Source organism: Gigantopelta aegis, chromosome 8 (genome assembly GCF_016097555.1).
Source record: "Gigantopelta aegis isolate Gae_Host chromosome 8, Gae_host_genome, whole genome shotgun sequence".
In the NCBI taxonomy this organism is placed as follows: Eukaryota; Metazoa; Mollusca; class Gastropoda; order Neomphalida; family Peltospiridae; genus Gigantopelta; species Gigantopelta aegis.
Genome location: NC_054706.1, coordinates 8,861,673 through 8,988,265, shown reverse-complemented (window position 1 = coordinate 8,988,265; position 126,593 = coordinate 8,861,673). Strand labels below are relative to the sequence as shown.

General features: G+C 36.5%; 7 protein-coding genes across 12 annotated transcripts; 2 read left to right on the top strand and 5 right to left on the bottom strand.

Annotated features, from left to right (window-relative positions):
• Window positions 1-18,251: 18,251 nt before the first annotated feature.
• Window positions 18,252-41,007, bottom strand: LOC121379025. Its single transcript, XM_041507466.1, has 16 exons — window positions 40,911-41,007; window positions 39,221-39,365; window positions 38,130-38,331; window positions 37,265-37,430; window positions 36,397-36,597; window positions 34,958-35,225; window positions 34,166-34,239; window positions 33,285-33,404; window positions 30,725-30,890; window positions 30,015-30,166; window positions 26,729-26,939; window positions 25,138-25,342; window positions 23,882-24,164; window positions 22,627-22,775; window positions 21,196-21,400; window positions 18,252-19,719 (listed from the first exon to the last, which is right to left on the bottom strand). The coding sequence occupies exons 2-16, from the start codon at window positions 39,342-39,344 to the stop codon at window positions 19,468-19,470; spliced, it is 2,778 nt and encodes a 925-aa protein (XP_041363400.1). The 5' UTR covers window positions 39,345-39,365; window positions 40,911-41,007; the 3' UTR covers window positions 18,252-19,467.
• Window positions 41,008-52,404: 11,397 nt separating this feature from the next.
• On the bottom strand, window positions 52,405-64,077 carry LOC121378904 (DCN1-like protein 3). Its single transcript, XM_041507279.1, has 2 exons — window positions 63,922-64,077; window positions 52,405-57,006 (listed from the first exon to the last, which is right to left on the bottom strand). The coding sequence occupies exon 2, from the start codon at window positions 56,969-56,971 to the stop codon at window positions 56,069-56,071; it is 903 nt and encodes a 300-aa protein (XP_041363213.1). The 5' UTR covers window positions 56,972-57,006; window positions 63,922-64,077; the 3' UTR covers window positions 52,405-56,068.
• A 2,367-nt stretch (window positions 64,078-66,444) lies between these two features.
• Window positions 66,445-76,501, bottom strand: LOC121379094 (TGF-beta-activated kinase 1 and MAP3K7-binding protein 1-like). Of its 2 annotated transcripts, none has more exons than XM_041507560.1 (7): window positions 76,327-76,501; window positions 74,910-75,046; window positions 73,823-73,976; window positions 73,321-73,407; window positions 72,507-72,645; window positions 69,593-69,821; window positions 66,445-67,517 (listed from the first exon to the last, which is right to left on the bottom strand). In XM_041507560.1, exons 1-7 carry the CDS (start codon window positions 76,387-76,389, stop codon window positions 66,698-66,700), a joined length of 1,629 nt encoding a protein of 542 aa, XP_041363494.1. In that variant the 5' UTR covers window positions 76,390-76,501; the 3' UTR covers window positions 66,445-66,697. The 2 variants fall into 2 exon arrangements, with proteins under 2 accessions (XP_041363494.1, XP_041363495.1); XM_041507561.1 differs by having other exon boundaries at window positions 76,333-76,501.
• Window positions 76,417-82,977, top strand: LOC121379095 (LYR motif-containing protein 1-like). Of its 2 annotated transcripts, none has more exons than XM_041507564.1 (5): window positions 76,417-76,508; window positions 78,865-79,040; window positions 79,741-79,801; window positions 80,662-80,693; window positions 82,589-82,977. In XM_041507564.1, the coding sequence occupies exons 2-5, from the start codon at window positions 78,885-78,887 to the stop codon at window positions 82,706-82,708; spliced, it is 369 nt and encodes a 122-aa protein (XP_041363498.1). In that variant the 5' UTR covers window positions 76,417-76,508; window positions 78,865-78,884; the 3' UTR covers window positions 82,709-82,977. The 2 variants fall into 2 exon arrangements, with proteins under 2 accessions (XP_041363498.1, XP_041363496.1); XM_041507562.1 differs by lacking the exon at window positions 76,417-76,508 and adding an exon at window positions 76,525-76,764.
• A 7,508-nt stretch (window positions 82,978-90,485) lies between these two features.
• Window positions 90,486-90,995, bottom strand: LOC121378718 (SH3 domain-containing protein C23A1.17-like). Its single transcript, XM_041507005.1, has one exon. It carries the CDS (start codon window positions 90,993-90,995, stop codon window positions 90,486-90,488), a length of 510 nt encoding a protein of 169 aa, XP_041362939.1.
• A 2,928-nt stretch (window positions 90,996-93,923) lies between these two features.
• LOC121379243 (putative RNA-binding protein Luc7-like 1) lies at window positions 93,924-111,104 on the top strand. Of its 4 annotated transcripts, XM_041507766.1 has the most exons (12): window positions 93,929-94,077; window positions 97,479-97,539; window positions 97,929-98,017; window positions 98,984-99,078; window positions 100,457-100,555; window positions 102,773-102,883; window positions 103,519-103,662; window positions 104,009-104,185; window positions 105,467-105,642; window positions 106,308-106,400; window positions 108,237-108,485; window positions 108,770-111,104. In XM_041507766.1, the coding sequence occupies exons 5-12, from the start codon at window positions 100,460-100,462 to the stop codon at window positions 108,834-108,836; spliced, it is 1,113 nt and encodes a 370-aa protein (XP_041363700.1). In that variant the 5' UTR covers window positions 93,929-94,077; window positions 97,479-97,539; window positions 97,929-98,017; window positions 98,984-99,078; window positions 100,457-100,459; the 3' UTR covers window positions 108,837-111,104. The 4 variants fall into 4 exon arrangements, 3 of the variants coding, with proteins under 3 accessions (XP_041363698.1, XP_041363700.1, XP_041363699.1); XM_041507765.1 differs by lacking the exon at window positions 97,929-98,017; XR_005958816.1 differs by lacking the exons at window positions 97,479-97,539; window positions 97,929-98,017; window positions 108,770-111,104 and adding an exon at window positions 107,222-107,291 and having other exon boundaries at window positions 93,924-94,077; window positions 108,237-108,373.
• Window positions 111,105-113,399: 2,295 nt separating this feature from the next.
• LOC121379982 (NADH dehydrogenase [ubiquinone] 1 alpha subcomplex subunit 6-like) lies at window positions 113,400-116,865 on the bottom strand. The gene is made up of 3 exons (XM_041508687.1): window positions 116,708-116,865; window positions 114,618-114,733; window positions 113,400-113,654 (listed from the first exon to the last, which is right to left on the bottom strand). The coding sequence occupies exons 1-3, from the start codon at window positions 116,832-116,834 to the stop codon at window positions 113,526-113,528; spliced, it is 372 nt and encodes a 123-aa protein (XP_041364621.1). The 5' UTR covers window positions 116,835-116,865; the 3' UTR covers window positions 113,400-113,525.
• Between the last annotated feature and the right edge of the window lie 9,728 nt (window positions 116,866-126,593).

Below are 126,593 nucleotides of genomic sequence, written 5' to 3'. Positions count from 1 at the left end.
CCGTTTTATAACATCATTTACAAACACATCTATAGTTTTAATAAACTCACAATCTCGCCTCACCGTTTTATAACATCATTTACAAACACAACTATAGTTTTAATAAACTCACAATCTCGCTTCGTAATATTATATGTTCCATTACTAGTCCAAAATACCAATAACAGAATTAATAAACTCACAATCTCGCCTCACCGTTTTATAACATCATTTACAAACACAACTATAGTTTTAATAAACTCACAATCTCGCCTCACCGTTTTATAACATCATTTACAAACACAACTATAGTTTTAATAAACTCACTATCTCGCCTCACCGTTTTATAACATCATTTACAAACACAACTATAGTTTTAATAAACTCACTATTTCGTCTCACCATATTATAACAGCATTTACAAACACAACTATAGTTTTAATAAACTCACTATCTCGTCTCACCGTTTTATAACATCATTTACAAACACAACTATAGTTTTAATAAACTCACTATCTCGTCTCACCGTTTTATAACATCATTTACAAACACAACTATAGTTTTAATAAACTCACTATCTCGCCTCACCGTTTTATAACATCATTTACAAACACAACTATAGTTTTAATAAACTCACTATCTCGCCTCACCGTTTTATAACATCATTTACAAACACAACTATAGTTTTAATAAACTCACAATCTCGCTTCGTAATATTATATATTCCATTACTAGTCCAAAATACCAATAACAGAATTAATAAACTCACAATCTCGTCTCACCATATTATAACAGCATTTACAAACACAACTATAGTTTTAATAAACTCACTATCCCGTCTCACAACATTATAACAGCATTTACTCATGAAAACAGAAACACGGCAAGTTTTAATAAACTCACTATCTCGCCTCACCATAGTATAACAACATTTACTAATGTAAAACGGAAATACGGCAAGTTTTAATATACTCACGATCTCGTCTCACCATATTATAACAGCATGTACTAATGTAAAACAGAAACATGGTAAGTTTTGATAAAATCACTATCTGATTTCACCATATGCTAACAGCATATAACAGCATTTACTAATGTGAAACAGAAACACGGCAAGTTTTGATAAACTCACTATCTCGCCTCGCTATATTATAACAGGATATAAGAGCATTTACTAATGTAAAACAGAAACGTGTTGAAGCACAAAATGTCACAACTGCCCAAGATGTCCCAGTTGTGACATCTTGGTCCGAACACCGCCCCAAGACGTCCCAATTCTAAAAATTATGTACAAAAAGTCGGTCCAAAATGTCCCAACTATTTGAATTGATCTTGTTCCATTTCCATGTATGTAAAACGTGTATTTTGTATATTTTACATACGTAGAAAGCAAGGCATTAGTACAAAGATTCACGCAAACACATACAAGCAACACACAAACAGGAACATGTGATATTGCTAAAATATATTCGAGACAAAATATATCACTAAAAATAGTCAAACGACAAAAGAAGAAAAAATATGTCAGAAAGCCCTTTTTGTCATGGCCATCTGTCACGTTATAGAAATTCTGGATACACTACACGAACAGTTTGTGATAGGGCCCACTGACAAAGTATCAAACAATATAACCATCATATTTAAGTACTATTATATTAATGTCTCCTAAACGAACTTGGAGTTGATATTTCGAGCAGTGTCTCTATGTTATCTGAAGAAGAAATATGCTAAACAAACGAATCTGTCCTTCGGACATTTGGCTTGAGCTTAAAAACTGAAGACATGTCCATTCCTCTTATTGGATTCCAATACGTCATAAGAATTCATATAAGGAGAGATACATCGCGGGGTCCAGCAAATACAACAATTACTTGCTCAAAGACTGACCATTATCCTGACCACTATCAAGGATGACCTTTTTATGTATTGCCAAAATGTCTTTGAGACAAGTGGTATTAATCACGTGGATTTTCAAGAGTTCCAAAGATTTACTTAAATCATTCACTCTCAATCCAGATCAGAGTGACTAATATTAAAACATTCGATTTTTCAACATTATACTCAACAATCTCCCACGGCAAACTGAAGGAAAATCTCCATTCCTTAATCAGCGTAACATTTGTTACAAAGAACCGTGAACGAAGACAATTCGTAAAGACAGAGAATGAATCCAGACTAAAGTATACTGGGGCAGACATAACGTATAACTTTACTCTTCTCTATATTGACGATATTATATCATTCATTAATAGCAGGACTCCATTGATTTACTCACGAGTGTTTGAAATAAAAGAAACATCTGAAGGTATTAGATCACCTCGATCTATGCATAGAGATTCAAAGCGACACAGGTCTCCAAACTAAGCTGTATGAAAAAGGGATGACTTCAACTTTCCAATAGTCAATTATCCCTTTATGTCGAGTAATATACCTTCGGATCCAGCTTTTGGTGCCTACATATCATAACTTCTAAGATACCTTAGAACATGCACATATAGATATGAAACACAGCCATATAAAGTTGTTTCATCGTGACTATAATGTCCAAAAACCACTGGGGGCATTCAATAAGGTTTATGGTCAACATTTGGAGGCTATATCTACTCAATACGGTGCATTACTGACCAAAATATTGCTGATGCTATTCCATATTTTGAACTTTTCAAAATGTTCATCTTTTTGGTGAAACTGTGGCACATTGTTTTTAGCATCGTTTTAGATGAAGTGACTGAATTACATTTTGGTCTGTTTGTCACGACTTATTTAGAACATAACAGAAGTACTGTATAGTATTAGTTATGTCTATCTAGTACCTAAAGAAAATGATATAATGGGAATGTATATTGTATTGTTGTTGTGACCTCCAAAAATTGTTAAATAAATACACACACACACACACACACATATATATATATATATATATATATATTTCGGGAACATCTGATATCATCACTGTTTTGACATGAGTGATTCATGAATGCATGTCATCACAGCTGTATTTATTCCAGTGACCTGTCCTGTGCTAGTTTTGATTTAGTAAAACTAGTCTGGCAGTGCAAGAAGGCTGTCTCCATCCATCCATCCATCCATCCACCCATACATACATGCATATATGCATACATATATACACATGGGCGTATGGGGACTCTTTGATTTAGGGGGGCTGGAGGGGTTGATTTGCCCGAAATAATACCCAGATAAAAACTGCCCGAATTTTTCCCACTGTTTTGACCGAATTTGGTTGATTCAAAAACATGGCACGTTGTGATAAACTCACTATCTCGCTTCACCATATTACAACAGCATATAACAGCATTTACTAAAGCAAAACAGAAACATGGCAAGTGTCGATAAACTGACTATCTCGCTTCACCATATTATACATATCCCTATTTCTATAAATTTATTATTATTATAAATATTTATTATGCATCTTATGACGAATCTGATTATTGTTATAATGATGATGGTGGGTTTTTTAATGTACATGTATTATAATAATTACTGTTGCTGTTGTTATTACTGTTTATTTGTTTTCCTAGTCTTTTTATAATTATGTTTTTAACAATATATAAACTTTATATATATATATATATATATATATATATATATATATATATATATATATATATATATATATATATATATATCGAGAAATAACCATATTCGGATATGATGAGGATGGAGAGAGGGGCATTCTTTTTAATGTTTAATCATCATTACCCATGAAATCTATTTCAATGTAACACCAATTATGCATGGAAAGAAAAGTATTCAGTGCTTTTTTTTTCTTTCTTTTATCAAAAAGTTTTTCAATTAGTAACCATTTATCGATTAGTAACCATGTTCTAAATATATAGTTCGAGCAAACCATTCATCAATCTTTGCGAGTGTTCGAGATTTGCTTATCTATTTAAAACCGAGTATATTTGTTTGTTTATAATTTTCTATAAAATATAATAGACCAAAACGTTATCCTTTGACGGGACTCACATAATTGTGCGAGATAAGGCTTGTATTCGACCCATGTGTTGGTCGATTCTTCAATGCAGAATAAAAGAGTTTAAACAATAATTTTGGACTTCGTTCTCGATTCGGGTGTAGCAGTGTGTTCGACCGTTCCGCGGTATATATATATATATATATATATATATATATATATATATATATATATATATATATATATATATGCACACACGACACATTAATTCATTAAAGAACATTATTCCTTAGAACAGACGGTCAATGGAGTCTTGAAAACAAATACAAATTTAATACAGTCGGTCATAAACGTTGGCAAATCCAAGGAAGGCGTGTCCTAAATATTAAGGTGCTCAATTTTTAAACAATTTGTTTACAAGTTTTACCAAAGTGCCCTTTTCAAGGGGTTGGTCCATGTGTTCTTTTGTCTCCCCCCCCCCCCCCCTTAAAATATTTCTTGGATCCGCCCTTAATAAAGAGCCTTCGCCCTCAAACGAACGTAATTTGTTCCAAGACGATTGACGATAATAAGTGTTATTTAATCACCTGTAATGCACCGAGAGACAATATAAAGAAAGTAAAATGAGTCATAGAAGCCGTAACAGTTATGGCGATTACAAATATATCATTAATTTAGCATATTCAGTATTGTATATATTCAGAAGATAGAGTCCAAAAGCAGTTATGACCGAGTCGTGATGGTTAGCGACCATGACTCACTGTCAGGTGCTTTAATTTGTCTATAGCAAGTAAGATAGTCTTGACCACGATATTTGGTTGCAATTCCGTCTGTAGGAGGACTGTCACTTTTGTTGTCAGCGCCAGTACAGGCTCCGAAAAAACGTGTTTTTGCATTCGTAAATATTGGTAGGTCTGAATGGGCACGCGGATGCGTACATTATACTATTTCTAGCTAGGAACTGCAGATTGACAGAAATATGTACGAACAATTTACAGGGAGAAATCCCTTTAAAGATATTCTCATACATAAACCAATATCCACAGATATGCATTGAACATTCTGACTAGACCAGTTAGATAGTAGTAAACGTTTTAGATCACAGTAATCCAAAACGTATTCTATGATTACAAATAAGTAAGTTAGTAGCTTAGTACATAAAATAAATTCAAATAAAATAAATTTAAAATAAAATAAACACAAACCAGTAGATAAGATATATACATGTACATGTACATGTACCTGTTAGTATAGCCTATTTTATTTAAAGTTACATTCTTTGGTTACCATATTATAACATCATGTACCAATGTGAAATACAAGCTCAAATTCACTTTTAAAAAATTCGTGTGTGTTCGCTATGAACGGATATCGTCAAACGTACGCTTGATTCGTCGCCTGTGCCGCCATAGCTCTGTAAAGCACAAACAATAGCCTGTTGACAGTTTCAGTTAACACGTGCGTTTGCCGATTTCAAATTGTAGGGGTCGTCTCAAAAAATTAAAAGAGAAATCTTGCGCTGTAGGAGGAACGTCCGGTTGAGGATACGGTACTAGAGTCTTTAGTTAAAACCGGTTTGATCTTGACAACGTATTATCGACAGTCGTACCTTCCTATTTCAGAACTGATATTTTATAAAGTGTTAGTAGAACTTTCAAAGTTTAGTTTGTATACTAGTAACACATTAATCATGTATATATTTTTAAAATAAAATATACTAAAGTAGACAATGAACGTTTTCACTTCTTAATTTTATGTGTTAAAATCGACAAATTCAAATAAATATTCTTTCGTTTGGAAAGGGTAAAGTTAGTGGGGGGGGGGGGGTAACGACATCAAAGTTAGAGCATATTAATTTAATACTCATCCGACGCCATACACCCGTAAATAAAATGTGTTGAGTGCGTCGTTACATAAAACATATCCTATCCTTCCTTCCATCTGCTGTTGGATGTCTAACATTTTGGTAATTTTGACATACTAGTGTAATCTTAGAGAGGAATCGGGTGCATGTGCAGGGGGAGGGTATTGGAGGTCGAAACCCTTACTTGCCCAAGCTTAAAAAAAATGAAATGTATTTTCTGGGGGACCATGGCCCCATATAAACTTCGCTCAACACAATTTATAACCCCAACCCCGCTGAAATCCCTGCATCGCGCCTTGATAACCCGCTACATTTTTTTTTAACATTGGATCGTTTATATGTACCATCCCACAGACAGGATATCACATACCATGGTCTTTTATATACCCACCGATGGTGATCGATCCTAGACTGACCGCGCATTTAAAAAAAACACCTTTTTAGGTCTAAGTAATTAATAAAAATAGCATATAGTCTTGAAAAATTTTACGTAAATCGAACACAGTACCCTCTTCCTCTACCCCTAGAGCGTTACGTAATTAGTAACACCCCCTTACATGTAACGCGTATGCCAACAGCTGACCACTGTCAAAATTTCAAGGCAAATCCCACACCCACCGACTCCTGGAAAGGCGTTGTACCATACCTCTATGGATATAAATGTTTTGGAGATATGAGACGACCCCTCAATCAAGACAGTTAAATCTGTTCAAAAATTGCGAAATCGCACGTGATCTCTTGTTGGGGAATTCTATACTTGTGATAAGCCAACAAAAACCGAGATCGGTACGAGCCCGTCAAAAGTGTCCCACTTTCAAAATACTGGCTTTTTGACCTGGATAAGCCAGCGTAGTGAAACCAATGCGGAGTGCGGCGTCATATATGCACCAAACGTAAATGTTAGACATCCAACAGCAGATGGAAGAAAGGATAGGATATGTTTTATTTAACGACGCACTGAACTCATTTTATTTACGGTTGTATGGGGTCGGATGATTATTAAATCAATATGCTTTATCTTTGATGTCGTTAAAGGTAGACTAAACTCCAACAAGAGCCTTATGTGTTGGAAAGATGCATACCCGGACCACCAAAACACATATTGACACTTTAACAAATGAAAAACTCGTAATTTTAGAATTAATAAAAAAAAACGTGATTATTCCTGCTAACTGGGGGCAGCCATTTTGTTTCGTTTTTGTGACGTCCGGTGGTATAGCTTGGGGCGAAGTGACGTCAGCTCAGGTCCAACTTCTCTATTATGCACAGTGTACACAAATGCTCTAATTTACGACAGGGCGCTTCGCTTTCATCAACCTGACTTGTAAAACAACATAAATGACTTGATAGTATAATAAACTATTTAACTAAATATATTTCAATTTGCATCAGTATAACGAAATGGAGTTATAGTGGGGGTTTTCTTTTAAAAAATCCAAAGAAAAAATGCATATTATTAGGCCTATTGGTAGGATACGTTCGAGCAAAAACGACCACTCACGATACCCAAGTGATAATTTTCTTTTCTCTGGGACTACGTAATTGGTCAGTTTTATGATTTTAGATGGGAAAGTCTACTTAATCAAGGGTTTTACAGAATTACTTACAGTAATAAAGCTGACAAAGTCCATTACGATTTGAGGTTATCACACAATACCCTGTGATCTTAATAAAAGAGACACGCCTTTTTAGTGTGTCTAGACACAGTGTCTAGGGACCGTCTAAATATACACCTGCCAATCAAGAACCACAGGTACAGGTCACGGAAAGAAAAGACCAATTAAGTAAGAAAACACTCCGACTATTATTTCAGTACGTGGGTTAATTTATATACAAAATATAATACAGTTATTTCAACACTTTGACAATGGTGGTTTATTTTGTATTGAAAAATAAACCACATATACACGTTGCTGTGTTACTGGGATAGATATTATTACAGAAGATTGCTATGCATCCGCAAAAATCAGGTATGTTTTGTTTCTTCATTTCGAAGACTAATTCCTGACGTGACACGTTAGGTATTACGTAACCACCAGCTCGCCAGAGGGCGTATTCACTGGGATGGTACAAAATGGCTGCGCCCGTTATATATAATAGCCGTCACATTTATCTGTTTTATTAATTAACTATACGATTATACTTGTTGATATTAAGCAATAATGTGCATTATGTATCGTTGAATATGCACACTAGTCCAAAAGCCTTGCTTTAGCATTGATTTAAACAAACAAACACACACACACATACACACACAATTTTACCCTTTCCAAACGAAATAATATTTATTTGAATTTGTCGATTTTAATACGTAAAATTAAGAAGTGAAAACGTTCATTGTCTACTTTAGTATATTTTATTTTTAAAATATATACATGATCAATGTATTACTAGTATACAAACTAAACTTTGAAAGTTCTGCTAACACTTTATAAAAGATCAATTCTGAAATAGGAAGGTACGACTGTCGATAATACGTTGTCAAGATCAAACCGGTTTTAACTAAAGACTCTAGTACTGTATCCTCAACCAAACGTTCTTCGTACAGCGCAAGATTTCTCTTTTAATTTTTTGAGACGAACCCTACAATTTGAAATCGGCAAACGCACGTGTTAACTGAAACTGACAACAAGCTGTCGTTTGTGCTTTGCCGAGCTATGGCGGCACAGGCGACGAATCAAGCGTATATATTTGACAATATCCGTTCATAGCGAACACACACGACTTTTTTAAAAGTGCATTTGAGCTTGTATTTCACATTTGTACATGATGTTATAATATGGTAACCGGAGAATGTAACTTTAGTAATTAACGACATATCGATCTGCTTGTAATCAATGAAATCTTTGGAACTGGCCAAAACGTCAAATTCATTATACAGAATTACCATTGTAAAAAGAATAATATACTAGTATATATGTGCAATTCGTGAAAGAACTGCCACACGATGGAGATGGGGGAATAAAGGGAACGCAGGGAATGGGACAGCCAGAAATATGGGAGAGGAAAGACTCTTACTGTCATAAGCGTACGAGACAGGGGACAGGGGACAACTCCCCCCCCCCCCCCCCCCCCCCTCCCCAGTGCTGGAGCAAATCCTTAAATTCGGGCAAAAATTATACAGATATTCGGGCAAATGAGACCTTTTTACCATGTATTTCCATCATTCTACCGTCAAAATTAGTTGTAATCCATGTAAAAACGCGTAGTGATTCGTTTGCAACCCTATTTAGCTGTTTGGTAGTAATGCTAATATTAATAAAAGTTGTTATTCAGATTCGGGCACATGCACCCGATTCCTCTCTAAGATTACACTAGTATGTCAAAAGCCAGCCCGCCCCCTACAAAATTAGGAGCCCGTACGCCTATGCTTACAGTCCATACCATCAGTCAATGATGATCCTGTTCCACCATCAGTAAATTATGATCCTGTTATACATTTTAAATTACGTTCCACTTTATGTACTTTAAATTATGTTTCGCTTACCGCAACCCATCCCCCATGATATTCTTAAAGAAAAATTCATTTCTTAATAAACGGAGCAAATGTTACAAAGATCGGGGAACGAAGATATACATACTAGTACACAACTCTCTTCCACGGGTCTGTACAAACCGTAAAGACCAAGAGTGGATCTAGATTAAAGTATACTGAGAAAGACAGACATATGTGAAATGCTTAACTTCATACGTCACATTTGGAGATAGGAAATTAGGCAGGAAATAGTCATCCTCAAGTCTACCAACTGTGTTCCATTATTCGTCGATTTGTTTCTCTATGCAGAGTGTAGATTAATCTGGTTATATCAAAACATAGGAACCTGTTTAAAACTGTTTATCTTTACTTTCCGCCATACTGAGTGTGATGGAACATGCTCTTATCTTTTCGCCTGTGGCGATGTTAATTGTTTTGGAGGGCCATGTGCAGCGTGGTTACGTAATAACCCCCGCGCGACGATGGTAGAGCTGCGTTTCCAATATGCACTTAGACCAGGTGGGCACTTGGTTACGTAATACCTCCGATAGTGCGGTTTTACGACCGTGGTTCCTGGCGGACTAGGCGACAGTAAGTCTGGCCATCTAAGGAAAAATTGCCGTCTTGGTCGCTGTGGAAATGTCACTTGATGGGGGTAGTACCGCGATGTGCCCCCAGGCGATATTCGCTGTTTCTCAGATTTTTTTAATAAACAGATAGGATTTTAGAGATATCGGGGAGAAACATTGGAAGTATCATGGGGAAACGGACGTCGTCCACTGAATGATCTATATAAGTTCAGTCCGGACGTGGTAAATATATATGTTTGGCTCTGTTGTATAACCTTGATGTGATTGATGTGACTTTAAATATTTTAATACTGTATTATACCAATATTATTTAGACAGTGTTTCCGGTAATCTGACGAAGTAAATTGTAGGCTTCACTGTCTAATATTTTATACGAGTATTTGGTAATATAAAGCTTAGCCGGTCATCCTAGAGGACCTAGGTAAACTGTATGTTATTGTCTTTATTGTGATAGGTACCAGTATTATTTCTGTATTACAAGGTTATTGAATGAGTAGTTAAGGGTTAATTAAAAATTAACCAGTTAGGAATAGAGCTGTAATTCCTTTATTAATTAAGTTCCCCTGGAAGCGTTTCTCAATTATAACACGTGTGGGTGTTGTGTCACGGTGAAGTGATTAGAATATTGTGTAAACTAGACACCTAGAGATAAACTAATTAAGTGATTAGTTCTGGGTTGTTATATTTGTTGTTGTTAATTAACTACTGCGGCAAGTATATTTGTCAGCGTTAGTGTTAATACAGATTCCAAAGTGTATTGTGTTTTGTTGTGTTTTCTAGTGAACTAAACGTGCTATATATATATATATACTTTATATAAGATCTATCTCCGATTTACCTGGAGACGAGCCACTCGGGTATATACTGCCCGATACAGAGAGATCTAATAGATATACAGTTAGGAGAGATATTTGGATAATCGTGTTTTATTCAGTTACGGGTATTATAGGATCCCCGTGACACTGAGGATCTTACGTCGTTCAATAATAGTAGGATAACAGGTTACCTTCCATCGATTTATCCACAATAGTTTGAAATAAAAGAAACACTTGAAGGTGTCAAATCAGTTTGATACCGCGATCTATGCATAGAGATTAAAAGCGACACTGGCCTCAAAACTGAATTGTATAACAAAAACGGATGACTTCAACTTTCTAATAGTAAATTTTCCTGTTATGTCGAGCAATATACCCACTGCTCCAGCTTTTGGAGTCTACATATCACAACTTCTAAGATATCAATGGGCATGTTAATTGTATGCAGACTGCCAGAAGTTGTTGTGATGGCCAGGGACTCCTGTGGGCATTCAAAACGTTTTGGGACTGGCCTCGGTGGCGTCGTGGTTAGGCCATCGGTCTACAGGCTGGTAGGTACTGGGTTCGGATCCCAGTCGAGGTATGGTATTTTTAATCCAGACACCGACTCCAAACCCTGAGTGAGTGCTCCGCAAGGCTCAATGGGTAGGTGTAAACCACTTGCACCAACCAGTGATCCATAACTGGATTCAACAAAGGCCATGGATTCAACAAAGGCAAGGCTGATGAAGTGACGAACTTGACAGCTGTGTTGGCAGTATTTATGACTGGTGCCATCGGTGGGAACGTTTTCGAGTATCTGATATCATCACTGTTTTAATAGTTATTCATGGGTACATGTCATCACAGCTATATTTATTTCAATGAGCTCTGTCCTGTGCTAATTTTGGTTTAGTAAACTAGTATCGGTGTGACAGTCCTCTGAGGACTGCAGGAAGGATGCATTATGCAATAAAATATTTCCTCGGGAGTGGATGTCCACCTATATGTGAGGCACTAGAGGTAGTACTAAACCAAATAACCTCCAGCTGGGTCAAAGTTCGAGGTGCACCCAACTTTTGATAGAGAAGTTAACACCACAAGTCTTGTGATTGATAATAAATGTGAGTGTTTTGGTTGTGAAAAAAAAAAAGTTTCATCTGGGCAAAAACAATGTATGGTATTTTATTTCATCTAGTACCACTGTGTCAAGTAGCCTTGTGCTTGAAACATGTATGGGGTACCTGTAAAAAAAAGTACTTAAATTTTGTGTGGATCTAGGGTAGTCATAGACGCTACCCGTTATCTCTGAAATGAGCAGCTTGACCCCCAATTTGTTTTATTCACTTTAAGGGTGAGGGGTGGCAGTATTTATATCCGTGGTGTGTATGTCGATTGATACACTGCAGGTAGGAGTTTATGGGATTTGATTTGGTAGTATACACCTTAGATAGAGATTCATGAAATCGATCACTATTTTGCCAAATACCTATTCGACTCTGCATTTGAAAACACAGTCTAGATCGTGGATGACGGTTTATTCGTTCAGATTTGTGTACTTCAAATTATATTCTACTTAAGCATTTAAAATTATGTTTCACTTGGGCACTTTAAACTATGTTCCGTTTATGCACTTTAGATTATATTCTGCTTAATCTAGTTACGTTCCTAGACGAAAGGATCGCTCATTCAAATATGACAAAGTATCAGGAATTGACATGGAAACATTTTACTTCCTTCTATGCTCAAATCTACCAATAAACAATCCAATTGTCACTGATCAAAAGCATATTATAATAATACATTCATACATACGAGTATGGAATCAATGTGAGGTAAATATTTAATTTACTACTAGGCTTGATAAAGACACGTAAAACTGTGGCATTAATAAATAAGCTAAATAATGTTGGGCGGAGGTGGTTTCATTGTCAAGGGAAGAAACATTTCTGTTAGCTTAACGTTGATTTTAATTGAAACTGATGGAGCTTCACAATGACTGATTCCCATACGGACTGTTGCTTTTAGTGCAAAATCTCACGCGACACTTTATCAGAAAAGTTAATCGAAATAACCAATGCATAGTAATAGCTTTTCTCTCTAACTTCTTTGTACAATATTTATGTCAAATACTTGGTTCCTTTTTATAAATATTATTAAATGCACACTTGTGTGCACATTCAGACCTGCCATTGTCTACGAAAGCTATATACTGTAATATATAGCCTATAACAGGCATGTCATACTTATTTTTAAAAAAAAAAGACTTGAAATGATCTTTATAAAGTCGAAACCTCTACACTATACCTAAATATAGGTAATTTCTCAGCATTTCAGATCAAATTCAGTCTACTTTCTGACTATTATTTTATTCACACACAAAAAAAGAGCCGAAATCTAATAAAAAGCTGAACAAGAGTACCGCTTAGGTACATGATATGCCCATCAATGGTGACCTAGTTAGAGTTCGTAACACACCGCCATCTCAGTTGTACTCCATGCAAGGTTTGACGACCCTATTATACATTTATAAGGAAGATATGGCCCAGACTTGCACTTGTGCAACAAAAGTGTTTTGGGGGTTGAAACCTTTCCTTGCTCAAGGAAATTTTCTTTTTTCTTAATATATTTTCTGTGGGAGCAGGACTCGATTCCCCAATAAACTTGGATCGCCACAGTCTAGACCACCCTCTCCAAATATTCCTGGATGTGCGCCAGTTCAATGTGAGGTAATACTTGAAAATAGGTCACGGTGACCTAGTTATGATATGCAACACATCACCATCCCAAGTTGTACTTGCATGCAAGATTTGATAGTCCTATACGAATTGATAAGAAATATATGCTCGGGAAACAAAAGGTTTACGGACGGACAGACAACACATACCATAATATGACACCATATGGAAGGCACGATAGGTTAACTTTAATGTGGATGGTAACTCTGTAGCTGCCAACAAAATATAAATTATTACCCATTTGATATCTTAGTACATATATATCAGTGATATGTCCCGCAGGAATGTCAACCAAACGAGTTGAGTAATATAAATCAAGATCGATTATGGGCAATATATAGGATATTAAACTATCTACAATTTCTTATCATGTTTACGTTCCTTGTGAAATAATTTTCATTGTTATTCGAAGTTTGTGACAATTGAAAATGATTTCACTTGGGACATAAACATGATACGAAATGGAAGTTTGTTTAATATCCTATAAATATGGACATCAAACTGAAATTGGCAAAAATATCGACATTTCTCCCATCTTCCAATGAAATAACCCCTATATACCTGTAAAAGGTAAACAATTAAAATTCAAACTGGGTTGTTCAGGGTTAATACAAAATTCTTACTTTTTCACACAGTAATCCACTTAAAGTTACAGTCTGGTTACCATATTATAATATCATGTACAAATATGAAATACAAGCTCAAATGCACTTTTAAAAAACTCGTGTGTTCGCTATGAACGGAGATCGTCAAAAGTATATGCTCGATTCGTCGCCTGTGCCACCATAGATCGGCCAAGCACAAATGACAGTCAGTTTCAGTTAACACGTGCGTTTGCCGATTTCAAATTGTAGGGTTCGTCTCAAAAAATTAAAACAGAAATCTTACGCTGTACGAAGAACGTTCGGTTGAGGATACGGTACTAGTCTTTCGTTAAAACCGGTTTGATCTTGACAACGTATTATCGACAATCGTACCTTCCTATTTCAGAATTAATATTTTATAAAGTGTTAGTAGAACTTTCAAAGTTTAGTTTGTATACTAGTAACACATTAAAGGGACATACCCTAGTTTTTAAACACTGCTCAAGGTATATGTTTTAGTATTATAACCGTTTTTGATAACTGAAATCATACTCTACTTAGATTGTATGTTTTAGATTATCAATTTCCGTACATTCGAAGTGTCTTTGGTCATCCTGGTGTTTTTATTATCACAAAATGCATTTCTCATATTTTTAAGAACGCACGTGCGTCTGAGAAGTAATAGTTAAGGAGTCGAGTTTTAGTCCGTTTTTAGAGGGTATTTCACCATTTCAAAGTCACAGGATCATGTTTCACTCAGTTGTAACTTTATCCAAATGTGTTTTTAAGTTTGTAGATTAACTAAACTAAGAGTTAATTTTCATGGGTCGAAACTAGGGTATGTCCCTTTAATCATGTATATATGTTTTAAATAAAATATACTAAAGTAGACAATGAACGTTTTCACTTCTTAATTTTACGTGTTAAAATCGACAAATTCAAATAAATATGCTTTCGTTTGGAAAGGGTAAAGTTATGGGGGGTTGTTTAATGACATCAAAGTTAGAGCATATTGATTTAATAATCATCCGACGCCATACAACCGTAAATAAAATGTGTTGAGTGCGTCGTTAAATAAAACATATCCTATCCTTCCTTCCATCTGCTGTTGGATGTTTAACATTTGGTAATTTTGACATAATCATAGAGAGGAATCGGGTGCATGTGCAGGGGGAGGGTATTGGAGGTCGAAACCCTTACTTGCCCAAGCATGGCCCCATATAAACTTCGCTCAACACAGTCTATAACCCCAACCCCGCTGAAATCCCTGCACACGCGCCTTGGAAACCCGCTACATTTTAGCAAGGGATCGTTTATATGTACCATCACACAGACAAGATATCACATACCATGGTATTTTATATACCCGCCGATGGGGATCGATCCTAGACTGACCGCGCATTTACAAAAAAAACCTTTTTAGGTCTAAGTAATGAATAAAAATAACATAGGCCTATAGTCTTGACAAATGTTACGTAAATCTACCCCTAGAGCGTTATGTAATTAGTAACACCCCCTTACATGTAACGCGTATGCCAACAGCTGGCCACTGTCAAAATTTAAGGCAAATCCCCCACCTACCGACCCCTGGAAAGGCGTTGTACCATACCTCTATGGATATAAATATGTTTTGGAGATATGAGACGACCCCTCAAGACAGTTAAATTTGTTCAAAAATTGCGAAATCTCACATTATCTCTTGTTGGAGAATTCTATACTTGTGATAAGCCAATGAAAACCGAGATCGGTAGGAGACCGTTAAAAGAGTCCCACTTTCGAAATACTGGCTTTGTTTTTGACCTGGATAAGCCAGCGTAGTGAAACCAATGCGGAGTGCGGCGTCATATATGCACCAAACGTAATTGGATTTTCTGTTCTATATGCTTAAATAATAAAAATATTCCGGATACTGCCGCTTTAATAGAAAGCATACTTATCTAATAACAGTGACCTAGTCATAAAATCCAGGGGAGGGAGGAGGGGAGAATTGTGAAAGAAAGTCTGTTTTGTTTAATGACACAACTAGAGCACATTGATTTATTAGTCATCGGCTATTGGATGTCTAATATTTTGTAATTTTGACATAGTCTTAGAGGAAACCCACCACATTTTTCTATTGGTAGCAAAGGATCTTTTATATGCACCATTACATAAATAGGAAAGCACATACCACATCCTTTAATATACCAGTCATGGTGCACTGGCTGGAGCGAGAACTAACCCAATGGGCCCACAGACGGGTATCGATCCCACACCGACCACACATCAGACAAGCACTTTCCCACTGGGCTATATCCCACCCCAGTAGAAAATGATGAAGTCTGATAAAATGTATACTAGTGAGCACCACACACATCCTACACTAATGTATACTAGTGAGCACCACACACATCCTACACTAATGTATACTAGTGAGCACCACACACACACCCTACACTAATGAGCACCACACACACACCCTACACTAATGTATACTAGTGAGCACCACACACACACCTTACACTAATGTATACTAGTGAGCACCACACACACCCTACACTAATGTATACTAGTGAGCACCACACACACACCTTACACTAATGTATACTAGTGAGCACCACACACACACCCTACACTAATGTATACTAGTGAGCACCCCACACACACCCTACACTAATGTATACTAGTGAGCACCACACACACACCCTACACTAATGTATACTAGTGAGCACCACACACACACCCTACACTAATGTATACTAGTGAGCACCACACACACCCTACACTAATGTATACAAGTGAGCACCACACACACCCTACACTAATGTATACAAGTGAGCACCACACACACACCCTACACTAATGTATACTAGTGAGCACCACACACACCCTACACTAATGTATACAAGTGAGCACCACACACACACCCTATACTAATGTATACAAGTGAGCACCACACACACACCCTACATTAATGTATACTAGTGAGCACCACACACACACCCTACACTAATGTATACTAGTGAGCGCCACACACACACCCTACACTAATGTATACTAGTGAGCACCACACATACCCTACACTAATGTATACTAGTGAGCACCACACACACACCCTACACTAATGTATACTAGTGAGCACCAAACACACACCCTACACTAATGTATACTAGTGAGCACCAAACACACCCCCTACACTAATGTATACTAGTGAACACCCAACACACACACCCTACACTAATGTATACTAGTGAGCACCACACACACCCTACACTAATGTATACTAGTGAGCACCACACACACAATACACTAATGTATACTAGTGAGCACCATACACACACAATACACTAATGTATACTAGTGAGCACCACACATACAATACACTAATGTATACTAGTGAGCACCACACACCCTACACTAATGTATACTAGTGAGCACCACACACAATACACTAATGTATACTAGTGAGCACCATACACACACAATACACTAATGTATACTAGTGAGCACCACACACACAATACACTAATGTACACTAGTGAGCACCATACACACACAATACACTAATGTATACTAGTGAGCGCCATACACACACAATACACTAATGTACACTAGTGAGCACCATACACACACAATACACTAATGTATACTAGTGAGCACCACACACACAATACACTAATGTACACTAGTGAGCACCATACACACACAATACACTAATGTATACTAGTGAGCACCACACACACAATACACTAATGTACACTAGTGAGCACCATACACACACAATACACTAATGTATACAAGTGAGCACCACACACACACAAATACACTAATGTATACTAGTGAGCACCACACACACCCTACACTAATGTATACTAGTGAGCACCACACACACCCTACACTAATGTATACTAGTCAGCACCACACACACACCCTACACTAATGTATACTAGTGAGCACACACACCCTACACTAATGTATGCTAGTGAGCACCACACACACCCTACACTAATGTATACTAGTGAGCACCACACACACCCTACACTAATGTATACTAGTGAGCACCACACACACCCTACACTAATGTATACTAGTGAGCACCACACACACAATACACTAATGTATACTAGTGAGCACCATACACACACAATACACTAATGTATACTAGTGAGTACCACACACCCTACACTAATGTATAGTAGTGAGCACCACATACACACCCTACACTAATGTATACTAGTGAGCACCACACACCCTACACTAATAACATACATTTTTTAATTGTCTTTAATAAACAACAACAACAATTAAAATTGTTAAACATCTGTATTTTGCTCAAATTACACTGTCAATGTAATTTCAGTAAACACCGTTTGAGAAAGCCAGCTTTAAACAATATTATTAGCTATAACTGAAATATGAAACATTTCCCCAACTTGGTTCTCATGTCAGCTTTATATTTCATTCCTTCTTTGTGCTTTCTTCTCTTTTACAATTTATATGTACTATTTTAAATGAAAAAACCCCAAGAATTCTGCAAAACTTTTTCACTTGTCCAAATAAATGGTTTATTTTATTCAAGTATCAGGATGATGTTTGTGATTGCCAAAAATGAAACTGCACTGAAAATGTTTACTTGTCCACTGGACAACAACCGAGGCACATATTCCTTTATAAAAACAAGGTTTCTTCACTATATGTAAAAACGAGGTTCTTTAGACATTGTTTTACAAATGTTCACCCACTAATATGTCACAGAATAACAGCTTTTAAAAAAGAAGAAAGGTTCCTATCTTTTTTATTAAAACAGATTTTCTTTACTACAATATTTCTTTAAAAAAATAATAAGGATGTTTTTATAAATACATATTCACCCACTAATATATAATATAAAATGTTAATACACAAGCAACTGTTGATCCTTTTAACAAATGTTGATAAACCAAAGTCATTAGTTACAAAAATAATGCTGACAAACATTATGTGTAAAACAAAACACAAGATGAGCACACTAAAATAATACTTTAAAGGTAAATGAATGCTGTATGAGTAGTCACATCTGTCTACAGAGGCCAACTGCTTATAAAGACCACCCAACACTTCTGCAATATGACTTAGGTGGTCTCTATAGAGATAACATACATAATGGAGGTGCCCTTTAAAGAAAGATGGTTGTTATATACAAGATGTCTTCATATTAGTCAACCTGTTTAAATGGACATCTTTATAAAGCAGTCACCAATTAATCTACTATTTACAGAATTGTATACAGCAGCTAAATGTCTTCATAGGGCACATTTTGACATGTTAAAGTGACTGTTTAATACAGGTTCAACAATATATGTATATATTATTTTACATGTAAATATATTATAATATATGAATTTTTAAAATATTCTTTTTACAACAGCAGCGTGCTTGACACATCAGACTGCGAATTGGAAATTAAAACGTCTTCAAAATATCGTTATAATTTTTCATGTATATTCAAAATATCATTATCACTTTTTATAAATACATAACAGACTCAAGGTTTCCGCCACTCGAATTTGCCCATATCATAAATCATGTCACAGAAGGCGATGTAGTTGGTATCGCTTATTCCGCCAACCTTGACCTCAAACTGCTGCCATAGGAGTTGGATTTCCTCGTGGGTCACCAAGTTGTTCAGCTCGAGTTCTGTGAGGACTCGGCGAAACTGCGAGCGGGTCACTGTCCCGTTGTGCACGCGATCGTAATCTTCAAACAGTGGAAACAGCTGCATCCTGCGCTGTCGCACCTGCAAAAAGAGTGACGTCATGAAAATACACTGTTCTATAGTCCATCTCATCTACTACAAAATGTTCTTTTTATAAATAATTTCAGTTTGGTTTCATGTAAGAAGAAAAGTAAAAGTGTTTTGGAAATATAAAAAAAATCCCACTGTTTTTGTGTGCAGTTTCGAAAACAATCGGCTCAGAAATAAATAATTTGTAGTAAATTCCATAGTATGAAAAAAGGCGTTCCCTGTGTGAAGGACTATAGTTATTTTCAAATAGTCGCACAGTTAGTTAACCTAACTCATAGCTCAGTGATAGAACACTCATCCGACACGCAAATGAATTAAAAAAACTAAATTTAAACATGGAAGAGGAAGCAGAGGACTCATTGGAAGATTTTAACCCATCCCATTGGCTGTTGGGATGTTCGGATCAGTCTACTAACATGGGGGAATGCCACTAGTTTGAGGGCAGGTCAAGTTGAAAAGGAATCGATTGCTCTTAGTTAATTCATTGGATTTTTACGCTGTCCCAACCAATGCTCCACAACTGGTATATCAGAATCGTTGATGTGGTTGGGACATAAAAGATCCTGTGAAGTTATTCTGAAGGAGTAACCTTTGTTGTGGCACTGGGTTTCCTCCCTTCCAATCTAATTTTTCCCCCTATCTAGACAAAGTGTGAAAACAACCATGTGTTAAATTTACAGGGTTTTTTTGTTTTGTTTTGTTTTGAACAACACCACTAGAACACAGATAAGTAATCATCAGCTATTAGATGTCAAAACATTTGGTCATTCTGATCAGAAAGGAATATTTTATCTGCCCGTTTCCACATACACCACAGCACATACCACAGCCTCATATAAACCAGTCATGAGGCACTGGTTGGGAGGGGGTGAGGGGAGAATTCAATGGGTGAACCCTGGGGATTGTATCCTATGACCCAAATACTTCAGACGAGTCCACCACCCATTGAGTAATGGTTAGGTTGGGAAAAAACCCACTCAGAAGGTTCAATCCTATGACCCAAGCACCTCAGCCAAGTGCTCTATCAACTGAGCTAAATTCCTCACACCCCACCCATATGTTAAGATACACAATAGCTTTGGTTTAGTTCAAGTTTTACTCAGGTGTCATTAAACAAATATCCCTGCTTTGTTCCTGTAATGGTAGACAGTAATAACTAACACATTAAGATTACAGATTATACTTTGTTCTCCAGCATAGCCAAAGGGGGTCCATGCTGCCTCCCCAATCACTCCTCTTTTTTTACCCCACCACCTTTTATATTTACCTGTCAATATAGTACAGTACACTACAGTACAGTACAGTACAATACCATACAACACAACATAACACAGTACAATACAACACAATCATTATTACACCCCATGGTATTACTCATAGTCAGTTGGTGCCCTCCCTCCTCCTCCACCCCAAATATAAAATCCTGGCTATGCTAATAAAATTATTTTAAATTTATTATCAACGAACCTTCTCAGCAATTCGCTCCATGCATGCTCTGAATTTGCTCTTTGCTTGGTCAGGCAGCTTGTTTTCCTGCCACTCCTCCGGCACGGTGAACTGACCCACATCCGAGAGCGGCGTCTTCTCCAGCTCCTTCCGCGTGAAGATGGACTCGATCTCGTCGCAGAACCTCACGTAATCCACATAATCAGAGTTCACACAACTCTCGTACCTGCAGGTGAAGCAAGGAATATAATCAAAAATCAAAGACAAATGTTTTGTTTGCCAACAATAATTATTAAAGATAAAAAACATTTTAAATAAAAACCAGTATTCTGCTAAAGCAATACATGTCCCCTACTGGGCCCAAGAATTTTGTTTCATATCTCCTTAGTTCAAGGGCCATAACTTTGTCAAAAATTAGTAAATCGCCATTAATGTCAAACTTGTTCTGTAACTGTAAATTTCAGCTCAATATCTTGAGGAATTGTGAAAATAACATCCAGAAAGCTATATGTGGGACAGATGGATGGACAGGCAGAAGGACAGACAGACAGACAGGGTAGACTGACAAAAGGACCGGTAGGGAATTAATAAAAACACTTGCTGACAGCAGTCATTACCACTGTAGGAAAGTATGTTTTATTTAGCGACAAAGTCAACACATTTTTATTTACGGTATTCATTACCACTGATGGCAAGAAGAATTAATATTGATCTTTCTCACAAAAGATGTAGATACAGGTCGATACCTAGTAGTGGTTGGAAGGATAGGATTGTAATATGTAAAAACACAACGTGTCAATCGGCAGGATAAAACCTACTGCATCAATTCACATGGCATTTGACAACCCATGATTTTAACAACTCTGTCAACTCCTATCTTTCAACTTCTTTTGCTGTCCATTTCCACATCCCAGTACTTGTCTCTCCAATGGTGGCAGGCGCTTGTCTCTTGTGGGTATCCTGCCCAAGTCCCCATCAGCTTTAGCTGTGGGCTTAGTCTGACCACTTCAGAGTGTTCAGTGGTTACTTTTGGCATTGTCAAGAGGCATTTGTAACCACCTACTATACTCCCCTACTATTGGCGGTCATTAGTTAGTGCCATGGGTCAAACCAGCTTTATTAGCAGCAGAGGACAAGGATGCCAGGTGGGTGCAGAGAAGTACACAGAGACTGCACCCGTGGAGGAAGTTGAGACAGGTAGGCGATGATGTGGACCGCTTAGAAGACAGTCGGAGGAACTTGACAGACAGGGTCAAAACAGATTGAAATCATGTGAGAAATTGGAAAGGTTTTTTTTCATATTATGATAATGAGAATGATAGGCAGAGGATGACAGATGAGAAAGATGAATGAAAGTGTGAGCCAGCTTTGACGGGATTTGAACCATTATCATCAGCTTGATTGTCCAGCAGCTTATCCACTAGACCATGGAGCTCACTAAATCTGACTCACTTGTCTTCCAAAATGGCCATCTCGGATTCACAAAGGTCGAATCGACACAGCGTTAGAGCTCGTCGGAATAAATTCTTGAGCACTCGACCGGAATGTAGCTTGTCATAATCTCGCATAAAATCAATAATTCGTACTCTTTCCTTGGCAACCTAAAACATAACAAAACTCCAATTAATAACCAATCCGTATACGGCTTCTTCATTTTATATCCATACACAAAAGACTTGTGCTTTTGGAAATCATCATGCATTTTGTGCCATTTCAGCAGTACATGAAAATGACATCAACACCAAACACTAAAAATTCCCAGAAAATGGTTGGCATATACAGTCACTGTAAAAACAGTTCACCAGAAATCCAATTACAGAGAGTACAATCCAGTTTGTAATGTATTAACTAGCAAAACTGTACGTGTTGTTTAGAAAGGTTCTTTAGACATAAATTGTGCACAGATAATTTCATCAAGCCAAAAAGGCTCAAGTTAGCTGTTTAACTATACATTTTCAATATTTGTATAATAACTGCAGTAATTACTCTAGAGAAATTCAACTACCCATACACACACACCGTTTCCACCACAAATGATGCACAGTACTACTAATAGCAAGGGATATTTTAAACCTACTTCAGGCATGGTGGAAGCAAGTAGATTGGATAGATTGACTGAGATCATGGGAGCAAAGTAAAGTTTCTAGGGGGTTCGGGGGGTATGCTCTTCCATAAACATTTTAAAACTAGATGTCCTGAAATGCAATTTCCTACATTCTACAAGTAAAACTCATCTCAGCCTTAATATTTACTACCAATAATATTTCTGATTCAGGATTAATGGGGGGACTACAACCACCACCACCACCACCCATGGCCCCCTGCCTGTACTTTCCCATAGACAGCCCAAAGCATCTCACTGCTTTTGAGATACTAGCAAAGAAGCATTGGCTGAACGGCTCCACCAAGAGTGAATTGATTGTTCAGCCCATCACACCTGATACTGTCAATCACACAGCATCCTAAGGCAAACCATTGAATGCAATTTAAAGTTGAATTTGGTAAATATATTTCACTACTAATTAAAAAAAAAAAAAAAAAAAATATTATGTAGATTGTAGATGAAAACATTTTTGTTGAATGGCTAAATGAAATATGAATTTGACTACAGAGTTTAAATTCCAAATTACTAATACATATTTTGGGGGTTACACCTTACAACCTAATATCACTTTTCTAGAAAAGGAAGAAAAAACAAAAGACTCACTTTGGTCTTAATTTTTAGCAGGACGTTCTCGAGATCTCCCATACAGTTACGCTCAGGAAGCTTCGACTTCTGATTGGTTCGGTTCAGTAGGTCCTGGATCTCTTGATACATGAATCTGGGTGGGTCTTTCGGCTGCAGCTCACGGAGGAATGCCACGTAGTTGAAGCCGACATCGTTGCAGAAGATGGCCTCAATGGACGCCAGTTCAGATTCAGTGGCGTTCAGATCGAGCATTCTCAAACACTGGCGGAACTGGGTCTGGGTCACGTGACCATTGTTATGCCTGGATAAATAAAAGAAGAGATAAAATCATCCGGAAATTCAAAGTAGCGAACATTTCATTTTCAAAATATTCATTAGTGGCAGTTGCTAATCAATTTGAAAATTGACTGGAATCATGAACAGCACATCCAGTCAATCTTTGTAAGAAAAAACACCAAAAAACAACGCAGCATCACAAAACAAGTACTGGAAAAAAATAGATTCACTGCCACAACATAGTATATAGTACGGTAATGTATCTATGAGTATTTTCAAATCCACAAAAGACAATTATAATGTTTTCCCTACAACTCTTGCAAGATGTAGTTCAATTTTTTTTTAACAATACCACTAAAGCACATTGCTTAATTAATCATTGGCTATTGGACATCAAAAATTTAGTCATTCTGACTTGTAGACGTCAGAGGAAACCTGCTACATTTTTTCCTAATACAGCAAGGGATCTTTCCCACAGACAGAAAAGCACATACACAGTTGTTGACCAGTTGTGGTACACTGATTGGAACGAGAAAAAACCTAATCAGTTGAATAGATCCATCGAGGTGGTTCGATCCTGTGACGCAAGCACCTCGAGTGAGCACTCAACCTCATGTCATGAAAAACAGAGAACTAACAACTACATGAGACTTACTGGTGACAGGGCGAGACGTAGCCCAGTGGTAAAGCGCTCGCTTGATGCACTGTCGTTTTGGGATCGATCCCCGTCAGTGGGCCCATTGGGCTATTTCTCATTCCAGCCAGTGCTCCATAACTGGTATATCAAAGGCTGTGGTATGTGCTATCTTGTCTGTGGGATGGTACATATAAAAGATCCCTTGCTACTAATGGAAAAATGAAGCAGGTTTCCTCTCTAAGACTATATGTCATAAATCACCAAATGTTTGACATCCAGTAGCCGATGATTCATAAATCAACGTGCTCTAGCAGTGTCATTAAAGCAAAACCAAACTGCTGTTTTTAAAAGTTCGTCTCACCTGTCGAAGTCTTCAAAGACTGGCTCCACAAGGATCCTCCTCTGCTCCACCCTCTGTCTCAACCGGTCCATCGTCTTCATCAACAAGTCTGAATGGTCATCGCTCGCAGCCTCCACACTCACCGTGCCAGGCTTCGGCACAACAAACATCTTAGAGGGTGGCACTCGGTAAGTGGGGTCCTTTTCCAGGTTACTCTCTGTGAACACTGCAAATAGATGGTGCGTTTTATTTATTACTGGTAGAACAATGTAAAAACACAGGCCTGTGAGAATTGAAACTTTACAACAAAAAAACCCTACGATTTATGGATTATTCAAAAACAACCTGAGGTAACCCATTTAGTTTTTGTGGAACCCATCATGAACATGTATATTATGTCCTAAATTTGATGCGAGAATGAAAATTGGGTTCCGCAAAACTAGACTTGCACAAGCGAAGGCCAATAAAACTATCGTTCTCACAATTATCAGAGGCCTGAAATAACATACACAAAAACAAATCAAATAACACACAAAAACAAAACAAACATAAAATAACAAACCAATTAACCACAAACCAAAACAATATGCCAAATAACACATAAAAACAAAACCACATAAAACACACTAATACACAAACACAAACAATATACCTAATAACATGTAAAACCAAAACCATATAAAACAAGAACACAAAACAAGGTTTTATCACCTATGTTTCTAGACTCCGATAATCGGTATCATTCCCCACCATTCCTCAAAAGCTATGTCATTTTTTATTCCCAATATTGGAGTAAAAAATTCCCAATCAATGTAAATAATTCTCATTTTTTATTACATAAAGGCATATTTTGAAAACAATACATAAGACTAGATATTAATTTGAATGAATAGTATTAGTCTTTTCGGTTCTAACAAGATCTTTTTTAAATGAAACTGAAAATCCCCAAAATTCAAAGCCATGGGTGTCAAGTCAAATTTTAGATATAAAACCATGATAAAATACCCAAAATTCAAAGCCATGGGTGTCAAGTCAAATTTTAGATATAAAACCATGATAAAATAACACATCAAATAACACACAAATACAAAACAAAATACCATGTGAAACAACACACCAAATAAAAAACCTAACACAAAACAACATACCAAATAACACAAACACACAAAATAACATACCAAACAACACAAAACAACATGCCAAATACCACAAAACACAAAACGAAATACTAAATAAAACACAAGCACAAAACAGCATACCAAATAACACAGAACACACTAACACTAAACAATGTACCAAATAAAACCAACACAAAACAACGTACCAAATAAATACAACACATTAACACAAAACAACATACCAAATAGGACACACCACACTAACACAAAACAACGTATCAAATAACACTAACACAAAACATACCAAATAACACACAACACAAAACAACATACCAAATAAGACACACCACACTAACACAAAACAACATACCAAATAACACACTAACACAAAACAACATACCAAATAGGACACACCACACTAACACAAAAACAACATACCAAATAACACACAACACAAAACAATGTACCAAATAACACAACACAAAACAACGTACCACTTTCAACATCTCTGATGAACTGTGCGTACAGTACGTTGTCCTCTTTAGTAGGGTCCTGGTAGACATCACACAGCATCTGGTGCTGAGAATCAGTCAGATCGTGCCACCCAAGTTTACTAAGTCCCATCAGACTGAGTCCACGACGGAATCGCGACTTGGTGATTGAGCCGCTGCGCAGAGGGTCGAAGTCCTCCATGTATTCCCCTAGCTGAAAGACAGAAACACAAGCTGATAGGAATTTATTATTAAAAAAAATGATGGTCATTATTTATCTTCTTAAAGTTATAAAGTTTGTTTTGTTTAACGATGCCGCTAGAGCACACTGATTTATTAAAGCTCTATGGATCACTTATTTGAAATAAATGTTAAAATGTATTATTATTATTATTAATCATCGGCTATTTGATGTCAAACATTTCTTAATTCTGACATACATGCCACATTTTTTCTTTTAGTAGCTAGGGATCTTTTATATGCACCATCCAACAGGATAGCACATACCACAGCCTTTGATATACCAGTCATGTTGCATTGGCTGGAATGAGAAATAGCCCAATGGGTCAACCGAAGGGGATCGATCCCAGATCAACCATGCATCAGGCGAGTGCATTACCACAAGGGCTACCTCCCACCCTATCTTCATGCTTTTATGCAAAACATAGTAATGGTTCAAGCTTACTGTTCTGGACAGAATTTAATAACTTAGCTAGACTATCTGTCCCAGTCCCATAGTAACGGTATATGAAGTGGGTGAAGTGGGGCAGGGGTTGGTAACTTGAAATATTTTAGGTATGTATGTGTGTGTGTGTGTGTGTGTATATATATATATATATATATATATATATATATATATATATTGCACTCTGTCTAAACCAGATTCTGTGTAATCCGGATCTCTGCGTAAACTGGTCCATTTCTAAAGCCCCGTCCAGCTACCGTTTATTTCTTAGGTATAAATCTCTGCCTAATCCGTATTTTGTTTACTCCGGATTCCGGATCAAAAATCAAGAATGAAAGAACCGTTCATGCATTAATTACCTCTGACTACACCGGATTGGGATTTGACTGAACGACGGGCTGCTTAATTAATTGAACAATGATCGTCAATTGCCAAGTAATCAGGACGCCACCGCAAGATCAAATACAAAAAGTAATCGCACTCGTGTGAAGTTTACTCTTATTTTGGAATGCTGTTAAATCAATCAGATTAATATTATGAATTCGGCGAGTTAATACTTGTCAACCTAACGCATGTATAAATAGGTGTGAGTCACTCGTATATTTTATGTTGTCTTATTTCATTTATAATGGCGGAGCGACTCAAAAAACGGCAACATATTGAACTTTCGTTACAAACTAAAGTCAAATTAATACACGAATTAACACGTTTAATATGTAGCCACTAATATTTTATGCAGAAAAATGTATTTGATATGTAATTACAATCATTAAAAAGTCTTTGTTAGTCGATAACATCTCAAAAATTGCAGCAAACTCAGGAAAGTCCCTTTAAGTATATTTTTTATGTCTGTGAAATAATCGATTGCACGTCTGGCTTGTATGACTGTTTTTCCCAACCATCCATGGGTTCAAATGTCATTGTTGATCGTGAGTTGTCGACCATTCAAGAACCATAACTTTGGATGAATTCCATCTAAACCGGTCCTCTATGTAAACCAGACTATTTCGATGTATATAAAAATAATTACATAGAACTGGTAGAACAAAAACAATTAAATGTTTTTTGCTTCAAGTGTGGGGCCCCTTCCCACTCATGGATTCCTACAGACCTGTGTCTAAAACAAGTTAGTGAGTTCTAGTCAAAATATAACCTTCTGCTACCATATGGGAAATTCCTATGAATTATCTGTCAAATGTATTCCTACAGACAGTAAAACAGTTCCAGCATTGTACGCTTTTATGATTATCAACTATCGACTTTATAGATGCAACCATCAAAAGGTACAAGTTTGATCACTATCCATTTACTAAACAAATATCCATACAGACAGCGATATTATAACTACTGTAAATCATGAAATTAATGCGAGCAAGTAATTAATGCGAAAAATGTGGTGAACACATCGACGCAATAATAACTTGACGCATTTTGTTTAGTCTCATTCCCAATACAAAAAATGTGCAGGATTTTACTATAATACTTCTAAATAAAATAAAACTTTTATAATATAAAGATGAAACAAAATACAAAAACAATTTTTGTTAAACGTCTTTTTGTGAATACTTCAAGAATCTTTCTTTCGTTTCGATGTTGCCATTCTATTTTCACTTTCCTGGAATATCATAGCGGTTATATAATACAGTGATGTTCCAAATGTTTTGTTTTTAAAAAGCTCATTTTGCGATGTGAGTATTTTTCCAATTTTCTTACACTTCTGGATTACTGTATACATTTAAACTGTTTTGAACATTTACAAAATTATAATCAACAAATTTTATTACTAAATATATTCTTTTAAAAATGAAACAGTAGAAAATTATATAACTGTAACCAACAATCCGTGCGTATTTCTTCAAACCATTTGGCTCAACTCTATACATGGCACTTAATTTAGACTGGTCACAAGTTGTGACTGTTGCAATATATCGCATTTGTTAACGTCTATTCATGTGCTGCGCATCAAGTGTATAAAATCAGTCTAAAACATTTGTTAGAATAATACGTCTGTGTTCGCGTGAAATATTGTGCCCTGTAATAGCGACCCGTTTACCTTTTATTCCTACTGGTGGATTAATTAGAAGCAATCACCACACAAAAGTGCGAGGCATACCCTTAACAATAATTACTAATTACACTACTTCAAGTAATTAGGGCTTCCTGGTCGACCCACCATGCGATTAGCTTCAGGTTATGTAGTAGCTGTGAAAACAACTACTGACTTCTTTTAACATGAAAGATGAAGCCCAAACAATATAATAACAACACAACTGTGGTTTTATGTGATGTGGACTTTTGCCCGACGCATTAATAAAAATACGCATTTTTGTTCACTCATGTACCGACGCAATAATATCATGACGTATTAATTACATGATTTACAGTATATATTTTTATTAATGGGTTGATAAACAGCTGACTTCATAATTTAAACATACAAGCATTCTTAGAAACGGCCATATAATGTTACCATGTATTTTTTATTGCTTTCTTGAAGAGCAGATATCCAACATGCATGTATACTAAACATATACCCATTACAACCATTCAATATTTTCATTATCGATTGAAAAGCAATCAACTTCAACATTTACTCATTCTTACCCTAATTCTGTTTGTAAGCACGATGTGTCTAATCTGGGACATGAGTTCGTCGAAAGTAATTTCCGGCTCCGGTGGAATTCTCTCTGGCACTGGCCCTTTGGTCCGGTGTACATCTTGTAGACTCACATCATCCATGGTGTGGCCAACGAACTCTACAGAGAGATTCAGTTTGTCAAATTACTCTTACTAGTAGCCTACTGTAGATAAACATCTTAAGACAAAACTAGGAAAAAAAATTGTTTTGCTGCAAACCAACTCATAAAAAGCATCAAAACTTATTCGTTCAGAACTTTGGTCCTTTATGGGTTTTTTCCTTCAATATTTTATAAATGTAACATTAAACAAAAATGTTTTACAATATCGACAACCAACACAATTAAGTCACAGTTACAATGTTGGCTATGTAACAGTATAAATTGACCGATACACTAACCGAAAATATTGTTCAAGGATGGTTTTAGCCATTATAACCAAAAATAACTGTATTGCCATAGAATATATCTGTCTGTTACACAATTATAACCAGATGGCCAGATAGAACTTATGCATTATGCGTATTCACACCAATTTATATACTCAACTTAACAAGTGTCTACATTTGAGCTCTTTAAGCTGAAGACCTGGGTTAAATAACACTCCTATCCCTGACCCCTATCTTGCCCCTGTTGGTCCTGTACACATGACACTAGCAAGTTAAATGAACTATAAACCTTGATCGACGGCTTGCACAAATGCTGGGTAGTTAATGTCGCCCGTTGACGGGTCCTCAAACTTGCGACATAACAACTGGAGATCTGTGGAGGCCACATTCAAACTCAGAAAGTGAAGAATACGAGCGAACTGCGTCTTCGTTACAACTCTCGTGTACGCAATCCCCTGAAACAAAGACAAGAATATACATAGAGATTATTATATGAGCTTGTGTGTCATACTGATTTTATGAAATGAGTGTGAGGATTCTTGTATTGCCTAAGCGAGAACGTGGGTAATACATGAATCCTGACACGAGTTTTGTAATGAATAATGTTAAAATGTTTCAAACATAACTAGAAGCAGTAGAAGGAGCTGACAAAATGATGTCATTTCTGAAGCCACTTGATGTTATGACGTCGCTTCCCATTTCATCATTAATTGGTCACGTGATTACTTGTTACTACATGTGTACTTCGTATGGTTGTATTAACTCAGTTATGTTGAACCATGGGAATAATAAATATGCATATTACAGCATATATATATATATATATATATATATAAAGCATTAAGAAAACTTGTTTTCTGTTTTTGTGAATATTTAACCTGACCTCTGACATATGGCATTCTCCCCCACCCCCCACCCCCCACTAGTCCAATGGGACTGGCCCAAAATGACAATGAAATCTTTACACATTTTATATTAAATGAGATATTGCCATGATCTGGAATACTATTTGACATTTAGTTAAGCACACCATAACCTAACTGGTACCAGACATATATACAACTAAACCAGTGATATGTTCAGGAGATTAAACACTTGTGGTCACTCGTTAGACTGGTCTTTGCATCTAATGATAAATGAATGAAAGAAAGAAATGTTTTATTTAACGACGCACTCAACACATTTTATTTACGGTTATATGGCATCAGACATATGGTTATGGACCACACAGATTTTGAGAGGAAACCCGCTGTCACCACTACATGGGCTACTCTTTCCGATTAGCAGCAAGGGATCTTTTATTTGCGCTTCCCACAGGCAGGATAGCACAAAGCATGGCCTTTGTTGAACCAGTTATGGATCACTGGTCGGTGCAAGTGGTTTACACCTACCCATTGAGCCTTGCGCACTCACTCAGGGTCTGGAGTTATTATCTGGATTAAAACTCCCATGCCTCGACTGGGATCCGAACCCAGTACCTACCAGCCTGTAGACCAATGGCCTAACCACTACACCACCGAGGCCGGTCTGATAAATGAATGAGACAGAATAAAAGAGGATGAAAACTTGTCATATTGTTTACAAGTGCTCTCCCTCCTGAATATGCAGTGTTCTCGCTGGGTGAAAATTAAAGGAGGGCGGCCAGTCTGCACCACACCCTTCAAAATAAAACACCCAAAACCCCCCACCAATAAACGGAGAGAAAAAAAAGAAAGAAAAAAGGGGGGGGGGGGGGGGGGGGGGGGGAGTAGTTTGGTTATCATATTGTTGTGTGTTGGTAGACTTTGAGAAAAGACATACTCCTTATTTTGCCTACAAAAAAGTGCAAAGGGGTTTATAAAAAAAACTCGTCTTTTAATTGAACCAAAGATGATATCGGTCTGACATTCACGGGCAGTTCCGGCTTTGCTGGACCGATCAAAGTTTTAATATTATTATTTTTAATAAAGATTTCAAGATATACGAAAAACAATAAAGATGTTTGTAAAGTGATCTCCTAATGTCAGATACATTTTTGTTATTTCCATCTTCATCGAATGAATCGATCGCTGTGATAAAATATTATTGCCAGCTGATAAAAAGTAGTTTCGTTTTTGTAAAGGTGGTGTATATATTACTTGGCACTCAAGATAAATGATTTTAATGATAAACACTACCACTTCCGTTGTTTTTATAAGCGTTCATATCCCCTCATAATGAAAAGTTTACAATATTTTATAAAGAACTGCTGAATAAACAGAATAACAGAAAGTAAAAATCATCAGTTTCAACCAATTATATCTGCAACTGAGGACAAAATATCATACGATAGTTAGTGGAAACAAAAGACAGAATGACCATTCTGATCACGTGACAAATTTGGCGCCAAATAAGAGGGGTTTTTTCAATACGAGATTGCCGAATTCGTAAAAAATATAATGTTTTCATTGCTTACATAAAATATAACTTTTATTGTGTCTATCAAACATACAAATGGATACAGATATTGGACAAAATAGAGGCTGTTAAAAATACTGTTAAATTACGTTACGGTAACTGTCGTAAATGTTTCGTCAATTGCTTTTTCATACACAACGCGGCTTGTTTTCTTTGATGTCCAGTGTGCAGACTGATCGTTGTTTTTTGTGTGGAAAAAAGTGCATTTGGAAATAGCAGAGATAGGTGCTGGAAAATAAAGAGAGGCGCTCAAAAATAAAGGAGGGCGCTCAAAAATAAAGGAGGGCGGGGAACGTGAAAGGAGGGTGGCAAAATGGAATAGCGGGTCGGGGCGCCCCGCTTAAATGAAGCAGCCAGAACACTGATATGTCACTGTTTCCCAGTGATGTGAACACTGTTTATCAAATTCATACCCTGTCATAATCTTTGAAGTAAGGGTACATCATCAAACGCCGTCTTCGCACGTCGTCTGACAGTTCCCGCAGAACTTGAGTCAAACGTTCTTCTTCGTCTTCTGACAGTGGCTTCAGAGTCTGGAATAAATTTATAACAGGTAATTCTTTAATTTTTAAAACAAAATCACACACTGTAACAACAGATAAATACATTTAAATCAATAAGGAATTCAACAGTCTCAGTCAATGATAATAATACAATTAGAATCTGGATTTATTGCTCAGACTTAATGTAAAGGAACTGGCCATACTTCTTTTCCCCATAGTAGGATGAAATGAACCATCTTTTTCAATTCTCCCCTGTCACCATAGAGCTTGGTGTGCTGACACTATACCACCAAACTGGCATACTATTTCCATGATTTTACAGTCTAGAACAGTGTGTATAAATGGATTTGAGGTGCTGTTGGGGTGTTTCCAATTTCATACTGATCTTTCAAAAACAAACCATTTGCAAAGATCAGTATGAAACCAAAAGCAATGCATGAATGAATGCAATACAAGTTTAATAATTATTTTAAGAGTAATAATTATACAAACCAAACTTTTATATTTTTCTTAACCTAATTTCAAATGAAATATGACATGTAAATGCAAAAAGAATATCCATCAAAAAGAGGTTACAATCAAATGGAAATATGATCATATAAAAACGTTTACAGAACATCAAGCAATAATGGAAGAACAAGTACCTAAATAATATAAAATCATAATCAACATTTAGAACCAATCTGAAACTATCTCTAATACAAACCTGACATTTAGAACCAATCAGAAATCATCTCTCATACATAGTCCATATTGAGGACCAATCAAAAATGACTTATTATATTACTAACCCTCCACAGTTCTCCTTGCCTTGGTCTAACAACGTGTTCAGTTGGTTTCTTTTCTAGGTCTGGAATGTTGAATGCTAAAAAAACAAATAACAAAACTTTAAAAACAAAATGTACATGATCCTATAACAAATAACCAGCAGCAATGTGGCTGCCTAATAAAATTAGCTAGAAACTTTAATGTATAACAAGAAAATCAATTCTGGTTCAAACCCTGCCAATATACTCTGAGTTTTAATCATTAAGGTATTTTTCACTTTGGTTCATAACGTTTTTAAAAAAAATTAAGTTTACAAAAAAAAAACCACCAGACACACCACCACTATTTTGACTGTGAATGGAACATTGCAGACATTTAGTTTAAACAAAACATTGGTATCTCAGGCATGTGCGCAGAGAGGGGTTTTGGGTGTTGAACCCCCCCCCCACAAAAAAAAACCACAAAAAAAACCCCACCTCCCATGCACTCCAACAAAATATTTAGGGTTTTTTCAATGTACAATGTATTTTCCAGGGAAGCATGATGTGACAACAAAACAACTTTGTCCACATGCCTGTACAATATATACATCTATCAGAGCTAGCTCTGGGTGAACAAAAGCTTTTCGCCAAATTGTCAATTAAATTTTTAAAATTGCAGAAATAGACAGGGTTTTTTTTAAATATCAATTATTACATGAAAGTATTTTGCAAAATAAAATGCGCCAACTGTTTTAAAAATTTGCAGTTGATGAATTTGGTTCCTCCTTAATAACATAAGGGGTATAACTATTTTTTTTAAATCAATGCAATTACCATTCTCCATAATGTCGCTGAATTCCTTATACTTGACCCGGCCATCAGGCTGTCTGAAGTATTCACACACCTTCTGCATTTCGGCCCTGGAGAGCTGAGCCTGCATGCCTACCGCGAGAGACAGGCCGCACAGGAACTGGTTGTCTGTGATCGCCCCGCTCCTCAGTTTGTCGTGATCCTTGAAGAACTCGATCGTGCGGATCCCGTACTTGTACACAGCCACTCGGATCTTGTCTAGGATGTGGTTCAGAGTCGAGTCTGGTGTCCACTGTTAATGAAACAAAACACTTTACTTTGACAGTACTGAGGTAAAATGTGGGATCCAGGGTTCAAAAATGACAGTCGTCCAGTCACCTGAGACAACGTTTATTGGTCAAGAGGCACTACGATGTTTTACAGAGATTGTTCTTTGGAAGACCTTCAATAATATTTTTTAAATGCACTTGTCAGGGATTTATTCAGGAACTCTATGGTACCGAATATAGGCCCCTTCCCAAAAGCAAGTGGCACTGAAAATTCAAAAATTGACACATGAATATTTTTGTAATTATATCTGCACTAATAAACCAAGTGGCCTAAAAATGTCTCAATTACAAATAAATCGCACTACTTTTCACAATTCCATCAGACCTGGTGAAATTTTTTTTTGATAAATCCCTGCTTTTGTTTTGAGGGGTGAAAGCATCTCCTGGTGCAGCTAAATTCAACATGACAGTTACGAAATATCACAAATGCTTAAATCTGACCACTGGTAAGCTTCACAAATGTGATAAACCTTTGCTTGTTGGGTTGGTTGTCACACTGGATTGGTTACAGAAATTATTTTCAACTAATGACATGTTTTTGGGGCAGCTAGTTCTGATTATTTTGAGGACTGTAAATGTTTTCCTCCTTAACATTTCCATGAGTGTGGTTTCGCCCTTGGTCAAAAACTAAAGTATGAAAATGTGCATCTTTCCAACACAAAATGTTATAGATAATACAAACAAATTATGCAATAATTTTAATTCCAGTGAAATTTGATGTGGGACAGTAGCAATTTGTTTTAACTGATCCTGCTAACCACTATGATTTTTAAATTAGATTTCAGTCCTGGCTAGAGATATTCAAAGTTATCCTAGCACTAATTTATCATAAAACTGTTGTAGGCTATGATGTTACTACATCACATGCCATAATGTATAACATTATAGCCAATAACGGTTTTATGATATCGCAGGGCTAAGATAACTGAAAATATGAGCCCTAGGAACGCCTTTTTTCATGGTATGGAATTGACTGCACATTATTTATATCAGAACTGATTGTTTTCTAAAATGCACACACAAATAGTATTATTTTATCATTTCCAAAACACTTTTACTATTCTTCTTACGTCAAACAAATGTAGGAAGATGGGACAGACTATAGGTAGTTTCTATGAAGCTAAAAACACTGACCACACATGGAGCAATGTTGAGGTTAACCTCGGGCAGTTTGCAATGATCGGGCGTTTGCTGGCTGCTGGAGGCGGCGACGATGTCGTTGTGGAGGTTGAGGTAATTCAGCAGACCGGGATGCTCGGGGTCGCGGTACTTGGACAGCATCATGCCAAGCTCCTGTTCAGACACGTCAGGTGGGCCAGGGAAATTGCGGTAAAACTGAACAGTGAACAACATCAGTATTAATACAATACAGGTGAAAATAAATGAACAAATATTCAACAACATTCCATCACAAACAAAAAACTTGATTGCAATAGTGCATATTTGCATATGAACATAAAGCCATTATATATATACCCAGTAGATGCTAGAAGTGGTGGAGCCAGGAGGGTAGTGGTCCACCAACTTTGAAGCAATTGTTGACGTCCCCCCACCCACCCCTCATTAAAAATCAAACTAATACATAGCTCTACTCTTTCCCCCCTCAAGTTGCTGTCATCTTCCAGGCAATTATGTATCCACCTTGAATTGGTGTGTTTTAATATTTGACTTGTGGTGGCACAACAGTGCATATATAACAGTCTGCCATTATCATTCCAGTCCCCATTATTTTCCTAAATGAAGGACATTTTATGATTTTAATGAGATCATTTTTATTATTCTTACAGCAAACATAATCTGCCTTATTACATTAAAACTCTTTATCATGTTGCTGTCTTGTGTTTTGTATGTATAAAAAAAGGGGGAACAGGGGAGTATTAATTAATTTTTCAAATGCTTCGGCCAATGCATATTTTGGCTACCTTAATTTTAATGCAAAAGAATAAATATCAGTTTAGTATCAAAACTCTTCAGGGATGGGGCCTTCAAACATGTCGGTTACCTGGCTTTCAGTAACCACCCCCATGTGATGGCGGTCAAAGTCTTCATAACAGGTGCGGAGGTTGATTCCATGGACCTGGTAGTACTTGGACAAGCGATCGAGGAGCCCTTCCATTTTACCCTCCGCAGCTGTACTCAGAGGTCTTAGAGACCTCATCGTCCCCAGACTAAAACACATAAAAACACTCCAATAAACACACACAAAAACACTTCAATAAACCACTATGTTAAAACACACTTTCATTATTATAATAAAATGCAGAAAATACTATGATCATATCGGTCAAAGACCTTATCTGCCATTATGCATTATTATATTGTACAATGAACTTTATGCATCCAATTTACCTTATTTTATTACATTTCTTCTAATTTTTTATCCTGTGGTTACCCACACAGACCTATAGGAGTCATAGTAAATGTGCGTGTGTCTCAAGAGTGTATTAGTTTTTTTCTTTTTCAGATCAGTAATCCATAGAACGTATTTAAACATCACATACAAAACTGATTACATATATACAGTAGCCTGTGCCAGCAATTTACACATACAGATTTGACATACACACTTGTACACCACAGGTGGGCAAGTAGGTCGTTCGAAGTTGTTCCGATTCTGCTCTTCAGCGAATGTGCTGTTGAGCGAAGTAAAGCACCAAAGGTTTTTACTCGATAACTGACAAATATCTTGCTGGCACTGTATGTTTGTCTTTGTTCAATCATCCATCGGTATGCATCGGTATATTTTGTGTGTGTTTGTGGTGAGATGGGTGTGTCTGGACCACCCACCCGTAAGCTAAATGCCCAATGTTAATAATGCAAGGTACATATGCATGCTTGTGCGAGTATTCGTAGTATTGTCTTCTTACAATTCTAGCGGAGAGTCCTTCTGTGCCTCGGGATTCCTCTTCACATCGTTCGGATTGAAGTGGCGGTCAATGGCCTCACAGAACAGTTTGTAATTTATTTGTCCATTTCTTTTCAAGTCATATTTTTCAGCCAGGGCATCTGCCTCCTCCTTTGACAACTGAACACCAAGGGTTTGCCACAAACATCTGAAGAACTGTGGTTCTGTGAAGGAACAAACATTTTGACATTTATATAAAATTCAATTAACAGAAAGTTTTCTGCTTTTCAAAAAGAAAGAAGTTAAGCTACACATTTATATTGTAATAGTAACTCATATTAAAAAAAGATACTCTGAATATTTTTTATTTGTAAACAAGTTCCTGAAGTTATTTATTCATTATAATTTATTTCCATGCTAATACATCCAATTAAAATTCTGGGGAACATACCAGAGCTAACTGGAATGTCTGTCCAGCACAGTGGTTAGTTCTTAGTGAAAGAGAAGTCAGTGCAGTAGCTTTACACCTACCCATTGAGAGGTTAATACTCAAAGTGGAAGCTGGTATGAACTAATTACCTACCAGTCTTAAGTCCAATGGCTTCACCACTACACCAATACAGCTGACAGTTTTGTATTTAAATGATGAAGAACAGAAAGTCAGAAAGACTTCAATACTGAGCAAAATATTTAAACAGCTGTCAAAAAAGGTTCTCAACACAAGTTGAGGCTTTTGACTAAAAGCAAGGGATCTTTTATAAATATATGTTTATAAACTGTAAACCCATGTTCAGGCTATTACTGATAATAGTCAACAAAATCTCATCTTCACATTACATATCCAGTAGCTTTGTATGTTTTACTTTTATACATGTTCTCTTAAAAAAATGGATTACACTATTTCAGTGATTTAATTCTTTAACCTAGATGCCAAAGCAATGCCATTACTAAGTTTAAAATAGTGAATAACATAATAATACAGACTATCAGTTTTGATTGGTATAATAGTTTGTGATAAAAGAACAATTTATTGCACATTTTTTATTATTTTTAACGATATTTTCTTAAGTACCAAAATAAGAGCAAATAGGTATAAAAATAAATGTCTTTTACCTGTGATATAGCCTGAACGCAGTTTGTCAAAATCCTGAAAGAACTCTGTGACCCTAATTCGTTTGGTCTGGGCCAATGTACGAAGATTAGTTTCAATAATTCCGGGAGACACTTCAGCTGTCATGATGACAATGCTAACTGCAAACTGAAACAGAGAAATATCAAAACTAAACAAATTGATATAATAATTTAATTTTAAATTTAATTTTATACCCAAAGAATTAAAAATATTATCTCAATAATTAAATTTTCAAAAAAATAGTATACCTGTATTGATTTTGTGCAATTATAATATTAAAGGAAGGGACAATTAAGGCATTTGGCATGGTATGCATATTTAACCATATATAAAGAAAGAAAGAAATGTTTTATTTTCCGACACACTCAACACATTTTGTTTATGGAAAGAAAAGAAAGAGTGTTTTATTTAACGACGCACTCAACACATTTTATTTACAGTTATATGGCGTCAGACATATGGTTAAGTACCACACAGGTTTGTTTTTTTAGAGGAAACCCGCTGTCGCCACATAGGCTACTCTTTTACGACAGGCTGCAAGGGATCTTTTATTTGCGCTTCCCACAGGCAGGATAGCACAAACCATGGCCTTTGTTGAACCAGTTATGGATCACTGGTCGGTGCAAGTGGTTTACACCTACCCATTGAGCCTTGCGGAGCACTCACTCAGGGTTTGGAGTCGGTATCTGGATTAAAAATCCCATGCCTCGACTGGGATCCGAACCCAGTACCTACCAGCCTGTAGATCGATGGCCTAACCACTACGCCACCGAGGCCGGTATTTTGTTTATGGTTATATGGCATCAAACATATGGTTACGGACCACACAGATAATGAGAGGAAACCTGATGTCGCCACTTCATGGGCTACTCTTTTGGATTAGCAGCAAGGGATCTTTTATATACACCATCCCACAGACAGGTTAGTACATACCACGGCCGTTGATATACCAGTCGTGGTGCACTGGCTGGAACGAGAAATAGCCCAATGGGCCCACTGACGTGGATCGATCCCAGACCGACCGCACAGCGAACACTGTACCACTGGGCTACATCCCGCCCCCTATTTAACGATATAAAATGCACATTATTGCTTAATATCAACAAACTTGTGGCACCATATTTCAACCATTTCTCAACCAAAATAGTGCAACAAATGGACACACAGACCAAATATGTATAACCTACTGTACTCGCTAAATCCCGATTGAAAAACTTTCATCATTATTAACAAAATAAATTTTCCAACAACAACATAAAAAAATTCTGCGCTATTTTAAATTAGCTACACAGATGGAAGCAACTTGTTGTGCACGTTAAGGAAAGTACTGACTAAATGTGCCCGTGCACTATTTATTGCCATGCTGTATGTTACACTCATATTCCCCATGTTTAAACTTTTATATTGTTATGGTGACTTACGCATACTATCGTTCATTTTCATGGAAACTGTTGAGGGTGGAGTACCTTTAACTTAAACTTTTAACAGTTTGAAATGGTCAAAAAGTAACTTCAAAGTTCAAGTTCAACAGAAATGAAACTGCATGAGTAACAAAACCAATATTTTGCTAAAGTAATATGAAATGAAGAAAACATTCACCAAACTAAATAAATGTAGTAAAATGTTACTATTTCAAAGCTGCAATTGTTTGTAACTAATATTATATCGTACCTGTTAAAAATCAACGATGCTGAACCTTCGATGCATAAATTTATTTGTTATCATCCACCAAGATGTTGAAACGTTGCTAAGTAACATACGCATGCGCACCGCTTACTTCCGATCGATGGGCAGGTCTAAAACGCGGATTTATTTGCAAAGCAACTGTTAAAACTTAAAAGGCACAATCCTGATTTTGTTGCACTGTAAAATGTTTGTGACTAATAAAATCCTTTAACGACTAAAATGACACATTAAATATATTTTCTTGTTGTGGATACCAGTGTCTTATATTGGTTTAAACAATATTTATTTTTAAAAAAATATTGGGATTGGTCAATCTCCCCCTACATTTTACAGATAAAAAAAATCAGTGTGTTACGGAGGGAACTGTTTTATTTAACGACGCACACAACACAATTTATTTACGGTTATATGGCGTCAGATCACACAGATATTGAGAGAGGAAACCCGCTGTCGCCACTTCATGGGCTACTCTTTTCGGTTAACAGCAAGGGATCTTTTATATGCACCATCCCACAGATCGGATAGCATATACCACGGCCTTTGATATACCAGTCGTGATGCATGGCTATGTGTGTGTTACGGACACAGATGTAAATTATATCTCTATACTACACGTGTGGCCGTAAGATACAATTTATCTTACGAGTTGTTTTTAAACGTATTTAGATGCACGTAGGCTACATTTTTGCCCGAAATAAATGAAAATGCCCGAATCCGTATAACATTTATTCATGTTATCATTATTGTCAAACAGCTATGTATGGTTTCAAACGAATCACTATACATTTTGAATCACAACTGGAAATACATGGTGAAAAGGTTACAGGCAAGCTAATTTTGCTCGAATATCTCTATTACTTTGTCCGAATTTACGTCTACTGCGACGTATTCATCTTTCGAACCCTTCCACAGCCAGCGATCAATCCTAGGGGGGAAAAAATACATACTACGGACTTTGTTACACCATTTGTGCAGAACTTTCTGGAATGAGAAATAGCTAGCTAAAAGAGCCCACAGACTGGAAACGATCCTAGATTAACTGCACCTCGGGCAAGTGCTTAATCACTGGACTATGTCCCGACATAGGTGGGGCAGACGTTACAAGCCTCTTTACCATATGCCAGTCGTTATTTAGAAACTGGCCAGACGACACCTTTGTCTGAATTGTCAGTCAGAATTCGCTGCCAAATCGACGTTGGTTTGAGTGAGACTGTCAATAGGCAACGGTGGCTGCCCCCCGCCCCCCAAAAAAAACCAACCAACCAAACCAACCAACAAAAATGATGGGGGGGGGGGGGGGAGAACAATAAACCCACGTGGTCCACCAATTGCCCACAGGTAACATGCTATCTGGAGGCAATGATGACTTACTTTGGCAGACATCACCTCTATGCCAATTCAAATTATACAAAGATCATGATACGCATTTAACATATTTATATCCAATTTTAGTTCAGCGAATGGTCGTCTAGAACATACGCTATGGTCATGGCAAACATGTGTCCATAATATATATTCATACAATCAGGTAAAACTGCTTTCATTGGAAAATCTCTGTAAAGGTTCCAATGACGTGTCCCGTAGATTCATTTGATTTTAATTAATTTTTATGCTTATATCCATTTAAGGTTCAAGCATGCTGCCTGGACAAACACACACACACACACACACACACACACACAGAGAGAGCTATGACATGGGTCAATCATTAGTATTCAATTAGTGAATTCCCCATTTAGTAATAGGCTCCTGGGAACCTGCTAACAGTTTAGCATGTTAACCATGTTTTTCATTATTTAGGTTATTTTGAAAACTAATGCAAACTATAAAGCATCTCAGAAATTGTGCTAATTGGTTTGTTTCCCAAATGCAAAATCCAAGATGGCCACCATGGTTGATGTCAGAGTGTTTATGTCATAAAATATGTTTTAATAACATTTGGCTAAAGTCTTTATTTCAAATATACAACATGGTCACCACGATTAAACCAGTGTTGGCCATAATATATTTTTTTAAATGTCAATAACAATCAGAAACAATTAATAAATAAAAAGCAGCAACCAGTTACATCGTCATGACAGAGAATACCTTTATTTCAGTCTATATGATAAAATGATCTAACAACAGAAAATGTCCAAATGCACTGTGGAATTGTAAAGGAAGAAATGGTTATATTATCATGCTTATACAGAATGTCAGATGCCTAAATTCCTCGTTTTCTCAGTGATACATATTAATCATTAAATACTGTGGACACTTTTCATAGATTCATTTGTAATTCAGCAGAAATGCATTTCTATTCATTATATATTCTGACAACCATACGACACCAAATGACAATGAACAAATGCACAATAAGGCTTTTTACATTGGTATAAGTTAAGAAGAATGCAGCCGACTGGAATCAAGATTTCAAATACAAAACACAGAAACCTATAGGATTTTAAAATACAATTTCTTATTCCCTATAATGACAATGCAATCAAAACTGTAAAAGTAACAGACATGTTCATTTCTTCTGTACTTTAATGTGATGTCCGATTTATTATTGCTACAGTGTTCCAAATCACCTTTGAGTTTTCAAGTGTAAATACATGTACTGTCAGAGCTTACTAACATTGTAGTTATAAAATATTCGTATGTTACTGTTGTAGTAGAAATAAACAAAAAGCTTAATAATTAAGAACCCACAACCATGGCAAAAAGCAAAAAAAACACCATACAGATGGCTTATCTAAAACAAAAGAACAGTAACAAAATATATCTAGAAAGGCTTCAAGACAGATGTGATTAAAAGCAGACTACAGTAAATTACAGCGTAACCAAATCACCTCTGAAACTACAGGCATCAACCACTGAATGATAGTTCACTTTTCCTGACCGTCCATATTATATGCGATTAGTACATGAAAACTAAATACATGTAATCAGTTATTGCAAATAATGTCTTATTTGTAATTGCACAATCCATTTTTTTTTTTTTTTTTTGTTGTTGTTGCTCTAACCACAATCAGTACTTTAAACATGTCTCATGATATCAGTGACTTATACTGCCTTACCGACTTGTCTAATGTTTTATATTTGTTGTGATAAAAATCGTATATACAAAAATGAATAACAATATTCATAGCAAGAGAGAACATTGGACAGGATAACTAAAAATATGTTATTACTTCTTGATGGTCTTTATACCTCCTCGAATCAAGTAAAACAAAAGTGCTGCCAAATATTTTGTTCATCTATACTGTACAACAAAATAAGCACAAATATTTCAATACACTTGTTTTTTATGATAAAATTGATTTTAAATAGACTGTCAAAATAGGGCTAAAATGTTCAAAAGACATTAATAATTTTTATAGACATATAAACTAATGAGATTCAAATTAAATAATTTAAAACAAATTAAAAGAAAAACAAATTAATATCCACATTTATTTTGTTGCTCAGTATATATCCAAGAGTAGTTCTATAGTCTTGGTGACACATGCAAATGATGTGCCAATTTAATTAAATATGACGGTTAAGTTAAAGGTACTGCACCCTCCAAAGAGTTTGAGCAATGTTTCTGTAAAATACTTGCACTTCTTGATTAAAGTATGGCAATGCACTATAAAACTGGCTGTCCTCCTACAGGCATTGTTGAAACCATATATCATAGTCAAGATTAGCTTTCCTCTGTAGATAAAGCATTGACAGTCACAACTATCATGTCTTCTGGAAATGGTTTTGTGCAGTGATATTGTACTGAATAGGCTGATTGCAAATTCATAATTGTCAATTGATATGTTACATCTTCTTTTGTAAAGACTTTTATGTTACTGGTGCATAGATTAACATATACATGTATCACCATCAATTCTGTTAGGAATAAAAATACAAAAAACTTTCTTTTGAGGGTGAAGTACATTTAATAATAAATAGTTTTAAATGAGCTACAATTAGTGAAATGCTTGGCACACACCAACTGATTAACGCTGACTCGACAGTTGTGTTGTACTTGCCAGTCGAGTTGGCTGTAATTTGCAGGTGTGTGCCGAGCATTAGTCGTTATAGAAATTATCACTTAAGCAAGGTTAGAGGCATCCACAATTTTCTTTTTGTTGGGAGTTACAAACAAAATACAAATAAATCCAGATTACTTAAAAATCCCCACCCACCTAAACCAATCATTATGTGGTCATTTCTGCACAGTAAAAAAAAAAAGAGATAAATTAACAAATGTTTAATTTATTATCTTAAATGAAAATAAATGATGCATGGTATAATTACAAATGCAAAAGGAACCAGGTTAAGTAAAACATGTTTAATGAACCTTTAAACACACACATACCTGGTACAACAGCTGTCACGGGCTGGTGCATCTTGTCTGTTAAGGTAAATTTCATACTGTACGATTTGTAGAAAAACAATAGAAAATTATTTGCTTGTACTGTGTTGTTTTATAATACCATGTAACGATTTTATATGTAAAACAGCAAGGTGTGGAGGAGTCAAAATTAACCCATGGGAGCAAGAAAAATGTTTGTTTTTAATAGGTATCTGGTAAAACAAGGTTATTTTCTACAGTTTTTTAAAGGGAAGTGTGAAAAATTTCCAGTTTTGACTCCATCTAATAGCAAGCTAATGACCAATGGTACTGTAAGTCATAAAAATGCAACTTTACTAATGGGTAATGATAATTCAGCTTTTGGCTTAAATTAAGACACAGCTATTTCTGAAATGATCACTGACTGAATGGGGTGGGTTTGGGAGACCACTAGTTTTTTTGATGCATGGTGTTAAAAAAAAAAAGGAAAAAAAGGAAAAAAGGAAAAAACCACCACCACCAAAAGCAAATTAAAACAAATGTAATGCAATAATCTCAAATTACATCAGGTAAGGAAATGTTTTATTTAACAACGCACTCAACACATCTTATTCAGTTATATGGTGTCTGACATATATAGTTAAGGACCATACAGATATTGAGAGAGGAAACCCGCTGTCGCCACTTCATAGGCTACTCTTTTCAATTAGCAGCAAGGGATCTTTTATATGCACCATCCCACAGACAGGATAGTACATACCACAGCATTTGTTACACCAGTTGTGGAGCACTGGCTGGAACGAAAAATAGCCCAATGGGTCCAGCGACAGGGATCGATCCTAGACCGACCACGCATCAAGTGAACGCTTTACCACTGGGCTATGTTCCGCCCCTCAAGTCAGGTACATTACAGAACTGGTCGTATGGGGGACACACCATACAATGGTTTATTTATGCATACCAGGTACAGGCCTCCAAGTGGAAATCTCGTAACCCATTTATCAGTTATACAAAAACAAATTCAGGTAACCCATTTCCGTTTTGCATCACCCATTACATTCAAGTTCAAGATGTGATTAATTAAATTTAATGCAAACAAAAATTAGGTTGGGCAAAATAAGAAATGTGTGAGCATTGTGCAAAAGGATATGACCATTCTCATAATTTTTAAGAGACCGGTGCATAATATATAGATTGATTAAAAATGTACAGTAGTTTGTGAGTAGTAGTTTGTTTTTCTTTAACAATATCACTAGAGCATACTGATTTTATTAATCATCGGCAATTGGATGCTAAACATTTGGTAATCTTGTTTACTCTTAGTCTTAGAGGAAAGCTGGTACATTAGCAGCAATGAATCTTTTATATGTCCATTCTAAATCTTAATTCTTTTAGTGTTCCCCTCTACCCCTATGGTTTCAGCCACGTCCCTCAGGCCAGATCTCTGGCATGGTCAGTGAACTGGCCTGGGACGGATATGTTCGTCCACAGAGGTGGTTCAAACCTATGATGCAAGCATCTCTGGCGAGCCCCAAATGATCAATTGTAGAACAGGCTTTCTTTTAATTTATGGTTAAAAATTTGTTTTGTTTAACAACACAACTAGAGCTCATTGATTTTATTAATCATCAGCTCTTGGATGTTAAATATTTAGTAATTTTCGACTTGTAGTCTTAAAGGAAACCTGTTACATTTTTCCAGTAGCAGTAAGAGATCTTTTATATGCACTTTCCCACACAGGACAGCACATACCAGGGCCTTTAATATATCAGTAGTGGTGCACTGGTTGGGACAGGAAGAAAAAAACAAATAATCAGAGATTGGGTCCACTGAGATGGTTCGATCCTATGATGCAAGCACTTCAGATGAGCTCTCTACTGACTGATCTTGATTTACACACATGCATGCAAGCACTTCATATGAGCGCTCTACCGACTGATCTTGATTTACACACACGCATGCAAGCACTTCAGATGAGCTCTCTACCGACTGATCTTGATTTACACACACGCATGCAAGCACTTCAGATGAGCTTTCTACCGACTGATCTTGATTTACACACACGCATGCAAGCACTTCAGATGAGCTCTCTACCGACTGATCTTGATTTACACACACACATGCACACACGCACACACACACACACCCTACTGTGGGCAGTAGGTACACTAAACCTCCTGACATCCCCTCATTCACCCCCAAGTGATCATTTCTAGAACAGCGATTTTCATTTATGGAATTTATATAATTGCATTAACAAAATGCCTATCATTGCACCCTCCCCTCCCCCCATTTCATTGAATTCAGTTGTAAAGATGTGTTGAACAATGTGTGTTAAATATAAATCCTGATTGATGACGATTCAATATACAATTATAACAATGACAAATCTACACTACATGATATTAAAAATAACTGCGCCTAATGTCACACATGTACATAAATGTACTAACTCATTACTGAGTCATTTTGAGTTCTTTGTGTCAACATGTTTTTTAAATAAAATAATATTGGTAATAATATAAAATGTATTCATTTGTTCTTCTGCTATTGGCTTATGATACATGTTAAAGAAAATACATGTAAATAGGTAAGCCACATATATAAAAGTCCAAAACAAGTCTATAACTTGGGGGAGCTAGATGGTCTGTACACCACCCCCAACCCCCCCCCCCCCCACCCCACCAAACTCGTGAATGAAAATGTATATTATTTTGTCCTATTCTATAAAGGTAAAATTACGACTTGTGCCCCCTCCCCACCTATCTATGGAGGCTGTGATCCCACAGCAGAGGTTGTGCCCCCATCCCATTCCTGCAAGCCTGCAAACTAAGACTAGTGTGACCTTGTATTGATGGACAATCCTGAGAAATAATGATGCTGTTTAACTGTACAATGTACTAGGAGTACTGATGATATCCATCAATGTAGATAAAAAGAAGAACACAAGTTTATTCAAACAGCAGATGTGTTTGTATTTTGCATTAGTAAATCATGTAGGTTGATGTGGAGGTGTACTACAGCTTTAAAGACCACCATGTTCACATATAAAAGCATTACCAGTGAAGCATGAATAAAGGAAAGAAAGGAAAGAAATGGTTTATTTAATGACGCACTCAACACATTTTGTTTACAGTTATATGGCGTCAGACATATGGCTGAGGACCACACAGATATTGAGAGAGGAAACCTGCTGTCGCCACTTCATGGTCTACTCTTTTCGATTAGCAGCAAGGGTACTTTTATATGCACAACCCCACAGACAGGATAGCACATACCACGGCCTTTAATAGACCAGTTGTGATGCACTGGCTGAAACAAGAAACGGGCCCACCGCCTGGTAGGTATTGGGTACACATCCTGGTACCAGCTCCCACCCAGAACAGGTCTTATCAGCGTAGTGGGTAGGTGTAAAGCCATTACACCGACTTCTCTCTAATACACTGATCTGGATAGACAGCCCACATAGCTGAGGTGTGTGCCCAGGACAGCGAGCTTGAACCGTAATTAGATATAAGAACAGAATTAAATTAAAATGAATTGAAGCATGTACATGCATATATGTTATCAGGGATGTGATACATATTTAAAAATAAAAGCTGAAATGATCTTTAAAATGCTGGTAGGCACTGGGTTCGTATCCTAGTACCGGATTTCATCCAGCACAAGTTTCAACTTTTCTTTCACCAATATTTGTGTTTCTTGTGTTGTTCAGTGTGTTATATTCTGTGCATGATCGGTGTTGGAAAATACCGACATTCTGCACCACCCTCCCCATGACACCTTTTGGATCACCCCTCACTAACTACATTTTATCAGAAATTTCCCAAAGTCAAGAATGTTTTAACACCAATTTACCGTTTATAAAAATTCAAGGACATGATTTTAAAAAAATAATATAGACCATCATTTTGTAATATTAGTAATATTTAATAATTTCATAAAATATACGGACTGTAAAATATATCAAATACAAATTTGTGTGAGGCATATTTTATTGAAGAAATAAGTGAAATTTAAATATAACTTAAGTAATCAAATGATATTTCCCTTAATTGTGCAAGAATTACAAATTCCATGTATTTCATAAGCCAATAAAATTTGCGACATTTAATTCTGAGGTGTAATGGAATTAATGTATTAACCTTTGTGACATATTGACAGTTCTAGTACACATCTGATCTACAAGTGCTTTTCCACTATTCAAATGGACGGAAACCAGATCTTTCAAAACTTAAAAAAGAAAGCTTAAAATTCATCCACTGAAGATGTAATTTAAAACAAAAATATCTCAGAACAGCACCAGTAAAAATCAGTTTCTTCTCTTATTTGATGTCATGTTCAAACTACAGACACATTCACGACTATTTTAAATGAATATACATTCCGACTATTTACTTTGAGACTGAAGGGATTTTTTATATACTGCTATCAATACAAAAGCAGATATACTGTAATGATATCCCAGTGAATTGGTCAATCAGTGGATACTGGGCATAAACACACACAAGATTTAAAAATAAAACTCAATGAATTATTATAAAATGTACATTTTATTCAAGCATTTTTTTTTTTTTTGAGAATTAAATGTATTTAATCCTCTTAAAACATTGTACAGTATTCTCTGGCTAAAAGGTAGTTTGAAATGGTACTCTTTTTTTTTTTACAGATCTAGTCACATAAAAGGTGCTTACGAAAAACCAGCATTATGGTTACATCTTGAGGTTTTACAGACGTTAGGACAACCAAAAACACACTGGATGTACAGGTATGAATACTGTAAGCAAGGAACTAAGTTTTAACCAAAAATACGATACCATTGTTTTAGAGGACTCCGTACCTTTAAATGTGCTACAAAAATATTATAATATAGCACATCAGATCCGACAACAAACAGAAATAAATAAATATGATCAACATGTTTCATGAATTATATCCCTTTAATAAAAAGATGAATTATCCCCCTTTACTGAAAAGCATTTTTCACTTTCTCTTGGTATGTACTAGCAGGATTTACGTTGTTAAGCAGTGGGATTGACAAACACACATACAATGAACTTTGCCCAAACAAAATATCCAGACTGTACAGATAGCTAAATTTTAAGACTGCAAACCTGGGATCTGAAGATCATTTATATGGTGAAATACGGTCTACAGTTTATCAGTATTTTGCAATATTAAATAAGACTGATCTGAAGATCATTTATATGGTGAAATACGGTCTACAGTTTATCAGTATTTTGTAATATTAAATAAAGACTGATCTGAAGATCATTTATATGGTGAAATACGGTCTACAGTTTGTCAGTATTTTGCAATATTAAATAAGACTGATCTGTAGATCATTTATATGGTGAAATACAGTCTACAGTTTATCAGTATTTTGCAATATTAAATAAGACTGATCTGAAGATCATTTATATGGTGAAATACCTATGGGGTACCAGTCTACAATTTATCAGTACTTTGCAATATTAAATAAGACTGTTCGGAGTTTGCTGCTGTTGTAATAAATTTCCTACCAACAGATCATTTTTAATTAATAAAATTACAAGGCAATACATTTTCTTGTTCAGAATGTCAGTGTTGTCATACAGGCCAAAGATGTTTCTGATCACCTAAATATTTTAAATACCGAGACAAGATTTTTACCTCTCAATAATTTCGTACTTTCGCAAAAATATATACTAGGAAGAAAAAATTAAGTTTTGGCATGAGTTCAACCTGTATCCCCCTTCAATGGTTAAGGTAGTTTTAGGGATAGAGTTAGGGTTAGTCTTTAGAGCCTTTGATATAGAGGGGAATGGGTCGAACTCTTTCCGAAGTTTTAACTACTTCAAACATTGGGACAATGAGAAACACACTGAATATACTTGCAACATGAATATTCTAAACAAGCGAAATGTATTTTATGTGTAATTTTAGTTATTAAAAAAGCTCCATTAGTTATAAACATTTTACAATTATTGGCAGCAGACACAGGACAGTCCTTTTAAAGGGACAGACCCTAGTTTCAACCCGTGAAAAGTTACACTAAGTTTAGTTAATCTACAAACCTGTAACACATTTGGATAAAGTTACAATTCAGTCAAACATGAGTTTGTGACTTTGAAATGGTGAAATACCCTCTAAAAATAGACTAAAACTGGACTCCATAACTGTTACTTCTCAGACGTACGTGCATTTTTTTTAAATATGAGAAATGCATTTTGTGATATTAAAAATGCCAGGATGACCAAAAACACTTCGAATATACAGATATGAAAGATCTAAACAATAAAATCTAAGCATAGTATGATTTCAGTTATCAAAAACAGCTCTAATAGTAAAACAGAAACCGTAGTGTTTAAAAACTAGGGTATGTCCCTTTAAGAAATCAACTCTTCACGTCAAGAAATCTAGTTCTTGATATAACAAATAAATAAATAAATAAATCAGTTTATCAACAACAAAGCTGATGGTACTCTATAGATGTTAGTCAGAAGTCGGGATTCAATATTTCAATATATAATCACTTTCTTTACACGGGACTGTATTCAATCAATCCATTAACACACAAGTTTTGACAGAGTGTACTGTATATATGCATTTGTAATATACTAAGGGGGCATAACTGACTAAACATATTTAAGAACATGTCTGGCATTTAGAATATCACACCAGTAGCAACATTAAAATGACTAACAACACTATATAGTTGACAATATCACATGCACATCAACATTTGTATACTTTATATAAAACACCAACTCTAAATGCAGCAGCCACTGTCAACCTGACAAATGGATGTACAAGCCTGTGTTACAGGATTTAAAACTCACTACAGCTGGTGGAGGCAACATACATGAGAAGATCATTAAAATAATATGCTCTCGAAAAACATTACAGGTGTGTGTGTAAAAACTTCCCACTTGGTTATGGGTTATTTGTTTGGGGAGGGGGAAAAAAAGCTTTTGAAAGAGCAAATGTTTTTCACTAAGTGAATAAAATCATTACCTACATGTATTTATACACAATGTAATAGTTTTAAAATATTTTGTCTTAAAGAGAAGTGTATAGATATACGGGAACAAGCTCATGCTAAATTAACATGGACACTTTAACACTATTTGCAAATTATGACATGCCATGTACAAAACTAAGCATAATCACATCCATCTGAGAGATATTGTACTAGTTTACTGAAACATAATTATAATGAAATATCCACTGGGTTTTGTCCATTCCAACCAATGTTCTATGACTTGTTTATCAAGGACAGTGGTATGTACTATCCTGTCTGTGTGAAAGCGCACATATAGAAACATATCTTGCTATTTATCAGTCCTGAGCCATATGGCAGTAGTGGGTTTCTTCTCTTCAGTTTCTAGACCAAGTGTCGTAGTTACTACGCCTAACAACTGCTGATTAAATAATGTGCTGGGGTGTTGCTAAACACTCCTTTCCTTGGTTTGTTTGAAATCCTGTAAGACAGACACAGTACGACCACTGTTCTGGTGCTTGCGTCGCAACAACATGACTAGACAAACGCCTGGACACCGACTGTTAATACACACACCATTTCATCACCATGGTATTAAACAGAAGACATTCTATATCATTCACTTACATTACAGTTCCTTACGCCAACCACACAAAACCATACAGTAAAACAGAAATCCACATTTGTCTTGTTTATCAAATACTATGGTCAATATGTTTTTCAAGAATCAGTTCATTGTTTTTGACTCGGTAGGTAGGTTGCAATTCACAACTATGTATAGTGACCCGTACACAAGTTGTAATTAATTTAGTCACATATTGCCACTACTGTTGGTGCTACACCAAATATGGTTTTGCCAATGTGCATTCATGCACTTTGAACTGGAAGTAAATAGAACTGGAAGTTGATCATGACACCGTTGCTAAACCGGCCACGAAAGCGCATTCAAGCGCTTTGGACCATGCTACACCAACTACAGTTCTCATGTAACAGGTGGGTTCTGCTGCTTTCATATGACGTCATGTCAAATGATGTCGGGTAATTTACCTGTCTTTTTGCTTCCACATGATATCATCCAGTTTTCCTTTACCTTTACAGTACAATAGTAACCTGCAATATGGAGGATGTGAATTCCCTGTATCACTTTCGTATGTGACGTCTTAAACAGAACCGAACTAAACTGGAAGGGTTTCAAAGCGCTTCGAAGCACATCAAAACACTCCGTAGCGCATCGAAGCACTTTGTAATCAAATTTGGTGTATCAATAACTGGAAGTAACCGTATTCAAGCGCATCAATGCACTTTGGGTGTTTGGTTATCACCAACATAAGTGCCTGCTATCATTAATATGTGCACCATATTCCACATACTGTACTATATACAAGTTTAAAAAGTGCATTTCTTTTACAAAAACAGTTGATTCTTGCTCTGTTGTACATATATTTATGAAATTCGTGAAATATTCTGGGACTGAAATCACATAAACAAATTAATTACTTTATAAGTACATTTACCAGATATATGATTAAACACCAACTAAAGTACTTGTGCATGTTTATATACAATTTGTAAATGACATTTTATATTTTGAAAAACTTGGTACATACACGTAGAGCGCAGAAATGTATGATGTACGTAAAACACATTTCTGCATTATACATATACCTGTTCCCATACACACTGAGAATCGCAACCTTCCTGTTATTTAATTTGAAATCAGCATGTACACCCCGAATGGGCAACACTACACGTCACAGTTTTAGTGAGAATGACAAAAGTATAAGTAATTTTAAACAATATTTATCAATGTGAACCTACCAAAATGACCACCATAAGAAATATACTAGTTAAGAGAAATAAATAAGAGAACACATGGCATCGATGTGAATGTTATGGCAGTGAATTTCAATCACTATTAGTGTCGTAATGTCTCTATTTAAAGCATAAAGATGTAACGTGAAATGGAATGCCAGAAACACTGCTGACATCCTTACACTGTGGATGAGAGTTTTGCTTGCAGTCACTCTTTCCAGTTGGTGTTCGTGTGATCCCTTATTTCTTTCAATCAGTATACCTTGATCTCTTGTCACTTAACACCAGGTTATTAATGAAATGGTCAAACTACTTTCCCCTGCTTCATTTTTCTGAATTGAGGGTTGATGGAATTTTAAAAATAGCCTTGGCAATATCTTAAAAGAATCAATCTTTGCCACACTGTGATGGCAAGGGTATGTTTTTTCCTCATTTCATGATGATGGTGAATGATACGATACAGGTATTTATCAATATACACATATTTGTTCTGTCATTGGCAGCACATTAAGGCAAACAAAACTATATTGATAATTGTCAGACCTGCACAGTCAATGGGTCTGCTTGACTTCCTATTTCTCCCGTGGTTTCCCGCCAGAGTATATTGTGTTTCAAGGAAGCAATCGTACAACTCCATACATATGACAATGTGACCACTAGCAGACCACCAAGAGGTTGCACAAACAGGAACAGTGTAATGCGAGTATATCCAATAAAAATGTAATTGTGGATGACAAAACAATTTATAGTGATGGGCAAATCTCCCAATACAAAAGGATGAAAATATATATGTGAATGGTATGACCAGAAAAATGGAACCGATATTAACAATATTGGAAAAACAGGGTCTAGTTAAGCTATGGTATCCATTTACCCACCCCTACTTACTTTCACTAAAAGGTAAAGCATGTCCAAGCTATATCAGTATTTTCCCTACAATGTACACTGATGATGACAAACACCAGAGCCCCGTTTCACAAAGCTATGTTAGTGCTAAGATCACTAACATTGCTTCGTGGAATGGGGCCCAGGTTTTGGAACTCTGCAAATCAAGCACACAAAGGGTGCATGAACCCTAAGGAGCTTTGTTTTGATGGCCCATGGAATACCTGGGTCTTGTGGGAAACACTAATAGATACAACCTTTTACTATATTATACTTCTGTCCAGGAAATTAACAATAAAATATGTCTGTCCTTTTCCCCCCATCTATCTGTATCAATACTTAACCTGCATGTATGCTGTCCTAATATCCAAACAAAACAATATTCGAGAATACCTGTTCTGGACATAAACTCTGATATATTAGTAATGAGAATTCCATACAAGATGAAAATCAAAAAATAGTTTGCCGGATATTTATGAATTACAAGTAAAGACTAAAAACTGCATGGTAGCTGCTATTTCCAACCTAGAAACACTGTAAATACCCTGCTAGAAAACCACTGGTGAAATGGAACTGAGCAGTGGCTTGTGACTGGCAACACTGTGCTTAAATATACAGCTCCATTTGAGCAGGTTAGTTCATGGTTTAGTGACACACACCAAGAAGAAAGTATTTCCAGCAACGTAGTGACTACGTGAAATACTTCAGCAGAAGACTCCACAGTTAGTAACCATGTTATAGTAAGATACTTCTAATAAATGGGTGGAATAATTCTCATTATATTTCTGCCATATTGTATGCAGTATGTATGATAAAACATGCTTTCTAAAAAAACCCACCAAAATCTCACATTAGTGTAACGTGATCACCTTTCCAACAATAAAATCTTTTTTTTAGTATAATATTAAAACTAATCTTTTTAAAAGCATGGCACTGTGTCTATTCTGGGATCCTATAGAGCACATTACGGATTTTCCCAATGCAAGAGAAAAACCAGAGGAATCATCGTTATGAAATAGCTTGGAGAATGTTCATGTCTTGTACAAGTGTCTTACCATGCCATGGTTACTTTTTTAAAAGATGCTACACTGCTGTAAATACTTTTGTTGTGCGTGGCTTCATGTGTGTATGATTAGTCCAAGATGATATTTGCTGCTATTCCTTGACGTTTTGATTCTGTCGGTCATTCTCATACTCTACAAAGTCATCCAAGAGACTGGGCCATGCCTCGGTGTCATCGTATGTGCTAAGATCATCTCCGACCTGCTCAATAAAATTTAAAAACATATCCCACGTGTCTTTTGGAATGCCTCGTATAGTCGGGTGCTTCTCAATAAATTCTAACCAATGGTCCAACATGGTGGGTTCATGCTGTGAAAAGACTAACTTCCAGAGGCTGACAGCCATATCAACAGGCAAAGTCCTCTGTCCAGATTCCACGTCCAGACCAAACTTGTACGTCCACCGATACAACTCTTTGAATGACTGTTTGTTCTGCACCTCGGCTAGCAGTTCGGGAAACTTGGCCTGGATAGACTTGATGGAATCGCATTTGAGATTCTTACAACCATTTGTGAATTCATCCTTCGTGAACCGACACATCATTTCCGCCTCAAACTTCCAGGCGAGTACCAACACAATGAACTCTTCGGGCCTCACGTCCAGATCACTGCAGAATTTTTCAATGCCTTCGGCCAGCATAGCATTCTCTGTCGGATCCTTGTACAGATCAAACAGCAGCAAAGCTTTGGCTTCGGAAAAATCTTTTGCAATCAGCGACATTCTCTTGTTCTCTCCATTGCTTTTGCTTTTGGTTATTGGTGGAAGTTTCGTGTATTGAGCAAACATTTTCTTCTCCGTGGGTGACACCAGTGGTTTGCCGACGAGGATGGGATTGCTGTCGGTGCTCGATACGGGATGTTTCGTGTCCTTGGAGTCGGATGTAGAGAAGCCGGTAGAGGACCTGGAGTGAGAGGTGGGGATCGCGGCTGGACAGGATGGTGCTAGATTCGTACCAGGAGGCCCTGGTGGCTCACAACATGACAGACACTTTCCCATTGGAGAACCAAGCCGCTCCACTTGTTAACATAAGCCTGCAAGAATAACAGTTAAAGTTAAAGTTTGTTTTGTTTAACGACACCACTAGAGCACATTGATTTATTAATAATCTGCTATTGTGTGTCTAACATTTGGTAATTTTGAGAGGAAACCTGCTACATTTTTCCATTAGTAGCAAGGGATCTTTTATATGTACATCTCACAGAAAGGATAGCTGGTGCACTGGCTGGAACAAGAAATAGACCAATGGGCCCACCGACAGGGATTGATCCCAAACCGACTGTGCATCAAGCAAGCACTTTACAACTGGGTTACAACCCACCCCCACAAGAATAACAAGTGGCAAACATGTTGCAGGTTACCATATCAAATATGTAGCAGGTTACCATATCAAACATGTAGCTATATACAGGGAACACCTTTTTTCATACTATGGAATTTACTACAAGTTATTTATTTCTGAGCCAATTGTTTTTTTAAATTGTACACAGAGATATTAAACATTTTGTTAAATCAAAACACTTTTACTTTTCTTCTTACGTCAAACCAATCTGAAATTAATTACAAAAAAACTTTTTTGTAGGAGGATGAGACATTTTGCACCACAAAACTATTTATAATAGCTATTATATTACATTACAATACATTTATCGAAGGATAACATTCAGTTTTCTTCGACGTCGTCCAATCAGAATTGAGGAAATCATATAAAAGCGGAAAGTTTTTAATAAAATTATATTATGTTGTATTGTACTGTATTGTTCATTTAAAGTCTCAGTCAGAGATTTTTTTTTTTTTTTTTTAAACTTTTAGAACATCAATACAACCATATTACATAGAACGGCAGTTGCAACCTTTTCAAATTACACATTGGCTTATTTCTCACTACTGAAGGAGAGGGCGATGCGAGGAAACAAAACATTACAGATAACATTTACAAATTTCAATAAATATTACACTAAAATGTTTGATCAACATTCCTATTAACACACCATCTTAATTCCTGTATCAGTGAATATTCTGGCTGCACAAAAATACATGATGTGTCACATGAAACATTACACAGTCTGATATACAATCAATGTACTTAAAATTTGATATGGTGCTTGGAAGTACATGTAGGGATACTATAATAAAGGTTCCATTACACCTAATCAATTCCCACTGCTGACAATCTAACATGTTCTAATGAAAATGATATGAGCAGAATAATAACCCAACCAGGCTAAAAATCAATAAACAACTGGCACTGTATCTATGTAACCAACAGGTACTGCATATTTAAATAAAGTATTTGTTGGCTGCACTCATTTATAAAACAAAACACAGAAAGACGATGCAATTGTGAGAAGCAGTCCATTTTTAGACCCAGCAGGACAAATAAAAATTAATCTGCTAAAACACAAAACAAAAACCTGTAATTAATTTTTCAAGAAACATATCTATGTACAATTATCTCACCTTCTATTCACCTCTTACATTTTAATTTTATAATGCTCTAAAATGTATAATGTTATATTTAATTAATAAAACAGTTAAATGTGACAGCTATTATATGTAACGGGCACAGCTATTTTGTACCATCCCAGTGAATATGCCCTATGAATGAGCCGGTGGTTACGTAATACTTAACGTGTCACATTAGGAATTAGTCTTAGAACTGAAGAAACAAGCTTACCTGATTTTTGTGGATGCATAGCAATGTTCTGTAATAATAGCCATCCCAGTAAGCCAGCAACAAGTATATATTATTTTTCAATACAAAATAAACCACAAGTCGAAATAATTGTACCATGTTTTGTCCATGCATTAACCTACGTACTGAAATGGTACATAGAGTGTTTTCTTAGTTAATTGGTCTATTTTGTTAGTTGCCTCTGTGATTCCTGATTGGCAGGTATATATATTTGATAGGTAACCAGACATGCCTATTAGCTACCTCTGTCTAGACACAAAAATACATACTGGTATTGTGCAATACCCTGTCGCCCCTAAAATGGTAATGGACATGGTTTATCACTGTAAATAGTTCTGTAAAACTATTGATTAAGCAGACTTTCCCATCTAAAATCACAGAACTAACCAATTATGTAGTCCTAAAGAAAAGAAAATTATCACTTAGGTATCGTGGGTTGGCGTTTTTGCTCCAACGTAGCATACCAATAGGCCTAATAGTGTACATTTTTCCTTTGGATTATTTAACAGAGAAATATACTATAACCCCATTTTGTTCCATTAATGCAACTTGAAATATATTTAGTTAAATAGTTTATTATGTTATCAAGTCATTTATGTTGTTTTACAAGTCAAGTTGATCAAAGAGAAGTGCATACAGGAGTTGGACGGAGCTGACGTCACTTCGCCCCAAGCTAGAGTACTGGACGCCACAAAAACAAAAGAAAATGGCTGCCCCCAGTTTTTTTTATTAACTCTAAAATTACGCGTTTTTCAATTGTTGAAGTGTCAGTATGTGTTGGTGGTCTGGGTATGCATCTATCCAACACATAAGGCTCATGTTTGAGTTTACTCTCCATTTAATAGCAACCATTAAATGTATGCACACTATACATAGTACATGTACATGTATATATTCAATAATCACATGTGGTAAGCACGTAACTTCAATATTAAACACCCACATTATAATCAATACTGTAATGGCATCCATCAAAACTAATAATGCAGAAACGTCAATATTCCATCTGACATTAAGAACAGAGAAATACTTATATACTAATTTAGATTTAATACATGTATACATGTTATGGTTTATTACACACCAGTGTAAGATATTGCTCATGTCATAATCATTCCATATCTAACTAGTGTAATATTGGCGTGACATGAGCATGACGTAGATCACTCACTGACCCAATTCGTAGAAAAATAATTTACATGTAGTAGGTCTTGACATCTGTTTACCTCTGCGATGTGGCTTGTTTGCAGTTGGTTTGTAATAAATAAAATACTAAACTAGCTTGCCTGTCATACCATTTTAATGAAACTCGTAAACAGTTTTGGTATCCGACTACCGAAAAATGGTATGATAGGCAAGCTCGTTTAGTATTCTATATATATATATCCATATGTATACTTACACAATTTCAGAATGGTTTAAATATTAGCATATATATTATGCATATTCATAAACATGAATATTTCACTACACTAAATAAAAATCTATACTTCTACGAATGAATATGCAGAGAAACTTTACTGCAGTACATGAATAATGAGCACCATGTGTGTATGTGTTATTTCATAAGCAACTACCATACCTAGAATCTTACTGTTTTAATTATTTTTTGTTCTGGACTACTAAACCATCTACATATATGTTGTACATTTTATTTTCAACAAGGGGTGGGGGCTCTGTCAGAGATTAGTTTCAGATGGGAGCATATTTAACATGATGCTTACCTTCAATGTATTAGGCAGGCCTTCTAGAATTGAAACAAAATCCACTAGCCATGGGATCAGTGATTTAAAAAATTTACTAGCCCTACTTTACCTAATACAGTTTTACTAATAGTAATAATCGGATATGTTACCTAAAGAGGAAGACGGAGATTAAAAACACTAAGATTGGGGGGTGGGGGTGGGGGTGGGGGTGGGGAAAGGATATTTATATTTACCAAATAGACTTAAATGCATCATTTAACAACTTTTTTTTCACTAGCCGTCAGGCATGGCAATAGTAGTTATTTACTAGCCCAACATTGAATATCACTAGCCATGGGAGTGGGGCTACTATAATCTAGAAGCCCTGTCTGGCATGGCAATAGTAGTTATTTACTAGCCCTACACTGAATATCACTAGCCATGGGAGTAGGGATACTATAATCTAGAAGCCCTGTTATAGGTGTGAACATATACAGAGAAACCCCTCACAACTGGGTCCTAAATAAGAAAGTAAGTAATCCTGAATTCCCTCAAAACCAAATGTTATTCAGTTCCTTTTAAAAACGGAACCTCTCTAAAACAAATACCCATTAAAACCAGACTTTTCACTTGGTCCCAAGTTAGCTTTAATCCAACTACAATTTTTTTCTTTTGTTTTGTTTAACGACACCACTAGAGCACATTGATTTATTAATCATCGGCTATTGGATGTCAAGCATTTGATAATTTTGACATACAGTATGAGAAAGGAAACCTACTAAAAAAATTTATCTGTAGCAAGGGAGCTTTTATAAATTATATGCACCATCCCACAGACAGACGTCGTTAAATAAAACATTTCCTTTTCCATCCCACAGACAGGATAGCACATACCACAGCCTTTGATATACCAGTGATGGTGCACTGGCTGGAACGAGAAACAAGAAATAGTCCAATGAGCCCACTGACAGGGATTGACCCTAGACTGATGAGTGTTTTACCACTGGGCTACGTCCCACCCTTAATCCAACTACAAGGTAAATGCAAAAAAAAATCAATGGCATTTTCAAAAAGAAGAATTCCAAGTAATTTAATATCTTGTCCACCATAAACTGATTCAGGGAATAAACACATCATTTGTCATGCAACAATGCGGATTAATTAGCAGCATGCACAAAGCAGTTTAATTTTATGTATGAAGGATCCTCTCATCTTTCATTTAGCTGAGGCTGAGCTTGAGATTCTGTTATATCTTAATTTTATAATTCTTCATACATTTTCTCAAACCCTCCACTCACTGTGCTGTCACACTTTCTCAAACCCTCCACTCACCCTGTGCTGTCACTTTCAAAAACCCTCTACTCACCCTGTGCTGTCACTTTCTCAAACCCTCCACTCACCCTGTGCTGTCACTTTCAAATACCCTCCACTCAACCTGTGCTGTCACACTTTCTCAAACCCTCCACTCACCCTGTGCTGTCACTTTCAAAAACCCTCTACTCACCCTGTGCTGTCACACTTTCCCAAACCCTCCACTCACCCTGTGCTGTCACTTTCTCAAACCCTCCACTCACCCTCTGCTGTCACACTTTCTCAAACCCTCCACTCACTCTGTTCTGTCACACTTTCCCAAACATTCCACTCACCCTGTGCTGTCACTTTCCCAAACTCTCCACTCACTCTGTGCTGTCACACTTTCTCAAACACTCCATTCATCCTGTGCTGTCACACTTTCTCAAACACTCCATTCATCCTGTGCTGTCACACTTTCTCAAACCCTCCACTCACCCTGTGTTGTCACTTTCTCAAACCCATCACTCACCCTGTCCTGTCACTTTCTCAAACCCTCCACTCACCCTGTGCTGTCACTTTCTCAAACCCACCACTCACCCTGTGCTGCCACACTTTCTCAAACCCTCCACTCACCCTGAGCTATCATACTTTCAAAAACTCTCAAGTCACCCTGTGCTATAATACTTTCAAAAACTCTCAAGTCACCCTGAGCTATCATACTTTCAAAAACTCTCAAGTCACCCTGTGTTGTCATACTTTCAAAAACTCTCAAGTCACCCTGAGCTATCATACTTTCAAAAACTCTCAAGTCACCCTGTGCTATAATACTTTCTCAAACCCTCAAGTCACCCTCAGCTATCATACTTTCAAAAACTCTCAAGTCACCCTGTGCTGCCACTTTCTCAAACCCTCGACTCACCCTGAGCTATCATACTTTCAAAAACTCTCAAGTCACCCTGTGCTGTCATACTTTCAAAAACTCTCAAGTCACCCTGAGCTATCATACTTTCAAAAACTCTCAAGTCACCCTGTGCTGTCACACTTTCTCAAACCCTCCACTCACCCTGTGCTGCCACTTTCTCAAACCCTCCACTCACCCTGAGCTATCATACTTTCAAAAACTCTCAAGTCACCCTGTGCTGTCATACTTTCAAAAACTCTCAAGTCACCCTGAGCTATCATACTTTCAAAAACTCTCAAGTCACCCTGTGCTGTCACTTTCTCAAACCCTCTACTCACCCTGTGCTGCCACACTTTCTCAAACCCTCCACTCACCCTGTGCTGTCACACTTTCTCAAACCCTCCACTCACCCTGTGCTGTCACACTTTCTCAAATCCTTCACTCATCCTGAGCTGTCATACTTCCAAAAGGCTATTGCAATGCAACATTTAGGAATGTCTGTTTCATCATTCCCCGAAAATCAACTGACCAATATACTCATTCTTCAGTACTAAACCCAGGACCCTGACATGACAAGTATTATGTAACTAACTGCTCACTAGAATGGAATGAAGCAAAAATTGCTGTCGTTATCTATTTAATAGCCTTCACATTTTTACAATTTTATTAAATTAATATATATACCAGTACACCTGAAAATTATTGTATATGCATACCAGTCCAACAGCCTCGACCTGCAACTGTCTTTTAAGACCACTTTCAATCTTTTTTAAGTGGCTGCTTAACACAATCTGAAGGTAGGCTGTATATTCAAGCTCGAATATAAATATATAACTGTCCTTGTTGGGTCTTGCCTGCATTTTATTAACTTTATTCTGGACTAAATATAATTATGAATTTAAACAAAATTACAGTGATTTTTTTCTTATTACAATTCATGATCATCATCATAAATTGGTAATTAATATTTGATTAATTAATTAAGTTTATTAATTAATAAAGATGTGCTTTGTTGAGGAAAAATTATGTTGTTGGCATTACATGCATCCATTGTTATTGTTATGGATCCTCTGCTGATCAGCTTACAAGCTGACGAAGATACAGAAATAGAAAAGTCAATAATGCTTGGTTTCATGCATTGTAACACAAGCAACCAGTTACATAACAACACAATCAGGAATTATTTATTATTTTAACCTAATGAAAGACATGCGCATATCCTATTTTTTACGTGCAAATGTGTTAAGTAGAGTGGAATTTTAAAACAGCAAATATTTATTACGAAGTGTGACGATGGTGTCAGTGCATTTCCACTGGCTGGCAGTGGTTGTCAAATTTCGCTCTTTCGTAATCCTAATCGGAGCGCACCACTTACCCTCTTTTGGAGCCCCAGGACGCCGTTGAAACACCAAACGGCATCCCTAGTGTTTCAAAAGATTTCCATCGGTAGCATTATTGTTTACTCGCAGTCTGTGAAAAAGCAGAAAATCTGGCAGAAACAAAAGTAGCCCTACTTCCATAAAAATCTAAAACATGGACGACTTCCTGTTTTCCTATGACGTCACATCAAGGTGCACAATCTTTGGGGGGCCCATTTAAGTAAAACTAGTTCCATTGGCGTATCGAGGATTTTATCTTCTTCTTTTTTTTTTTGGGGGGGGGGGGGGATACACAGTGTTTATGATTCGTGTAATGGTGCGACAGGCAAATATAAAAGATGAATGGGGAAAAGAGGTATGACTGGGGAAGGCATGCCTTCCCCCCCACCCCCCAGTCACCACTGTACTTTTTTGTATGCAAATATAAATCAGTATTAATAAATAATAAATAAAACTATAATAATGTATTATTTTACCCCATTATTTTCAAACACGAGCAAAAAATAAATACAAAATTTAAATGGAAAAAAAAGAAGAAAATCTTCCAAAAATCTTTTGTGGATACAAAGTAAAAAATTCTGTTTTGTAGGTGATAACACCACCACTGGAGCACATTGATTTATTTATCATAGGCTATTGGTGTCAAACATTTGGTTATTTTGACATAGTATCAGAGAGGAAACCCACTACATTTTTGCATTAGTAGCAAGGGATCTTTTATATGCACCATCCTTGACAGGATATCACATACTACAGCCTTTGGTATACCAGTCATGATACATTGGCTAGAACAAGAAATACAAAGGTGGATACAAAGAAGTCCATCCAGTCCATGTGCATACATACACATTTATAAAACAACAAAAATGTGTATAACATATTTAAATGTATACTTTATTCTCGAATATTGAAAAATACATCATTAAGAGTTTTGTTTACAAGGTTGAGACAGACTTGCATGTTCAAGACTCAAATAATACATCTACAGGCTTACAAACATGGACCTATAAAATGTATACTCGGCCCCAAAATAAACAAACTGTACATTGGTTTAAAATCCCAGATTTGCATAGGCTATCTGATATCATTACTGGAACAATTCCTTACAAGGCAAACTGACTCAGTGTGAAGTTAAAAACAAATTTAAAGTTTAAAACCATAATGTACTGTTTTTACACTTAATCTAAAATTATAACACTATTTCTTGTTTTAAGTTTATGGCATCATAATTATGCTTGTCATGGTACTGGAAATTGTAAGTTTAAAATCCTCCCTCAAGAATAAAAATTAAGAAAAATCAAAAGAAAGGTTTATATTTATAAGATAGTAAGACTTTAACATACTAAAATAAAAGAAGTATATTGTTAAATGTGTTGTCTACATCTAATTATGAACACTGAGGATAGGCTTATCTTAAACCACTGCACATATTCTACAACAAGAAAATGATGTTCACACATACACACATGCACACGTACATGCACACATATACACACCACACACACACACCATGAAACACGTTTGAAAGTAGCTACTTTGATACATGGGCAAAAAACATTTAACAAGGGATGACATATAAAGATATCCCAATATCTAATTAAATGTCAAACTACATAAAATTTGGGTAGGTCAGTAAACCAGAAACACACATTTAAAAAAAAAAAAATTGGGGGAGGGGACCTTAAAAATATATAACCACCAGTTCAACTGGCAGCCTTTTTTTTCTCTTACTATGCAAATAAAGTACATAAAGATTACAATTTTGAGTCTCAAACTGTTCAAAATAATCACTATATAGTATATAAAACGAACAAAATTGGAAGAAAATGACATTCAAAATGTTTTGATTTCACTCAATGATCATTTGAAAAAGAGGTTTGTATTAATTATAACAGTATTATGCAACTGGTTGATGAATTAGTAGAAATTCTGGCAGACTTGCAGGGTTTGACAAAATGTTTCAGAAAGTCACTAGCCTTCACAGAAGCTTTGGCTAGTGCCCTATGTATTGTAGTAATAGGGTTCCCTATGTATTGTAGTAATAGGGTTGATAATTTCCACTAGCCTTCACAGCTTTGGCTAGTGCCCTATGTATTGTAGTAATAGGGTTGATAATTTCCACTAGCCTTCACAGAAGCTTTGGCTAGTGCCCTATGTATTGTAGTAATAGGGTTGATAATTTCCACTAGCCTTCACAGAAGCTTTGGCTAGTGCCCTATGTATTGTAGTAATAGGGTTGATAATTTCCACTAGCCTTCACAGAAGCTTTGGCTAGTGCCCTATGTATTGTAGTAATAGGGTTGATAATTTCCACTAGCCTTCACAGAAGCTTTGGCTAGTGCCCTATGTATTGTAGTAATAGGGTTGATAATTTCCACTAGCCTTCACAGAAGCTTTGGCTAGTGCCCTATGTACTGTAGTAATAGGGTTGATAATTTCCACTAGCCTTCACAGAAGCTTTGGCTAGTGCCCTATGTATTGTAGTAATAGGGTTGATAATTTCCACTAGCCTTCACAGAAGCTTTGGCTAGTGCCCTATGTATTGTAGTAATAGGGTTGATAATTTCCACTAGCCCTCACAGAATCTTTGGCTAGTGCCTTATGTATTATAGTAATAGGGTTGATAATTTCCACTAGCCCAGACAACAAATTCCCTAGCCGTGACAGAGGGCTAGTGGATCTGTCAAACCACGACTTGTACATATTTTGAGGAGTTTCACTGTATTTTTTTCTAGACCTTTTTCTGTTCCAATATTTATTAAAGAAGAATTGTTAGTCTTTAGAGCCTGCTTCCAGTGATTCACTCTCCTCAATCAGAGGATCATACACCGACTTGGGTTTCATTTCGGCACTCAGCGATTCCTGCTGTGCCACAGTCAGTTCGGCAAGAGCCGTATAGAAATCAGAGAAGTCAACATAGGGCTCGATTTTCCCGTCTTCATCCAGCTCCAGTTTGGGTGTATCACCATAACCGTGGTGAAAGGGCCGTGACTCTCCGCTGCTCTCTGTCGAGTTGGTGCTGTTGGTTCTGGTGTTAGTGTTCTCAGTCGACAGGTAATGTCCCGGCGGGTTGTTGGTCGGCGTCACGGGCGTGTCTCCCGAGCTGCTCACTGAACTGTTCGTGTTGGAGTAAGGGCTCACTGGACTGGCAGGTCCCGTTGATATCAACAGGGAAGGAGGCATGGGTCTGGGGTTAAAGAAAGGCACAGGGGTGGGAACGGGGTACCTAGCCCCCCCCGTGGGACTGCTCAGGTTCGACAGAGGATAGTTGAAGTTGCGAACGAGCAGAGTGATGTCATCTCGCTTCTGACACAGCTGTTTCTTGTGACCCTGCTGCGTCATGTACGTGTCATGGTGGATCCTCACCACTTTGTCCACCACTGCCTGGGCAACGCCATTCAGAGTCGTCTGAACACTAAACTCCTGCACAACCATAGCCACGATGTCTGCATTGACTTTGTCAGTACCTGTAGCATCCTGAAGAGCCTGATAGAGTCCATCTGACATGATGATAAGGAAGCAACATGAGGGTTCGAGCTCAATGCCTCCAGTAACATGAGGTATAGCTATCACTGGCTCACTCTTGGCACCGCTTAAAGGAAAGAAAAACACGAGTATGTTTTTTACTTGTTAACTTAAATGAGTGAGATCGAGAGCAAAAGAGCAAGACAGAAACAGACAGAGACAGAGACAGAGACAGAGAGAGAGAGAGAGAGAGAGAGAGAGAGAGAGAGAGAGAGAGAGAGAGAGAGACAGACAGACAGACAGACAGAGACATATTTTTATTTAGTTATATAGCATCAGACATATGGCTATGGACAACACAAATAATGATAGGAAACCAGACACTCAGAATGAAAGAGAGGTGGACAGACAGAGACAGACAGACAAACAGAGAAAGAAAGACACACAGACGGAGAGAAAGACAACCTGTGGTAGAGCTTATTACTTTAAAAAAAACAGTATTAATGTCATTTTAACATTATTTTGATCAAGATAAATCCACTTTTATTAACCTACTGTATTATTGTTTTGATCCTGCAATCCAACAAAAACAGCATTCAAACTAAAGGTGTAAAAAAAATATCCAAAGTAAAGTTCAGACAGTGTTAGATCTCGAACAGTGGTTACTTTAATTGGTCATCATAATCCGCCAATACAAACAGTGGTTGGTTTAAACAATATTTATTCCCAGTTATAATGCTGGTTGGAGATTGGCCAACAGGCATAATGCCTATATCAAGGCCTCTCCCTACAATTTGAAAATGTAATTCAGGTTTACACAAGATGACAAATCAATGGTAAATTCCATAATTCCAAATCTTAAAGGCATATTCCCACAGGCAAGTTTACAAATCTGTTCGCAATCCCAGGTCTACCAAGGATTATAAATAAAAGTAACTTTGATTACTACTGAGATGGAAGAAAAGGTGGGTTATTTCTATAGTCACGTGACAATCCCCCGGGGGAAGGGGGCTATATGCCTTTAAGAGTGGGAAACAAAATATAAAATCTAAATCTAAACAGTGGTTGCAGGGCAAAATCTATTTCATTATCACCACAGAGATACTATGTCTCTGAGTAAGCAGAAAAGTTTCCCAAATTATCTATTAAATTAACAAAAAAATTAAACCTGGTTATTGTCTAAGAAATATCAATCATTAAATGAAATTTATTTGCAAAATTAAAATAAAATTGGTCAATTCTTTTTAAAATTTGCAATTGGTAAATTGGTGAGAAATAAAGTTTTGTTTTGTTTTACTACACGATTAGTGCACATTGATTTATTTATCATTGGTTACTGCATGTAAATAACATTTAGTAATTCTCACATATAAGTCTTAGAGAGGAAATCCAATACATTTTTCCATTAGGGACAAGGGATCTTTTATATGCACCATTCCACAGACAGGATAGCACTTACCACGGCCTTTGACATACCAGTTGTGGTGCACTGGCTGGTACAAGAATTTGTAGAATGGCAGAACTAGTCTAGAATCATAGCACGGCCTTTGACATACCAGTTGTGGTGCACTGGCTGGTACAAGAATTTGTAGAATGGCAGAACTAGTCTAGAATCATAGCATGGCTTTTGACATACCAGTTGTGGTGCACTGGCTGGTACAAGAATTTGTAGAATGGCAGAACTAGTCTAGAATCATAGCATGGCCTTTGACATACCAGCTGTGGTGCACTGGCTGGTACAAGAATTTGTAGAATGGCAGAACTAGTCTAGAATCATAGCATGGCCTTTGACATACCAGTTGTGGTGCACTGGCTGGTACAAGAATTTGTAGAATGGCAGAACTAGTCTAGAATCATAGCATGGCCTTTGACATACCAGTTGTGGTGCACTGGCTGGTACAAGAATTTGTAGAATGGCAGAACTAGTCTAGAATCATAGCATGGCCTTTGACATACCAGTTGTGGTGCACTGGCTGGTACAAGAATTTGTAGAATGGCAGAACTAGTCTAGAATCATAGCATGGCCTTTGACATACCAGTTGTGGTGCACTGGCTGGTACAAGAATTTGTAGAATGGCAGAACTAGTCTAGAATCATAGCACGGCCTTTGACATACCAGTTGTGGTGCACTGGCTGGTACAAGAATTTGTGGAGTGGCAGAACTAGTCTAGAATCATAACCATGGGTGTGTTTTTCCAATACCTTAAAGTCTCGATATCTTTGTATCCTCCTTTGACGGAATAGTCGCCGATACACCTGGTGTTGTCCGAGTTTCCTATCTTGCGCAGTTGTTTCAGTTTCTCCACGTCGAGGCCCAGGTTTGCCAGCCTGAACTGCTCCGTTTCATTGGCCAGCGTGTGATCAACAGACAGCTGCAGCACACGAAGTAAATTGTTCTGATCACTGATACACAACAAGGCTCGGGTGTTGCCTGCAATCAAATCATCTCCATGTAATAGTATTCTTTTCTCCTTTTTTGTTTTTCTTTCTTTTTTTATGGGATGTGTGTGTGTCAAACTTGATCAAATTAAATGACAAAATCTAAATAATGGCCAACCAGGTTTAATAACTGCATGTATGAGTAGTGCAATGAATGTGGGTTTGTGCCCTGGAATGTAAATCAACAGTTGTGTGACTTTGTAGTGGGGAGGAGGGGATTTAAATTAAGTAATGGAATGTAGTTAATAACAACATATAGATGACTGTAGTTTGTTATTCCTTGGTAACTAGTGATGATCCAAAGATTATAAGCGAAAACTGATCGGTGGGGTTTTATCGATGTGTTGATTGACAACAAAAAGTTAGAATTGATTGTCATGAGAAATGTTAAATGTAATTTAATGTAGTTTAGACGATGCAATCGATGTAAATATATGCTGGGCTTTGGGTTTCTTTTATGTATACTGTAGAACATGAAAGTTCTGCAAACAAGAAAGTATTGTGAAAGCTGCAAACAACTAATGATCACAGTACTTTATCTACACAATGATATAGCGACTTTACTTACAAATAAAACAATTTTTGTTTAAATACATCGATTTGTTGCTTTATCAATCTATCGTTCAATGAACAAAAACTAAACAGGAATAGTTGTCAATAATTGTGTAACTAGTAAACTATACTAAGGTTTATCTTCAGAGTAAAGTTCACACCACAGCAAGCAGACCTGATAATCGCCAGCCATGTGTAATGGTTTCTTTATCTTTAGATACCTGGTCAACGTATGAAACTGTCTACCAAGCATGAAACGGTGTGATCAAACCGATTCTTAATTCAACAGGCTTGGGGTTTTTTTCTTTTATGTTCTTGGCCACAGTATCAGCATACCACTCGGTAAATTTCACCTTGATTGCTAATGTAAAATCCACATTAACTGATAAATCCACTGGTATGAGCTAATGCACATCTCATACCTGCATACTGGCCACTAAGTCTAGGCTATAGCTATCAATTAAAACAACACAATCACACACAGCATGTAAGCACTCACTTTTGAAGAGAATTTTCATGTTTATTATATTTTAGTACCAGCTAAGGTTGCAATACTTTTTCATGTAAGCTACAACCAGTGTTCGAGATTAACGGTATCCAGATATCCAAGGGATACCAGAATTTAATTTTGGATACCAGACTTCAAGAACGCAGTATCCCACCAGGATGCCATATAATGTTGTGTTGTTGTTTTTAATCCTGCGTTTTTAGTTTTCACTAAAACAATGTAAGTTGTCATTTACTGGTAAGTTAAGTAAAAGTAGTTTCGAGCTCATAACCAGTCTAATGCTATGCCATAACAATATCCCCCCCCCCAACTTGTACCCAATCTAATGCTACACTGGAGCAATAGCGGCGTAGCAATAGACTGGGAACTGCTAAGTCATTATTGTTTTTGTTGGATGTTTTCTCACTTCAAATTTTATTTGAGGTATTAATTCCACATCTGCAGAAAATTGATACAGGTAGGTTTATTATCAGTAATGTCAGAAACACTTATAGATTACTGCTAAATATTAATTTATGTCAATATTACTCAAAAATAGATGCAGCAAATCGTTTTGCCAATTCCGTTTGACTGTGAATATCACAAATTCCGCGATTTTGATTGCGGCATAGCAATAGACTGGGAACGAGAACATTGTCGTCCAAGTTTGTTATGATGTTATTTATGAATTTCATTTAAGTGGGATACTAAATTTTCAGGTGGGATACCAGATTTGGAAATGTTAGTATCCAACTGGGATACTGCCCCAAATTTTTAATCTCGAACACTGACATCTGATGTCGCAATACTTTCTACATGCAGTTTGGGCTACTGTTGGCATATTGCAAAACATTCACGGCGCAATACATAATGTATCTACAGTATGTACCAAACACTGAACCAGTATTAACGTAGGTAAAATTAGCAATTTGTAGGTTCTATCCTGGTGAACACCACAATAGATGCATGGTCCCAGTAATTCAAATCCTTCTTATACTGATATATTTCTAACCAACTGTATAATCAAAAGTTCAGCTTTAGTGCAAACTGATTATAACCGATTAGAATTGATGAAATGTCAGTTGTTATCTAACACTAGTACTAGTAACCTAATACAAAGGACAGTAAAGAGTGTCGTTTTGTTATTCCTTGTTAAAACCTTGTAACAGTACGCAGAAACTCACCTACATTAGCTACTAACCAGGGCTTCTAGATTATGGTAGCCCCACTCCCATGGCTAGTGGTATTCAATGTTGGGCTAGCAAATAACTACTATTGCCATGCCCAACGGTTGGTGAAAAAAATTTGTCAAATGTTGCAGTTAAGTCTATTTTGTAAATATGAATATCCGGACCCCACCCCAAACCCCAATGTTAGTGTTTTTAAGCTTTATCTCTCTTGTTAGGTGAAAATTTTTATTAATTTGAAGTAAACTAGGACTAGTGAATTTTTAATTGTGGCTAGTAAATTTTTAAAATCACTGATCCCATGGCTAGTGGATTTTTTATTTTTTTTAGAAGCCCTGTACTAACTGTGAAATTATGTTATTCATGTGCTCTCTACATAGAGGAAAGTAAACAATGTAGTTTGATATTCCTTGATAAAAGTTGGTAGCAGTCTAAGTGTACCGGAACTCACCTACGTTAGCTACAAACAATCTGTCATTATAGATAAGAATGACTGTCGCAGTGGTCCCCCCTGACATCTCTGCATCTATGCGGTTGAGGTTCTGGACAACGTCAGGATACTGTCGTGCAGCATCATACGCTTTAATACCCTGAATGAAAGCAGATTTAAAGCCTTGTGAAGCTCGTTATTCCTTTAACTCTGCAAACTAACAACACAACAAAAATATTTATATGATCTAGGTTGGAGATATATAATATAGAGAATAAATAAATAAAGAGAAAGGAATGCTTATTTTGACATCTGGAAACACACTACCACCAAATAAGCTACTCCTACAAGAAAGCAGCAAGGGATCTTTTATATGCACATTTGCATATACAAGACAGTACATACCAGTCATGGAGCACTTACTGTGGCAGGAAAACAATCAGAGTCTATTGAGGGCAATTGATCCTACAACACACATCACATCCCTCGTGAGTGACGAGCTACCTGTATATTTACCGTACTCCAATGAATGGATGGATGGATGGATGGATGGATGGATGGATGGATGAATGAATGAATGAATGAATGAATGAATGAATGAATGAATGAATGAAACGTCAGCTGTTGATTAGTATTTTGTCTACGGAAAAAAACATTTCAATATTGTCAGAAGTAATACATTCTAGAGTTGAGAACTAATTTTAAAAAAAACATAGCACATCAAAACAAAAAACCAATACAAACTTGAGTGATCTATTGTAAATGAATAAATATGTTTTAAATATACTCAAGGTTACAGCTCTAAATCATGTATATGGTATGCATGTATATATACCTCAGGTAAAGAAAGCTGCAGGTCCGTTTTTTGTGCCAGCAGATCATCAAGAGATTCGAAGTAACCCTTCTCCACTGCCATAAATGCCTGCAAGTACAAAAAAAAGAAAAGGACATTGTTTAATTGGCAACTACAAAATGTTTTTTAAGGTAACAGTAAAAAAAGAAAAAAAAAGATATTTCTTCCAGTTAAAGGAAAAAGCAAAAGCTACATACATCTCAATCAGAATACCAAATACCAAGTCGGTGCATTCATCCATCTGTCTCTCAATTCATCCATCAATCCAGCCAGCCATCAATCCAGCCAACCATCAACCCATATCTACCAGTTATGAAAAAAAAATTTGGTTTAATGACACCACTAGAGTACATTTATTAATTAAATCATCAGCTACAGGATGTCAGACATTTGGTAATTCTGAATGTAGAACAAGATAAACCTGAACAATATTACATGCAAGTAACTCTTACATTAAAAACCACTGAAATCCATACAAACATACCTGATGCAGAACTTCCTTGATTTCATCATCTGTCTTCTTCTCATGAAGCTGTTCGAAGAGGAGCTCTGCTGGCATCCTCTGAGCTGCAAAATTTGCAACTTTACTGCCATTGTGCCCATCAAACACGCCATAGAGGAAACAACCTTCAAACGGTCTGCAGAAAACAAAACAAAAACAATCAATCATAACATGCAACTTTACTGCAGTTGTGGCCATCAAACACTCCACAGAGGAAACAATTCTCAAACAGTCTACAGAAAACAAAAACAATCAATCATAACATGCAACTTTACTGCAGTTGTGGCCATCAAACACTCCACAGAGGAAACAATTCTCAAACGGTCAATAGAAAACAAAAACAGTCTAATCATTTTAAATCCGGTCCCCTGGGACAGACAAAGACATAACCTAGTCTTCTCCTACAGCTGGACCAGTAGGGGACTAATTAATTTAAATATCAACCAACTCACGTATGGCTTAAAAGGTAACTGGAGAGGCCAGTTATTAAATGTGAGGTCACATATATATATATATATATATATATATATATATATATATATATATATACACACTATTTAATAACACAGTGAAACCTGTCTAAACCGGATCATGCCAGGGACCTAATATTTATCCGGTTTAGACAGGATCCGGTGTTTAGAGGGTCGCACTTTAGAGTTATTTTCCTTGACATTAGCATCAAATTCGTAATTGTAAACTAACAAGTCCAAGAATTACTGAATGAATGTGACTGTCAGACTAATAATAATGTCGTCATATGCCAATTTTGTTATGTATTGTTCTTATTTATGCACCAACATTAAAACATACATAAAAACAACAATAATTTTACATTTCTGAACAAAAAATCAGTCCGGTTTCCGAAACGGACAGGTTCTGGTTTTTTCAGGGTTTTAATACATGGTTTAAATAGAAGAAAGTCGGGACCAAGAAATTCGGATGGTTTTGACAGGATTTCAGTATGTTCAGGGTCCGGTATAGACAGGTTCCACTGTAATAATAATTTTTAAAAATTAAAATACATGTAAATAAAAATGCACCTCTGCCTATGGTATATTTCTCAAGTTACCTGAAATGAAAACTTTTGTCTTCAAACTCATGTTCTTCTAGTCGATTACCATCTTCACGATAAATCTGATTGGTTGAAAATCCGAGCCCCGACAAGTGACAGACAGGAAGGTCATCAGTCCAACTCAGTGCATGTCTCTATAGATTAAACAAAGAGATCTACTGGTTATTTTTAGAGTTATTGTCAGCTTAGTTCTACAACATACACTGCACATTAAACAAGTTTTTAAATATGAAAAATAAAAATTCATATACAGTTAAAGCTTAAAAACTCGAACTTGAAGGGGTCTACGAGTGTGAGTTTTAGAAAATTTGTATAGCACATATCAAAATTTAAACTCCATTGTAGATTGGTGATTTGGTTCGGCAGAGTTGGTGATCTATTATTGTGTAATTAACATGAATCATTGACAGAGAATAGTAGCTGAGACAAATGTGCAACACTTGCTTAAAAATTCATTCTTCTTTAAAATAGGATAGCTTCATCAAACTTTAAATATTAAAAATCTGTGGTGGGACCTAACTGAACAGCTATATTGCCCATAGAAAGATTGACTCTTTTGACTACATTATATGTCATGTTAGGCAATGAGCATAATTATGTCACAACCTCCAGAAAAGTTGACCCCAAACCATTCTTGACGGGACTTATTGAAAACAAATACCAATAATCCTCTAAACCTCACAGAAGAAGAGTACGGGTTGAAGGCCAAAGTAAGGCCAAAAGAGAGGGTTGCTAGTCAATTCACACCATCGTCAGTTCATACCTAATTTGGTCGTTTCGTTTCCTGGTCATTTCGTACCATTGCAAAAAGTCATTTTGAATCTTGGTCATTTCGTACCGTAACTGAAAGTCATTTCGTACCTTAAAAATGTGTAAATGTCAGATGTGACATCACCCTGGTAGTGTCTTTTAAAAAACATAACATTACATTTCAAACCTCTATAAGATGCAAACATTACTTGCAACTGACTTTTTTTCTTCTTCTTTTTTTTAACTTTATGAACCATTTAATTTTATGAATTATTATTAACAACTGTGATATATTACACCTAGGGTACGAAAATTACTATGGTACGAAATTACTTTTTACAATAGTATGAAATGACTAGGGTACGAAATGAGTAGTGTACGAAATAACCAGGCAGTACATGGTACGAAATGGATTGCATGAAATGACTATGGTTATGGTACGAAGTGACTATGATTCTAGGAGAGGCAAGTCATCCTTATTTCCCCTCTAACATTTTTTTAATTGTTATTTTGGTTAGTTATGCTTAGTTATAACTTGTCGTATTATTGTACTCGGGCTACAAATACGATGTTCTGTTATAAAGCGAAAATAGGGAAGGAACGATAACATATAAGTTATAACGCATGATCATATTTTTAATACAAACGTAACACAAAAACGAACCTGTACCCCGATGAGAGGAGCAGCATGCTTTGCAGATCCGTTTGTCAGTCTACCGTCAGTCATTATTGTGACATTATTAAATCAGTTATAGTAGTTTTTAAAAATTAAAAACATTTGACGTTTTGTAATCGGAAGTGTCTGAGCCAGCCATTCTAAATACCTCCCACACATCGACTTTTCCGGTATGATTTGTAAAACTTACCGTCCGAGAGAGTTTCGAGTTCTTCGTATCTCTTCGCCAAATATTTTACGACAAATTGCGAAGTGATGCGGGCGCAGTCGAATGATGTTATTAATGTATTTTAGCTGTACACAAAACTTCTAAAGTCTGGGTTTTTTGTTGTTTTTTTGTAATAGTGTAAATAACAAAATATGTATGAATATTGTAGTGCTGACATTGGAAATTTTGACGTTCTGCTTGTTGAAGAAATTCTGAAGGTTATTCGTAACAAGGATACTCTACTTTTAGTCCCCAATCCAGTTCGCCCCCAGTCTGTCCACCCAAAACAGTTCTCATCTTTTACTGTTAAAGGGACATTCCTGAGTTTGCTGCATTGTAAGATGTTTCCGACAAATAAAATATTTCTACGATTAAACTTACATATTAAATATATTTTCTTGTTTAGAATATCAGTGTCTGTATATCCAATGTCTTTCTGGTCATCTTAATTAATTAAGTTAATATTTCTCAGAAGCCAAAACTGGATTTTGTCTTCAAATAATTTTATACGTACGAAAAAAGAATATTTTAGGAAATAAAATGAAATTTAACCTAGTACAAATATTAGAATGATCAGAAACACGTTTAATATACAACCACTAATATTTTATGCAGAAAAATCAATCTAATTAAAATTAGCTCCACTATTACATGTGGATCTAACAGCAGCCAGTTGGAGCTCATGTCCACCAATCAAAACCTTACTTGCAGAATCATGCCAGTGATTTAAAAATAATTTGAAAATATTCCGAATTATCCTGAGGGTATACGATATGTTTCATGTGAATTACGAATGCCTTATTTAGACTAGTGGAACTAATTTTAATTAGATTGCTAACAACACTGCTTAGTCTCCAATGTCCAGGTAACATTTCTTCTGTAAATAATAATTTAAATACTGACCAATCACACTTCGCCTTTTATAACGTTATTTGGGAGCATACAAATTCTAAAAATATCGGGCGAGTCTATTTTAGTGGCTGCAGTACAGCGAACCATACCAATACATACGAGATGGGTTATCGGTCTTCAATTTTACATTAAAAATTATTTATTTATTTATAAAAAAACAACTAAATCAGTCTTCAGTTTTACATTACAAATTATTTATTTTATAAAATAAAACATGTTTTACGGCATTCGTAATTCACACGAAACATGTTGTATACCCTCAGGATAATTCGGAATGTTTTCAAATTATTTTTAAATCACTGGCATGATTCTGCAAGTAAGGTTTTGATTGGTGGACATGAGCTCTAACTGGCTGCTGTTAGATCTACATGTAATAGTGGAGTTAATTTTAATTAGATTGGCAGAAAAATATATTTGATATGTAATTACAATCGTTAAAAAGTCTGTTAGTCGATAACATCTTAAAAATTGCAGCAAACTCAGGAATGTCCCTTTAATTATATTAGTTCATCAAGTTAAACGTTGAGCACAAATTCAAGTTATATATGCTGTACTGTTGTGGTGTATGTGGGGGTTTTTTCTTCTTTTTTTTCCCTAATAACTTCTTTTAATGATTTAGGTGTCTTTTATCCTCTTTTTTTTTTTTTTTACTTTTTTTTTAAAGTTGATATATATTAATTTGTTTATTCCATTCTTATTTCATTTGCAGACAAAGTTCAACATAGATCATTATTTAATGACTGTTTATGGTGCATATGGGTCATATTAGCCCAACTATATATGCTTTTTGAGAACTTGACGGTCATTTGGATAGTTATAATCGAGAGCTATTATAACTGTCTAAATGTCTGTCTAGTTCTCGAAAGGCAAAGTACTCAGGCTAGGGTCATATGATCGAATCACTCTGGCAGACATTGCTTTTTCCCAGCCCAACCACTATCCCACAACTTGTATATATCAAAGGTTGTGGTATGTGTTGTCTTGTCTGTGGGAAAGTGCACATAATAGATCTCTGGGCTTTTTGATTAATTTAAACAGTGTGTTTTTGAGGTGTCATTCAATGAGACAAAATGGTTAAAAAATAGTTTCCAGACAAATTTAAAAATAAACCAGTTTTAACTGGTTTTTCATGAACATCTAGACAGCCTGAAAGTATTTTTTAATATTATTCCATGAAGCTGAATTATGGAGACTGACAAAAAGTGGCAGTTTTACTCTCCTGTACTTCTCAGTTTGATTTGTTTCTGACAGACCTGATTTATATTTTATTTAACTTGTAATAATAGAACCTTTTTAAAAAACAAGAAGATTATCCTAGCACCAAACATATAGAAAATGTTTGGGGGTTTTTAAAGCGAGTTGGATATGATAAAGATATATATTACTAATAATATTATTTATTTCAGATGATTTTCTGATATCATCTATGGCTTCTGCCAAGCAACATGTGTTGTCACTGTACCGACGTATATTTCGCTTAGCGAAATCATGGCAGGCCATGTCTGGGGATGTTGCAGAAACAAATATTGAGAGGAAGTACATTATATCAGAAGCGAGATCATTATTTAGGAAAAATAAAGAGGTTTGATCTTGTGTTCATATTAATGTTTATATCCATATGGTTAAACAAATATATACTGCTCTAAATATTATTGGTTACTGACATTAAGTTTCTGGAACACTGCACACTTGAACCATTTGAGAAATTGATCAAGTACATTTCACTATCATGTACATATAGAATCATTTCCTATTAGGGCTTCCACGAGTCTAAAATATTGGAGGGTCAAAGTAAACTAACAAATATGTTTAAAAAAAAAAAAAAAAAAAAAAAAAAAAAACTAACATTCTAGCTCTAAACATGGAAACCAAATCAAGCCATTGTATAGCATTCCACATTTTCGACTTTTGTTTTCTCTCTATGTCTCATAACCCTAGAGGCAAACATATGACAAAATGATGTAAAAACATATAATTAAATGAGAGTATTCTTTCTTGCACAAGTATTCGAGTCCTTTGAACAGACTAGTCCTGTGCAGATCCTACTTCCTATCTTGTTCTGTGATCATTAATACATACTAACATTTTCATGACTTAGCAAAAAACTTCTAGTGTGTTTTTGTGTTATTTTTAATCTTAACAAAAATTAAATATTATATGAATGATTTGTTCACCCAATCTGTTATCAGCTATAGACTTTTTTAATTATTAGAAAATATATTTTGTGGCAACAGGATAACATACCTATTGATTGCTAAAAATCAGCTCCTTTTTTATTGCAGGTTACAAATAATGATGAAATCAAAGAATTTATTCGTGAAGCTGAAGCCAGAATAGAATTAGGTATGACTTATCAAAGACTTAAACAGGCTCATACCCAGAGAGAGTGGTATGGTAGGTGTGTATCCACATCCATGTAAGACGGTGGGACGTAGTTCAGTGGTAAAGTGTTCGCCTGATGGTCAGTCAGTCTGGGATCGATCCCTGTCAATGGGACCACTGTGCTATTTTTCATATCAGCCAGTGCACCATGACTTATATCAAAGGCCATGGTATGTGCTATCCTGTATGTGGGATGGTGCATATAAAAGATCCCTTCCTACTATCGGTAATGGAAAAATGTAGCAGGTTTCTTCTATAAGACATGTCAAAATTACAAATGTTTTTACATCCAATAGCCAATTATTAATAAATCATTGTGTTCTAGTGGTGTAGTAAAACAAGACAAACTTAATATCAATGTAAAAATATGTTTACAAAACAGTAACCCCACCATATTAGTTCTATATTTATTTTAGTAGTAGTCTGATGTTCAGTGGGTCATAGGATTGATCACTTTCATTGGGTTTAGCTTTTTAACCAGTGTCCCACAACTGGCATATCTTATGCCATGATATGTGCAGTTATGTCTATGGGAAAGTGCTCATTAAAGATCCCTTGCTTGTATTTTTGGTAGTAGTCTATTGCAAAATAGCAACCATACCTGTATGTTAGACACTAAATAGTCGTAGTTCTCCTGAAATGTAAATATTCTTTTGCCTTTTCAAAATGTTTCTTTAATTTCTGCAGTTTAGGTGCTTAACCCTGTGGCTGATAATTGTTTTCCCCTCTTTTTGTATTTTGTTGAATTGCTTTATTAATCCTGAGGAAGTTGAATTTGTCAGCATCAATACTACATAGTGATGTTGGTTTTTATTTTTCAGCACTGCATTACAAAAATCCATTTCCAAGGCCTGTAAGTATTACTAGTTAGTGTGTTAATACAGAATTTCTGCGTCTGTGGTAAAGAATTTATTTAATTCTTCTTTCTGGCCAGTTTATTCAAGTTACTTTCTTGCATATATCCAATTATGTTTAATCATGCTGTTCTGGGTGAATGCTCCAACCAAACTGTGAACTACCTATCCTCTAGGTTGGAGCAGATACAGAGATAAAACCCTAAAACTTACAGCCTTAACAATGACAGCTTAGCCACCACATCGATGCCAATGAATTGTGTTTTCTTGTATTCATTCATATTTATTTTAGTTCTGATATCCAATTGAGGTTCAAGCATGCTGTCCTGGGTACACATCTCAGCTATCGGGTCAGGCTAAAACGTCACCTTACCAAAACGGCATCAAACTTTTCTGGCGAAAACGGCACCAAACTTTTCTGGCGAAAACGGCATCAAACTTTTCTGGCGAAAACGGCATCAAACTTTTCTGGCGAAAACGGCACCAAACTTTTCTGGCAAAAACGGCATCAAACTTTTTTTTCCGTAGACACATAGGTTTTAACTAATTTTAACTGTTAAAACCATCATGACAATAATAAGACTGGAGCATTATTTCGCGTGCTACATTCCACAAACAGGTTTGTCTGTCCAGGACAGAGTGTTAATGGTTATTTGTTAATTGTAAGTGAGAGAGAAGTTGGTGTAGTGACCTCGAGTCCATCGGCTCCACCACCACACTACTGAGGCTGATAGAACTGCCATTTATATACAGATAGTTGTTATACAAGCATGCATAAGCAGGTATGACATACTCATGATAGACTGGTCAACAGTGTTGATCATGCAAGATCAATTTATGCCTTGAATGTCAGTAGGGTAAGTATTGCCAATAAGTAGTGATAAAACAGTTAATGAAGTTAATCAAGTATTGCTCAAATAATAGTTTTTAAAACTTTAAAGTTTGTTTGGTTTAACGACAGCACTTGAGCATATTGATTTACTAATTAATACTAGTAGGGTACAGATTTCATGATTGAAAGAACTACTGAACTACAATACAGAGTTACTTCCCTTGTAGGACTGTGGCCCTTGATGAATTAAAGGAAGGAAGGAAATGTTTTATTTAATAACACACTTAACACATTTTATTTAAGGTTATATGGCGTCGGACACACAGATATTGAGAGGAAACCTGCTGTCGCCACTTCCTGGGCTATTCTTTCCGATTAGCAGCAAGGGATCTTTAAGATGCACCACCCCACAGACAGGATAGCACTTACAATGGCATTTGATATACCAGTTGTGGTGCACTGGCTGGAACGAGAAATAGCCCAATGGGCCCACCGACGGGTGATTAATTAAAGAAACATGAAAAAAGAATATAGTATTGGACATAACTAAATGGTTAATTTTTTTGGTCCAAAACGTTATTTAAAAGTTTTAATAAGAAAACAAACATTACAGGATAAACTGAAGATTCAACATTGGTGGATGTAGGATTTGGGGAATGATATTTAACTGAGTGGAGGCTCCTGTTCTAACAAGTGCCCCACAACTGGTATGTCAAATGCTGTGGTATGTGCTATACTGTCTGTGGAAAGATGCAGATAAAAATCCCTTGCCACTAATGGAAACATATAGCAGGTTTTCTCTGAAAACTGGATCAAAATTATAAAATGTTTGACATCCAGTAGTTGATATTTAATTAATGTGCTCTAGTGGTGTCACTAAACAAAACAAATTTTCCTTCTTGTATTTTGTGATATGTTGTGGAGGGTGGGTGGGGAGACATATGCTGACTGGAATATTGGAACAATGTTGGTAAAGTAAAGTTTGTCATTGGGGTGTGTCCCCTAAATCTGCCTCTGCTTAAGTCAGTATTTTATTTGATATTCTTTTATTTGTTGTTTCAGATGAATATTCCTCAGAGTACTCTGCCATTCACAGGTCATGCAATGACGAAAAGTCAGAAAACTGCCATGAAGCGGGCGAAACCTATTTACTTAAAATCTTACAATGACGCTGACAGATGACGAAGGTTTTCTAAAAATAAACAATATATGTCACATTTAAGACGAAGTTCCAGTTTTGTCAATGGCTACAGAACAACTGTTATAAAGGCAGATGTTACAGTGGTGTTCATAGAAACAGAATGTGTCTGTTTTGGGGGTTTTCTTTTATATCACCAGGACTCTAGGACTAATATATGTGTTTGTGTGTTCGTCCATGGCCAGTTATAAAACTGTGCACCTGTTGACAGTGAAGTCCACATGATATGAGAATAAACCAGTATGCATTGGTATATTTTTTTGTATAAAACAGGAACCTGAAGCTTGTTTTTAAAAATATGTTCTTTTACAAGAGTAAAATAGTGGGAAGAGAGAGTAGGGAGAGGAGGTAGGTAGAAGAGAAAGAAATAGCTAGAGAGGGAAAAGGAGAGAGAAATACTGTGCCCCATTTTTTCATTTGTGTGTGTAAGAATATTTCATTTTTTATGTTTTAAAATCAGTCAAATTACATTGATATATATGATAGTAATACTTATATATACGAAGCAAAGTTGATTCTATAGCTTTTTCCCGGGTCCTCACCCCCGTTCTCCCGGCCCCGGTCAAGCTAAAATTCAGCATTAAATTTTAGTGATTGAGATCTAAGAGTAACGGCTTTGAACTCCTCTAAATAATAATTTTGGGATTATAAAACTCCAAAAGAGGAAGGATATTCCCCCGGGGAAGTATGCCACAGAACCCCTACACATCTTGTGCCATGCTTAACGATCCTGATCATTAGCCCACCCCACTTTTAAAAAAATGCTCCGACAGGACTCAAAGCTCATATAATAATATATATATTAATGTAGCTAGTACTACAGAAAATCGCAGCTAGTCATTTAGTATACACTTCCGTTCGTACACTGATATATACACAAACGCTTTCTTATTAACTGCAATATTAAAACTTTTATTAAGATGTCCTTTTAACAAGCCAATGTGCCCCTTTTTTCTTGGTTCCACCCCCCCCCCCCCCCCCCTAAAAATATGTCCTGGATCCGCCCATGCTAGCGCCCCACGCTAACTCTGTAGGTGTGAAGCGGCAGACACAATGGATAGGCCTATATACAAAGGTCAGGTCATAGGGTTTTACGTCCACATTCAGAGAAAATTTCCGCCTGTTGCCGATCACGGTCGGACTGCAGGTGCTCCCTTGTACCTGTTAGTGCAGTAATTTTTACATGCACATATACCACTAGAGTTTCGAGCATGTCCGTCTCGGGGCCTGTCTCTGGATAGCCAGGGGCTTGTCCCGGGACAGAAAAAAAATTAAGCGGACAATTTTGAAATTTACATCCAAAAATTAAATAGTGGGCCTTTAAAATTTTGATGCGCATCTCTAATTAATATAATTAATAAAGAAAATTCTACTCATTAAATTTGGTCGCTAGATTAGATCGGGTGGTCAAAAAGAAATTAGATAAGATTGGTGGCCTGACTCGGGATGGAAAGGGGGGGGGGGGGGGGGTAGAGTTGAAAATGGGCAGAATATTTATATAATTTGGAGCATTTTAGGACAGTCCAAAAATAAATAAGAGAAAGAAGATAGGATCGGACTAGGCCCTATTTAATAATATTTAAGAAAAGAAAGTAATTTCGATATACTTTTGAACGAAGGTCTAAAAGTTTAAAGTCCGATCTATATGTCCACATGAGTGGCCTCGTTAAGGCCGTTAGGGTGCACAGCTTGTAGGGACGAGATGGGTTGCATTCCGTTTAGAAAACCCGTAGATTGACAGTCAATAGACGTTGAAGGTGTAGTGCTGTGCTGAAATACAGATCTTGAGAAGCCGGATCCGTCTGAATGAGAGAGAATCAGACTAGGGTATAGTCCAGTCGTCATGGGTTGGTATAGTGGTGCGGACGGGCCCGACTCCGGAGGCTACGAGATGGTATCACAATAAAACAAAGTAAAGTCTAGAAAAGAGTAGTAGGGGTCGACCCCGCTTCCTGTTTCTTCTTAGAATGGGGCGGTCAATCTTCCAGTGCTGCTCGGACATGTAGAGACTAAACGCGAACAACCGTGGCGTTCTGCAGAATGGCCGTCATACGAGTCACGAAAAAAAAACAAGTCGACATAGTCAGACGGAGAAATGATGTGGAGGCAAGGAATCTTGCAAAAAAAAAAATCCAACCTGGTGGTGCAGACTGTTGAAACGAGAAGCGTTCAATCAGTTCCAATGGCCGCATACATCCCAGTAGAAAACTTCACTTCGCTGACAAAAACAACAAAAGTGAAGGATCCCCAAGTCGAGCCGCGAAAGAACGTGCAGTGTGCACAAACACGTCTTACCGCGACGAGCTCCAGACTGGAAATGAGTATGTTGAGAGTAGCTGCTAACCCATTTGAGTATGAGTAGGTCGCCAACGCCACGCTTCAAGGTCAGCATCCCCAAGCAGTGATGTCATGGCGTCTCCACGCTTTAAAGGAATGCCTGCGCAAGGTTTTTGGATTGGTATGCATATGCAACGATATATACTGAACAGCATTCAAAACGCACCACCGGTTGATGATAACAAATGTGAATGGGGCGTATATCGGCATTAAAAATATCAATGGATAAGTTCCGTACTACTTTATAGACAATGCATGACGACGAATAACTTACAAAAAACGATTGCCAGAACACTCCATGAAACACACCACCAAAACACAACATGTTGCATGCATAGCATGAAAAACGTAAATTGAATGTGCAAATCAGCGTTGGGGCTATAAAAGATGGTCTTCGAAAAGCCACTTTCAATTATGAAGTAGTCTTTGAAGGAACGTTAAACAAGTGATGGCAAAGTTGACAGCTGAGAAACGTGAGCGTGCCTTAGGCATGCTTGAAGTCTGTATTTCGAATAGAACCATCGCACAGCGGTTTGGATGCCACCATTCAACAATCACTAGACTCCACAGGAGATACCAGCAGACAGGAACCACGAGGGACCGTCCACGTCCAGGCTAACGACGTGTTACGACACCACGACAAGATCTCCATATTCGTGATTGAACGCCGCCAGCTGTCAGGACTGCACCAACTGTTCAAGGTCGACGAAGGGTTATCAGCGCAGTCACTGTGCGTCGCCGTCTTCGCTCTGCTGGGCTGCTTGCTCAACGACCATGTGTTTGACCTATCCTGACTGATCGACATCGAAATGAGCGCCGACGTTTGGCAGGAAGGTATCGCCAATGGAGATTACAACGTTGGCTATTCTCTGACGAATCCCGTTTCCATATAAGAAATGCTGATTGTCGGTTGCGGGTGTGGCGTAGGCGTGGGGAACGACGGATCGTTTGGGTGGTGGGAATGTTATAGTGTGGGGCGGGATAACATATCATCACTAAATAGCACTCCATGGTTGCCGTGGCAGAATGAATGTTATTTACTACCGGGATAACGTCTTGCAAAATCACGCCATTCCCTTCTTTCATCAACATCGGAATATGCACACATTTCAGCAAGACAACGCCCGAGCGCACACAGCACGTGTTACAACACAGTATTTAGCGAAACAATAATGTCCCTTTGCTTGAATGGCCACAACCTGGATAAAATTAGCTACACTGGTTAATTACTATTACCTGTGGATCTAACAGCACCCCGTTGGAGCTCATGTCCAGTTGACCTTTCATTCGACCAATCAAAACCTTATTTGCACAATCATGCCAGTGATTTGAAAACATTCGGGATTATGCCGAGGGTATACGAATTGATTCGGGTGAATTACGAAGTATGCCGGAAACTAATTTCAATATAAAATTCGTTTCAAGACGGGAGAAAAAAAAACCGTGCTGTTATAGCCATAAAATATGTTTTATACTAGTATACATAATTTATTACTGCACTTTTCCCCCTGTTTTTTAATGTTGAAATAGACCAGCAAGTTTGCCCATTGCATAAATAGTCTCGCCGGATATTTTTAGAATTTGTATGCTCCCGAATAACGCTATAAAAGGCGAAGTGTAATTGGTCGATATTCCTTTCCTGTCATGGACGAAGAAGCCGGCCAAGGCCGGCTCCTGTGCCCACAACAGGCGTGCGCTACAACAGCTTGTTCTGAATGTGCACGTAAAACCCTATGACCTGACCTGACCTGGTCGATATTTAAATTGTTATTTATAGATGAAATGTCACCTGGACATGGGAGTCCACGCAATGTTGTTAGATCTACTGGTAGACCAGTAGAACTAATTTTAATTAGATTGGAATGGCCAGCACTGCCCCCTGATTTATCGCCAATAGAGAATCTGTGGGATTACTTTGGTCAACGCATCTCGCGTCGTCCACCTTAGAGAACTGGAAAACGCACTACAGCAGGAGTGGAATGCTATCCCCCAGAACACTATTCGCATGGCTTATGTTGCTTCAGATGGTGGTCATTGACTATTGACTTTTCATTGTGACCCCACGTGTCTTTCATACGTAGATGAATTAAAATTAATCAATGATTGTGCATCGTTTTTTGTTTGTTGTCGTTATCAATCATCCATCTATTGCTGTTCACAACAAAAACATTTATTGCTCAGGTATTCTTTTCGAAATCAAAACATTTCTTGATGGTGCGTTTTCAGTGCTGTTCAGTATATAATGCGAGTGCGAGTGCGAATAATTTTTATATGCTCATATACCACTAGAGTTTCGAGCATGTTCGTCCCGGGGCCTGTCTTTGGATAGCCAGTGACTTGCTCCGGGACAGAAAAAAATTAAGGGGACAATTTTGAAATTTACATCCAAAAATTAATTAGTGGGCCTTTAAAATTTTGATGCGCATCTCTAATTAATATAATTAATAAAAAATAAAATCTACTCATTAAATTTGGTCGCTTGATTAGATTGAGCGGTCAAAAAGAAATTAGATACGGTAGATAGATAGATAACTAGTTTAACGGGGGGAGGGTGAAAATGGACAGTGACTACACCTTCTGGTGAGCTGGTGATTACGTAGGCCTAATACTTAACGTGACACGTCAGGAATTAGTCTTAGAACTGAAGGAACAAAACGTACCTGATTTTTGCGAATGCATCGCAATGTTCTGTAATAATATCCATCTCAGTAAGCCAGCAATAAGTATATATTATTTCTAAATACAAAATAAACCACCATTGTGTCGAAATAACTGTATTATGTTTTGTCCATACATTAACCCACGTACTGAAATGAAAATCGGAGTGTTTTCTTAGTTAATTTATCTTTTCTTTCTTGGCCTGTACATGTGGTTCCTGATTGGCAGGTGTATCTTTTGACGGTCACCAGTCACGGTGTCTAGACACACACAAAATATGTGCCTGTTTTATTAAGATCACAGGGTATTGTGGGATAACCAGCCACCCCTAAAATGGTAATGAACATTATCAGCTGTCCTGCTTTATAATTGTAAATAATTCTGTAAAACCCTTGATTAAGTAGATTTTCCCATCTAAAATCACAAAACTGGCCAATTACGTAGTCCCAAAGAAAAGAAAATTATCACTTGGGTATCGTGAGTGGTCGTTTTGCTCCAACGTATCCTACCAATAGGCCTAATAATAGGCATTTTTTCGTTTGATTTTTTAAGAGAGAAAAATACTATAACCTCATTTCGTTCTATTAATGCAAATTAAAATATATTTAGTTAAATAGTTTATTATATACTCTTCAAAAGAAGAAACGCAAAACCACATTGTCGTAACATTTGGAGAATTGATTTAATTATTGAATGGTGAGTCCGATAATTACCAAATGTTGCAGGATTGTTCACAATTCACTCTAGTCCATTGTGAGTAAGTGATAGGACACACCACCAAGGTCAAGGTCATCTGGAGTCAATACCGGGTGTGGCCTCCGCTGTGTTTGACAACTGCCTGGCACCGCCTGCCCATTGAAGCAACCAGAGTACGGATGACGTCCCGGGGGATGGTGGCCCACTCGGCCTGCAAGGCTGCTGCCAGCTCGGGCAGGGTCTGGGGCTGTGGTTGTCGCTGTCGGAGGCGTCGGTCCAACTCGTCCCATAGATGCTCAATTGGGTTCAAATCCGGTGATATCGATGGCCAAGGAAGGCCATTAATGTTGTTGTTCTGTAGGAAAGCCGTTGTGAGACGTGCTGTTTGAGGCCTGGCGTTGTCATGTTGGAACACTGCGTTGGCGTTGGCCATAACTGGAACGATGTGTGGCCGGAGGATCTGGTCAATGTAGCCCTGTGCATTCAGGTTGCCCTGCACGTGGACCAGGTCAGTTCTGCCAGTGTGTGAGATGGCTGCCCACACCATGACACTACCCCCGCCGAATCTGTCCACTTCCTGCACGCAGTTTGCCGCATAACGTTCACCACGACGCCTATACACGCGACATCTTCCATCATGACGTCGGAGCAGAAATCGGGACTCGTCACTGAACCACACCTGTCTCCATCGCAGTTGAGGCCATTGTCGATGAATCTGGCACCACTGCAGTCGGAGTCGACGGTGTTGTGGTGTTAAGATGACACCTCGAACTGGACGTCTGGCACGAATTCCTACCTCGCGTAGGCGGTTCCGTACGGTCTGGTCGGATATCCTGCGCAAACCTGGTATTGCTGCGGCTGTGGAGGTGGCAGTAGTCAATCGTTCCCGAAGGTGGCGTACCCGGATGTAGCGGTCCTGCCCGGGGGTAGTGACCCGTGGTCGACCGGATCTAGGGAGGTCACGTGTTGATCCATGTTGCTGGTAACGGTCCCACAGTCTGGAGATGGTGCTTGGGGATACATGGAATGCCCTGGCAACGGCTGTTCTGGATTCGCCTGCGTCTAGTCGGCCGATGGCATTGTTTCTCTGCGGTTCACTGAGACGTGGCATGTCCTGGATTGTCAACTGTCGGCCAGATACAGATGGATGGGATGGGAAACTATTTTTACGTGCCCCTATCCAACATGGTTCAGGCACGCCCACCACGGATTTAGCCTCTGACATCGCCAGTGACTAACTCCGGAGCAGGAGGGGGGGGTAAGTTTGAAGTGGGCAGAATTTGGAAAAAAGCCATTTAGTACGGTCGACGCCAGCGCGGACCAAATAGCAGACACTTCATAAAGCTTGAAGTACACCGAGTGGGAGCCGTGCTCTGATTGGCTGAATTTCGATTCCTCGGTGAAGCCTGTTTTTTACCTAAGTCTATGAAGATTAACTGCATACCTAGACATGTCCGGACTCTACGTTTTAAACCCAAAATAGTTAAGACTGCTCGGCCGAAAAGTTTTAAGGTGATTTTGAGCAATTGAACGGGCGCCAAAGTAAAATGCGTTAGACTGCTTATAAAAAAAAAAAAAAAAATATAAACATAAGAATTTTGAACTGCTTCCAAAATGTTTAAAGTCTAACTAGCCCAAAAAGGAGGTTGTTACCTGTCCTAGCAAAGGTTGGCGTCTAGGGCGATCCGATGAAGTTGGAGGAGTCAATGTCTGTAAAGAAGGGCCGGTATGGGCTGAGTGCTAGTTGCCTGACCAATGGACGGTAGTTGGCCCCCGATATCGTCTTCACGATGCGGTGTATCGTCGGGTTGTCCATTTCTTTTAGCAGCAGTCCCTGATGGTATATTCCGGCTTGGTGTATGGTCAGTATACACACCTCCTCTTTATCTCTCAGAAGGGTTTTGCTGATGGCGAATTCTCCTTCCGGGCTCCTTGGAAGCTTGACCCAAGTTTTTTTGTCTGGGTATTATATAAAGTTTAGACTCGTCCTCAATGTTCATCCGGACAAGTTTGGCGTACCGCTGATGTAATTTGCCCGCCTGTAGGTTCCACTGTTGGATTGGTGGCTCGTCAGGTTTCGGCGGTTGGAACGGTTGGCTTGGCTTGTCTGGTTGGCCACTCGGGGGAGTGGTTGCCTTCCGTTTTTACTATAGCCACTTTTCGGGCCTGCGCCTCAACGGGTGCCGCCTGTATAATCGGCGGCACAACCGGAGGCGCTGAAGTCCTGGCCTGTGGAGTTGGTCTATTTGGTTCCAACGCAGAAGACGGGATGTCCGGGGCTGGTGCCTCTTCTATTCCTATCCTCATACGGGGAGCGGCGATGGGTGGCGAAGCAGAAGGTGGCGCTGCCGGCGGTTTAGCCGCCGGTTTTGTCTCCCCCTGAGCCTTCCCTGGCGCACGTCTCCTCTTCCTCCACCTTCCTTTCTTCGGTGGTACCGGGTCTCCGTACACCAAGGTCACGGTTGCCCGTGACCCGATGCACGTGATCCGGTACTCTAGCAAAGCTCCATACGAGACCATCAGTCCCCCCAGGTGGGGGGGTAAGTCGAGAGAACATGGACACACGTCTTGTCTGATCATGATCTAGGCAGGAAGTGCCAGATACAGAGGCCAGGCAAGCGAACACCCTGCACTTTTATACTGTCGGTGTTCATGTTGCACGTGCAGACAACGCACTTGCAGTGGTGACATGGTTTGCACGTGGCTGCGTTTTTGCGAATATTCACATTTTGGAACTTTATTGTACAGTAGCTGCGTTTTATCGAATGTAACCGTGGGAATGTGTTTGGGACATGCAATGACCTTATATTCACAAAGCATGAACCGGTAGGAAACATAAAATCGGAGTTATAACCCATTTGTACCCTTTTGCGTTTCTTTTTTTGAAGAGTATATTATCAAGTCATTTATGTTGTTTTACAAGTCAGGTTGATAAAAGCACCTTCTTGTAAATGACTGTTTTTGTGTACACTGTGCATACAGGAGTTGGTCGAAGTTGACGTCACTTCGCCCCAAGCTAAAATTCCGGACGCACCAAAAACAAGAAAATGGCTGCCCCCAGTTAACAGGAATAATCACGGTTTTTTATTAACTCTAAAATTACGCGGTTTTCATTTCTTAAAGTGTCAGTATGTGTTTGTGGTCCGAGTATGCATCTTTCCAACACATAAGGCTCATCTTGGAGTTTACTGTCCCATTAATGGTCAGCTAGTCAGAGGGCGGTCACGGGACTAGCTCATTTGCATATTTTGACGTTCAGGAGGCCTATCTACTATTAACCTCCCAAAAAGCCAACATATTAGGCCCATTGCCCTCACACACACACACACACACCAACCCCACCCCTCTAAATTTTTAGGTAGTTATATTTTATAGTATTTTTTTCTTTGTTGGAGATTCCGAGAAACCCCTTCGGGAACGTTTGTAGTTTTCGGTCACATGTCATTGCCCACCCGCTAAAATGGATTTTCTGGATCCGCCACTGATTGCGTATGTGTGTGCGTGCGTGAGTGCATTCGCGTGTGTGTGTGTGTGTGTGTGTGTGTGTGTGTGTGTGTGTGTGTGTTATAGTGTATGCAATGCAGTGTTTAATGAGCTACGGTAGGTAGATTGGTAGGTAACTAGTTATACCACTACAGTTTCGAACACGCTAATGAGCTAAAATGAGATCTTTCCCACTGTGGCTGTGACACGACAGGCGGTATGTAAATCGAAAGTCCTTTGATCTAGGCTGACCAAATTGCCGTGTATTATATACTCTTAAAAAAAGTAGGGGAACTCTAGTAAGAATTTACAATTGCCAAACTTGTAAGATATGTTAGCTGTGGGGAATGGTTATATGATAATAGTGAATTAATTGGGTAAACATTACAACCGGTAGTTCAGTATTACAGTAGGTTGTATGACCACCAAAGATCTTGAAGGACGATTGGAAGTGAAATTTTAACGTTCACGTTTTTTTATCAGTAAATCACAAATTCAAACAATAAAAATGACTAAAAACAAATAATAACAACTGTATGATCAACAGGATGAAAAAAATATTGACAGAAATAATGTTCCACAGTGATTAATCGATCTTCCTGGAAATTGTCAAAATCGAGAATGACACCCCACGAACGTGTAGGCCTACGGGGCAACTGCATGATGCATGTGCAAACTATGGAATGTGTTTCGGTGTGTTGATAAACAGACCTGGAGGTTCTTTACTAGGATGTATGTGGTCAAAATGCATGTTCGGTCTAATAGTTGATATTAACATTAATATTTCAGGTTCCCCTACTTTTTCGAAGAGTATAATATACTATATTAATATATTATATTAATAGTTTAATAACGGAACCAGACAGTTAGGATCGGCTCTTTTTTCTAGTTTAGGTCGATTTCCCGAAAAAAATACAAGTGTTATTTTTAGGCTTAAAACAAAACATGTCATTCAATACTCGGATCCGCGTTTTCTCGCATTTTAATCGTCCTTGTCCTCGGACCTCTCTAGATTTCCTCAGTTTTTTACAGTTCACCAATTCCCATCCCTGTTTACTACGAATAATAATTTTGATTCAGAGGTCAGGTCAGGTCATAGGGCAACGTGCACATTCAGAGCAAGCTGCTGTAGCGTACGCTTGTCCTGAGCACAAGAGCCGGTCTTGGCTGGCTCCTCCGTCCAGGACAGAAAAGGTGGTGGAGGGGGAGAGGAGGGACTGCCTGCACTGGCAGGTGCAAGGGAGCACCAGCAGCCCGACCGTGGTCGGTAGCAGGCCAGCGGGGGGTGATGGTGCTATTGAATTTGGAATGGAGCAAAGTATTATGCCAAAGAGAAAAGGTGTGCAATTTGGGTTGAGGAAATTGGGCGCAGCTTTGAACGGTCGGCTAAAAAGAAAGTTCCAGAGCTAATATAGGTTGATTCAGAATTATACCACGGGTTATATAGCAATGTCTATGACTGTGTTCCTTGCAGGTCAACAGCAAGATGTCATATCCGTCAAGCCTGATTGGTGAGTCTTTTGTTTTGCCATGAGAATGGACAAGAAAGGGGAACACTATCAAATGGAACTCGACAGAATCTGATGTCACGCGCTCTGACAATATGCATTGTGCTCATGTGTCTGGTGCTGCATTACGTTTATATAACAATGAGCAGAAATGTGCATGTACATGTAGCAATAAACAAAGAATAAAAAAACGAATTCATGCATTAGTTGTCCAATAGGAGATTCAATAACGTAGCCAGACAGATCAGAAGATTAGAAAAAGGTTGAAATTATTCTTTGTTACTGCAAAACTGAGCTCGTATTTATTTATTTATTATTTTTTTAAAAATCGCCATATACATTCGCCACATTGATTATTTTGTCGCCACTTTTATATTTTTATCGCAATTGGCGATTGTGGCGACCGACAGGCCGAGCACTGGCTATTACTGTTGCCTGTTAATGAGATGGTAGGTTTAAATGGACATTGTGTCAGTCTAGTACGCACTTGTTAAACTAATTACCTCCCTTTGATACTGACGTCTGTGCTTGTTGAGCAGCCATTTTGGAAGTTTGTGGAAGGCAGATATTTTATGATAGCATTTGTTGTCCTGTTGTGATATTTTTCACAATGACTGCCCACGATCAAATTAGGGCTATGCTTGATGAGCTAATGGGCACATCTAGAGATGGTAAGTTGGTGATAGTTTTACAGCAATATGTTTTAGCGTTGTTGGTTGTGTACACGTAGCCTGACAAAATAAAATTATAAAATCTGTTGAACTGTTTATTTATTTATTTTACCAAGCATTGTTGTAGGTTAAGATATTAACACAGTCATCTGTATCCAAAGATATTTAGCAAAGTTTGTGGCAAGATGTAGTTTCCTCGGCATGTTATTTTAAATGTTTTAGTGTTAAATATGGCTCACATTTGACTACAGTCTAGACTACAGTCCGAACGGACATAGAAACTAAGATTTTAAGAAAGAATGTGTGATTCTTTTACATCCAAATATTGTTACATTACCAGCTGGTATTCAAAACTTGTGGCACCATGTTTCAACCGAAATAGTGCAACAAATTGACCAATTTTTTTTATTTTTTATAACCGACCATACTCGGGATGCGGTGAACTCGTATGGAAACTAACTCGTATGAATGGAAAACTTGTATGGAAAATGAACTCGTATGTAAAAAAAATAATGGTGAACTCGTATGGGGATGTATGGATATGCATATATACTTTGATATTTCTCTTAAATGTGTATTTGTACACTTGTTTTGTATACATGGCAACATGCTTCTTAATCTTATTTATGTCACCATCAGTCAACTATTTGCATGTCAACCGCAGTTTGTGCATCAACAGCAGTCTCCTATATTTGTGTCATGTTATATATTTTGTTTCGTGCATAGGCGTATGGGCACATTTTTCCCGAATGACATGTATCTTTTGCGTTTCTCACTAGCCCGAACTTAAAAACCACTAGCCACGGACGTTGGGGTAGCGGATTTGTCGAACTCTGCATAAAAACTACACACAAGTTGCTATACAGTAGGCTATTGGATATATCAATTTGTAATTTTGATACAGTTCACTGCATTTTCCCCCATACGAGTAAGTCTTCCATACGAGTTCACTTGTGGATTTTCATACAAGTTCACTGCATTTTCCCCCCATACGAATAAGTTTTCCATACAAGTTCACCGCAAGCCCCATACTCACTAAATCCCGATTGAAGTACTTGTGTCATTAATAACAAAATAAATCTTCCAACGACTACTTTCAAAACTTTACCCAACCATTTTAAATTTGCTTAATAGAGGGAAGCAACTTGCCCTGCACATTAAGAAAAGTATTGACTTGATGTGTGCAAACAGGGTTTCTGTCGGAGGGTAAAACAGGTATGATGCCATACTCAAATTTTTTGGCAGATACTATTTTGTAAAGTTCATTTTTTGACAAAATTAATTAAACTTATCATTGCTGTATGATTTTCTAAACCCTAACCCTAAACGTAACCCATTTTCTTTCTTGGGGAGGCCACCCATACCCCCTGTTGACTGGTTGCATTCCATTCCATAACGCCATACCCCAAAATTTATTTCTAGCAGAAACACTTGACAGGGCTGAGGGCATTCTAGCTATGGTCAACAACAGTTCCAATTTCAGACCCTTATTTTGGTTTCTTACACAATAAATATAACATATACAAATGAATATTTCCACCAGCCGAGAGCAAAAATTTCACTAGCCATAGTGTTTTCCCTAGAAATTGGGCAATGTATGGTAGACTAACTACTCTCTTTTTGGGGAGGGGGGGGGGGGGGGGGGGGCATTTTTACCATTACAGGGCACCTTTTTTTTTATTGAAATAAAAATAAATGTAACCTATGTGCTTGCTTTAAAGTTAATTTTGTTTAATGATACCACTAGAGCACATTAATTTATTAATCATCGGCTGGTGGATGTCAAACATTTGGTAATTTTGATATGGTCAAAGAGAGGAAACCCGCTACATTTTTCCATTAGTAGCAAGGGATTTTTTAAATGCACCATCCCACAGACAGGATAGTACATACCACAGCCTTTGATATACTAGTTGTGGTGCAATGGCTGAAACAAGAGATAGCTCAATGGGTCTACCGATGGGGATCGATCCTAAACCGACTGCGCATCAAGCAAGTGCTTTACTACTGAGCTTCATCCTGCCCTCTTTGCTTTAATAAAATGAGCATGGCACTGATTAAGGGAATAATATGCTAGACTATTTAGGCATGGTGCCGCACCATGCTAAAGCAAGCTAGGGAAAACGCTTAAGCCAGGACTGAGGGTTAGTGGATTTGTCGAATGTCGAACCCAGTCTTGTAAGGACTGTTTGTTTATTAGTTAATGTGCCGTTTTTCTATTAGTCTTTCTTTCTCTCTCTCTCTCTCTCTCCCCCCCCCCCCCCACACACACACACACACAAAATAAAATAAAAAATAGTTCCTGGATCTTCCCGTGTCACATTTATGTTCAAGTTTAAAAAGATGAAAGTGAAATATTGTGCCATCCATCAGATAAAGCATGATTTTTTAATGTATGAAACCAAAACGATGATACCACAATGTTCTGTCCTCAGATGGTATTTTGCATTAGCATGTTCGTTAATTTTTTGACAAACCACAAACTATTGAGGGAATAATTAGGGACATTTTTTTTCCACAACATTTGAGGCCTGTCTTGGACACCGCCACCGTGGAATCTCGGAGGATGTGCCCAAGACTGGTGCTTGAACCTTCAGTGGATGTAAGTACAAGTGAAAGGGTTGATTGATTTATTAACACTTTAGTTTTATCGAGCATGTAATTTTGTTAATTGATCTGTTACAGTGACTTGTATGTAATCTACATGTAGTAAGTGAATTACATTAATGCTTATTCTAATACTGGTAATGAATAACCAACGTGTTTCAATTATTAATGATTCACAATACATGTGAATGTAAAATTGTGTGGACCTAGATGCAGCCAGACAGTTATGGGTTCAAATCGCAGCATATGGACAATAGCATTTATATAATATACATAGACACATGTTAAATCAAGCCTAAGTATTAAAATGATGCCATTCAATTAGGAATATTAGTTGAATGATAGTGGTCATTATTACTTGTACATCTTGGGTGCTACACTATTAAGTTACCACCTTTATGAATTTTAAGTGAATTGCATTAAACCAGCAAGTGTTTTCAGTGGATCAGTGTCGCTTGGACAGGGAAAACAGTGATACTAATGTCTAGAACAAATCAGTGTTGCGTAGCATTACGGGATCCGTTTCAATATAATTTTTTAGTAATTGAAATAATTATAAAAATGCTATTCATACTTTGCTTGGTCCAGCTAGTTAGACATGGGTGCCTATTTTAATTACTCATTTATATACATATTTACATAGTTTTGCAATTGTATTGTTGTTTATCAAATTATGTGATGCTTACTTGTTGCCAGAAATTATTTTGACTATTTGCATTAAAATGTATTGAAGAAAACAAATTAGTTATTGGTCAGAGAAAGTGTAACTCTGTTTCAATCTCCCTATTTTCAAGGGAACATTGTAATGCGGGCTTATCCAGAAGGTTAAATGCAAAGGTGGTGAATGGCCAAGTCGTGAGTTGATGAATTTCATATACATAATTACGTTAATGTTATTTCAGTTTTTTTCCTGTCTTTTGTCCTAAGAAGAGAGGATAATGATTGCAGTAATAAATTATTTCCTATTTTCAGATACTTAATTACATATGTTAATATATTTTTAGTTTCATCTATTGTGCATGTCGGCCATAAGCTGTGTGTGGTAGGTTAAACATTTTGATGAAGGTAGATGTTTTAATTCAGCAATGATTATAAATTATACATTTTTAAATAATATACATAATTTAAAAAGAAAGTATAATGTAATTGGATTTGAAGGTAAGAGTAATATAAAAGTAACCTTTTTTATATGTGACTTTCGTTTGTCCCATATTGGGTTCGATGAGGAGGTAGTTTATTTCCAGGTGGGAGAAAAGAGACGACTGCTCTTAATATGTGTAAGCCAGCTGCATGTAGACGAAAGACAAGTGAACAGAACTTGCTCTATTTCGCAGTGTGTATTTGATCGCAGTGTGTATCAAACACAATAGTACACTGTAGTTTTATCAAAGTCAGCATTATACATGAAATTTAAGTGTTTAAATTAACAAATTTGAGGCAGTTTGTTTTCATTTCCCCCAGATTTGTTGGTAAACAGTAACCCCTGGGTTTTTTGTTTGTTTATTTATTTATTTTCTTTTTCTTTTTTTCTTTTTTTTTTTATTAAGAAAAAAAGTAAATGTAATTCTTTGTGAAGTGTTTTTTTTTTATGTGGGTGGTTTTTTTAATAAATCAATTATCTCCACTTCTGTTTTTATCTCTGACATTAAAACATTACATGTACATTGAAAAAAGATTTTTCTGGCTGACATCCAAAATAAGAAAGACCTTTTTAATTTTAGTCAGTAATAGGGGAAAAAATTCTGAACATTTTATGCAAAATGCATGTAATACTTCTGCATGTATTTTTTGAAGAGGAATTGCAGTTGCTTGCAGCTACCTGTATGGGTACATGTATAGATGTAGTTAGAATCTGAGATAAATTTTTTGGGCTAAATATTTAATAGTGTGGGGTGGGGTTTTTTTTAAATTTCCAAAACACTTTCGTTTCTAATGACGTCAAATCAAACTGAAATTATTTACAATAAACAATTTGTATATTTCCAATTATTAATACTTTTTATTGAGTATTACATAACTATGTATAATAAACCCAACTTATATTTATTTTTGTAACCTATTAATCAGTGTAAAATCATCATTTGCATACATGTGCAAACATTGTAAAATAAGATAGTATAGTGCATGTCCTTTTTTATATATGATATTAAAAATGGCAATATTTGCAGTGGTAGTAGCATCTATCACTAGCTTTGTCTCTTTGATTGCAATTCCTCTTCGATTGCTTTCATACTTTTGTAAATGTGTTATATTGTTTCATGATGTTTAATAATATTGTTTGGTGCTGTGACTGTTCTAGGAGAAAAAGACAGGTATCGGGTGAAGTTTGACGACCCTCGGGTATGTAAGAGCTTCCTGCTTGGCTGCTGTCCCCATGATATCCTTGCGAGTACGGTGAGTATTCTCCTTATTTACCCAGCTAGATCACATGCTTGGAAGTGGGTACGTAATTAATGAAATATGTAATTTGTTTTTAATAAAAACTCACAACTTTTATTAGCAGTGTAGCTCTTAAATCTGCCCATTGTCCTATACGGTTTTGTGAAAATACCTCTACGAATGCATTATTTTAGACATTTAACATAAATATGTTGATTTGCCAAACAATACTAAACTAATAGCATATTAAAAATAATTTTTCAAGAAAAGGCTTTCCCATTTTTAAAATTAGCTAAAGCACTGTATGGGCTGAGATAGTCTACTATTGAGGACTATTTATCTGTTCAAATACAATTTTTAAAATGGTGAACAAATGCCAAGATTCGCTTAGTAAATGAGTGTGTCTTGTATTCAGATCACAGATGTAACTACTGTTTCCATTCTAAGAGGCATTTGGCTCCCAAATTAGAATTCTTGTGTATGTCGGTGTATAAATCACTTGAAACAAATGTTTAAGTACTAAAACCAAGTGGTTGTTAATTATTTCAGTTCTTTGAAACTGAGCCGTTCTGTCTTGGTGATGGTATGGTATTGTACTGTACTCACGTTTTTGTGGTCCTTACTTGTACGTATTGGGATCAATTTGTATTTAGTAATTTTACTTGTTTATAGACTTAAAACATATGGGGCTGAACTTACGCAGCCTGTTTTTCAGCAACGCAGGTAAATGTAGGTAGTTGCACACATGTAAGTCTTAAACAGGCTTTGTAAATTTGGCCCTAGATGTTTATTTGAAATTTAAATTACTGATATAGTTGATATATATTAAGTATAATTGCAATGTTCATTAAATGTTTTAGATCTTTTGTTTTAAATAATTATCGTATGATACAAATCAGGTAACTGACAATCTTTGCTAAAAGTAACTACATGGCATAATTGTTTTCATATTACATGTATATCTAGAGACAATTCCAATTTTGTGCTGAATCACTTTAAAATGTGTATTTGAGTGGAGGAATGTCTGTTCAATTATTAATTAATTAATAGTACTTGCATATGTACTGATTTATACTTTAAAACTGGAGCATGGCTACTGTATCAAGTGGTGTATGTAATGTATCCATGTAAAAGGTATCCATATATTAAGTCTGTTCTTTGGGAATAAATGGCAACTATTCGATTTATAGCAGTCATGACGGCCTATAGTACCTTTGCATCACTTTGAGTATATTATCATAAAAATATTTTGAGTAATAGGTTTATGTAGCATTAGCAGTAAGATAACAGTCCTTGAATAATCAAAAATCTATTGTATAAATATGTATTTGTTATATAAATAAGCAAAGTGAAGCATTAGGATTATTTGTCTTATTGAAATGTACTTTTTCAGAGGATGGACTTGGGTGAGTGTTCGAGGATCCACGACTTGGCTCTCAGGGCCGATTATGAGCAAGCAGCCAGAAACAAGGATTACTTCTACGACATTGATGTAAGTGTTGGAGAGCTGGGTGTTAAAATAGTGTAAACCTGTTAAGAGCTCTGGGGGGGGGGGGGGGGGGGGGGGGGGGGGGGGGGGGGGGGGGGGGGGGGGGGGGGGAAATGAACATCTTCAGGACATATTTTTTATAGGAAGGTATTTCACGGTAACAGTTGTTACCAGTACCCTGGCGGTAAAATCATGGAACATTTGAACTAAAATTACTGGCACTAATTATTTGTAGTGTATCTCTTGAATGTAGGGATCAAGAAATAGTATTTAAATTCAAATATAATTTTGTAGAAAAGATTTAACCTTCTGACTACTATCACTGAAGTCGAAAAAGTTGACGCTAAGCATGTGCTTGAGTACTGAAGGTGGCAGTCGAATAAGCCCCACTATTTTTTGTAGTTTCATTATGGGAGGAAGTGACATAGGCCTTAATTATTATTTTTATTTAGCTGTCAAAATCACAACAGCATGCATATAATGAGAGGACGTGTCGAAAATCAATTTTATATTGAGCAGGCCTTCTAGAATACGGTGGCCCGATGCCCGAGGCCAGTGTTTTTTTTTATTCAGGACAGTGAAAGTTACTTTGTGCAATCCCGATGGCAAGTGATATAAAAAAAAAAAAATCTACAACGCTACATCCTACGATCTACGATCATTCAAAAACAAAAGAAACATCTACAAGTCACTTCTTTCGATTTGCTATCACATGCAATATTTCACTAACAAATAGTTGGCCACCAGTAATCTCTGACCCATCCATGACATCAATATACCTACTGATGTAACTTTATTAAAGTTATAAAGTGTAAACATTGGAAAAACAAAAGTTCATTGTTTTGCCGCCATTTTGTTTTTGACACTGGAATCCAAAGATTTGTTACTCTAATACTAATAATATGCAAAACGATAACCAGTCTTTTATTAGTTTTAAAGGTTGTATGTCACTATTTACAAATACTTTAAAGGTGTAAATTATTAATTTAATTTATAAAATATGACATAAATTGCAAAAAAAGTTTTTTTAATGCTTAGGAACACAGTATCATGAAATAGATAAATTTAACAAAGTACCCAAATTTAAAAATTACTAATATTGTGTGAGTGTGTGTGGTGGTGGGGGGGGGGGGGGGGATAAGCCTTAAACTGCAATACATGTACACTTTATGCTAATAAAGGTTCTTAATTGTTTCTTTTCTCTCTTTTTTTTTTTTTTTTGAGGGGGTGGGGGGTGAGTTCCCATTCATAAGTAAATAAATAATGCTGTTAATTGTCTCAGTAACATGGATTATTTTTTATAACTTAGGTGGTTTTAGTGGAAACAATTAGTTTAAAATTTTAATAGGTACGGTAACTTTTTTCTAAACTGATGAAAATTATTTGCATATTTTTCTAAACAAACCATAAAGCATGCCCAGTGAGCCTATCTGTTGTGTAAATTGACAAATTGACTAAACATGATTTCAGTATGAAAAATGGGCAAGTGAATTTTTCACCATGGCCAGTGAATTTTCAAATCCACTGGCCCTATGGCAAGTGAATTTAAAAAATATTCTAGAACCCCTGATTGAGTTTAAAATCATGTCTTTTGAACAGATTTTTGCGATAATAATAATTTAAATCATTGGTATTAAAAATGGGTTCTAATGACTTGTTTTCACGAAACCTACAGTTTCCAATGGCATGGAACCGAAAAACCTTTTCCCATGAAATTTGAAATCCTATGATCTGGATCAGCCTCATTGCGAGAACAATCATTTTGTTTGCACGTTACTTATGCAAATCTAATTTAGCGTAACCTATTTTTTGTTAACACAAAATTTGGAGCACTATTTACATGGATATATGGGGGTTACTCCAAAAGCAAATGAGTTAGCTGGATTTATTTCTGCGTAACCAGAAAATGAGTCGTGCAGATTTTCAATTCTCAGAGATCTGATGATGAAAAACTTGTTTAGGAACTTCTAATTGGATTTTAGTTTTGCTTTTTGTGTGTTTTGTTTTAGGTTCGTCAACTTAATGGCAGTGTTCGACTGTTGTAAAAAAATTTGCTCTCTATAATTTATTATGGCAACTTCATTTTTGTAGGAAAATTCAGAATAACTTTACCTCCTTTTACACCTCTAGCTTTTGTTGATGATAGTAACACGTTGACCAAAGGGAGTGTCTGTAATTGAAATAACAATAATTGTTAAAATGTTTTCCTGTTTTGTACAGGCCATGGAGCATCTGCTGAGTTTCATTGGAGAGTGTGACCGCAAGACAGAGCTTGCTAAGAGACGTTTGAAGGAAACCCAAGAAGAGCTTAGTGAGGAGGCCAATGCTAAGGTGAATACTGACAACCATCAACTGACAACTCTTCTTTCTTAAACCTCCAAGTCGATAACAGATTAATTAGTAGTTTTAGCATATCTTTTTATACTTTGGGTCTAGTAGTTAATCAGTTCTAGCCTATATTGATGTGTGCGCGCGCGCGTGTGTGTGTGTTTGTATGAAAAATGTTGAATTATCAGGATTAACCTGAATCCAGAAAACATTAGAAAATCAGTAACTTTGGTCTGCAAATCTGTTGCAGAATTTAAATTTCTATTTTAGAGGACAGTAGAACTACAAACAGCAACAATATCGACATTCTTTTGTAAAATATATTTACCTAATTTTAAGTTGGTACACATTTGGTAATTTGGCAAATCCCAACTTAAACGCAGAGTTTAGTAAATAGTGTGGCTTTACAGGGTTAACTCTGGGTGTTCAGAAAATTAAAACCCTTAAGCAATTTTCCAACAAAATATCAGTTATTACACAAATATGTTTTGGCAAAATTAAAATAAAATGAGCAATTCACAGATTTGGCAAGTGTCAAAGCCATCCCTGTTTTAGAAGATAAATGTCCTTGTTACCTTGAAGTAATGTCCAGTGTTTATAAATGTAAAAACTGATGGTAATTAGTTTTTGATTTTCAGGCTGAAATGATTCACCAGCTTGGTGAACAGATGGGTACAAAACTGGCAAAGGCTGAGCTGGCTGGGGCACAAGGATTGGTAGAGGAATCACTCAAGCTGATGAAGGAAGTTGAAGATCTCAAAGTGAAGAAAAGTCTGGCAGAGGTTTGTAAAAAAAAATCAAAAACACTTTTTTATTTGCAAATAGTTTGACAATGATTTTTTTCTCCTCGAAATGCATGTTTTAACTGATTATTGGAATTTTAACATTAATTTTTTCTGTTTTTGTTTTGTTTTGGACTCAAGAAATGTTTTTTGTTGTACCTGGCTTATCTGTAATAGTTTAAATGACTTTGTATTTCATTACCAAGACTCTAAGAATCCTTGTTTGAATAGACACCAGTGTTGCTTAAGTACGAACCTATGTTGCTTGTTTTTGATTGCTTGGTAGAACTGAAAAGAGTTTTGATATTTTATGTACTTTAATAAATCTTTTATTTGTTTTATATAGACTGATTTTCGCAACTCCATGCCAGCGTCTAGCTATCAACAACAGAAACTGCGTGTTTGTGAAGTCTGTGGTGCCTATCTTGGTATCCATGACAATGATCGGCGTTTGGCTGATCACTTTGGTGGCAAGCTGCATCTTGGTTTTATCACCATCAGAGAAAAACTGGAAGACTTGAAGGTAATGTTGGTTTTAAAAAAAAGAGTACTTTATCTCTATATTTCTTCAATTACCCAGGGTCATGTTGACCACCTGTCCTTCATACCTGGTTGGGGACAATATAAGTTGAAGAAGCATCTCTCGGGGTATATGGCTTTTTATACTGTGGATAAAAGAGCACACAGAGGGTACATAAAAAGCCATATACCCCGAGAGATGCTTCTACAACGAATTTATCTTGCCGACATGTTAAACCATATTGCCAAATAATCAAAATAATGCCAGACAATAATTGTTAACAATTTATTAACGGAGCCGTACCACGCGGATGCGAACAAAACCACTTGCCAGTGACGAAAAATAGTTCCATAGATAAACAAGTTTTTAACTTCAAATGTTTGTAATACGAAATTGTCTGAAACGGATATTAATTAAAAAAAAAAAAGTTTTTTTATCAGAAATGTATGTAGTAAAAAAAATATTTTTAAATACCCCCAAAAACCCACAACTGTTGCTAATCGCGCATTAATACAATAACACCACGACCGTAATTAGGTGGCCGAGTTCAACATTGCAGCTTTTAAAAGTGTATTTTATAGTAAAAATAAAATTAATTATGTATACTTGATTGATTATCAATGTTATTTATAATCTAATTATTGTTTTAGCATTAACTGGGGTGGCTGGAAACTGTTGGAAATTACAGACGGGGTATAAGAGAATTTGGCTCCGCCCACGGGTATACGGGATTTGTCCAACAGCAAATAACCAATGAGATTAAAGAATTTTACATGAAGGCGAGATAAGATTTTTTGTAACAGGCTTCTGTCAATTGAAAAAAAAAATGTTTTAAAACCAGATATGATTTTAATACCAACCAAAAACATTTGTACATCTGTCAGCACCTCAGATGTTAATCAAGAAAGATCCGTCTTCAAATGAGATTCTGCATTATAACAAACTCGCCAGTTGCATAAATAACTAAAAAAGAACAAATGTATAAATGCGCCCCTAAATTTTTTGTTTCAATTCTTTTTCATTAAAACAGGAGCTGAATGTACGAAGCCTGTTTTTCTTGAACGCAGGTGTTTAAACATTGTAAATGTATGGAGTTAATAAAGACATAAACAGGCTTTGTAAATTCGGCCCTAAATCTTAATCTTACCTGATATAATAGTCATACATATATATATATATATATATATATATATATATATATATATATATATATATATATATATATATATATATATATATATATATATATATATATATATAAGAATATTATAATATATTTTTTAGCAACTAGTAGCAGATAGAAAGAGTCAGAGAGATAAAGAGCGTGAGGAGATGAGAAAGGAGAGAGATGAGCGTCTTGCTGTCCGAGAAAAGGAAGAGGAGATTCACCGAAGCAGCAAAGCCAAGACGAGAAGTCGTAGTAGAGAAAAACGTCGCAGAAGTAGAAGTCGAAGTAGGAGGTAAATTTTGAAAGTGTTACAGTTACAAAGCAATGAAGTTCCATAGATTTAAAAAAGGAGATACTCGTTATTTGCATTTTGAGTATGATGTAGGTTGTACTTGAGGATTCTTTTAGTTTTTAAGATATTTATAGTCAGTCAAGAATTCACAGGGTTTTAGGACTACCTGACATTTGTCAGGTCTATGTACATGTTTCTTAAAAATTATTATTCATTTTCATTGATGATTGTTATTTTCTGCAGTGTATTTTACCTGCTACCGCAACCAAAGTAGTACACATTAACAATAGATAAAAGAACATACTAGAAACACAGATATCAAACAATTTTTGAGGAAGTAGCAAGTATTCCCAAACCTATGGTTTTTATTAATCACAGCGACTTGTAGCCCAGTGGTAAAATGCTAGATTGATGCACGGACGATTTGGGATCGATCCCTGTTAGTGGTATGTGCTTTCCTGTCTATTAGCTGGTGCATATAAAAGATCCCTTGCTGCTAATCGAAAAGTGTAGGTCATGAAGTGGCAACAGCGGGTTTTCTCCCTCAGTATCTGTGTGGTCCTTCACCATATGTCCGATGCTATATAACTGTAAATTAATTGTGTTCAGTGCATCACTAAAACATTTTCTTCCTTGGTCTGCATACATTTTTTTTAAAATTTTAGGTCAAGATCCCGGTCAAGAGACAGACGGTCAAAAAAGCACTCGAGGCGATCTAGGTCTCGCTCTAGAAGATCACGGTCGAGATCAAGGCGCAGGTAGTGCAATTTTACTATTTCCTCTTTCATAACTGAACGCTGGTGGTGGCAAAGTATTTATTCTGTTGATATCAAACTTACGGTAGTTGCTAGGTGATATTTTCACACGTTTTATCGACCATGTGTGTCTTGGCACCTTGTTGGATGTATTTTGTGAATCAGGAATTGAACCTTGCCCTTGGTCTAAAGAGGTTTGGGGTTGGGGGGGGGGGTTTCTTTTGAAAACAACTTTTAATGTTTGCAATTTGTGCTGGGAGGGGGTGTGGGGAGCGAATATTTTCATGCACCAGTCTCTGCTCCTCAGTTTGTATATCACGGGGCTGTGGTAAATACCCTGTATGGTGGCAGCATATTTGTAATAATTTTCTAGGCAGTGTTGTAATTCCCACATTTCAAAGTTAGGGAAGGAACAAGTGCTGAGGTGACATTAACGTAATAAAATCAAACAAAGTCTTAGTAATCTTTTCAATCCATCAAAAATATGTGGCTTTGTCATGTTCACAGTGTAATGACTGGGTTTTCAAATCTTTGAATTCATTTTCTCCACACTTAGTCACGAAAAGCAAGACAAATGTCCATTCTATTCCGTGAAAAGAAAAAACATTCATCACTAATGTTGCTCATTGGTCTTGCAATCAATCCATGGTGGAACTGGCAACTTTGTGGCCTCAACTTCACAGTCCACAAATTAATTTTTTCAAGGGTTAGATTTACTGTAGTTACAGTTGTCACTTGGAAAACTATTTGTAAATCCCACCAGGTTGTCTCGGCTATTTGATTCAAATATGAGATGCATTATTTTATTGACATTTTTATTTCAGATTAGTTCACTTATCCTGACATCTTAAACTTGGAACATAATCCTCTGAATCAAAAGTAGGGTTGGCTGTGGTGAGTTAAGGTGTCCCTAGTATTTACAGGGGAGAATAAACTTGTTTGAAGCCACATTTTGTATTCCCAGTCTGAAACAAATGGAGTCCAGTTCTTGTCGGTCGTCCAAAATCTCTTTAATGTATTTTCTAATACATTTGTCCTCATTGCTCAAATCATGACACTTTATTATTAACACATCTTTACAAGTTGGTTGAAATAACTCCTTTAAAAGAAAAAGTATTCTCATTTGCAAATTAAAAGCTAAGAAAATATAACTACCATGATTTATAACTTTCTCTGTAATAGAAGGCAAAAGGTTTTCGTGATATCCAAATTAACTACTGTCTTCAAAATATTTTTGAAATTTCAGTTTTAAAACCAAATATTGAAAACTACCTCCCCTAAAAAAGAACAAAGATGCCAGAATCGTTTGCCGTTTCACTTTTCTACAGTTTGGAAGTAAAAATGTGTAGGTAAACAATCTTAACAGAATCTATGATAATATAATATGAATTCAGTATCTTATTTGTTCCATGTTTCTTTACTAACAAGATCACATTTTCTGTACATTTTTTGTAATAGCACAGAACAGACTGGTTATGCAAATGAAGTTTGTGGTTTCCTTGATTTTTGTGATTTTTTTTTTTTTCCTATAAAGTTCGACCATCATTAGGAATAGTTGGTTAACACTTGTATTGGGACCGACACTTCTTATACCATCATTCTTAGGATTGGTGTTTTGGTAGATGGTGTAGCTTGTATCTGTGTAAGAAGTTTGTGAATGACAAGCCTTGTTACATTGTTACAAGACATGCCTGTCAGAAGACTGGATTGGTCAGCTGTTGAATTTGCGGTTTGTTACTTCTGGTATAACCCTGTGGTACACAGTATGTGTAGATCTATGTGAACCAGTAATTTTCAGCATTGATTATTCATAAAAGAAGTTTTGTTCTTTTTATTTAGACGGTCGCGGTCCAGATCTCATTCTCGGCGATCACGAAGTCGAAGATCAAGATCCCAGAGCCGGACAAAGAGGTCACGGTCACGTAGTAGAACTAAACGGTCGAGATCGCGTGATCGGTCCAGTCGAAAGACCAAGAGAAAATCATGGAGTAGGTCGAGATCTCGCAGTCGATCTAGACACCGACGCAGCAAGGACAAGAAAGCTGTACGGACACACAATTCAGATTCAAGTGATGCAGAGGCTGATCGGTTGGTGGCATTTATTAATAGCAGGCTTTAAACTGCACCTTTAAAATATTCGAGATTTGGTCACAAGATTTATAGCCAGACTCATTTCATTTCACTCAACAGAATACATAACGGTTAAAAGGTTTTTAAAGAATTACCAAAATACATGTGTTTAAGACCTAATGATAATAGAGATGTATCAAAAAGATTTGAAAGATAATAAATCATTCTTTCCTTCACTTGCTTCGGTGATATATTGTAAATGTTAATTTTAATAATCTTCATTTCTTTTTCTCTTCTTTCAGACGTGGACAAGAGGACAAAGTAGAAACCACAGACCCTGTTGATGGCAGCAATGGAGAAATAAATTGATTGGTTAGCTATAACTAATTGGTTACCGTCATCTTTTTTCTTTTGCATTAAGTACATTGTTTATATTTAATATTCAAGACTTCGTATGCATGGATTTTGACAGATAACACTGTATTCTTACAAAGTATTATTGAAGTAAAATGTAAGAGTATATGAAGTAACAGATACATGTCTTAAAATGTATTACTGGAATTAAATGTAAGAATATATATTATGTAAATGATAATGGTTTGTCATACTGAAAGATTATTTCTTTTTGTGTGTTTAACGAATCCAGAATAAGAATTGTACATGTTACTCAGGTTTTGACGACTTCATTTTGTGTCATAATATAATCAAAGAAGAAGTTTATAGTTCATATTTCTGTCAGTATTTCATGAATTATATGTCCACCCTTTGAAATATTTGGCTTTAAGTAATAGTTTAGCCATGTTCATCTGTCTGGTTTGACACTTGTCAGTGGTGGGTATCTGTGTTATTTGAGAAGTGACTTCATTGTAAAGCATAAGCAGACTCTTTAAATGGATAGTATTAGGTTTTTAGCATTGAGTGGTTTAGCAAATATGTTCACTGTTGAATTGACAAACGTATTCAAAAATGTATACTTGTACATGAAATTTAAGTGTCATTTCGGAGATTATCAACAGCCGAAACCCTGCTTAATCAATTGGTGTTGATTACAAATACTTTTATTGACCCATTAACTATTGTTATGTATTGTGATCTCCGAGATAAATTATTACATTTCAAACGTCCAATTTGCATGTGTAGGTAGTTGACATTGTAGCTTTTAGGATTAGTTTTCCAGCTAGATAATTTGACCAAAACCTTCAGTTTCATAATAGTTTAGGGTGTTTTTTCATCTTTAAAGATAGTATAGTTATAACAAACACATTCTGTCCGTCAGGTATTTCTTTGTTACATTTCAGAGTTGTAATCAACTGTTCACTTGTCAAACATTACAGTTGTATCAACTTGATATTCAAAAATATTTTTTTGGAACCCAAAATATTTGTGATGATTTTTTATTGACTAAATAGGGAATGGTGAATGGTGGCGGTGTCATAAATTAATGCATAATAACTGGCGTACATTTTTAGAGATGAAAAATTGCTGTGATTATTATATATATTTTTTAATGTATAAAGAATTATGGAACGGGTGTTGTACCACAACATGCAATCATTTTCACATTGGTGTTTGAGATAACTATTACATTAAGAATGAAATCATTTCTTCAGCTGTCAATAAATTGTTTGCTAATTGATTTCATAGTGCTATGTGTGAATCACTCGTTTTTGTGCAGTCTTTATTCAGTTCATGTTTTGACTGCATTTAAATCAAATGTGGATAAACAGTTTGTTCTGGTTAATGTATTGCAAACATTGAGATGACAGATCATTGGTATCTGTTTAACATCAGCAAATGCTATCTAATGAATCGTTTTATATTTTATAATGGCTGGATAAGAGGCATTTTTTAATGGAAGTCAAGACAATTTCCTAAATTACACTGATGATAGAATGTAACGTGATTTCATAAGCGAGGTAATATTTTTTTTTTTTTTTTTTTTTTTTTTTTTTTTTGACACAGTACATTGTGTCCTTAACTTGTAAGTTTCAGGTTCAAACTTAAGTCGATATAAAATAGGTACCCTTAGAATTCGTTTTATACTAAATGGAATATTTAAAGATTTTCAATCTGTATCTGTACAGCAGTAATCTTGGATGAAGTACAGACCATTTGCAATAAAATCAAACAACTTGTGGAGAGGCCTTAATATAGGCTTCTGCTTGTTGGCTTACCAGCGTACAGCATTCATTTCATATTATTTCAGAGCAGATCAATGCTGTCAGTTTTATTGAATACATCCGGTTTTAGATCTGCTTGCTGTGCTTTTAAACTATAAGGAATCAAATTTGAAAGTTTTTACACTTGACACCATAAACTGCATTTGACTGAAATTGGGTCTTAAAGTTTTACCTTAAATGGTTTGTAAGCACAGTATTGATTCGAAGTTCAGTTTGTCATCTTTGAAGAAGTTTCATTTCAATAAAGCTATTTCAGTAACGACTCTTCATTTTTCATCTTGGTAGTTTCTAAAACCATATTCTCGTCAAAAGCAAGCTTTGAAATTGAATGTCAGCAGTTTACCCATTAGGTTATTGTAATTCCATTTTATTTGATTGTGTGATTTTGGTATGTTGGTTGAAACCAGCTGTGTTTGTACGTTTTAAACTTTTATCTGATTAAAAGAAATTAAACATCGTTACGAGTTTGGTTTTTATCAGGAGTATCTTTTAATCCCCTGCCCACCCCACAAGTCTGTTTCTATGTAAGAGTCTGTAAATACCATGTTTAAAGAAAGAAACGTTTTATTTAACGATGCACTAGACACATTTTATTTACGGTTATATGGCGTCGGACATATGGTTAAGGACCACACTGATTTTGAGAGGAAACCTGCTGTCACCACTACATGGGCTACTCTTTCTGATTAGCAGCAAGGGATCTTTTATTTGCACTTCCAACAGGCAGGATAGCACAAACCATGGCCTTTGTTGAACCAGTTATGGATCACTGGTCGGTGCAAGTGGTTTACACCTACTCATTTAGCCTTGCGGAGCACTCGCTCAGGGTTTGGAGTCTGTATCTGGATTAAAAATCCCCATGCCTCGACTGGGATCTGAACCCAGTACCTACCAGCCTGTAGACTGATGGCCTAACCATGACGCTGGTATGTTTAAAAACATAGTCCTGATGTTGCTCCATTTATTTATTTTTTTAGTTTCCAACTAACTTGGCCTTTAATAATTAAGTGAATTTTCATATTTAAAATATAAAATATCTGCTGAAACCAGTTTGTACATATGAAATTATTGGGGGTATTGTGGACTTTTACAAACGTTTAAGATTTTATTTTAACAATAAAATGTAATTAAAAAAGGTTATTTGTTGGTAAAAAGGCTGTTAGTTGGAAACCCTTTAAATGGCAGCCTTCTTTGGACATTAAAAAGTATTTATAGCTTTATAATATGATGCAGTTTCTAGTGTTGCAATGGAACTTTGTTGAATGGGAAATAACCAATGGATCCGTCAAACGAGATTGTTAGAGTACAACTTATTGTACCATGGGGTAAGCTCTTTTTGCATGGATGTGCTTTGACAGGTTTTTTGTGGTCGAATGATTTTCACAAAATTAACTGGATTTGATCCGTGACTGGCAGTGCTGAAAAATTGTCTGTTTTTTTGGTTGTTTAATGGGCATTACTTCCGTTCTTTTGAGAGCACCATTATACTATTATGAATATTCGTTCTTGAATTGGCATTGCAGTAAAGATCCATGCCTAAAAATTCCAATGGCCATTTCCATTATACTGATCGGCATGGGTGGGATTCTGTGCTGACGTTTTCTAAATGGACAGCTAGGATTAGAATTGCCATGGACTGCTAAATAGTTGAGATCAGGAGTTTGAGGTACTCTAATTAATGCATCACTACACGAGGGTGGGATGGAGGCAGAAGAAATATTTAACAACACATTTTTAAACCAGGGGCCACCCATAAAACAAGCCAGCACAAAATCGGTTTAATCATTACAACCCTCCTTTCCTTATTCACCTTTAACATAACTACAACTATAAAAAAAAATCTTGCCAGTTGCAGGTGTGCATGCAGAGATTTCGGATTCCCCCCCCCTATATTTTCTGGGGAAGCACATCTCACTACAAACTAGACCCTGCCCTATTAAAATGCCTGCATATGTGCCCGACGTGTTTAAGAACTAGTAGCCTACAAGGGTGTCTGTTATATTTTCAGGGTTGGTTTTTTTAAGTCTCAATTTTCCTTAAAACAAATAAAAATTCCCACCATCACCAGTAGTGGACATTGCGTTCACTAGCATAAAACTAAGTTGCAAGTAACTTAGTTATAAGGAATCACAACTGGCAACTTCAGAAAAATTATGCGTTGCGTGAACAGTAAATATTTTAGTGTGCTTTCTTTTTAATATTCTAACAATATTGCCCCAAAGTAGATATCGTTAAAACAAAATTCACCATCTGCAAGTGGGAGGGACACCCCTCCCACACCAACCCTTTCAGCCAACCCCAAATTAAATTCCTTCCGATGCCCCTGGCCTAGGATGTACCCATTAAGTTTCAGAATTGTATGAAGAACAGAAAAAGAATGTCCTTTTAAAATTTTACATTTACTGTACTTTATTTTTCCAAATTAATGGTTATTTTCTACAAAATTCAAGTACTAAAAAAAATAAAAAAATAAGTACTTTATACGTCAAATTGAAGAATATCTTTTAGCCTATGTACTCTGATCCACTGAACGGCATTGATTGTGCAATGACTGTGATCTGTATGTACATCTCATTCAGCTGTTTTTAATGACAACTGACCTAAGCTGAATGAAATTGAGATAGGGAATCACGACTTTTGCGAGATAACTTTTGGGGGGGGGGGGGGGGGGGGGTCTATTCATTGCTACCCCAGAAAATACATTGGGGGGGGGTGGGGTGAAGAGACCTTGACACAAACAACATAACATTTATTACACAATATTTCTATTTAATTTACTGCTGGTAAGCAACTCTATGTACAGAGCAGTAACTCTTTTTCACATCAATAAATGACGTATCTAGTCTCAAATACACAAAAAAGCACAGTAAGAAACACATTATTCGTGTCCATCATAAAACTTGGACAAGAAATCGGTCGGCCGAGGAGTTTCAGTCTCTTTAAAATATCTCATCACGTGATTCCGCTGCTGCCAAATGTTGGTCATCTCCACCAGCTCCATTTGGCCCTGAAAAGAAAAATATCCACTAAAAAGGATTAAATGGCCATTGCTACATGTATAATGACAGACAAAATATACATTTTAACAGTGTTACTGAAATAAAAATATATCCCTTAATTGTAAACAAAGAGTACTAGAGAGGTACATGATATGCCCATCAAAAGTAGGTTGCTGAGACACGACATGCCACCATCCCAAGTTGAACTTGCATGCAAGGTCTGATGATCCTATATGAACGGATAAGGAAGATGCAGCATGGAAAAGGATGAAAAGTAATTCAGTGACCTCATTATGGTATGTGACACCACCATCCCAAGCTGTATAAATGCATGCAAGGTTTATTGGTCCTATATGAATTGATAAGAAAGATATGCTTAAGAAACAAAAAGTGTACGTAGGTTCGTCTGTCTTTATGGACAACACCATATCATAATACAATCCGTCAACGATGGGAGTATAAAAAGAATGGAGCATTACTGTACTATAATACAAGTGTATTTGTAACATACACATACAGGTATCATTATTCGTGAATATAACTGAATATTCTAAAGTACGTTTTAATTTCAACCCCGCATTTTGTATTTTCATACCTGTTCAACATGAGTGAATGGAATATTTTGTTATAGTATATCTGTCCAATGACCTATATTAAATGCTGTATAGTCTGTCTATGTCAAAACTGAAGTTCTGATGACATGTGTCTATGTCAAAACTGAAGTTCTGATGACATGCAACTCTAATGAATAATTATACAAAAACTGATAAAAAATATTATTACCGTAAACCTTAAACCCATACCAACTCTTAATCATATTTTTTATAAACATTTTTACTTTAAATTTATACATGTACATAAGTAAATTCTTATCGTTAATGTAAGTATCTATTAAGAAATATATCTTTGTTTTTTATTACATTAAAAAGCCCAGCTTCAATTAAAAATATCTCTGTAATTAGACACAGTACCTTAATAACTAGAAGGTCTATAATCCGGATGTCGGTCACATGTTTGTTCTTCAGAAACTGTTCCCGTAATTTCTCCTGTAGCTGACCCACATTCACAGGAATATCAAACTCTTTTACTGAAAGGGTAGAACAGCTGTATTAACTTTATAACATTTCTACCATACGGGATAGTGTTAAGCATGGTTTAAGCTGGACCCCAAAAATTATTAGCAATCTAGCAAATTGGATCAGTAGCCAAATTAAATTTTTAGTTAGTTAAACAAAATATAATAGCATGATTTTCAAAGAACTGTATTTGATTTTTTAACCACCATTCTGGCAAATTAATAATTAAATGTACTAACCAGGTGTATATTTAATTCACATTAGGCAATCTGGCAAAAGACACTTTAGATTCAGGAGCAGGTCAACTTGCCCCACACTGCTTAGTCAACTCATATCAATTAATATACCTGGGTGAGCAAACAATTCGCCAAATAATCTTCAAATATGCAAAATCCACTGTTATTTTTCAACAAAATACCAATTATTACATGAAATGTTTTCGCCAAATCAAAATAAAATTCGCCAATAGTTCCTGAAATTCGCAGTTTGGCGAGTGGCAGAGCTAGCCCTGATTAAATACTGTTGAATATGCATACCAGTCGAACCCAAAAGCCTTACCTGATCATTCCTTTAAGGAACTAAGGGACAAACTCAGAAACGTCGTTAAAATAGGCTTGACAGTTCATTGTAATAGATTATTATTTATCCGATATTAGGATCTCCCCAATATAAAACCATTTAATAAGTGGTTATAATAGAAGTTTCACTGTAATATTAATTAATAAAATTATACCAAAGTTGTAGACGTCTATTTTTAATTTTATAAAAATTATTTATGGATAGTTAAGTTTGGGGTGAATTGTCCAAACACTGGGGCGAGTTGGTTCTGGGGTGAGTTGACCAGCATTCTTAACATTCTCACTACTGCAGGCGAGATATCTCGCTTGACGTCATGCCAGTTGACATACTGTACACTGTATACAGTGCATTCCCCAATTCATATTTCCTGCTGTTTTGCACACGACACTCACCGGAAAGACTTATATAACAGAAAACAGAAGACAACTCAGCTTCCTGTATCTTTATGTTTTTGTTTTGAAAAGCTTGTAATTTTGAGTTGAAAAAGTAGTTTTCGGCAAGTATTTTCGATTGACAACAATGGGTGCATGTTGCAGTCATTTTCAGGGATCAATAGCTGATTGTGATAGCTAATTTGATAATAAATTTGATCGTTCTACCAACAACGAAAATCACCAAATATTGGGATATGAATCGTAGTTCGTTTTTTTTTAAATTCTGGTCAGAAAACCACTGTTATTGGGAATAATAGACATAAATACTGGACAGCTGGCCACGAATGCTGGTCAATAAACGCGACTTTTTAGATTTTTTGCCTCATTTTAGTCAACATAAACTGATCTCCTAAATATAATTTAAAAATTATAACACACAAAAATAATACTTACTGATTCAAATATGAACGTTATTTATTTTATGTATTTATAATTTATTTAAGTGAATATATGTGAGTAAAAATTATAAACTTGTACCCACTCAACATGGTTTTTGTCAAAAATTAATCCAGTAGTCTAAGATTAAATTCTAGCTGATGAAAGACAATTTGTGACAAAAAGGTGCGAGACTTTTCAATGCCTCCACCTCAAATGGGGATTACATCTCTCTGCAGTTTTTCAATATTATTTATGGCAGTTTTATTTGTATGTGCATGTTTTGTGTTTGTTAAATTGTTATTGTAGGTTTTAATACTCTTATTTGTTTCTTTTAACTGCGCGGATGTTTGGGATGTTTTTAAATAAAATTTGGGGGATTTAATTTGTTGATGAGATAGGGTTATGGATGACTTGACCCTACTGGCCCTTGAATACTACGTTAAAATGTGACAGATTAGATCTGATCAAAAACAGTTGGAAATTATAAATTTTACACTAAACTTTCTAAAGACCGGCGTCAACCTTCACCCGTCCTTGCAACAACACGTTCAAGGCCAAATTATTCTTCAAACATCTACCGTTGTCAATACCTACCTATGTATGGCAGTTGTCTAAACCATGCTTTATATAAATTAAAAACACGTCGCCTTGCTTCGGCGCTGTCTGTTGATAATATTGGCTTGACCTGTTTGACTCCTTGTTGGACAGCTCTAGCTGCCATTTTCACGTTGGACCCAAATCTTATTCAATGCTACGCTAAATCATTTTTTAAAGGTACCGGCTGAGCAGCGGACCCTCAATCAACGTGTACCACTTAAAATGCAAAACATTACGAGTGCATGAGATAATCGTTGAGTGCTCACTTTAAAGTAGAATAAAGATAAATATTTGTTTTGTTTAACGATACCACTAGAGCACATTGATTTATTAATCATCGGTTATTGGATGTCAAGGGGATTTAAAACATTTGGTAACGACATAATTAGAGCCCATGCAATGATTAATTAATCATCGGCTACTGGATGTGTAATTCTGACGCGTATTCTTCGCAGGAAACTTGCTACATTTTGTCATTAACAGAAAAGAATCTATGAAGTTGGTTTTAAATCCCCCCAATCGATTTTCTGGATCCTCCACTGCATTTGTTAATGTAAATACGTAGTATTCAGAGGAAACTCGCTACAGATATTTGTATAGTTTCTTTTATTTAACGATACCACTAGATCGCTGTGCATTGATAGATTTACCATCGGTTACTGAATGTGAAATATTTTGTAATTTCCACATGTAGTTTTCAAGAAAACCCACTACATGTTTCCATTAGGATCTTTTATAGGCACTCTCCCAGAGACAGCACAGCACATACCAGTCGCGTGGCACTGGTTGGACCGGAACACATTTAAAGTACGAAGACATGATCAGTTGTGAGTGAATGAAAATAATGAATGAATGAAAATAATGAATGAATTTAATGAATAAATAAATATAATAGCATTAAAATTTAGAATGTAGGCAACTTTGTCTTGAGAATTCGACAGACGAAGTAGCAATCTCTCTAACAATGATTCCTGGCAACATATACCGAATTAAGCTTGTTGTCGGGTATCTGATTTGTGCAGAGATCTTATCAGAGGTCGGACTCTGGATGGGCGTATTCGAAACCCTAGTGGTATATGGGCACGTTAAATTGTGATCTATATATCTATCCTTTCTCGTCATGTGTCTTGGCGTAAACATATGCAGAAACATAATTTAGTCTGTAATAGAAGGAAGGAAATTTTTCATTTAACGACACACGCAAGACATTTTATTTACGGTTAGGCCTATATGGCGTCAGACATGGTTAAGGACCACACAGATATTGATAGAGGAAACCCGCTGTCGCCACTTCATGGCCTACTCTTTTCGATTAGCAGCAATGGATCTTTTATATGTACTATCCCACAGACAGGATAGTACATACCACGCAAGTCTGATCTTACGTAACCTTTTTTCTATCTTTTTGTTCTTTTTCTTTCTTTTGGTTAAGTTTAACATTTAGGACATATTATTTATATTATTGTAACGGGTTACGTAAAATGAAATCGGTTATATGAAGCTTTATTGTGTAACTCGAAGGTATGCATGGAATTGTTCCATTTTGAGTGTCTTAAAAGCTGACAAGTTAGCGAAAAAGGGATCAAAGAAAGAACAAGTCGACAACAATATCTCTTTCCAAGAAGCTAAATCTATCATAAAGTCTGCCACTAAAACAAAATGGAGCAAACATCACCCACTCTATGATAAACATGTCTATTATCAACTCGGCCGTAGAGAACAAGTAATAATTTCCCGAGTAAGATGCGGACACAACAGACTGAGACATCATTTGCACAGAACATTAAAAATTGGCGATTCCGAAGACTGCCCTTGTGGACAAGTGGCTGAAACACCCGAACATATTCTACAACACTGCAACCTACACAACACACCCAGACAATTATTATGGTCAAACACAGCACTCGCCACAAAACTGCATGGAACAGTCACTGAACTAATGAGCACCATCTCTTTGTGGGAATGACTGGTCTGATGATTTGACTAACGAAGAACGAGAAGAAGAAGAATGTCTTCAGTAAACGCGTAACAGAAAATATTTATTCGCCAGTGTCCATGACAGGTGTGGGGTGGGGTTAGGCCTATGTTTAAGGTGGTATGACCTTTGAATACGGTTTAATTGAAATTAAAAATTCCACGACTGTATCACAATTATAGGTCATAAATGGCAATTTATTGCTCAAGTTAAATGTCTTTAGGTGATTGGAGCAATTTAATCGTGTCGCAAAGTTAAAGTGCATCGAAACAACCCCACATTCCACACCCTCCAAAAGCGATTTAAAAAACCCAAACATATATCTGCAATTGTCATGATGGCTTATATAATGTTTCGTGGACGCTTGTCCCGGAACCCTGCTAGAAGTGGTGTAGACGCTTGTCCCGGAACCCTACTAGAAGTGGCGTTGACGCTTGTCCCGGAACCCTACTAGAAGTGGTGTAGACGCTTGTCCCGGAACCCTACTAGAAGTGGTGTAGGCGCTTGTCCCGGAACCCTACTAGAAGTGGTGTAGACGCTTGTCCCGGAACCCTACTAGAAGTGGTGTAGACGCTTGTCCCGGAACCCTACTAGAAGTGGTGTAGACGCGTTACCAAAGAAGACAGAACAAATTATGCTTAGGTCTCACTATACAGATGTCATCTGCCATTGAAACCCATGTTAAATTGCTCAACTTCAAACGAAGATTGCCAATAGAATGGGTTCTCGTTGGCACTAACAACATACACCATTGCGAACATACATTATATAAGTATTTATTTTCACTCCAAAATTGAAACATTTCCGTCTCAGTTTTTTGCTATATTACCGCATCTGGCTATAGTACCGGTCCGAACAGGTGGTTCATTAACCGATTCACTCTGGTTGTCTCTTGCGTTATACACCCATGTCCCAAAAGGTCGATGCTCAATATTACAAAATGACATGGGCAAAATACAGCCAGAAGTCTTACCATTAAGCATACATATTGTTTTAATTCTTCACCATTTTCTAGAAGTGAATATGTGAACCATAAAATGTGTCACAATTAGGAACTATAGTGGACCGTGATCAATCATCTCTCACCCGGAAGTGATCTGTGTAGTGTGACCTTAGTGTTAAAATATGAAATAATTGTTTATTGCAAATAATGGTTTTATTGGATATAACAAGTTGGTACATGGCTGGTGTTTAAACTAAATGTGTATAGATCTATTTACATGTGTAGGCTATATAGAAAGAGACCAATAGAGCTAATTTCAATAAGATTAATGAAAGGACCAGTTCAGTGGCGGATCCAGAAAATCCATTTAGGGGGGCTCCAGTGACATGAGGCGGAATGCCAATGCAACTTTGGGGGAGGTTTGGAGGGGATCATAAAAAAATGAAAATTAATATATAGTAAAATTACAACTGTCGCAAAATTTAGGGGGGGAGGGCGGGCCCCTGCCCCCCTCCGCAGTTGTAGAAATTGTCGAAGCTAAACAATGTCATCGTGACGTAAATTCATTGTGATGTAAAGCCGTTGAATTAAAACACACACACACACACACACACACACACACACGGTCGTGCTCGCACGCACGCATACACGCTCGCGCACAATCGTGCAAGGTTTTTCTTAGATCGTTGTTAATGTCTTCATTTCCAACGTAACGTAATAGCATTGTAATACGGGCCCCACGGTTTTTTCGAAGAGTATTAAATGCGAGGTATCACACTGGGTATATACTGCCCAAGTAGCTTCATACGCAGCTGCTATGAATTTTATTAAGAAATCTTAACGATTTTATTTGTTCTAAAGACATTCGGAAGGACCAGTTCTCGTCAGATTACCGAAGATAAGCAAAGTCGGGCCTAGTTATTACTCGGTGGTAGCCAGAGTACTCTTGACTGTAAGATAGCTGGACGGATATCTGGACGGCTATTAGCCCATACCGTCCAAATGTCCGTATAGCTATCTTACAGAGGGCTCGGGCCAAGTCGGTGAGTGACCACCTGGCACGAACATAGAAGCAAATAATCAATTTTAAAGACGAATATCTTTCACTTTGGAGTTCTGGATCGTTCTAGACGTTATGGAAGCCAAGTGATGTCATCGTGACGTAATTCATTGTGGTGTAAATCTCTGGAATTAGCACGCACGCACGCACGCGCACACACACACACACACACACACACACACACACACACACACACACATATATATATATATATATATATATATATATATATATATATATATATAATGTAATATTCGAAATAAGTAGGGGATATTCAAATATAACACAATATAACAGAGATGTATTAATTTTTATTGCAATATTAATTAATGGTAAAACACATGCACTCATGTGACAAGGGATTGGCATTAACGATTATAGTCAGGATAGTGATGTAGGTCCGGAGGAGACAGATAATATTTGCACTAGTAACTGGTAAAACCCCCGCTTAATACAGATATTAAATCAGTTATTTAATCAAATATTTATATATTTTAAGATTATAAATTGCATACCACAAAATCAACCGCCCGCTTAAGACAGGTGGCCGCTAATAACAGGTTGCCACATATACAGTATTTAAAATGTTTGTTGTTGTTTATTTTATTTTCTTGCAGTCTGTATTGCTAATTAATGGTTGTGTGTTCCACAGTTGACTATTAATCAACTTTCGACATGTACCCTCCTTCAGAAATAAGCTAAATTTAACTGTTCTCAATAAGTTTGTTTTCTTTTTCCATTTAATTATTTAATTCCATACTTCATGCGGTGTATTGTCATAGTAAGTGAATCTACAAATGTCTATCTTAGCCTACCCCAGAGGCAATTAGATGCACTCCAGAGTCACTAGTATTCCTAAAGGTGTGAACCTTTTCACTGTTGTTACAATATCCGTTTCATTTAATAGTAAATATTTTCTGTGGCCACTTAATACAGGTATTTTAGCGATATGGGATCCGATTTAGGTGGCCGCTGGCCGCGTTAGACAGGTGCAATTACATTAAAACTCGCTTAGGAGGTGACCGCTGATTACAGGTTTCACTGTGTGTGTGTATATATATATATATATATATATATATATATATATATATATATATATATATATATATATATATATATATATATATATACTGAACAAAAAAAGAAACTTCCGATTTGTACATATAGTATTTGTTGTGTTAACGAATTCATTGTGTAATGAAATGATATAGGTAGTATTAGCCTTGAGCTGTATTATCAGGATTCATGAATTTTATCGATTATTTTTGCACTGTTAATCGTCGACAACGTGAAATTCAATTTGCACGTGCATGCATGGTTCGACATGTCCGGTGTAGTATACAGTCAATTTGTTTTACTTGTCTTACTGACATTGTTGTCAAGTGAACGAAAACGTTTCAAAATTTGTAAAAAAAAAACAACGTTTTTTACATTGTAGCATTTTTAGTATGCCAAGAATACCCAATAATTTACGCGAACGGGCGATTGGCATGCTTGATGCTGGCATGTCGACAGAAGACGTTACAAGGCATGTTGGGAGTTCTAGTCGAGCGATACGAAATCTTCGCGTAAGATTTCGAACGACAGGAAGCACCAACGACTTGCCACGTCGTGGACGTCCGCGTGTTACAACGCGTGGTCAAGACCGCTATATGATGAACACACATTTGCGCAATCGATTCCAAACTGCCACTGCTACTGCTGCTAACACACCTGGGCTTCATAATAACCGAATCAGTGGACAAACTGTTCGTAATCGTCTGCGGGAGAACGGTTTACATGCACGACGTCCTTACGTCGGATGCGTTTTAACGCAACGTCATCATCTAAATCGTCTTAATTGGGCACGTGTACACACTTGTTGGATACGGCGACGCTGGAATACCGTTCTTTTTTCGGATGAATCCAGATTTTCTTTACAACGTGGTGATGGCAGGGTGCGCGTCTACCGTAGGAGAAATGAACGCTATGCTGACTGTTGTGTTCTTGAACGAGATCGTTTCGGGGGTGGGGGTTGTGTCATGGTCTGGGCAGCCATTGCCCATGGTTATCGTTCACCACTAGTCGTCAATGATGGCAAATTAAATGCTCAATGTTACCGCGATGACATTCTCGCTCATCACGTCATTCCTCTGTTCCATAACAACGCCAACATCTCGATTTTTCAGCATGATAATGCCACCTCTCATACAGCTAGAGACACTGTAAATTTTCTTAGGACAAATAACATTGATTTCATTGATGACTGGCCCGCTAAAAGTACTGATCTCAACCCCATCGAGTATGTCTGGGGTAGTCTGGACAGACGATTGAGGCGTCGTTCCAACCCACCCGCTAACGTCAACGAAATTCGTCAAGCGCTCATTCAGGAATGGAACAATATTCCACAGGCAGAAATCAACACTTTAGTCAATTCTATGCGCCTGCGATGCACTGCAGTGGTCAATTCAAGAGGTGGTCATACCCGTTAGAATTTTTTTTTTTTTTTTTTTTAACCCCTACCACACTTGGTCAAAATGTCTCCCAGTTTCTGTTAACCTATGGCCATGATTTGTGCACCAAACGATGCATCATGGAACACTCTTTAAACGCATATATAACAATTATTCCCCCGGTTTGTTTTCATCAAGTTATGTTCAAGCAAAGTTAGCGGAAGTTTCTTATTTTGTTCATATATATATTGATCAATAGCCAATGCATACCACAAGTACACTGTGAATTCCTCGTCCGGAGAAATACAGCTGTTCATTGATAACACATAAAATGCAACTATACTGACTTCACATTCAATGCTACATACATGTAGTTGAAAAATGTGGGGGAAAACATTGAACATCTCACACAGGTGGGTTTTTTTGTATATACAAGTACTGGATATGAAACTTGTATTAAAATTGTGTACATGTCATAATGCAGACAACTGATATATATATATATATATATATATATATATATATATATATATATATATATATATATATATATATATATACACAATATTTTGGATTGTTACATATACATGTACATGTATATGTCATAATGCACACAGCTGAGATGTATTTTATCTCTATCACCAGTGGTGGAAAAATATAACAATATTTTGAATTGCTACTAATACAAATACATGCCACAATATACTGAGCTGAGATATATCATTATCTCTATCACCAGTGGTTAAAAATATATCAATACTCTAGATTGTTACTAATACATGTCACAAGGCACCCAACTGAGATATATCATTATCTCTATCATCGGTGGTTAAAAAATACAATACTCTGGATTTTACTCAAATATATCAGAACATTATATAAAGAACCCCAGTAACACCATCATCTGGAAACTATTTAACCAATACATTTTAATTAATAATCCCATAATACTTGGAACTCTTTCACAAGAAGTACTCCTATCATTAATTTCATGACAGAGAGAAGAATCAGTATTCCTGTGACTAGCACTCGAAGCACTCCTTCCACCCAAAATAATTGGATTTAACTGACGGTTTCTTAGAAGAATAACTTTTAAAAAAAAGTACTTAATATTACACAAGGTTATTAAGTACAGTAACAAATAAAATAAAAATGCATTCAATAAAATGTAATTAACGAGGAGGTATATTATTTCTCACTATTCAGTATATAACGATAAAATATATTTAACTAAAGTGTACATCATTGCGATTTATAAGACACTCCTAAAATGTTTATTTATTTGAATATGATACATGAAAATATATCTCTAAAAATGTAAACAAAGTATATTATTTCTCACTATTCAAGATAAAACCATAACTATATTTAGCTAAAGTGCCCGTACATCATTGCGATTTATAAGACACTCCTAAACTGGTTATTTGTTTATTTGGATATAGTACATGAAAATATATCTTCAAAAATGTAAACAATTAAAGCATATTATTTCTCACTATTCAGGATATAACCATAAAATATATTTAACTAAAGTGTACATCATTGCGATTTATAAGACACTCCTAAAATGTTTATTTATTTGAATATGATACATGAAAATATATCTCTAAAAATGTAAACAAAGTATATTATTTCTCACTATTCAAGATAAAACCATAACTATATTTAGCTAAAGTGCCCGTACATCATTGCGATTTATAAGACACTCCTAAACTGGTTATTTGTTTATTTGGATATAGTACATGAAAATATATCTTCAAAAATGTAAACAATTAAAGCATATTATTTCTCACTATTCAGGATATAACCATAAAATATATTTAACTAAAGTGTACATCATTGCGATTTATAAGACACTCCTAAAATGTTTATTTATTTGAATATGATACATGAAAATATATCTCTAAAAATGTAAACAAAGTATATTATTTCTCACTATTCAAGATAAAACCATAACTATATTTAGCTAAAGTGCCCGTACATCATTGCGATTTATAAGACACTCCTAAACTGGTTATTTGTTTATTTGGATATAGTACATGAAAATATATCTTCAAAAATATAAACAATTAAAGCATATTATTTCTCACTATTCAGGATATAACCATAAAATATATTTAGCTAAAGTGCCCGTACATCATTACGATTTATAAGACACTCTTAAACTGGTTATTTATAAATTATTTATTTGGACATAGTACATGAAAATATATCTTTAAAAATGTAAACAATTACAGTATATTAATTCTCACTATTCATGATATAACCATAACTATATTTAGCTACAGTGCCCGTACATCATTGCGATTTATAAGACACACCTGATAAAATATTTATTTATTTATTTAAAATACCCGTACGTCATTGCGACTTATAAGGTACACCTGATAAAATTAAATTTTCAAAAATATATTACTGCTTTTTAATAATACATTTTTAAAAGTTATTTTGCCACTGCCACCAATTCTAGCGAAACCAGCTTACTTAAAGCTAGTTTCTCAAAAACATAAAACAGAAACCGTTACATATTTATTCGTTAACGAAAATAAATTTTACAACCAAATATTATATAAAATTAGTATAACATTTCTCTTACATATCTAATTCTATAACAAATATCAGTCACAAGTAGTATAAACAAATAATTATCACTAAATTAAACCTTAGATAGTATTACAATGTATTTAAAGTATTAGAAAAACCCCATAATACTCTGAACCAAAAATAAAGTGAACCTTACATTTTGCGCAATTGGTGATCAAGTGACGTAAAGCCGTTGGATCTATTTATAAACACATTTTTATTAGTTAATTTCCCAATCCAGTTTTCTAAATGCAAGTTAACCATTTGAATTTACCCGTTTGTTTGGTTGCATTTGTTAGAATGTATTTGTATAATATAGCTGAAATTTGAATTATATTACGTGCTGTCAATGAAGCCCAGATTCTAGTTTTAATCACTATACAGAAACTAGAATAAAGTAGTTCTTCGGGAAGGTAATTCGTAGCATTGCTTCCAGTCACTGTGTAACACTATACAGAAACTAGAATAAAGTAGTTCTTCGGGAAGGTAATTCGTAGCATTGCTTCCAGTCACTGTGTAACACTATACAGAAACTAGAATAAAGTAGTTCTTCGGGCAGGTAATTCGTAGCATTGCTTCCAGTCACTGTGTAACACTATACAGAAACTAGAATAAAGTAGTTCTTCGGGCAGGTAATTCGTAGCAGTGCTTCCAGTCACTGTGTAACACTATACAGAAACTAGAATAAAGTAGTTCTTCGGGAAGGTAATTCGTAGCATTGCTTCCAGTCACCATGTAACACTATACAGAAACTAGAATAAAGTAGTTCTTCGGGAAGGTAATTCGTAGCATTGCTTCCAGTCACTGTGTAACTATACAGAAACTATCACTAGTGGGCAGGTAACGTAGCATATACAGAAACTAGAATAAAGTAGTTCTTCGGGAAGGTA

Bases quoted from the DNA above. Each gene is read 5' to 3' on its own strand.
- LOC121379025 (XM_041507466.1), bottom strand. From the start codon at position 39,344: ATGACAGCTGAAGTGTCTCCCGGAATTATTGAAACTAATCTTCGTACA. The intron at 30,167-30,724 runs GTTTATAGTTCA...ATCTCTCTGTAG, and splicing joins TGTGCAAGCCGTCGATCAAG to AGTTCGTTGGCCACACCATG. The intron at 24,165-25,137 runs GTGAGACGAACT...TTATTTATCCAG, and splicing joins GTCTTTGAAGACTTCGACAG to GCATAACAATGGTCACGTGA.
- LOC121378904 (XM_041507279.1), bottom strand. From the start codon at position 56,971: ATGGGAAAGTGTCTGTCATGTTGTGAGCCACCAGGGCCTCCTGGTACG.
- LOC121379094 (XM_041507560.1), bottom strand. From the start codon at position 76,389: ATGACTGACGGTAGACTGACAAACGGATCTGCAAAGCATGCTGCTCCT. The intron at 75,047-76,326 runs GTTCGTTTTTGT...TTTAATCTATAG, and splicing joins CTCCTCTCATCGGGGTACAG to AGACATGCACTGAGTTGGAC. The intron at 67,518-69,592 runs GTATTGGAAAAA...CTTTCCTTTAAG, and splicing joins AAAGATATCGAGACTTTAAG to CGGTGCCAAGAGTGAGCCAG.
- LOC121379095 (XM_041507564.1), top strand. From the start codon at position 78,885: ATGGCTTCTGCCAAGCAACATGTGTTGTCACTGTACCGACGTATATTT. The intron at 79,802-80,661 runs GTATGACTTATC...TTTATTTTTCAG, and splicing joins TGAAGCCAGAATAGAATTAG to CACTGCATTACAAAAATCCA. The intron at 80,694-82,588 runs GTAAGTATTACT...TTGTTGTTTCAG, and splicing joins AAAATCCATTTCCAAGGCCT to ATGAATATTCCTCAGAGTAC.
- LOC121378718 (XM_041507005.1), bottom strand. From the start codon at position 90,995: ATGATCAGACAAGACGTGTGTCCATGTTCTCTCGACTTACCCCCCCAC.
- LOC121379243 (XM_041507764.1), top strand. From the start codon at position 94,017: ATGACTGCCCACGATCAAATTAGGGCTATGCTTGATGAGCTAATGGGC. The intron at 94,078-98,983 runs GTAAGTTGGTGA...TGACTGTTCTAG, and splicing joins AATGGGCACATCTAGAGATG to GAGAAAAAGACAGGTATCGG. The intron at 106,401-108,236 runs GTAGTGCAATTT...CTTTTTATTTAG, and splicing joins CGGTCGAGATCAAGGCGCAG to ACGGTCGCGGTCCAGATCTC.
- LOC121379982 (XM_041508687.1), bottom strand. From the start codon at position 116,834: ATGGCAGCTAGAGCTGTCCAACAAGGAGTCAAACAGGTCAAGCCAATA. The intron at 114,734-116,707 runs GTAGGTATTGAC...CTACCCTTTCAG, and splicing joins TAGACAACTGCCATACATAG to TAAAAGAGTTTGATATTCCT. The intron at 113,655-114,617 runs GTACTGTGTCTA...TTTTCTTTTCAG, and splicing joins TAGACCTTCTAGTTATTAAG to GGCCAAATGGAGCTGGTGGA.